This window comes from Artemia sp. Qi Xiang Cuo, chromosome 4 (assembly GCF_049724085.1).
Source record: "Artemia sp. Qi Xiang Cuo chromosome 4, ASM4972408v1, whole genome shotgun sequence".
Classification (NCBI taxonomy): domain Eukaryota; kingdom Metazoa; phylum Arthropoda; class Branchiopoda; order Anostraca; family Artemiidae; genus Artemia; species Artemia sp. Qi Xiang Cuo.
Window position 1 is genome coordinate 74,779,865 of NC_142797.1, and position 144,179 is coordinate 74,924,043.

Genomic DNA, 144,179 nt, shown 5'->3' on the forward strand with positions numbered 1-144,179 from the left:
TTCGCACTTCTATGAAGGATTTAATAAAAGATACTAGCTTAGGGGGTACTCCAAGGTTTGCAAGTTTGTTTAAAAGGATTTGGTGGTTCACATTTTCATATGCCCCTTAAAAATCTAGGAAAGCTCCAACTAGGACATTATTCTTTTTAGAAAGATTCATTTATTGCATTTGTTAGCAAAATGACAGCATCTGTTGAGGAGTGGTGTTTCCTGAATCGAGTTTGAGTGTGAGGGATCATATTATTTTTTTCAACAAACCAGAGGAGTCTGTGATAGACCATTTTCTCCATTATTTTCTCCATCACAGGAGTAATCATTATGGGCCTATAAGACTCAGGGTTATCTTTTGGTTTATTTTTCTTTAGGATTGGTAGGAGGGACGAACATTTCCATATATTGGGGAACCTAGAAGATGCCCAAGCGTGATTATAACAATTTAGCAGTTATTGTTTGTATGAAGGTGTGAAATTCTTTATCCATGTAGGGTGTATATTGTCGTAGCTGCCGCTAGTTTTGGTTTTAATATGATGTATTGTATTATTTAATTCCTGGATTGAAAATGGATTAGTTATGTACTCGGATCCTGGGCATGGATGGTAGGAACTTGGGTTCATAGGACTTGTGGACAGTTTGTTTTGATTATATGATTTGAGCTTATTGATAAATCAAGTTGCAAATAGGTTAGCTTTTCCATTATCATTGTTTTAATTGGTATTATTATGTATGAGATCATACAATAGTGGGTTGGGGGATGTTTTTTTTAAACATATGTGGCTTATGACTTTATGTATAATTGGCTCATTCGTTTCTCTGGAGAGATTATTTGCAAAATTATTCCAGTATTTATATTTAGCATCTATTATAGTCCTTTTTAGATTAGATTCTGCTTGTAATTTTTTTAAATATGTAGTAGGTGTTGTTTTTTTAATGAATTCTGTCCTAGCTGCCTTTTTTATCCTCCATTTATTTAGGCACTCATTTGTCCACCATGCTTTAGGAATTTGTTTAGGGAATGTTTTCTTAGGTGTTGTCGTGGGGATAGCATGATTAGCTGTATTTATTAGTAAAGATGTCAAGGCTTCAGCATGTGTGTCAACTGTTGTGTTAGAAATGCATGTACTTTGGGTGAAACTTGTAATTTCATCATTTAGCTTATTTTGGAACATAGACCAATTTGCTTTAGTGTTGATATACTTGGAGGTATGAGATAGAGTTTCAGAAGGTTCATTTAGTTAGCAACCAATAGCAAAGTGGTCAGTACACAGACTATCAATTTTATTTATGTAAATTTTGTTCAAAAAGTTTAATGACACAATTTGTAGGTCAATTGTGGAGAATCTGCCACTTTTGGGGTTGAAATATGTATTCAGGTTTGGAGGGGTAGCAACAGCTAATTCATTATTATTTGAAGTCATATGCTCAATGAATTTACCAGCTTTATTCCCCCACAAAAGGCTGTGGGCATTGAAATCACCACAAATAATGATATTTTTTAACATATTAGATTTATTTATATAATTAAAGAAATCCTTGGCATCTTTAGTTTGGCCATTAGGGTTGAAAAAGCTTATTATGTAGGTTTTTAAATTATTCAGCCAAACACTGATACCAATTACATCAACATCATTTGCAAAATCTGGAAAATTGATGCCACAAAATTTTATATTATTATTAACTAATAAAGCTACCCCACCTCCTTTTCTCTCTGAAGATCTATCCTTTCTCAGGATAGTATATCCCAGAGACTTAATTTGTTGATTTTGGGTTAAATGAGTTTCCTGGAGGCAAGCAATATTAATGGAATTATTATTCATAAATGATATTATTTCATTTAGCTTATTTTCTGTGAATGATCTTACATTCCATTGGAGTATTTATAAATGTTGTGTTGTTGATTTATTCTTCATATGACTGTGTATCAATGTTCAGCTTTGTTAAAAGTAAAGCAAGATCTTTTTTTGCTTGAATAAGCATATCATCTGGGATGTATATTTTTGCCAATTCTGCAATAATTTTTGTTTTCTGTAGTTGATGTATGTTCATGGCCTGAACTGCATTACAGTTTAGAATGAATAAGCATATATTTGGGGATTGCATTTTTGGTTTTGCATCCTGTTTGTTGGTTAAGGGATTGATTCCTGGTAGTGTTTCTGGTTTGTTTCTTCTTGGGAGGGGGGAGGGCCAGGCTGACCTCATCTCACCGGACAAGGAGGCTTGTTGGCTTAGTGATTCCTTCTTCTAGGGATTTGAACTAGGGGGCTTAGAAGAGGGTGTTTTATATGGGGTGCTTGATGCATTGGGGGCATTTGACGTGGGGGTTTTGGTTGGTTTCATTACAGCCTTTATTTGGTATCGTTGGGCAGCATTTGCTTCCATTGCTGCAAAGGGGTATGGGATGGCCTTTTCTGTTGATATTTGGAGTGTTAGAGCTCTTTTCTTGTAGGCAGGGCATAATGATTTATTTGTAGATTCATGTGGGCCTTTTCAATTGATGCATGTAGGCTGAGTGTTGTTGCAAGTTGTCAGCTCTTTAGGATGGAAAGCTTTACAATTACTACACTCTCGGAGAATTTCATTACATTTTTTTGTTGTGTGTCCCAGTTTGAAACACTTCTGACACTGGATAGGCTTAGGTTTGTATTCCTTGTGTGGTTTGATTTGCCCAAATAGAAATAATTTTTCTGGGATATCAATTTTATCCTTTAGTGTGAATCTGAAGGATCTGCTAGTTTTTAGGCCATTTGAGTTAGGTTTTTCAAGTTGGGTAACATCCTCAACTGGGATTGTGTTTCCAGCCCTATCTGAGAGCCCTTCTTTTAACTCCTGAGTAGATATCTCTGGGGGAATATTATAAACTACTATTTTTGTTGGTGATTGTTTTGGGTTCCAATTAGATGCAATAATTGGGGTATTCAGAAGGGATTTTAGGTTAATTATTGTATCTGCTTATTTCTGATCTTCTACAGCTATTAGCAGAGATCGATCACGGTTAATATTAAGAGAGAATATTGATTTTAGCAATTTAAAAATTGCAACTCTTATTGCAGTGATCATTTTATTTCAAAGGGGGTAGTGGGAGTAATTTTAAGGTAAATTCCTAAGTTTTTGGAGGGAGGATCTTGGGCAGGGAGAGGAGAAATGCTTTTGATTGGGGATATATTTTTCCTTTTTTTAGAGCTTCTAGAGAGGACCTCTTGAAACCCATTATCATCATTTATGGTTACATTAGCTCCTACACTTATCATTGTCCTATTCTCCGAATTGGAGCTATCATTTGAACTTTGAGATAGTGTGCTTGACCAGCCAAGATGGGTATCTTTCACTATCACACTTTCACTGGAATTTGATTTGGGATCTGGGGGGGCTTTTTTTTGGAGGACTTCTAAACATTGCCTATTGGAAAAAGCTTTAAACAAAGAAAAGACAAAACTAAAACAAGAAGGGGAAAATAGAAAGATATCAAACCGTCTGCACTATACTATGAGAAGGAGAAACACCACAGTATAGCCCTGAGGATGAGTTGAGCAGGATTGGTTTAGTACAACTGCTGATTAGAAGCGATAATAATTCACAAGAAAATATATTTTAATTTTCTTATAAGGTTGCTGCTGAGTTGTTTAAAACTTTTTTCAGCAGGTCACTGTCGGAAGCAGAAAAAAAATACTCGACAATTGAAAGGGAATGTTTGGCAGTTTTTGTTTTGACAGAATATTTTCGACATTTTTTATTTGGAAAAAAATTTATTTTACGCATACATCAAAAATCATTGATTTGGCTTCACACGATGCAAAATACTTCAGCCCGGCTGACACGGTGGATATTACGTCTGCAAGCATATTTATATACCTCAATACATATAAAGGGCCGTACAAACATTTTACCAGACTATTTGTCACGAAATCCAGATACGGAGGAAAATTTGATAGCAACCCTCCAGAACAAACTGGAAGGGATAGAAATACTGTCGAATGAAAATATTTCGAATTATCAAGATAAAGATGATTTTTGTTTAGAAATGAAATCCTTTTTATCAAAAGGAACGGAACTGCCAGAGCACTTTAAATATTTTTTAAAGGATTTAGATAATTTTGATCTGGACGAAAGTAAAAATCTTCTGGAAAGATATCATAGACCAACGCAAGAATATAGAAAAAATGACTTTAAAATTATTCCAGTAATTCCAAAATCTCTGGAAGGAGAAGTTTTACAGATGGCACATGCAACGATTGGCTGTCACATCGGAGAAGTAAAAACTATGGGGAGGTTGAAAGGAAATTTTTATTTTACAAAAATGTACTCAAAAGTAAAAGCTTTTATACAAAGCTGCCAAGAGTGCACCAAACAAAAGTCGCCACCAAGGACCCCTAGGGCTGAATTAGGTCTATACCCCACCCTTTCATGGGTAGGAGAATTAATTTCAATAGAAATTTGGGTAACAGGAGGAAGTTTACCAGTTTCAAGGAAAGGAAACAGGTGCGTACTAACCGTAGTCGATCATTTTAATTCCTATTTGTACGCTATTCCAATTAAAGACGAAAAGAAAAAAACCATTGCGAAAGTTTTGGTCAATCGCCTATTTCTGGAACACGGGATTTTCCCAAGAGTTTTACTTAGTGACAATGGGCCATGTTTTAGAGCCAAATTATTAGACGAAATTACAGAATATCTGGATGCTTAACGATGGTTTACCTATTCTTACATGGCAGCAGCTAATGGGAAGGTTGAACGTAAGCATAGGGAATTAGCTTACATGCTGGGAATACATGCAAGAGAGGAAAATGAAAATTGGGATGAACATTTACCATTTGTAGTCTTTGCAATAAATATGGCTATTTCACGTTCCTTAAAAGAAACGCCATTTTTTTTGCAAAATATAAGAGATCCCAGAATTTGTTTAGATGAAATACGAAATGATAGAGTATATTACAACCTAGACCAATATAAGCAAGAAATGGTAATACGAATGAAAAAAAGATATGGAACAAGTTAAAGAAAATCTGGAAGATGCGAAAACAGAACAAAAAGAAAAATATGACAGAACAAGCAAAAATAAAACGATGTACTGTTTAGGAGATTTGGTTTATGTTTACAAAACGAATCTGGAAGGAACAAAAAAGTAAAAACCGAAATGGGATGGACCCTACAGGATTATAAAAATTCTACCAAATAACTTAACATATGTTCTAAAGCATCAGCATAAGGAAAAGGGAGAAGTAGTGCACCATAATAGAATGAAAAAGGGATATTTTTCAAAACCTTGGAAAACAGAGCCTATACTTTCAGAATAAGAAATAGAGGACACGATTTCACCAGTATATGTCAGAAGACTATATGAATTTTATGACCTTTTTAATGACCACAACAGTTGGGAAGAGTGGCAGGAGTATTTAGCTCGGTCTTGGCTACAAACTTTACACCAAGAACAAGAGAAAAGAGAAATATTCGCTGCTCCACAGATACTAGCGATGAAGAAAATCAAACACAAAATAAAAGTTTAAAATGTGATAAACCAATGGTAAAATTCACAGAGGAATAAAAATTGGAAGGAACCAATGAATTATCTTATTTTCCTACATTAGACTCGCCTACAGTCTTAACGCAAAAATGGCTTTTGGAACAAATGCCATCTACCAGACGCGAGCTAACAGAATGTGACACTGAAAATTCTTCTACAGAAACCGATATATTTAAACCTGGGCCATCGTCAAGAAAACCTTCTTTAAGAGAAAAATTATGGAGAACAGTAAAGAAACCAAATGGGCAGCAAGAAGTTCCTTTGTCAGCAGCACAAGTAGCTAAAACACTTATGAAAAAGGCCAAACATCAAGCGAAACAAAGATTAAAGATATTTGACGAGACAACAAAACAGCACTCGGACTCAGAGCCTTGTAAACCACACTATAGAGACCACGGAAAAACTTGCAAATATTATAAAGAAGAAAAGCAAAAATTTCGGGTCCAAAACTCGGACCAGGAGACGGAGAAAGGCAGAACAAGCGTAGCCCCCAGCAGATTAATATTTGAATAAAACGATTGTAACGGAGAAAAATAAAAATAAAACGAGTAAAAAGCCTCTAAGGAAATATCTATATTTTTTTTTAATCAGTATGTAAATAACATCAAGTTTTCCTTCAAATATATATCGCCAGTAAAAATTATTACCGTCACAGAGAAAGGAAATTAGCTCCAATCTGAAGTGACATCATAGCTTCCTGCAAAATTTTTGTTTCCGAAACGAGATAAAACTTCGCGAACGGTGTAAATGACAAGACTTGTCAAAAGAAATTAGGCTACGTTCCATAAAAGAAATTGAGTAAGGCCACGTAACTTATAAATAGGTGTTGTGAAACTAATTAAATTATATATATATTTAGAATCAGCATTAAAAGGCGATTCTTTTGATATGTATATTAAAAAAATATATTTTGGGGGGGGGATAATTAAAAAAAAAAAAAAAAAAAAAAACAAAGGATGTTAGTTTACTGAAATAGGGTCATTGGAAGCTAGAAAATTTGGAGTGAGCTCAATCACTGCTGGTCTATCGTTGTTAAGTACAAGCAATACATCTACTGACCTTTGACTCTTTGAGGTGACACTTTCAGTCGAATTTAAAAAAAAAATTGTTTTTGAAGAATTTTAAAATAATTATAATAGGAAAAACAGTAAGAGTTTACATTATGTGCGCACTACATGTACAAGCTGGCTATAATCTTGTTATAAATAGTAGAAGATAAATAAATTAAACACTTACCAACAAGGTAGGTATATATAAACAAGAAGCCGTAGATAAAATGGGTCAAAATTTAAAAAAAAGTATAGCACAGCGTAAAACAAAGTTTTCTCGGGTATAAATTCATTTCACATATTAAATAAATTCCCAACACACCATTAAGAGAAATAACAGGGCGAGGACATTGCAGGTAAAAAACACCAATGACAGGACCGTTTGCATTTGAAAACAAAAACTGCTAAGCGTCTTGTCATTGGGGGGATCCACCAAACTAACCAAACGGATATTAGGAATAAGAGTCAATCTTGGGAGAAGGTTTGGGCTGAATATTCGGTAAGATCCTTGGACATGGTAGGAAAATAGCATGTTCCAACGATATTACCGGGCACTAAACCCATAAACTTTGTAGAACAGGGTAACAGTCAAAATAGTCAAATATCACGAAAGGGACAAATTACACTCAATGACTCTATAAAACAAGGCACAAATTAAACTGAGGATAATACCAGACGCTAATAATATAAAAGATTATAGGGAAACCACAATAGGTGCTGATAACCCCTATTTCTACACAATTTTTGGCACGAAATAGGCACTAATTTTTGGTAAAATACTGCACACAAGGAATATGCGTCTCTGATGGAAACCACACAATTTTGTCGGAATAACGATATCGTAAGAACGTACATTTTTATGAGTAAATGAGAACTAGAAATTTTGGGGTAAAACTTAATTAAAAATGTTCAAAAAAAAATAGCTGAAAAACTACAGTACTTTTCTAACACCAAAAACTTTCGGAAGAAAAAATTTAAATAATTTCAAAAAAATACAAGTTGCAAAAATTAGACCCCCCCCCCACCTCTTAAAATATGGAGATAATGAATTTGATCATAAAGGGCAATCAGCATAAAAACTGGTTAAGGTTATTGAAAAAGAACATGAAATATATAAATTCAGGCTTTAAAAAAAAGACCTATTTTACTGAAAAAGCGGAAAAAGACTTCAAAAAAAATGACTAGCATGACATGGAAAATTGAAAGTAAGGCACATAATAGCCTTAAGAACTTGAAGTTGAAACCTAAGACAAGACCACTACAAGTTGGGAAGTTAAAGTGAAAATAGTCATTGTCACTTGTATGTCGAAAACTAAATTACTGTGTGCCATGAAGGCCAGGTATTTTCTGCGGAAGGGCCACTTTTCTGAAAAAAAAAGAATAGCCCAGGAGGTAACTGTGGCCACAAAGAAAAATAAAGTGTTGCAATACTATAGATAATTAATTATTGTGTGTGCAGGTTCAGAATAGTCCTTTTAGCTGTAGCCCATGACAAGAAAACCTGGAAACGTTATAAGGAGCTACCAGAAGGCAGTCATGGTAAGCAAACCTTCAGAGTACAGGCAAAACCATATGATAATGGCATAACAGGCATAAGGTGAACAGCAAAATTTTTTAGTTTATCAGATATAAGCTGTCAATAAAATCATAAAATAGAAGGACATTAAATCTGAAAAAAAAGCGACATTACAGACAAAAACGTTATAAAATTGACTAAAGCACTTAGAAACTAAAAAAGAACTGAAAAGCTGACAATCCTGAATGAAAAAACAGGCTTATAAGCTAATGACAGTTAATGACACAAGTGGGTTCGAAATAGAACCAAAGTTTTAAAACAGAATGTTTATAGTCGTATATGAGAAAAGTTATATGGTTGTAACAAATGTAATTGAGAAAACATCTACTGTTATAAATACATTTCGAAAACCTTTTATAAACAGAGAATTTTATTAAAAAAAAAAAAAAATATAGAAATGTAAATAGAAAAGTTATGTTATATGAAATATTGCCAAGCCCTTATATAGAGGCTAATCACAGTTATCAGTTATAGTGCATAAATCTATTTGTTGGAGTTGCTTTTGTTTTGTAAATATTTTAATTGCAGTTAGGACTTATCATATAAAAGTCTTGACGGACTTAATTAAAACTTGTAAGAAGAACAAATATTGCATTGATTAAATAAATTTTTAGGGTACGTAATTATTATTTGTTTTTAACAATTAAGTATCAGCATAACTTCGGTTAATATATATATATATATATATATATATATATATATATATATATATATATATATATATATATATATATATATATATATATAACCTAAACTATCCTATAAAAATAGTAAATTAAATGTTGAGTATTTGTGTTTTTTTATGTTTACATCATTCAAGAAGTATCCTACATTAATACTTCATAAGCAATTAACAAAATAATAATTAGAATTAATTCCAATGCTAACCTATACCGTGTATTATTTTTTGTAATGCTTTAAGTTTTAAACAGTAGTTAAATATCCTATCTAGTTTTGCGAATTAAAAACAAAATACTTGTGTAACCTATTATACATTGCTTGTATACATATATACTATATTTTTATTTACTTCAAGTTTTAACTAGTGATTTAATGCAATATATAAATGTTTGACATCGAGTCAACGTATAAATATTTTTATTGTGAAACAATCTGTTAAGTGATTAATAATTCTATATTAAGAGTAAACAGAGGAGAAAGTAATTAAAAGTAATTAACTTTCGTTAAAAAAAAAGAAAAAAGAATACAGTGATGTATTCAAATTTGAAGTGTTTCTTTCTACTATAAATGTAAAATTTTATGCTTTATATGTATTCTAATATGAATATTTATTTTAGATACAGCCTTAGCTATTTTTTTTTGGAAATCAAATTTTTCGTAGCATCCTTTCGGATCCATTGTTCTTTCAATCATATTTTGACACGTTTTTGGAAAGTAACAAATTTTGAAGCCACTTCAAATATATCCTGATACTATCATCTCATACTATCAGAAACCAAACCACACTTGATCAACTGATATTTAGAAACTATAGCAGAAATACAAACTTTACTACAAGTTCATCAAAAGTGAGATAAAATCAGAACTTAATTTAGGCCTAGATATTGTGCTACATAGCACAAATGACTTATGTTATAGAAATATGTGAAAATGCTTTGTGCTGGAAAAATTTGTGAAAATTTAAAAATCAATAATGTTATATGTAATTTACCCAAGGCATTTCTAAAACGAAAAAAAACGGTATATCAACCACATCACACAGATAAATTAAATTATTAATGGGAAATAAATTTAAACTCAAATAATTCATAAACTTTTATAATATAACTTGAAATCTAATTTAAGCGAAATCAATAATATTAAGTTTAAGCCGCTTGGGGTCAAGTTAAAACAGAAGATGCATATTAAGAGGGGAAAAGAGTAATTGTCAGTCCTAGAGACAGAAAAAAAGAGAAACAAGGATGAATTTCAAATTGAAATCCTTCGACAAAAAAAAAGAACATGGCCTATATTGGACCAGAAACATAACCCTAAGGAAACCCATTGAGGGTAGATGCGCATAATGACCCAAAGATGGCGGCATAATAGCTTGAGACGAAATTTAGTTGTTTTAAAGGTAAAATATTGAGAATTGGGACAATTCTTCTTTAAATGGGGAGTATTGTGGTAAAGCTTTCTAATTTAGTTAATTATTAATTTAGTAAAAATATATAAGACGCAAATATGAAGTTTTGAAATACCACTTTTTATTAAGATAAGGAACATATCCTGCCAAGTTCTGTTTAACGGGAAATTGAGAAATTACCACTTCCTAGCGATTACGTGGGAAGGTGTGGTTGATAAAAATGTATAAAAGCAGCATTTTGTCGGAAGGGGGGATCTTATACTAACTTTATGCCGGACTGACCTCTGGTCCGTTGTTTTTAGAAATACCTTTGAATTTTGTCTTATCATTGTAAGTGTCTAAGTATCTTATTATATATTATTGTAGTTTCTGAGACTTGTGGTCTACTTGGGACAGCCAGTCTCAATAGAAAGTATATATCTGATTATAATTATATGTTAATTGAATAAAAGTATTGTATTTTAGACAACCTCTCTACGATCTACCGTTAGCCCCTCGAACATACCCAGTCGGTACGCCTCAAAAGTTCGTTCATAGCCTAAGGCACGCTACCAAAGTTTAATTACCTTATGGCCAGAGTTTATCTCCCCTATAAAGGGAGAATAAAGGCATGTACGATTAAAATACCCAAATACCATAAAATACACTTCACAACAAAAGCTTTAAATCCGGCCCTGCTAGATAGCAACAAAGGAACCAAGAAAAAGGTTGATTGCCCTCCAGAAGATTTTGGCCTTTGAAAAGGACACAAGAGTTTCCAATTTTCAATCGAATGATCTCCCTGCCAAGTTTCTAAAATAGCTGATTCTTGCAAAAATTTGAGGTGTATGGTACCCGGGGTAAAGCTATTGATCTTATAAGGAGCTTTCTTAGTAACCGGTACTAATTTTTTATAGGTGGATTGCTTACAATCTAAACTGCCCCCAACCGTTTTTGGGATCCTACAGGCAGGGGCTTCCCGAGTGGGGGGGGGGGAGGGGCGCCCCATCACCCCCCATTTTTTTGGAATTCGGTAAAATTTTCGCCGAAGGCGCAAATTGTCATTTTGTGCCACAGTATTTAAATGGTCGGCCCAAGGAGGTCTCTTGTCAAAGAAACCAGGGAAATAAGATTTATCACCCCTTGTCCGATATTTCAACTCAGACTTGACCAATGAATATTTTCCAGAGGCAAAAGACATATATAAGAAATCAACATCAGTTGAGTGGTCTTTTTCAGAGCTAAAGTTGAACTGTGGCGGGGAGATTTATACCGTAAAACTGCGGCAGTTTTCAGTATAAATTCTCTTCCTTCTTGAACAGTATATCCTTCTAAAACATAATGACTTAGCTCAGGGTGCCCAACGCGTCTTTTTGGTGTGAAGCCTATCATTATTGACCACCAATTTTTGGTGATTTTGGTGAAATACTGGTGATTTTCTTGGTGAGAAACTGGTGATTTGTTTGGTGAATAACTGGCGATTTTATTTACGTGTGATAGCAACCCTGGTCAGTGGATAGATTGACTTTAAAGTAGAAACAGAAGAAAATAATTCCCAAGGCCTGAAATTTTGAAAAGAATTCTGAATTTTCAGATCTAGGCTATATTCTAAGGTAAAATTGCAGTGTTTCCTCTGAAGGAAACTTGAATAAAAGTGGTACTATCCTGGATTTATATTATGCTGATAATTTAAGCATCCTAGATGAAAGTGTGAGCAAAATGAATGAAGTTTTAGAGATTTTGCAAGTTCAGGGTGCTAGAATAGGTTTGAAAATGGTAAAATTCTACTTTAGCTACTTTTGACTATCTCAGAAAGGGGTTAGGTTAGGAAAATGAAACTTTCAGGGATGGGTCTACAGGCTAAAGTATGTCCCGGGAAGGTATTTTGAAGTACCTACCTCCACTCCTTCTCCCTCTAGAGGGCCCTGACCTTTGATGATCTTTAAAAATCTTTGAGTTATAGAAGTGAAACCTTGCAAAATAGATCTTCTGCTTAAATAAAGTATAACAAAATTGTTTTTAGCTTCACAACTTTACTCAATCCCAATTTATAAGGTTTCAAAGATATGCAAATACATTTCCTAAATTCTGGAAATAAAACATTAATATGGCTTAAATTTCTGGGTATTTGTTTAGCCTTATGTCATCTGCTAAGGAGACATGTTAAGAAAATAATTCTTACTTTAAAATATGTATAATGATCCTAGTTCTTATATTATCCAGCAGGAGAACCTTTATCATCAGGTCTTTCCTCTAAAAATCCTTCTTTTTCCAGCTTAAGAGAAAAAGTTTCCAAAAATCACTGGGTTGAAAATTCAATGCTTAAGTCTTTTTAAATTTCTACTATAAATTGCCGCCTATTAAGTTCTTTTATAGATAGCATTCATGTGGTCTTTTTAATATTTTCTTTTAAAGAGCAGTGACAAAGGGTGAATTTTTAAAGGGTGAATATCAAAATATGAATGCTAAAGACTGGCATGAACGCTATCTATAAAAGAACTTATTAGGTGGCAATTTAAAAAGACTTAAGCATTGAATCAAAAATGTGATGATTTTAGGAAACATTTTCTGTTAAGCTGGAAAAAGAAGGATTTTTACAGGAAAGACTTGATGATAAAGGTTCTCCCATTGGATAATATAAGAACTAGGATCATTATACATATTTTAAAGTAAGAATTGTTTTCTTAACGTGTCTCCTTAGTAGATGACACAAGGCTAAACAAATACCAAATTCTGCTCAAATAACTGAAATTGCATTTTCAGAGAAAAAGCCAGAGAAAAGGAAACTGATAACAGAAAATTAGTGTAAAATGTTGTTTTGTAAAAATTTCAATAGCTAGGCTATAGACCTGTCATGTAGGAAAATTTCAGGACCCTCTAGAGGGAGAAGGAGTGGAGGTAGGTACTCCAACATACCTTCCCATGACATACTTTGGCATGTAGACCTATACCTGATAGTTTCATTTTCCTAACTAAACCCATTCCAAAATAGCCAAAAGTAGCTAAAGTAGAATTTTACCTTGAAAATTAATGTTAAGAAGACTAAGGATAGGAATAAGTGAAGATGAAAAGGTGACATTGGGTAACAGAAAAGATTGATCAGGGGGGAAGATAAGTCTGTAAACAAAGATTAGAATAGGCCTATTATAAGCTACAGTGATGACAGTAGTCAAATATGGCTGAAGCATGGGTGCTCTGAAAAGCAGATGAAGATTTGCTAGATGTTTCCAGAGAAATTGCCTATAGGTTGTTCTGTGTACCTTGCTGACTGACTTTATTTTAAACAGTAGGCTGTGCTTAATGTGGTTCAATCCCATTTTCTAGGGCTATAAAAGGGTTGTTTTTTAGCACTAAGATATTACATTTAAGATCTTACTGCTCACTGATGTTAGCTAACAGTGTGAAGAATGGGACTCAACCCTTTGACTACTGGAAAAAATTAGTTTATAAGCTTATATAGAATGGTACTGTCCATCTCCTTATAATTAAAAACATTTTAGTCATCTAGTTGGAAAATTTGGCATATTTGTATAGGAAAAATCTAAATTTTCTAACTAGTTGACTAAAGCTGGAAAGAAAAACTTCTTAGAAAACTTCAAAAACAAGGAAAGAAGTGAAGATAAAAGCTCTCCCCCTGCAAAATGTGTCAACTAGGATTATTCTGCATATTATGGAGTAGGAATTGTTTTCTTAATATGTTTCCCTATGTCCAGCTGGACTCCTTGGCTTAAAATACTGATTGGTTGGTTGGCTAATTCAAAGACTTGTATATATATACACTGTCAAATTATCCATCTGGTGGTATCCTGTAACAATAGGTATAATTAAATTTGAAAAAACCCTATATTATTAACATATTTTATTCTATTCAGAATAAATTCTAACTATTATTAGTCAATTAGTTGGAAAATGAGTTGTTTTTTGGGGCAATGTTTCTTTTCAGCTAGTTGGCAAAATTAAGTTTTGCTCAGGAGAAGTTATTAGTCAACTAGTTGGAAAAATTAAGTTTTGCTGGGGAGAAGTTATTAGTCAACTAGTTGGAAAGGGAAAGTTTTGCTGGGGCAACATTTATTGTAAACTAGTTGGCAAATTTAAATGTTGCTGCAGAGAAGTTATTAGTCAACTAGTTGGAAAAATTATGTTTTGCTAGGGAGAAGTTATTGGTCAACTAGTTGGAAAAATTAAGTTTTGCTGGGGAAAAGTTATTAGTCAACTAGTTGGAAAAATTAATTACAAATTCTAAAAATGAGGCAACAATATTCCTCCAGAAAAGACACAAAGAGAGATAAATGAAGGAACATACACAATTTATGTCCATTAAATGTAAGATAGAAATGAACAAAACTTCAAATATGCATCTGTTTTCCTTAAACAGACAGGAGGGATAACCCTCCAAGCTTTGACAAATTTAATCTCACTTTTAGGACCAGGTATAAGCCTAATTATCCTGGGAATTAAAACAAAAAATCCCTGGCTTCAAAGCCCAATATATAACTCAGAACATATCTCCCATTAAGAGGGAGAGAGATGGAATTTGTAACACAATAGTAACAATAGTGATAATTAAACTTGAAAAAAAACTGTATTATTAACATATTTTATGCTATTCAGAATAAATTCTAGCTATTATTAGTCAACTTGTTGGAAAATAAATTGTTTTCTGGGGCAATGTTTGTTTCAGCTAGTTGGCAAAATTAAGTTTTGCTGGTGACAAGTTATTAGTCAACTAGTTGCAAAAATTAAGTTTTGCTGGGGAGAAGTTATTAGTCAACTAGTTGGAAAATGAAAGTTTTGCTGGGGCAACATTTAATGGCAACTAGTTGGCAAATTTAGATTTTTCCTATACATACGGGCCAAATTTTATAACTAGATGACTAAAATGTTTTTAATTATAAGGAGATTGGATGGTACCATTCTATATAAGCTTATGAACTAATTTTTTCCAATAGTCAAAGAGTGGATATCCATGAAGAACACCACTGTTCTGCCATATAGAACAATGATGAGAGAACTTTGATGATATACTCTTCATTATTCTTAGACCAATGATCAGAGTAGAATGATGACAGACATTTGTATAAAAATGACAAAAGATGTAAGATCTTAGCACATTGATGAGTGAAAAAAAACCCAGCCCTACTGAAAGAAAGGTTGAGATGGCAGATAAGGTTTATATAGACTAATCAGATAGATAAAAAAAAACATACCACTAATATCAGAATGTCATCCTGAATCCAAATATGACATTCATTTCCATCACAAATTGTTTTTAAAATTACTTCTAAGCTTTTTTAAGTTTCTATTTTTTTAGAAATGTCATGGCAGCAATTTGATTTGAAAAGTACTAAATTTTGCTGAAAGCTCTGATTTGAATTGAAAAATACTAAATCTTGTTGATCTCTGATTTGATATGAAAAATACTAAGTCTTGCTGAGTGGCAATTTGATATGGAAAATACTAAACACTTTGAATTATTCATTTTTAAGGGGAAAAACTTCCATCCTGAATCCAAATATGACATTCATTTCCATTGCAAATTATTTTCAAAATTACTTCTAAGCTTCTTTAAAAACAGCAAAACAAATGCTTTATGGCAGTATATATGGTAGCTACATATACAGTTTTATAAATATCAGATAAATAACACTTAATATGAACAAACTAATCACTCATTTCTAACTCTTCTTCATCACTTCCTGATGCACTAGTGGTGTAACTGTCTGGTGCTCTAGAGGCTCTATTGATTCCAGGAGGATAAAGCTTTGCAGCTTCAAAAAAAAAGATGAAGTTGGTTTTTTCTCTCAAAATTTTGCAGAAATAAGAAGCAGGACACATACTGCTCTATATATGCTGTCTGCATCCCTGGTCTTTTGGAGTGCTTTTTGAAGCATTTCCACAGACTTTCTATATTTTGTGTATGAATGGAGCATTCCAGTGGATCAACAAAATTGACTGAGTGATTGATTTGGCAATGAGTAGGCTATATCCATGGCTAGACAATGTACTATAAGCTTCCCATTTATCACTGTAAATATAGATTATCACTTGTTTTTTTTGGAGATCTTCTTGGCCATCAGTCAGGGGTACAATAATTTTTCTTTTGCTCTCTCTCTCTCTCTCTCTTCCACTAAAAACCCAAAACTTGCCATAAAATCCTTCCCCTCTGGTACTTTCTTCTTGCCATCAAAGTCTTATCAATTTCAACTTCAACACCTTGCTCTCCTATTCGTTAGAAATGAGTGACTAAGTTTGTTTACATTAAGTTATATTTATCTGATATTTATAAAACTGTATATGTTGCAGCCATGTATACTTCCATAAAGTGTTTATTTTGCTGTTTTTAAAGAAGCTTAGAAGTAATTTTGAAAATAATGTGCAACAGGAATGAATGTTATGTTTGGATTCAGTGTGGAAGTTTTTCCCCTTAAAAATGAATGATTCAAACTGTTTGGTATTTTTCATATCAAATCACCACTGAACAAGATTTAGTATTTTTCAAAATCAAATTGCTGCCATGATTTTTCTGTAAAAAAAAAAATTAGAAACCTAAAGAAGCTTAGAAGTAATTTTGAAAATAATTTGCAACAGAAATGAATGTTGTATTTGGATTCACAATGAAATTCTGATGCTAGTTATAAGTTTTTCCTCCAAAAATGAATAATTCAAACTGTTTAGTATTTTTCGTATCAAATCACTGCTCAACACGATTTAGTATTTTTCAAATCAAATCAATGTCATGATATATCTGTAAAAAAAAAGAAGAAAATCAAACAAACTTACAGAAGCTTAGAAGTAATTTTGAAAATAATTTGCAACAGAAATGAATGTCATATTTGGATTCAGGAGGAAATTCTGTAGCTAGTGGTATGTTTTTTTTTTATCTATCTGATTAGTCTGTTAATATAAACCTTATCTGAGATGGCTAGGGCACATTGTGTGGATGAAAGATGACAGATAGCCAACGATTGTTGGTTTTGACCAACTTTTTAGAGCTAAACAGAATGCAGGCTGTTCTTGTCTGGGGTGGGAGGATGTCATAAAGAAAGATTTAAAGGAAATGGGAACTTCCTGGGAGGGTGTAAAGAGGAAGGCTTTGAATAGATTGGGAAGGAGAAGCATCATGCATAGCTGTGTTGGCCTCAGGCAGCTTGGTGCTGTGGTGAGTTTTTAGTAGTAGTAGTAGGAGCATAATTCTAGATAAGGGGCTTTTCACCATTGTAGAATTCATAATATTCGAGTTGATTTAGCTCTTTAATATGACCCAAGCACCTGTAAATACAACAATATAAGCACACAAGCAGAGCAAAGCAAAGCAGCACTAAATATAAGCACATAACAAAAACAACACTTAAACTACTAAGCAAGCGAGCTCAGCGGGATGCTACATCTTCCTTCTTCCGAGCATGCTGTTGTCTCTATAAGTTTAACCTGATGGGTTTGGTTATCATTCTACCAGATCTTGTTTGCGTCACTCTGCCTCTGTCCGGGACTGATCTCGTCTGTTGTTGCGCTACAGCGCTAGTAGGGGCGGTGGCACTATTTCCGTTGCGTTCAGTGGCGGCTGCCAAGCTGGGTGAGGCTGGGCGCTCAGCAGAGTTGACTTCGGGTACCACCTCAGACGGTTCAGTGGTTTCTGTATTTTGGTAGTCTTGTTCTGAATGGATTGCTTTGTCTGATTTCCTGTGGGAAAGTCTAGCCCTGTTACGTTGGAGCGTCGATCCGTCGTCGGTAGCAACTGTGTATGATCGTGGCTGCAAGCAAACTTCGACAATGGTTCCTCTCTTCCAAGGACTGCTGGGTGTCACCTGGACAATCACTCTCGACCCTACCTGGATATCGGGCAGGGATTTAGCGGTCCTGTCGTAGTACTCCTTCTGTCGCACTCTAGATATCTCTCTGTGTGTCCAAAAGCTTGCTTTGGGCACAATATTCTTCTCTAGGTGCTGCTGCTTGACAGGGAGGACTGATCGCAGCTGCAAGCTCATGAGCAGCTGGGCTGGAGCTGCCATACTGTCTACGGGCGTGTTCCAGTATTCTAGGATGCCGATGTATGGGTCCTGTCTGCTGATCTTGGACTTGTTCAAGATTCTCTTGCAGGTTTGCACGCATTTCTCAACCAGTCCGTTTGCCGTTGGGTGATAAGGGTTTGACGTTTGATGTTTGATGCCCCAGTTTTTTGTGAATAGCCTGAATTTGCTGGAACTAAACTGTGGCCCGTTATCAGAAGTGAGAATGGCTGGTATTCCATGGCGAGCAAAGTGGCCTTTGAGTTTTGTGACCACTTGAGAAGTGGTGGTGGAGGCTAGGTTGTCCACCTCAAAATAGCAGCTGTAATAGTCAACCATTATTGCATACTGCTTCCCATTCCATTTGAACAAATCGCATCCCACGTGCTGCCATGGTAGTGACGGGATCAGCATGGGAATCATTGGCTCTTTTTGATTGTTTGACATTGTGTGAGTGCAGGCATTGCATCTTCAGATAAACGTTTCAATGTCTTTTCTGATACCTGGCCAGTAAACAATCATTCGGGGTCTTTGCTTGGTTTTTTCTGTGCCCAAATGAGCGGAATGTAGTCCCTTTAAGACGTCATCTTGTAGAGTGGTAGGAATGACGATTCTCGAACCTTTGAAGATCAGATCATCGTGCGTTGAGAGATCTTGGCGAATACTCCAGTACTGGACTATGGTGTTCGGGCATCGTCTCCTGTTGTTGGGCCATCCCTCCAAGATGGCAGTCTTCAGCGCTTGGAGTTCGTGATCTGTCAAGGTCCCCTGTTTGATTTCCTCAAGTCTGCTGCCCGTGGCGGGTATGGATTTTACAAACGAATGTACGAAGATTTCGATCTCTTCGTGTAATTCTTTGTCAATGTCTGGAAGGTGTAGTTTTGAGAGTGCACCTGCAACAGGGATTTCCTTACCAGCCCGGTAGTCAAGCTTGAAAGTCAAGTCATGTGGCTGTATGTACATCATCAGGCATTGAATCCTTGGTGGTGCTGTATGGAGGGGTTTGATTAGTATGGATTCGAGTGGTCGATGATCCGTGATGACCTGTACTCTCCTTCCGTATAGGTAGTGGTGGTAATGACGGCAGCCATAGACTGGCAAAGAATTCTTTCTCCAGCTGTAAGTAGTTCTGTTCGGATTTACTCAGCGATCTTGATGCGTAAGCGAAGACTTTGCCGCTCGCGGATATTCGTGCTCCTAGTCCATGTTTCGAGGCGTCAACTTCGAGCTCAAGGGTTGGGCTGGAGCTGTCAAAGAAAGCCAGGTTGGTTACTATGGACTCTTTGAGCTGGTTGAGACATGTGGTGTGGAGCTCTTTCCATTCGAACTCGTTAGCTTTAATCAGATCCCTTAATGGTCAGTTCTGTGTCGCCAAGTTTGGGATGTATCTTGAGAGTAAGTTCAGTATCCCAAGAAGAGTGTGCAGCTCCTCCGTCGATTTTGGGGTAGGAATCTTGTTGATAGCGTGGAGTTTCTCAGGGTCTGGTTCATTTCCATTGCTGCTGATTATGTGGCCAAAATAGCAGACTGGCTGGACTGTAATCTTACACTTTGATCTGTTGAATTTCACACCCTTTTGTTTAGCTCTTTCAAGCACGTCTGCAAGTCTCCTGCTGTGCTCTTCTTGGGTGGCTCCATAGATAAGTAGGTCATCTACGAGTATTTTAAGACCTTCCTAACCTTGAAATATCTCTTCCGTCTTCCGCTGGAACTCATCCTGGGCAGATACCAGCCCAAAGGGGTATCTCTTCCAATGGAATCTACTGTAGATTGTGTTAAATGTTGTGAGGTATGAAGCTGCTTTTGAGAGCACAAGCGACCAGTACCCCGAGGTGGCATCAAACTTTGAGAAATATTTTGCACCACTCAGATCGGCAATGGCGTCTTCAAAAGTCGGGATTGGGTAATGAGGGCGCTTGATGGCCTTGTTGAGGTCTACCGGATCGATACAAAGCCTCACGCCTCCGTCTTTCTTTTCAACCAGCACCATCGAGTTGACCCACTCTATAGGCTCTTCCACCTTTCCTATTATCCCCAAACTTTCCAGTCTGTCCAGCTCTTGTTTCAATTTCTCACGCATCGCGATAGGCACTTTTCTGGCGGGATATGCTGTCGGCATAAATCCTTCCTTGAGGTGAATCTCGCACTCGCCTTGTATTTTCCCGATGCCAGAGAACAACTCTTTGTATTGTTCGAGGAGTGGCTTCAGATCTGGCGTCGACTTGCCGTCATCTGAGGCGTCTATATTAAGGACAAGTTTCACCAGGTTCATATTTTTGCTAGACTTGAATCCTAGGATAGGAACTGAATTTCCTCCGACTATGAAAAACCTATGTTTCTGTTCAGAGGTTCCATTGTAGCTGCATGATAGGAAGCAGGTTCCAACTGTTGAGATGGTTGAGCCACAGTAGCTGGTGAGTTTTTGCTTTGTTGGCTGTATAAGTGGTTTTGGGGCAAGGAGATCGAAGTAGTGTTGTGGTATGATGTTTGCCTGAGCCCCAGTATTGATTTTGAAGCTTACAGTAGTCTGATTGTTGATCTTCAGTGGAACAAACGCCTCATCCTTACTCCCATCTTGCTGTACGGCGTATAGCAGTATTTCATCCTCTTCAGCAGTTTCTGCTATTTGGCTCCGTTCTTCATTTTCGATGGCATTCACAACTTTGCTGCAGCATACTTTTGCGAAGTGGTTTAACTTTCTGTACTTTGAGCATGTTGTCCCTTTGGCAGGACAGCTGTGTCCGGGGCCATAGATTCCTCCACAGAAGTAGCACTCTGTGCCTCTCGATCTTGATCTCGCGTCTGCTGGTTTTGGTTGTTTCCGGTATACTACATCCACTTCCTGTTTGATCGGGGGTGGTGGGAATTGTTGTCAATTGACTTCAGCTGTGCTTGGGTCGGTTCATAGATCCTACAAACTTCTACTGCTCTCTCCAGTGTTTAGCTATTGCCTTCAGCTAAAAGTTTCTCTCGTATTCTTGGATTTCTGATGCCACAGACGATTTTATCTCTGGTCATCTCTTTGGATCATGGTATTCGCACGGCTTGACTAATAACTTCAGTTCTGTGATGTATTTCTCAAGTGTCTCTCCATCACGCTGGTCACGTTTCTGAAAGATATATCTGGCAAACACTTTGTTCTTCTTTGGAGCAGCATATTCACGAAATTTCAAAAGGTAAGGCTCGATTTTATTTGCATCATCCGCTTCAATGTCGAAAGTTTTGAAAATGTCTCTTCCTTTTTCGCCAATCCATATGAGTAGATAGGCACACTGAATCTTCTCTGATTTACCAGAGAGAGGGCCTAGAAACATAAGGCTTGCATGTTCTTCAAACTTCAACCATTCTTCATTAAGATTTTCAGATTCCCAGTTGATTGCTGGAGGGGTTACTCCATCTATGTTTGCTGTTCAATATCCCCCTTCAGACACCATGTAGAATTCGTAATATTTGAGTTGATTTAGCTTTTTAATGTGACCCAAGCACCTGTAAATACAATAATACAAGCACACAAGCAGAGCAAAGCAAAGCAGCCCTAAATATAAGCACATAACAAAAACAACACTTAAACTAATAAGCAAGCGATCTCAGCGGAATGCTACAACCATCTTGGAAAATATTTTCTATAAAAATTTTTGGAATCAACTCAGAGCCAAAATAATATCCCAATGAGGTGTTTTCAAGTTCCTGTCTCTACATATTCACTAGGCCCATTGGTAAGGTTTTGGAAGATGTACAGGAAACAGTTCTTGGGTAGGATACCCAGTAGTTTTGTACAACAGCTAATTAACAGTTAAATTGTTAAAGGTAAAGGCAAATGTTCAGAATAATGACCTTTCCAGAGGAGATATGCTAGAACAAAAAGAGACATTTTTAGATTGGGAGTTTTATTTTCATTTTTAGCCTATTGTTTGATTCATATTTGTAACAACTTATCCCTAGCCCCCCTCTTATGGTTTCATACAGGGTAAAACTCTAGTTTAGCTACTTTTACTTTTTTGAAATGGGTTTGGCTAGGAAAGTGAAACTTTCAGTAATGAACCCTGGACCAAAAACATACTCTGGGAAGGAATTACCAAGCTACTATGTTAACCTTCTTCTGATTTCTAAGTTTTAGAAACTTGCCTACTTTACAGGTTAAAACCTAGGCTATTGAAATTTTGACAGGATAATATTATGCCTTAATTTTCAGTTCTTTTTCTCTGGCTTAAGTTTTGAAAATGCAATTTCTGTTATTTGAGTAGAATTTAAAGCCATATCAATAGGTTTATCTAAATTCAAGAAATATATTTGCAGATCTGTAAAGCCTCATAAATTGAGTTTGAGTGAAGTTGTGAAGCTGAAAATACTTTTCTTGTACTTCTTTTAAGCAGAAGATCTATTTTGCAAGGTTTCACATCTATAACACAAAGATTTTTAAAGGTCAGTGCCCTCCAGAGAGAGGAAGGAGTAGAGATAGGTACATCATAATACCTTCCCTTAACATACTTCAGTCTATAGATCCACCCTGGAAAGTGTCATTTTCCTAACCTAACCCCTATCCAAGATAGCAAGAAGTAGTTAAACTTGAATTTTACCAGCTACAAGTATCAATGAATAATATTTTTTTCTCATTTCTATCTATTATTGATTTTATTTTTGCTCATTTTTTGTTTAATGGAGTTCTTTACTTCTCTTTGAAAAACTTATTTTGTAGTAAAAGTTTTTTTAATTAATATTTGTGAAAAAGCTTTATGTTTAATAGAAAGGAGGAAGGACTTGCATAAGAATTATCTTAGTGATAGATGATATGAAAACAAAAGGTATGTAAAAAAAGTGGAGAAAGCATTAAAATGTGAACTAAGGAGGTGCAAAGTGGAGGCCATGGATAAAATTGTAGAGGATCTGGAAGATGCAGCTAGATGGCATAATAGTAAAATATTGTACTGGCATGCTAATAAATTGAGAGGGAGTAGTCAATCCAGACTTGGCCCAGTTAAAGATAGGAATGGGGCCACAATTAGCGATAAGGAAGGAATTAAAGAGAGATGGGCAGAACATTTTGAGAATTTGCTAAACCAGGATAGAATTGCAGGAAAAGCTATAGAGGAAAATGAAAAAGCTTATGATACCTTGGATGTGAAGGAAGATTTGTTTTTTTGAGGAAGAATTTGCAACAGTACTAAAAGGATTAAAAAATAAGAAGGCTCAAGATGCTGATAGGGTGGTAAATGAGTTTCTTAAATATGGTGGCTCTGAGGTTAGAAATAAGTTACTGACGATTATGAATAAGATTTTGAAAAAGGGGAAGTACCTAACGATTTTAGGAAAACCTTAATTAAGCCACTTTATGAGAAAGGTGATAAAAGTGAGTGTGGTAATTATTGGGGCATTAGTCTGGTTTCTGTAGGTAGCAAATTACTTAGTAATATGATACTATTTATCTGAGAAGTGCTGTAGACAAAGTTTTAAGAGAAGAACAATGTGGTTTTAGGAAGGGTAGAGGATGTTTTGACCAATTTTTCACTCTTAGGTTAATAATTAAGAAGTGCCTGAGTTGTCAAACACTTTTAGTTCTCAGCTTTATAGATTATGAGTAAGCATTTGATTGTGTCGGTAGAAGATCTTTAGTAAAGGTTTTATCCATGTATGGTATACCAGAAAAATTCATTAAACTGATTAGTGCTATGTACAAGAATAACACTGCTGCGGTTAAGGTAGGAAATGAGGTTAACAGCTGGTTTTGTATTAAATCAGGGGTTAAGCAGAGTTGTGTTCTATCCCTCTTTATATGGAATATTTTGATGGACTTTGTCTTAAAGAACACAGGAAAGGCAATGGGAGACCAAGGAATCAAATGGGGAGGAAAAACTCTCCTGGACTTAGATTATACTGATGATTTATGCATCCTAGATGAAAGTACTAGCAAAATGAATGAACTTTTAGAGGTTTTGCGAGTTCAGGGTGCTAGAATAGGTTTGAAAATCATTGTTAAGAAAACTAAATCACTAAGGCTAGGAATAAGTGAAGATGAAAAGGTGACGTTGGCCATTGGGTAATGAAAAGATTGATCAGGTGGGATGCTTTACTTACCTTGGTAGTATTATTAGTAAAGAGGGTGGGAGCAGTGAGGATGTTAAAAGTAGAATAGCCTAGGCTCAAAGTGTTTTTTCACAGTTAAAAAAAAGTTTGGAAGAACAGGAAGATAAGTCTGCAAACCAAGATTAGAATATTGGAAGATACAATGATGAAAGTGGTCAGAGATGGCTTTGAAGCCTGAACGCTCTGAAAAGCGGATGAAGATTTGCAGGATGTTTTCCAGAGAAATTGCTTAAGGATTGTTCTGGTTCCCAGCTGACTGACTGTATTTCAAACAAAAGGCCGTACAAAAAAAATGTAGCTCAATACCGTTTTCTTGGGCTATAGTGAAAGAAAAGTTGATGTGGCTTGGGCATGTTCTGCAGATGAATGATGACAGATTGCCGAAGATTGTTCATTTTGGCCAACCGTCTAGGGCTAAACGGAAAGCAGGTCGTCCTCGTTAGGGTGGCAAGACGTCATAAAGAAAGATTCAAAGGAAATGTGAACTTCATGGAAAAATGTACAGATGTAGGTTTTGTAGAGATTAGGACAGAGGAGGAGTATGCATAGCTTTTTTGGCCTAAGATGGCTTGATGCTATGGTGACTTGTTAGTAGTAGTAGCAGTTTTTGCAAGTTCAAGTGATTTTCCTTGCATATAAAGCAAAGTGCAATTTTGGCTGTGTCTGTGTGTGTAAGTTACCATCAAGCAGGCATTATTTTGCATGCAACAGCCTATATAACTATGTACTGGTAATCTTTTTGCTATAAAAAAATAAAATATAAAGCATATCCCATTTACTCAAGCTTGGGATGCCCCCATTGTAAGAGGTCATAAGCCCAACATTGAAAAGCTTTTTAAACAGTTTTTTTGGACCTTATTAAAGATAAATTAATGCCCACTATCTCCTGTTCAGTCTATGCAACCAGCCCCCCTTTGTAGACTACTTTACCCTAATAATGTCATCCCCTGATATCCTCTTACTCATATTCCTCCTAGACGACCACCCCATTGCAGCTCTAATCCTCTCTTGGCTACCAAGAAGTTGCTGGCTGGTTTGGGCCTTTATCCTTCTTTGGCCGAAATAAACCCAGTTTTTCACCCTCTTCTAGTACTGTCTTGCCTTCCCTCCCCCCTCTCAAGAACCCACCCAAGTTGACTTCTTTCTTCCCTACCCTGTGAAAAGGTGTTTTAAGTCCCCATTTAATCTATAAGGCTTTAAAGATTCCGCGATAAGACTTGAATTCAACTGTTTCAACTTGAATTCTTAGACTTAAAGATTTTGATTCAATTTATTTTTTTCCCAACTTTTTGCTGTAAGACAGAAATTATACAGAAGAAAAAACTGGTATGATTTCTAGTTGAATACTCTTTCAAAAATAGTATGGCTAATCCCCATAGTCATAATTACATTCTAGCCCCATCTCTTATTGGACCTGATATACCCCTAAGTTATATATGAAAGTTCCTTGATATTTTGTGCTTGATTTATTTTTGGTGCTTATCTCTCCTCAGCAGTTGAATCATAGTACACAATAACACCAATTAGAAAGAAAAACAGCCATTTTTGTAGAAAGTCTAGGGGTATATCAGGTCCCATGAAGAGGGGGGAGGGCTGGAAGCAATCATGGCAACTGTGATTACAAAACTATGGCTTGGAAAGATATTTGAAGAATCTAACTCTACTCATTGGCCCTTCAAAAGGTTTGATGAACTGCACAAACTTTGTACAATCAAAATGAAACTTTCAGAAATAAATCTATAGCATACACAAAACTTCAAGGAACTGTTCTGGGTCTCATAACTTTGCTAAATCCTGATGTACAAGGTCTTAAAGAGTTTGAAAATGAGTGTAAAATTTAAGAGAAAAATTAATTTTAAGGTGGCTTTCAATCTCACTCACATTATAGGAGCTATGTTTTCAAAACCAAGAGTCAAAGAAAAGCACAGTCAAACCAAAACTGAAAAAAAAAATAGGTTTCCCAGGTCCAGACAGGTTTAGAGTAATGCCAAGAGTGCTCCAGCAGTGCCCCATCTTGGATATGATATTGATAGTTGGAATTGACTGATGGCTGGGACTGGGCTAATCCAGAAAAACTATTTTGGTTAAATACAGGCGACACATTCGTATGTAATTTAGCTAGGATGAAAGTGAATGCAACACTTGATGTCTTTTTATACCATTTCTAAATAGAATAGTTGCTTTTACAGCAAACTCCATTTTGAGACCTTAATGGGGCCCCAAATGGTAACTTGCTACCATACCATGTCTATAGTTTTTAGACCATGATTTTAACGTTTAAAAATATATTCAAAACTAATTAGATATAAAATTAGCTTTTAAACAAGGCCTTAAACAACTCTCTGTGGTGTTTCAGTTCCCCTGTTTATAAAAAAAAAGAAAAAAAAACTGAGCAAAAATAGAAAAAGAGGATGCATTAGGGCTACCATTCCAAAACTGTAGTTTTCCTTCTTGTCGAAGGTGGGGCAATAAGTTGCCTATTTACGGTTTTCAGCAATGGTGTAACTTCAGTTTTGCTGTGATGCCATTTTTGATTGGTTTCAGGGTCTTTTAAAAAAATCCTCCAAATTTGTTTTAAAAATAACATTTTACCCTATTATTAACAAAAACGAGTAAATAAGAATAACAATAGATAGAAACATGATAATCTGGTTAATGTAGATATGCTACCTATTATAAAGTGAAATTTTCATTATTTTTATGTTACTTTCTTACATAGTTTACGGCTACATGAGACCATTGGGGGGGGGGAGGGACAGACATGAATTGTCAAAAACACAAACAAACCGTAAAATTAGCAATCTAAAATGTCTCTCTTTTTGTTCTACCATGGTCTCCTTCTGGAGTGCTGTTATTGTCAACCCTGGCAAAGGTCTACAATAATGGCTCTTCAGAAAGAGACATGCTAGAACAAAAAGAGCAACACTTTTAGATTACTAATGTTATATTTATATTTATAGTTTTGCTTAATCATTTACATTACAAATGAATCTGCATTGTCAGTTTAATATACATATACTGATTTTTAGTAATCAAAATGTTAATATTATTTGACTTATTAAAGTTATAAAAGTTAAAACATTTATATTTTTTTCAGTAAAGTGCAAATTATGTTCTGGCCTTGGGAAGGCATAGGGATTTTCAGCCCTATTTATGTTAATTTTTGCTCGTTTTGAGTTTGACTCGGTTATTCGTTGCAATTTCTGTTTGTTTTGGGTTTCATTTATTTATCGATGCTGATTTGTGGTAGTTTCACGCTTGGTAGATTATTTGATTTTATTTTTGCTAAATTTTTGTTTAATGGAGTTCTTTACTTTTCTTTGGAAAACTTACTATGTGGAAAAGTTTTTTTTAAATAATTTCTGTTTGTTTTATATTGACATAGTATTTTCAGGGAAAAAGAAAATAATACTTTATATCTTTTCGTTTTTTTTAAGACTTTATAGTTTCGCCTGCTATTTGTATCCTGGAGAAAATTTTCAGCAATTTTTAACAAAATACACACTTTTAAAAATCTGGACACAAATAGTAGTGTTTAATTTAGTTTCATACCTCCCCTAGTTGACCTGAAATGGAAAACTTGATACCATTCACAAAAAAATCTGTTTACTTTCTTTGATAGCTTGGATACACCTACGCTATTTTGATTTGATTAAATTTTAAGAGCTGAAGTAGCCCCGAAAGTTTGAACATAATACCCTCAGTCGTTCTTGGGATACTGCTGAGATGCCTTATTGGGATTTAGCATTAACACAGTGCATTTTGATTTAATCTTATGGCAACATTTAGTCTTTAAACATAATGGGCAAATGAGAGGGTGGGCGTGGGAGGGGGACTAGTTGCCCTCCAATCACTTTCGACTATTAAAAGGGCATCAGCCCTTTCTATTTTCAATCGAATGAGCCCTTTTTGAAGTTCCTACGACAACTCCTTTGATATGGAGTGCCCTGGTCTAAACAACAACAACTAAAAATAATACATTATACCCATATCAATCTTTACTATAAAAACGTCAAGCCTTCCTATCACTTTAGACTATTAAAAAGGGCACTAGGCCTTTCGATTTCCAATCGAATGAGCCCTTTTTGAAACGACAATGCTTTCTATAAACACCTTATCTGCCCCAGGGCATAAATTACAACCCTTACTCTAAGGGCTGTTAGGGTGGTTGTCAACCTCTAAGACCTAATTTCCAGAACTTTCAACTATGTTAAACAAAATGGCTATCTCAAGATTTTGATTGGATGTGTTCGGGGAAACGTTGGGCGTGAGAGGGCATTTAGTTGCTCTTCAATCACTGTCAACTATTAAAAACGGCAATACCCTTTCAATTTCCAATTAAATGAGACCTTTTGCAGTTTTTACGACAACACTTTCAATAAAAACTTTATATGCCCCCAAGCCATAACTTACGACCCTTGCCCTGAGGGCTGGGGGGGGAGGGGTTGTCATTCTCAAAGACCTAATTTCCAGAACTTTCTACTACGTTGAACGAAATGGCTATCTGAAAATTTTGATTGGATGTGTTTAGAGGAATGGTGGGCTCGAGAGGGGGGTTAGTTAGCCTCTAATTGCTTTCGACTATTAAAAAGGGCACTATCCCTCTCAATTTCCAATTGAATGACCCAGTTTTGAAGTTTTTACAGTAGAGCTAACAATGAGAACCTTATATGTCCCCAAGTCATAAGTTGCAACCTTTGTCCTTACCGCTCTGTGGGGTATGTCACCATCAAGTATCGACCTCCTGGAAATTTTCACTGTGTAGAAAAACATGGCTATCTCACTTCTTTGATTGGATGTGTTTGAGGAAATGGTGGGTGTGAGATGGGGGTTAATTACTCTCCACTCACTTTCGACTATTAAAAAGGGCAATTTCAATTTCCAATCAAATGAGCCCTTTTTAAAATTTCTACAACAACTTTCTATATAAACCTTATATGCCCCCAGGGAATAACTTACAAACCTTGCACTGAGGGCCCTGAGGGGGTTTTTATCCTAAAAGACCTAACTTCCAGAGCTTTCAACTACGTTGAAAAAAATAGATATTTCAAAAATTTGATTGGATGTGTTTGGGAAAATGGTGGGCGTGAGAGGGGCGTTAGTCGCTCTCCAATCACTTTCAACTATTAAAAAAGGCACTAGCCCTTTCAATTTTCAATTGAATGTGAGTCCTTTTGAAGTTTTTACGACAATGCTTTCAATAAAAACCTTATATGCCCCCAGGCCGTAACGTACAACTCTTGCCCTGAGGGCTGGGAGGGTTTGTCATTCTCAAAGTCTTAATTTCCAGAACTTTCTACTACGTCGAACAAAATGGCTATCTGAAAATTTTGATTGGATGTGTTTGGAGGAATGGTGGGCGTGAGAGGGGGGTTAGTTAGCCTCTAATTGCTTTCAACTATTAAAAAGGACACTAGCCCTCTCAATTTCCAATTGAATGAGCTCCTTTTGAAGTTTCTACGGCAACGCTTTCTATAAGAACCTTATACGCCCCCAGGGCATAACTTACAACCCTTGCCCTGAGGGCTGTGGGGGGAAGGGTTGTCATCCTTAAAGACCTAAAAAACTTTCAACTACGTTGAAAAAAATGGCTATCTAAAAATTTTGATTGGATGTGTTTGGGGAAAAGGTGGGCGTGAGAGCGGGATTTGTTGCCCTCAACTTACTTTTGACTATTAAAAAGGGCACTAGCCCTTTGAATTTCCAATCAAATGAGCCCTTGTTCATGTTTCTATGACAAAGCTTTCAATAAAAACCTTATATGCCCCCAGGGCATAACTTATAACCCTTGCCCTGAAGATTGTGGGAGGAGTGTCCTGATCAAAGGTATCGAATCAAAATTTTCAGACAGCCATTTTGTTCAACGTAGTAGAAAGTTCTGGAAATTAGGTCTTTGAGAATGACAACCCCCACCCCAGCCCTCAGGACAAGAGTTGTAAGTTATGGCCTGGGGGTATATAAGGTTTTTATTGAAAGTGTTGTGGTAGAAACATCAAAAGAGCTCATTTGATTTGAAATTGAAAGAGCTAGTGCCATTTTTATTAGTTGACAGTGATCGGAGAGTGACTAAAGCCCCTCTAACGCCCACCATTTTCCCAAACACATCCAATCAAAATTTTGAGACATCCACTTTGTTCACCGTAGTTGAATGTTCTGGAAATTAGGTCTTTTAGGATGATAACCCCCTCAGAGCCCTCAGTGCAAGGGTTGTAAGTTATGCCCTGGGGTTTATAAGGTTTATATAGAAAGTTGTTGTAGAAATCAAAGGCAGCGTAATTGCGCTGCCTAAATAAAGAACGGGTGTTGGCACAATGTATTATTATTTTTTTGTTTTCTTTTTGCATACCAGGGCACTTCGTATCGAAGGAGTTGTCGTAGAAACTTCGAAAAGGGCTAATTCGATTGGACATTGGAGTGGCTAGTGCCCTTTTTAATAGTCAAAAGTGATTGGAGGGCAACTACTCCCCCCCCCCACGCCCCTCCTTCCCCCAAACACATCCAATTAAAATTTTGAGATAACCATTTTGTTCAGCGTAGTTGATTTGCATATAGAAATTAGGTTCTTGAGGAGAAAGCTTCCCTCGAGACCACGGAGCAAGGGTTTTAATTTATACCCTGAGGGTATAAAAGAACGATGTTGGTACAATGTGTTATTCCTTATTTTTACCTGTAGCCCAGAACACTTCGTATCGAAGAAGCTATCGTAGAAACTTCTAAAAGGGCTCATTCTATGCGAAACTGAATTGGTCAGTACCCTTTTTAATAGTTGAAAGTAAATGGATGCCAACTAACATACCTTCCGCGCCCACCATTTCCTGAAACACATCCAATCAAAATTTTTAGATAGCCATTTTATTCAGCGTAGTTGATTTCCAGATAGAAATTATATTTATGAGGATGACACTCCCCCACAGCCCTCAGGGCAAGGGCTGTAAGTAATGTCCTGGGGGCATATAAGGTTTTTATAGAAGGCGTTGTCATAGAAACTTCGAAAAGGGCTCAATCGATTAGAAATTCAAAGGGTAGTGCTCTTTTTAATAGTCGAAAGTGATTGGAGGGCAACTAAACCCCTCTCACGCCCACTATTTCCCCAAACACATCCAATCAAAATTTTGAGATAGTCATTTTATTCAACGTAATTTCAAGTTCTGGAAATTAGGTCTTTGAGGATGACAACCACCTACAGCCCTCAGGGCAAGGGTTGTAAGTTATGCCCTGGGGGCATATAAGGTTTTTATAGAACGCGTTGTCGTAGAAACTTCAAAAAGGGCTCATTCGATTAGAAATTTAAATGACTAGTGCCCTTTTTAATAGTCGAAAGTAATTGAAAGGCAACTAACACACCTTCAAAGCCCAGCCTTTCCCCAAAAACATCCAATAAACATTTTGAGATAGCCATTTTGTTCCACGCAGTTTAAAGTTCTGGGAACTATACCCTTGAGCATGACACTCCCCCCACAGTCGTCAGGGCAAGGGTTATAAGTATATCTTGGGGGCATATAAGGTTTTTACTGAAAGCTTTGTCGTAGAAATTTGAAAAAGGGCTCATTCGATCCGAAATTCAAGGGGTTAGTGCCCTATTTAATAGTCGAAAGTCATTTGAGGGCAAATAACCCCTCTCTCACGCCACCTTTTCCCCAAGCACATCCAATCATAATTTTTTTATAGCCATTTTGTTCAACGTAGTTGAGTTTTAGAAATTAGGTCTTTAAGGATGACAACCCTTCCCCCCCCTAAAACCCTCAGGGCAAGGGTTGTAAGTTACGCCCTGGGGGCATATAAGGTTTTTATAGAAAGAGTTGCCGTAGAAACTTCAAAAGGAGCTCATTCAATTGGAAATTGAGAGGGCTAGTGCCCTTTTTAATAGTTGAAAGTGATTGGAGTGTAACTAACCCTCCTTTCACGCCCACTGTTCCTCCAACCACATCCAATCAAAATTTTCAGCTAGCCATTTTGTTCTCCCCAGCCCTCAGGGCAAGGATTGTAAGTTATGGCCTGGGGGCGTATAAGGTTTTTATTGAAAGTGTTGTGGGAGAAACTTCAAAAGGGCTCATTTGATTGGAAATTGAAAGGGCTTGTGCCATTTTTAATGGTTGAAAGTGATTGGAGAGTGACTAACGTTCCTCTCACGGCCACCATTTCATATAACACATCCAATCAAAATTTTGAGATAGCCATTTTCTTTAAAATAGTTGAAAATTCTGGAAATTCGGTATTAGAGGATGACAACCACCCTAACAGCCCTTAGAATAAGGGTTGTAATTTATGCCCTGGGGGTATATAAGGTGTTTATAGAAAATCTTGCCGTTTCAAAAAGGCCTCATTCGATTGGAAATTGAAAGGCCTAGTACCCTTTTTAATAGTCGAAAGTGATTGGAAGGCTTGACATTTTTATAGTACAGATTGATGTAAGTATAATGTATTATTTTTTCCTGTGGTTCTTTAGACCAGGGTACTTCGTATCGAAGAAGTTGTCGTTGGAACTTCGAAAAGGGCTCATTCGATTGAAAATAGAAAGGGCTTATGGCATTTTTAATAGTCGAAAGTGATTAGAGGGCAACTAATCCCCCTCCCACGCCCACCCTCCCATTTGCCCATTATGTTTAAAAACTAAATGTTGCCTTAAGATTAAATCAAAATGCACTGCGTTAATGCTAATTCCCAATAAGGCATCTTAGCAGTATCCCCAGAATGACTCAGGGTATTATGTTCAAACTTTCGGGGCTACTTCTGCTCTTAAAATTTAACCAAATCAAAATAGCGTAAGTGTATCCAAGATATCAAAGAAAGTAAACAGATTTTTTTGCGAATGATATCAAGTTTTCCATTTCAGGTCAACTAGAGGAGGTAAGAAACTAAATTAAACACTAATATTTGCGTCCAAATTTTTAAAAGGGTATATTTTGCAAAAAATTGTTGAAAATTTTTCTCCAGCATACAAATAGCAGGTCAAACTATAAAGTCTTAAAAAAAACGAAAAGTTTTAAAGTACTATTTTCTTTTTTCCCTGAAAAGACTACGTCAATATAAAACGAACAGAAATTAATTAATAAAATTGTTTCCACAAAATAAGTTTTTCAAAGAAAAGTAAAGAACTCCATTAAACAAAAAATGAGCAAAAACAAAATCATATAATCAACCAAGCATGAAACTACCACAAATCAGCATCGATAAATAAATGAAATCCAAAAAGAACAGAAATTACAATAAATAACCGAGTAAAACTCAAAACGAGCAGAAATTAACATAAGTTGGGCTCAAAACCCCTATGCCATCCTAAGGCCAGAACAAAATTTGTATTTTACTGTAAGAAATACAAATGAATGTGCATTGTCAGTTTAATATACATATACTGATATTTAGTAATCAAAATATTAATATTATTTGATTTATTAAAGTTATAAAAAAAAAAAAAAAAAATTTTTTCAGTAAAGTGCAAATCTTGTTCTCGTTGTTTTCAAAGACATAATTTTGTTGTTCTCGAATTTTTTCAAAGACATTCAAAGACATAAGACTTTGACGCGTTATGAAAGGGGAGGTACAAATATTTAATAGTTCTTTCACATTATGTGGAAGGACCTTTCACACTAGCATAACTTATGGTTTCACATTACGTTATCACGGAGCAAATTTTGAACGTAACGCAGACAGTGCTTAGTAGAATCGTACTCTACTTAGAATCTCACGTGAATTTATTTTACATCATAGAAAAGTCAATTTGGCAGCAACAAAATGGAAACAAATCAATTCTAAAAATAAATCAATAAACTTTTCCTAGACAGGTTTTCATGCTTGACCACAGCAAACTTTTATTAAATTTGCTTAAACTATGACTATGTCCAGGTTAAAACTCTCCTGATTGGCATGATCCTTCTAAAATTATACTAACATGTATACTTAAACCAGGAAAAGGTTGTCAGTCTATTACTTTTAGACAGTCTATTAAACTCACTTCTGTCAGAACAACTCTGAATATCTGTAATGTGGTAATCAAAGTTGCTATTGTAGTAATGGTTTGAGTTGAATATAAGGTCAAGATTTATGTAAGTTATTATGGGTGGTTTTTCTGAATTCACTTTTGCAGATATTCCTGGACTTCTTTCATTAATATTTACTGGACTCATTGACAATGCACTTTTGTGATACAGCCAGATTAGAGAGCTGTTCACCTGATTTGAACTAGAGTTGTTTGTATGCATAAACTAAATTCTTAATTTTGGACCAAGGAGCAGATTTTGTTTTTGAATTAGAGGAAACATGATCATCCTCAAAGACATAGTTATTGTATTTTTCGACATTGCTGAACAAAATGGCTACCTCAAAATTTTGATCGGGTGACTTTGGAAAAAAATGAGTGTGGGAGGAGGCCTAGTTGCCCTCCATTTTTGGTCACTTAAAACGCCACTAAAACTTTTAATTTCCATTTGAATGAGCCCTTCCGCGATGTTCTACGGCCACAAAGTCTATACAATCACCCCTGGGGAGAAAACAAACAAACAAGCAAATTAACACGCATCTGTGATCTTTAAACTGGCAAAAAATACAAAATTCCACATTTTTGCAGATAGCAGCTTGAAACTACTATGGTAGGGTTCTCTGATACACTGAATCTGATGGTGTGATTTTCATTGAAGTTCTATGACTTTTAGGGGGTGTTTTCCACTTTTTCGAAAATAAAGCAAAGTTTCTCAGGCGCGTAACTTTTGATGTGTGAAACTAAACTTGACGAAACTTATATATTGGAAATCAGCATAAAAATCTATCTGGTTCTTTTGATGTATCTATTGGTACCAAAATTCCGTTTTTTAGAATTTCGATTACTATTGAGCCGGGTCGCTCCTTACTTACAGTTCGTTACCACGAACTGTTTGACACATGATGTTTATTTGTTTTTTAATAGGTGTGTTTTGTTGTGTTGAAAGTCTTCTTTAATTTTTTTAGCTTTGTTTTCTAAATATGAAATTTTTAAGCAATCCATATTTTTTTCAAAGATTAGAGATGTTGGGTGTCTTCTAGTGCATAACCGATTTATTAATGAATCAATATCATATGATTTTGAGATTGGTCTCTGAAAGAAAATGTTGTTTTTCTGAAACCCTTTATAGTAGAATATAAGCCCGAAAAGAAAGCACAGTTGTTATTAGGCAATAGCCCAATAGATTGACACTCATAAAAGGGCATTTATCCTAGGTCTAAGAAGGAAATCAGATTTAGTAACTTTTATTTTCCAAAAAGTTTGTCTTGATTCTGATTAATCGATAATAAAATTTTATTTCTGAAAGTTGAACACTGTTCAACTCGGGAAATTACAAACGAGATACATGATTAGCGCTGTAGTCATGTTGACTAACATGATCCGGACATAAGCTGGTAGACATGTTGGTAATTATCTGGTAAGCCAGAAGCTGGTAAGCCAGAAGCTGGTAAGCCAGAATGTTGGTAATTTTAAGCACTTTGGGTATTGTAATTGAATTTGGAATAAGTAAATAAATATTTTAAATAATCGATGACAGTTGGTCAATTATTTTGCAGTATATTTATTTTTCAAACTTCTTTGGATATGTTTAAGGTTAGTTATCTGAGAGCATATTCAAGGAATTCAGTATCTGGGAAAGATCAAGAAAATAGCCGTCAGTCAAGGTTAATTTTTTGCGAATGTTATTATTGCTTAAAGTTAATGAAGCATATAATAATAATAATAATTTTATTTCAACCCTTCATACAAATACATGTAAATGCTCAAAGGAGTTATCAAAACGAAAGAAAAAAGAACGAAAAAATCACACTACGCTACAATACAAAATTAAACTGCGATAACTATGGAAGAGAGAAAAACAAATGAAATCAAAATCACGATTTTAATGCACAAGACTAGCCAATGGAAAGTCGTGGACTGTTCTATTTTGACTTCTAAAACGGGTAGACAACTCATCCATTTTCTTACTTATCTCAAACTTACTTATCTTACTTTTCTTACTTATCTGTCACACCTTATTTGAAGCTTCTGCTTTGAGCGTTTCTCAAGTGCTCCCCTATTCTTTTGTCTTAAACCATTTTTAATTGGTTTGATAATAATGAGTTATATATTTATTCTCTCTGTCTTCTACCCCTCGCTCTAATAAGCGAACGCAGTAGAAAGACCTGCTTACGAGATTTGAATATGATGTCTTCATTTCCAGGTCCTAGTTTTGTAATCTCTTAGATAATCTCTTAGAATGTAATCTCTTAGATATATCTGATCATATAACTGGCCTGTCTTTCCGGGGGGGGGGGGGCATTTGATTAACCCATTAACTAATCATGTTTTGATAATTCCTTGTCTGTAATTAATTGGTGTTGCCACTCTAAAATTGGCATATCAAGATTTCCTGAAAACGAAAATATACCAAAAAAATAAAATGTGTAATTGCCCACATTGATTTTATTCAGAGGTCAGTGCTTTGCATTCCCTAGCCTCCTTGTGCAAGCTATGATGCTTTATATGCTGTGTATAGCTATTATACTCAGGTCTGGCACATGCATAAGTAGAAGACCTATGGTGCTTGTAAACTTAAATCTTTTTTCAAATGTTTCTTTGAAGAAATTTAGGTTTCAGTAGAAAATGGCATAGTTATTTCCCCCTTTTTTGTAAACTAATTCTTATTAATAAATAATGTTGCAGGTGAAGTATAATACTGTCTCTTTTAGGAGAATCGATGAAGCAATTGACATGAACTGAGCTTCCCTCTGCTGCTGACATTGTAAACCCAACTTTTGAAGAGATAACCACAACGTATCCAATCCAATCACAGTAGTAGTGACTCGGAAAGCAGTAGATATGTTGCTCATGGTGAGATTAACCTGGACAATGAAACTGTCTAAAATGAATTAACAACTTTTGATGCTGAAATATCAAGCAGCATAGGACCCATTCCTGAGGATCTAATTGAACATAAGGTAGATGGTTCAGGAGTTGTAAGTATGGATTCTGAGAGTCACTCTGTGTATGAAGCAAATAAAAAACTTAAAAACGAGGGTAATTGTGAAAATAGTGTAAATACATGCAGTGGAACAGAAGATGACTTTCATGATAATGGTGAAATTACTCAAAAATCCACAAGGAAGCAAAATAAGTTGTTGAGAGATCAAGGCAAAGCTTATATGGCCTATAAAAAAATTAAAGGCAAATGGGAGATGGTTGCCAGACCTGCCATTGTAATGAGTGCTCCATGTAATTCAAATAAGTGCAGTAATAGCGCTTTGTTTTCTTGCAAATATTTCACTCAGCAAGATAGAATAGCTATATTTGAATCATTCTGGAACCTGAATGGTTGCCAAAAGTCTATTTATGTCTGTAAATTGGTTAGGTGCACTGAGACCAAACGTACTAATGTTGTCCAATCAAGAAGATCAGTTACTCTTTTTTATTACTTAAAAGACAATAGTGGAGCTGAAAAGCGAGTCTGCAAAAAGATGTTCTTGAGTACCTTAGGACTTGGTCAAGGGCGTCTACTCTCTTGGTTGAGAAAAATGCATAATAATCATGGAGCGAAACCGAGAGGGAAAAGTGGAGGCAGAGTCACAGAAAGAGACAAAGATCATTTATGCAATTTTTTAAAAGACTTGCCAAAACTACCTGGTTTTTGTAATAGCCCACTTATACCTAAGTTATATCTTGATTCACAGTTCAAAACCAAAGTGGACGTCTACTCTCTATATAAGATGTCATGTGAGGAAAAAGAAAGGAAGTGTTTGTCAATGCAGATGTTTGATCAGTTTTTTGATAAGCTAAATATTGAGATTTATAAACCAAAAAAAGGTGTATGTGATGTGTATACTGTGCATAAAAAGAAGAATGTTTCAGAAGAGGATCTGCTGAGACGTCATTTATTGAAAAACAAAGCAATAGAAGGGAAGAAGCAAAGGAACAAAGTATCTCACATGTATTATTTTATTTATTTATTTTTATTTATTTATTATTTCTTTTTGTTGGTTGGTCGTAGAAATTTGACTTAAAACTTATTGTTCTTGGGCCAGCTTTGATGGCTAGAGTCGATTGGAGGGAAAAAAACCACTTTTGTTCCCTGGGAATCCCGATAATCCCAATAGCAATTGGATCAAAATTTTTAGATAAGTATTTTCTCAGAGTAGTTAAGAGCTCTAAAAATCTGTCTTTTAGGAACATTACACACAGTCTCAGGTGTAGTTGCCTTAAACTGCAAATTCCTCTTTTTCCCAGATAGGTTACATAGTAGAAGAAAGCTGGTATGTTTGATCCTGGTTGTCTGATGGGTTTTAAACTTCAAGGAATCTTCCTTTGGGCTAAGGCCTCAAATTTTGTTGCAAAGGAGAATGAATGTAAGGAGGTCCAAAAATAGACCAAATAGGTCCTCTGATCAGTTTGGAACTTAAACTTGGAACTTTGGAACTTGATCAGTTTGGAACTAAAACATCTCTGATCAGTTTGGAACTTAAACTTCACGTCTCGCGTCCAAGGGTACCTTAGTACTAAAAATGGTTGGGGGCATGGATCCTCTTAGAAATAGCATCCAATAAAGGACGCAATTTGTTTATGATAGGTCAAAACTTATTTCTTTTGCTTCTTGGGCCAAGAGGGCCTCGATACACAAGGAAAAGTGAAAATGGGTTTCCCTAAAAATGGGGCCCAAAAAAGGCAAAAAGAACTTCTCCAAACAGTTTGAAACTTGTATCAGGTTAAGCGGACCCTAATGCACAAAAATAAGGCTAGCTGCGTATGTTTTGCAAAATGGAATGTAAAATCGTTATAAAAAAAAAAAAAATGATTTTCCTGAAACATATTCTTAGTTCATTAGTCAAGGACGTATATTAGTCAAAATATTAGTTTGCCCAGCAATGGCGCCCTGTAGGAAGCAGTTTCTGTAGGAAGCAAATTACTTAGCCTGATGCTACGTTTTACACCTAGAGTTCATGTAGTTAAATTATTAAAATAAGAGCAATGTGGTCTTTGGAAGGGAAGAGGGCTCATTGACAAAGTTTTATTATTAGATTAATAAGTGAGAATTGCCCGAATCAAAAGATTCCTTTAGTCCTGACTTGTATAAATTATGCGCAGGACCTTGATTGAGTGTCTATAAAAGAACGCCATCAAAATGAATAACTTTCCGGAGGTTTTGAGAGTTAATGGTTCCAGAATAAGTTAGAAAATTAATGTTAAAAGGGCTAAGTTGCTTAGACAAGGAATAAATGAAGCTTTACTTGCCTGAGTAGCATTATTAGTAAAGATGGCGGAAGCAGTGAAGATATAAAAAGTAGAATGGCCAAGAACCAGTGTCTTTTTTCACAGTTGAAAAAAATTCCGAATAATAGAAAGATAAATCCACAGACCGAAACTAGAATATAGGCTGCTATGGTGATGACAACGATCAAGTTGTAAACGTGGATGTTTTGCAAGACGGAGGATGATTTGCAAGATGTTTTCCCAAAGAATTGTGTAGATATATTTTTGAGTACCTTTTTGGATGACCATATATCAAACAATAAGCTGTACAAAACGTGTATCCTCATCTTATTTTCTAAGGCTATAATGAGAGAAAGGCTGAAATGGCTCGGAGACATATTTGCAAATGAAGGATGTGACATTTTTTGACCATCCAGCTAGAATCAAATGAAATGTAGCTCTTCCTTGAATGGGGTGGGAGGTCATAAAGAAGGATTGAAGTTGAAACTTCTTTGAAGGGGGTAAAGTATGAAGCTATGAATGGATTTGGGCTGGGGAAGAGCGTATGCAGTTGTGTTGGCCTCAGGTGACTTGATGCTGAAGTGAGTTGTTAGCAGTAGTAGGCTAGTATAGCCTACTATTGTATTATCTTTTTGACAACAAGAGCTAAATCTAGTCAAGCTTAGCCAACCTTTCATGCTGCAAAAAGTATAAAGATCATCTTTATAGTTTCTACAAGATAGATATAATCGGATTAAAAGGCTTATAACACATATAAGACATATATGGATGAGATAAAATTTATTTCTAAAACATAACATAACAAAAATCAGTAACTATAAGCTCACATACAAAAAATATACTTCGGTACTGTCCCCACCCCCTCCATTAAGTTCCATGGCCAGGAAAGAACATTGGAGAGAGAAAAAAATGTATAGAAACAAATAAAAAAAATGCAATATACTAAATCTACTAGAATAGGTAAAAACAAACAAAATACAAAATCCACTTGCTCTCCACAAAAACCCTTAAAATTCAACCTAGGGAGGACCATATGACATCATTTTATCGCTTCAAGTAAATACCAAGGCAAACCATCAACTCCTGAGGACAAAAAAAAAATCTTTAGCAAGAAATTCCTCAACATTCATTTTGAAGATACTACATGTATTTTAGTTTTCAACAAGCTCTAGGATCCTATTCCAAATCGTTTGTGCAAGCTGTCAGAGAGCTCAAGTCAGACCTTACAGATGGAATTTGAGGAATATGTAAAATGTTGAAAGTGCAGAAATGATAAGTTGATTGATCAGACATAAAATATATATTATTACATAGGGTAGCAGGAAGGTGGTTATTCAGCTCTGGAAAAATGAAACTTTGGGTTTTTTGTTGATGTGTTCGTTTCTTTTAATGAAACTTTTTCTTCTTAAAAAAAAACAAAAAAACAGAAGCACAACACAGAAACACAACACAGAAAATGAATAGTATTCTAGTCAAGCTAGAGTTTAAATAAGAACAGTTAATTTATACTGAATAATACATCTGATTTTATCATAAAGCTCTGAAAATGACCTCTGTGATTATTGAAAGTTAGACACCCGAATAAACATAAGACTGAACTAGCCTGTAGAAAAGGATTCCAAGAATTGACCTTGTGACAGGGGTGTATGCAGGATTTTTTTTTCGGGGAGGGGGATGTGTTTACAAAAGAATTTTTTTTTTTTGGGGGGGGGGGTGGCAAAAAAAATTTAAAAACGTATAAAAAATTTGTTTATTTTAATTTTGTTACGTTTTTACGAGTCGGACAAACATTTCAGGGGGGGGGGGGTGAAAACTCCTACCTCCCCCTGGAATTGGCCTTACCCTGTAAATTTCTGTTATATCTTTCTAAGGATTCTGAGACTCCTTGATACGTTTACCTTGCTAAATTCCGTACAATGCTTAAATGAAAGATTATATGCTTAGGAATCAAATGTAATGGCCCTTGGGCCTACTTGAGGGGCTTCTTGATACGTATACTCCATTATACCAGGGCAAGCCTTGGAGACTTTTGAGAAAAAGTAACTTCCCTAGATTGAAAGAAAGGTTGTTGACAGCAAACCACCTGATAATTCTTTTGAAAAAGCCCGATATCTTTGAAAAAATATCTGACTCAATTCTACCAGCTGTACCAAGAGTACTGTCATCAGCAAAAGGAATAAGAGCATTAAAAAAATACGAAAGCTTGTCAAAGTTAGTGGTGTTGGTGATTGAGAAGTTGGGATACTAATTGACAAAAACGTCAGAAAATCGTAGGCTTTGAATTTGGTACCGGATTAGTAAGGTCATTTACATATATTTAAAGAGTGCATGTTTAATAACCAACCCTTGCGGAACACCAAACTCTATTTTTAGGGGTTGTGGAAGAGTGGATCATATGAGTTGAATCGACCAGATACATAGGAAAGAAAACAAAAAATACAGTCCCTCCCAAAAAAATACACTAATATTAGGCAGTTTCCATAGAATAATCTTAAAAGGATATAGATAGACATAAGGACATTTTTTTTTCCTTCTTTTTTTGTATATCAACCTCTACTCTCCAATATAGTAGTAAAAACAATCAAGTTCTTTTTATTACAGACTGAAGGCCGCTTCAAATTCAAACTTAAATGATACAGTTATGCCCCGAGATCAGGGCGAGGGTCTAAACTGGATTGACCTGCTGGTGATGAAGCTTAGTGACCAAATGCAAGTACCTGATATTCACCAACCTGAAATAAAAGCTTCATTCATGCATTGTGTTGGTAAGTCTTTTATTGTTATGGTTTTCTCTTGTTTTAATGGTGCAGTCAGTCTTTATTTGTTTTCCTTAATTTGTTCTTGTGGTTAAAAACTCATTGAAACAGGTCTAAGTGCTTGTTTAAAAATAGTTATGATTTAAAAAAGCGAAGAAATAACGCTTATTGGTGCGTAAAAAAGTCAACAATTATTCTCTTCTGTTATATCCTTTTCAATTATTAATTTAAAAAACTTTTTCGTCGAAAGAAATTTTTCAAAGAAATTAAGGAACTACATTCGTCCTAAGACGAGTGTAATACTTGTAAAGTCAAATAACTGCCCAACTCCTGAAGAAACTGGATACAGCCCTGCATTGTATACTGAGGAAAATTCTTAGATGCCTAGAATCAACCCCCCTACCTGCAATATACTGTGAACTAGGACTGACAACATTAGAAACTAGAATGAAGAAATTAGAAGCACAATATTTTATGTTGATCCCAAATGACATTATCTACAAAGAACTTATTGAAACATATGATCAGAACCAAAGATTCCAACCAAAATCAACTCCACCATCTCTGAAACACCTGCTCCTATCCCAACTCCTGATGTTATTGATGAGGTAGGTTCAGCTTCTAGTACAGGTATAAAGTCAAATATAGCAATACCCCCATTCTCCAGATCCCAGAAGAACCACCAGAGATGGAAAGAGCTAGGTGGCATGAATAGGTAGACCAGTGGACACAGACTGCACATAGGATGGTATTCACTGATGGGTTATGCTTTGCCACTGGGGGTGGGGCTGCAGTTGTGGTCCTTGGGCTCAGTCATGCACTGTCTTTTAAAGCAACAGAGAAGTTGTCAATCTTTTCACATGAGTTGTATGCACTATTGAAAGCGTTTGAATTTATTGCAAGTGTTTTACCAGTAGGTAAATATTTGATATGTAGTGACTCACTTTCAGTGCTGAATTATTTGATGTATGGTCATAGGCCAGCAAGAAAATCAGTGCTGCTTTTAGAAAAGATACTGCCAAAACTGAAGACAGCCAAGTGTGAGATTGTGGCAATATGGCGACCAGCACATGTTGGAATTAGGGGAAATGAGCAGGCAGATAAGCTGGCAAAATAGGGTGCTAGGTATGGGGAGAATTTAGTTTGTCAGTATTAGTGAATGATTTCTTATGTTATTATGATAAGTTGCTAAAGGAGAAGGAGAAAGAGGCTTTTGGTCAAAGGTTCTCAGAACCAGATCCTTGATTTGTATGATTATGGTACACCACCTCATGATCTATGCCACCCAGTCAGACACCTGGCTATCAGTATATTCAGGCTCAGAACAGGTCATGCTCGAATTAGGAGTGTTTTATTTAAATGGAAGTCAGTAGATTCTCCATTATGTGAGGTCTGCAATGTAGAAGAGGATGTTAGGCATATTTTAATGTGTTGTAAACAGTATGAGACACAGAGATTGCCACCGAAAAAAGCTTGCCTAAAGTATTTTGGAGCATTCACGCTCAGAAGTATCCTGGGCCAAGCAGAGACACCACCTTGGGCTAGGAGAAAATCTTTGGAAGTATTAGGCCATTTTATTGTAGATACTAAGCTACAATTAGTGCTGTAATTTGTATTAATAATTGTATATATTAATATTATTGCACATTATTTTGATATTGAACATGTAATTTAGTGATATGTATATGTATGAGTATGTGTATATATTGCAAGCCAAGCTCATCAGTTTAAATTGCCATATCAGCCAGTTGTGTTTGAATTGTAAATATAGAGGCTCAAATATGACGCCATTGGACAGAGCTGAATATAGCTTGACATTGATTTAATAGTTTTTGCCTTGAGATTCTTCGAAACCCTTCCCTAATCACAGTGACAAAAGACAAAAGCCAGATGGCTTTTTAAATTATTTGACCCTCGGTCATGACAGAACAACAGCTGGACAGCTGAATTTTGACGTGGAATACCTTTCATCCCTAGAGGCTCTGATGAAATCGTGGAGACGTGCACAATGGGCAACCTACCCAGGAGTGCATCAAACAAACAACAAACAACAAAGTCAAATAGTAACAGAAGTTTAAATTAAACATAAATCCCTATCAATTAGCAACTGAAAACCAAAACAATCAGAAATTACAATAAATAATGAAGTTAAATTTGAAACAAATAGAAACTAAACCAAATAAGAGTGGGGCTAATGCCTCGTAGAGACAAGAACGGAACTTGCGCCTTACTGAAAACAATTTTTAGTTAAAGTTCTGGGTTACTCTATTTATTTTTGGGCTGTTTTCAGTAAGTTATGTTTGCTTCACATTTGAATTACTCTTTAACTAAGAATTGTTTTCAGTAAGGCGCAAGTTCCGTTCTTGTCTCTATGAGGCATTAGCCCCATTACTAAACGAACAGAAACCCGAAACGAACAGAAATTACAATAAATAATCAAGTTAAACTTCAAACAAACAGAAACTACAGCAAGTAGCAGCAGGGCTAATGCCCCCCTAGGCCCCATAAAGACCCGAATGTCATTTACACTTCACAAAAACCAAATACCTTTTAAACATTTTGCCTTTTATACCGTTAGTAAATACAAAACGGCTCGGACTTTCAGGACTAAATATCAGTACATATCAGTACATATTAAACCGTGAAGCTACATTTCATTAGTTCTTTTTACTCATCTTGGTTAATATGGTTTGTTTTTTTATTTTCTTTTTGATATTATGACAAATAAAAACTGACAGCTCAAACAACAATTGTTTTCAGGTGGGTCGGTTCTCCTCCAATTTCCTTTGACTCTTAAAAAGGAACACTGTAAACTCTCAATTGAAGGACAAAGTTTGCTATCTTATTAAAAGTTGTGTCTTTTTTTCAGTGTTATTGTTTAATTTTATTTATATATTTATACAAATTAAAAATATCTGTTTTAATTTTTTTTTCTTAAAGGTTATTTAAGCTTCATCAAGGAAATATTTGAAGGGACAATACAAATATGTACAAATTGCTGTAAATTAAAAAAAAAAAATGCATCGCCAAGTAGTTTTACTGGTGCTGGAAAATTCTCCCCCTCCCTCCTGGAATATTCTCCCCCGAAAAATTTCATTAGGAAAATCCTTTGCACCTTCGGAGCAAATTCTTGGACTAATTGGAATATTCTATGTATGTTCCAAAATATAGGATGTAGAATATCCTATATTATCTATTTTTACATTTTTGTTTCTTTTAATTCTCTTCCGTGTTTTGGGGCTAAGTTATCATAGCTGGGTAAGATAAAGATTACAGAAAATAACTTGAAAATAAAAATTTGTGGCAATTGTAGAAGGGCCGCCCTATGATGGAATTGCACATAGATAACAGGCTGGAACTTAAAAGTTCTAGTTACTACTTCCCGTGATCTTGATCTAGTGCCGGGAATTATAGTACGCACCCACTAGGTGGACAAAGGAAGGATTTCCCTTCTGAAGTACCTTTAAGGGGTGTTTTTTTCAATTTATTAATTAAAAAAACTTTTTCCACAAAATATGTCTTTCAAAGACAATTGAAGAACTCCATTAAACAAAAAATGAGCAAAAATAAAATCAAATAATCTACCAAACGTGAAACTACCGCAAATCAGCATCGATAAATAAATGAAACCAAAAGCAAACAGACATTACAATAAATAACTAAGTCAAACTCAAAGCGAGCAGAAATTAACATAACTTGGGCGCAAAACCCCTGTGCCTTCCCAAGGCCAGAACAAAATTTGCACTTTACGGTACTGAAAAAATATAAATGTTTTTGCTTTTATAACTTTAATAAATCAAATAATATTAACATTTTGATTACTAAATATCAGTATTTTGTATATTAAACTGAAGATGCACATTCATTTGTATTTTTTCAGTAAAGTGCAAATTATGTTCTGGCCTTGGGAAGGCATAGGGGTTTTGCGCCCAACTTATGTTAATTTCTGCTCGTTTTCAGTACTAGCACTAGCCATTTCAATTTCCAATCGAATGAGCCCTTTTTGAAGTTTATACGACAACGCATTATATAAAAACCTTATATGCCCCCTGGCCATAATATACAACCCTTTCCCTGAGGGCTGTGGGGGAGGGGGTTGTCATCCTCAAAGACCTATTTTCCAGAACTTAAAACTACGTTGAATAAAATGGCTATCTCAAAGTTTTGATTAGATGTATTTGGGGAAAAGGTGGGCGTGAGACGGGATTAGTTACCATCCAATCACTTTCGACTATTAAAAAGGGCACTAGCCCTTTGAATTTCCAATCGAATGAGCCTTGTTTGAAGTTTCTACGACAACGCCTTCTATAAAAAACCTTATGTGCCCCCAGGGCATAACTTATAAACCTTGCCCTAAGGGCTGTGGGGGACTGTCCTCAGAACCATAATTTCTATCTGGAAATCAACTACGCTGAACAAAATGACTATCTCAAAATTTTGATTGGATGTGTTTCGGGAAATGGTGGGCGTGGAAGGGGTGTTAGTCGCCTTCCAATCACTTTCGACTATTAAAAACAGCACAAGCCACTCCAATTTCCAGTTGAATGAGCCCTTTTTGAAGTTTCTACGACAACCTCTTCGATACGAAGTGCCCTGCTCTAAAGAAAAAAAATTAAAAAATAATACATAGTGCCAACATCGTTCTTATATTCCCCCAGGGCATAACTTAAAACCCTTGCCATGAGGTCAGTGTGGGAGTGTCCTCTTTACTTAGTCCCCTTTTTTTTGTCTCGTTCTCGAGTGTCCTCGTTCTTTACTTCGGCAGCGCAATTGCGCTGCCTATGATTTATACAACAACTTTCTATATAAACCTTATATGCCCCCAGGACATAACTTAAAACCCTTGTACTGAGGGATCTGAGGGGGGCTATCGTCCTAAAAGACCTAATTTCCAGAACGTTCAACTGCGTTGAAGAAAATAGATATCTCAAAATTTTGATTGGATGTGTTTGGGAAAATGGTGGGCGTGAGAGGGGCGTTAGTCGCTATCCAATCACTTTGAAATATTAAAAAAGGCACTAGCCCTTTCAATTTCCAATTGAATGATCCCTTTTGAAGTTTCTACGACAACGCTTTCAATAAAAACTTTTGTATGCCCCCAGGGCATAACTTACAAAGCGTCCCCTGCGGGCTGTGGGGGTGGAGGGGTTGTCATCCTCAAAGACCCAATTTCCAAAACCTTCAACTACGTTGAATAAAATTGCTATCTAAAAATTATGATCCGATGTCTTTCGGGAAAAGGTGGGCGTGAGAGGGGGATTAGTTGCCCTCAAATCACTTTCGACTTTTAAAAAGGGTACTAGCCCTTTGAATTTCAAATCGAATGAGCCCTTTTTCAAGTTTCTTCGACAAAGATTTCAATAATAACCTTAGATGCCCCCAGGGTATAACTTATAATCCTTGCCCTGACGGTTGTGGGGAAGTGTCTTCCTCAACCCTTTGAATTTCCAATCGAATGAGCTTTCTTTGAAGTTTCTACGACAACGCCTTCTTTAAAAACCTTATATGCCCCCAGGGCATGACTTACAACCCTTGCCTTGAGGGCTGTGGGGGAGTGTCCTCTTCAAAAAGATAATTCCTATGTGGAAATCAACTACGCTGAACAAAATGGCTATCTCAAAATTTTGATTAGATGTGTTTCGGGAAATGGTGGGCGTGGAAGGGGTGTTAGTCACCTTCCAATCACTTTCGACAATCAAAAAGGGTATAAGCCCCTCCAATTTCCAATCGAATGAGCCCTTTTCGAAGTTTCTACGACAACTCCTTCGATACGAAGTGCCCGGGTATGGAGAAAAAGAGAAAAAAAAACACATTGGGCCCACATCGTTCTTTACGCTAGCGCGCTGCCTATGATAATGGACAAAATCCTAGTTTGGTGCAACAAAATGGTAGTAAACACTACTTTCTTGTGGCGTAATCTTTTAGGTCTCTTTAAAACGACATTATAACTTATATTTTTTTTCTAACAAGCCCTCTTCCGATCTTCTAGGACCATCGGTTAGTTAAGATCACTCCTGAAAAGAAAAATAATCATGCATCCGCGATTTTTCTTCTGGAAAAAAATATGCAAAATTCAACATTTTTCTAGATTACACATTTCTGATGAAACCTCCACGGTAGGGTTCTATAATATGCTGAATCTAATGGTTTGATTTTCATTAAGATCACTCGCCTTTTTAAAATCAGGAAAATTTTTTCAGGCTCGTAGCCTTTGACATTAAACACAATGAACTGTCTATATTTTGAACCAGCATATATCTTTTGATGTACGGTATTCATTGTTATTAAAATTCTCTTTTTTAGATCTTTGGATACCATTTACTCAAGTCATTCTGCACCATATACTGTATATGTAAACGGAAAGCGAGTCGTGAGCGATTGGGGTGGGAGAATGTCATTAAGAAAGATTTAAAGGAAATGGGAACTTCCTGGAGGGTGTAAAGAGGGAGGCTTTGAATAGATTGGGATGGAGGAGGAGGGTGCGTAGCTGTGTTGGCCTCAGGCGGCTACGTGCTGCGGTGAGTTGGTATTAGTAGTAGAAGTAGTAGTATATTGGAATATAGACAGTATATTTCAGAATTACCTTCTTTTCTTCATTCTTTTTATTTTGTCAGCCTGTAGCAAAAACATGAAGACGAAAAACAAGCAAATATTTCGACAAGGACCTCCGCCAAGTCGTCCTCAGTGCTAAACAAAAAGAAAAGAAAGAAAAAACAACAAAAAAATCTAACCTTTTGGAGTCTTTCATTCAGTGTCTGTTCGTATCTGGTACAGTAAACTCCAAAAGGTTAGATTTTTGTTGTTTTTTTTCTTTTATTTTTTTTGTTTAGCACTGCGGACGACTTGGTGGAGGTCCTTGTCGAAATATTTGCTTGTTTTTCGTTTTCATGTTTTTGCCATTGCCTGGCAAAATCCTCGTTTTCTCGCCCTTTTTTGGTTTTATTTTTCATTTATTATTTCCTTTCCTCTCTTAGTTTCATATGTCGTGTATAGCCAGTATGGTCTAAGAAAGTATTTAATACAAGCTTAGTCCGAAAATATTTAAAATATTTTAGTCCGAAAATATTAGTCCGAAGTATATCCTTAAATTAAGGGGAAATTCCTCCCGCCACATGTTGTCGAAAAGTCTGTAGAAATTTAGAACATGCGGATCTAAAAGGGCACTCTTTGAGACCAGACACCCATTGTAAATAATTTTATGAAGCCTTAAATGATTAAAAACAGTCAAATCAAGCTTAAAAATAATTACACACATGTTTAAGAGTGAGTGCGCCACTGCGCTATATTAAAGCCTCCGAAAATGGGAAGCTTAGTTTTGTCGTTTTTAATAATTCTAAACCGATCAGCTATTTTGACATTAGTTTCACTCGGTTGTATTTTGACATTCTTCCTGCCAATGTTGTCTTACATTGTTGCTTTACTTGAATGCATTGCTTTATGTTGCATTGCTTTACTTGAATGTTAAGTCCTCTTTTGGCAGTTCCTCCTCGACTTATAATTCCGATATAGTGCCTCCTTTCCCAACATGGATAGCCGCCAGATTTCGCAGTCAATGTGACATTTAGGCCAGTTATAGGAAAATTATTAAGGGGGATGTTGCCGAAGTAAGTATTGGCCTACTTAGTCTCATTCAAGAGTGGTTTTCAATATTTGTGGGCAGCAATCTGTAAATATTCAGTTTATGCTAGTTTATTCTAACTGGAATAAATGGGATGAAATAAAAGTGATGACTATAGGTCAAATGTATTGACGAAACTAGACTCTTGTCAGTTATGGCTTGTAGCTGTCTCAGCTGGAACTTTCCAGAGTTCCCATAATAATGTCAAAAGTACCAGGGTTGTAAAAGTAACCGTCTATATGGCTGAAAAACTTTATTACATCAAGTATATCAGGTAGAAGGTGGTAACTGTTGTAATGGCATAAGTTATTTGTTTAACATAATGTTTCCAAAATGTTCACATTGAGATCTTGAAACCTCTTTTTTGAGGGAAGCAACATGTGGAAATTTCAAAGAGTGTTCACTTAAGACGATGGATGATGCTGCTTTTCAGCTGCAGCAGATAAGTACATTGAGTAGTGATGGGCCTTATATTATCAAGAAACTTCCAAATTGATTGATGAACTCAAAACTAAGTCACAGGAAAGTGTCTCCGGGGCACTGGTTTCTACAAGCTGAATATCGTGAATACTGGATATAGGAAAGGTCTAAAATTAAACTTATGACATTGAATACATGGTCATTAGACTGTATTACTTTTTCCACGGATGAGCTGTATTATGGATTGACTGTATTACTTTTTCCACGAATGAGACACTATGGTTAATCCTCGTAGAAGCAGCCGAAATATTGATTGAAGAACGGAAAGCTGTGCGGACCTATTTTCTTTGTTTTATCCTTTGGGAAAAATCATTGTTATCATATTGCTCTGAATATCAGACAATATTCTTGTCGGTCAAGTCGGAACTGGTCGTCATGAAACTACACTTTGTCGTCTTTAGCCCTACCCCATAGTGGAAGTTTTGTTCTTATTTTCAGAAGGATGAGTCTCTAATTTATATTTTATCTTTAAAGTATTGGCGCCTTTTTTTACCCGCGTTCGCTCTCACGTGTCGAAAATGGAACCTTTTCAGGGGGAAGCTGTTGACCCTGCACAGGTAGATTATCATGACAAAGACATATTCTCGGTTCTTGAAAGCATAGCTAACTACGATGAAAAGACACTAGAAGTTCTGGAAGGTGTAAACCAAAAGGCCAAGGCTGATCTCCTGTTTCACATGTCATGTCATTGAATTTGCCAAACATATGAGAGCCAAAAATCCCTCTATGTGGAGGAAAGATGTTTCGTTCCACTTGAAATTCCTTGTTCTTTCCATGGATAGATTCGCTGATATCAGACCTTTGATACTAGAGAGCTTTCAATGGCAATTTGACCATCAAAGGTGTACCGCAACTGTGCTGTGGGAAAGTTGAATTATATCCCATTTGCTCTCAGATTATTTCCTTTGCAAGTTCTGGTCAATTGGTACATGAGAACCATCTTGAAAGCTTAGTTGCCAAGAATGCCGAAGAGACGAAAGAAAAGAGAGAAAATGAAGTGGTGAAGAAGTGCATCTTGCTTTGAAAGAAATCCTCGAAAATGAGAAATGCGCTATAGATGCATTAAAAAATGCTGTGGATAGAGAGAAAGAGCAGTTTTCTGCACAGGAACAGAAACAGTTTGTAGACAGTCTTGGAAGGTTGTAGGTTTGGAAGGTTGAATTTACTGTTAAAAAAGCTGAGGTACCGTAGTGTCGAATGTGTTGAAGAAGCTGTGGGGGGAAACTTAATTATTAGGCCATTGCTCCTCTCATTGTGCTATTTTCTCTTTATTTGTACTATATCTAAAGTAGCTTTTTTGAAGTAGATGCACAAATTCAGCGAAGCAAACGAACAGGTTCAATCAAGTAAAACTAAAACCATGTCTATACCATATTTATACAGAGTAAGTTAAGTATGTTAACAGTGCAAAAGACCTTCCATGGAACGTCTTTTCCAGTGGTTTTGTGTAGACGTGGCACTGGTTTTAGTTGCTTGAAATTGTTTGTTATTGTCTAACTCTCCTGCTCCTATGATACTGTATCTAATGGCCTGCTGCATATTCGCAAAAGGAGAGACACTGAAGGGCAGTGTAAGGTAGTTTGGCCCGTATAACTAGAACAGAGGTGGTACTCATCTGTGGCTATTGTCGGTTACTTATACAGAAAGCTGGTCTCTAACCTGGTCCCTTTTTGCGAACCATAGAGTCCCTAACGACCTCAGGGTGTTTTGTCTGTTTTGCCTGTAAGGCTCCATAGAGTCCCTAACGACTTCACTTTCAACCCGTTTTGTCTGTAAGGCTCCTGATATATGTCTGAATGTAACGGAAATCAGCTGTTGTCGCTTATAAATATTCACCATATGAACAAAAAGCTCTATATATAGGAGGGTTCTTACCATATAGTGGTAAGAGATATGATTAACGACCCACGTGAGATGGCATAAAAAGAAAATCTTTGTTGACTTCTAAAGAAGTGTCTCAGAAGATGCCTTAACCAAATTAGGACAGAAGAGTAGTGTTTGTCTGTCTGTGGGCCTCGTGTGGCTTGACATTCCAATAAGTTCGAAGTAGATGTTAGAGACATAATTATCCCTGCTATTTTTTTTTGATTAAATCTTTTTAATTTATTCCAGGACTTGCAGATCCTTCTTTGTACGAGAAATTTCTAGAAATGTCAGATTTGGAATGTAAAAAGTTTGAATCAACCAAATTCAGGGATCTACCCTTTAGCATCAGACCTGAATATATGTTATTGGTAAGCCTATTAAAAAAATTTAGGATATCTCAGCTGTGAGTTTTCGTCGCCAGAGCACTGTGGCCTTACTTCTCTAATAAAATATTATGGTCGTCTACCCTTTTTTTCGTTTTTTTTTCTTTCTGTCAAGGGCTTGTGACATTTCTTACATTCTCTGCTAAAAATGGCTGTGTTTCATTAACACGGATGTTATTTTACACCAGCCATAACTATTCTTTATTTTAATCATTTCTTATGCTGTTTAATTTTATTTGAGACTAAAGCTTTTAATTTTTTTTAAAGTTTTTTTTAAAGTTTAATTTTATTTAAAAAACTAAAAGCTTTTAATGGTCAAATTTTTTAAATATTTACTGAATAGTTTAAACTTGACCAATTGGAATTTACTACTTGACCTTACTGTTTTTTTTATCTCCGAGGTTCATATTGTTATTTTAGATGATACAGAAACAAGTTTTGTCGTTTGGCTAAATTTAGGGTACTATGAATAAATTCAGAGGCAGGAAATACATGTTTAATGTGACGTTGAAGCTAAAAGAGGCGTTTTGTTGATATTTTATAAGTTTTGGCGTCACCTTGTCAGAGTTGCATTACGATGGGAGGGCACCCTGCTTAAAGGTTGGGTAGATGTTGGATATGTGTAACTTGTTGTAGAATGCCCCAAAATTAAATCGATTTTGTTTTTAACTGTTCACATCTAAGAATTAATTGGGTATAAAACCGACTTTAAATATCCTTGTTTGCAGTATAAGTGGTACATAAATTGCACTTATTAGTTCTGTATAGTAGAGACGTTAGCGCAACTGAGAGGAGAGATGGTGGGATTAAAAAATAACCAAGTTTCAAAATAGATGATAAATAGATAATGTATAAATAGGATAGATGACAAAATAGATAATAAGTAGATGCCAAATGACCAGGTGACGTTGCTGTATGAATTCCCGCTGAAAGCAAAAATATTGGGTATCTTCCTATAGAACTTCAGAGTCAAAAGAACTTATTTCTATGCCTATCTTATAAAGGATAGGCTATCCTTAATACTTTTAACACACATAAACAAGGAGCTTGTATTTATTCTATTATGAATTTTGCTAGCCGTAAAAGCGAATGTCTTAACCTTGAAATCGCAGTGAACTGAATATTTGACCAAGAGAACATATTTCATTGGGCGACGTGAAACTAGACTTTCGAAGCAAAACTTGACGTGTGTCAGAACTTAACACCTTTACCAGAAATTATTTTATGAATTATGTGTCAGAAATGCATTTCAGAAATATTCTCTAAATAGGGATATTTTCAATCCTGTCAGTACGATCAGATCCTAACCTCATTTTCTGTTCAGACTCCATATCGTCTGTTTCATTAAAAAAACGTTCATTCATTTCACCCAGTCTCGTTTCACCGTAGCATGTTTTTACCAATATGTAAATAGGAAGCTATTTTTTATTCCAAGGATAATTCTAACGGCTGTAGAAGCAAAAATAAAAACTTTGAAGTCACGAAAATATAGGTGCCATATATTTTTCTACGATTTTTTAAAGGAACATTCAAAAACAGGTGTTTTTTGAAAATCTAGGAATAGGTCTCCTTTGTCATCAAAACATTTTCAAAATATAAGAAGGTGAGCGCCCCTTGCCGTTCTCCCCCCTCGCTTCATGCATTTGTCCAGCCAGTTCAGGGATAATTTTCAATTTCGACCATTTTGTGTATTCTTTTCTTTGTAGTATTTCTTTTTTATTAGATTTCTATTTTGCTTTTCTATTTCTGAATTCTTTACTACTTAATTTTAGCTCTATTTTCTGTTCTTTCGACACTTTCTGTTTTATTTTAATACATAAATATTCTATCTTGTATTTCTTCTCTATTTGGTATTTTATTCTCTCTTAGTGTCTCTAGAGTGAAAATTTCAAGCACTTTAGTGAAAATATTAGATGACTGTCAAGAACTGGCAAAACCAAATATCGAAAATGTCATATGAAAAATTTCTGAAGTGAAAATCGGAATTTCAAAATTCTGCTTATTAGTTTAAGCTCTGTTCTATTTGGTGTTTCTATTCTATTAATTAAAAAAACTTTTTCCACAAAATAAGTTTTTCAAAGAAAAGTAAACAACTCCATTAGACCAAAAATGAGCTAAAATAAAATAATCTACCAAGCATGAAACTACCACAAATCAGCATCGATAAATAAATGAAACCCAAAACGAACAGAAATTACAATATATAACAGAATCCATCTCAAAACGAGCAGAAATTAACATGAGTAGGGCTCAAAACCCTCAGTCGTTCTTGGGATAGTGCTGAGATGCCTTATTGGGAATTAGCATTAACACAGTGCATTTTGATTTAATCTCAAGGCAACATTTAGTTTTTAAACATAATGGGTAAAGGGGAGGGTGGGGGTGGGAGGGGGACTAGTTGCCCTCCAATCACTTTCGATTATTAAAAAGGGCATTAGCCCTTGTTATTTTCAATCGAATGAGTCCTTTTCGAAGTTCCTACGACAACTCCTTCAACACGAAGTGCCCTGGTCTAAAAAAAATAATAATAATACATTGTACCCACGTCGATCTTTACTATAAAAATGTTGAGCCTTCTAATCACTTTCGACTACTAAAGAGGGGACTAGCCCTTTCAATTTCCAATCGAATGAGCCCTTTTTGAGTTTCTACGACAATGCTTTTTATAAACACCAGGGCATAAATTACATATGCCCCCAGGCATCCAGGGCCTATATTTCATCTATATTACATATATTCCCCCAGGGCATAAATTACAACCCTTGCCCTGAGCGCTGTTAAGGGGGTTGTCATCCTCAAACACCTAATTTCCAGAACTTTCAACTACGTTTTACAAAAAATTGGATATCTCAAAATTTTCGATTGGATGTATTTGGAGAAATGGTGGGCGTGAGAGGGGCTTTAGTTGCTCTCCAATCACTTTCAACTCTTAAAAAAGGCACTAGCCCTTTCAATTTCCAATCAAATGAGCCCTTTTGAAGTTTTTATGACAACACTTTCAATAAAAACCTTATATTCCCCCAGGACATAACTTGCAACCCTTGCCCTGAGGGCTTTGGGGGGGGGGTTGAACTTTCAACTACGTTAAAGAAAATTACTATGTCAAAATCTTGATTGGATGTGTTTGGGGAAATTGTGGGCGTTAGAGGGGGGTTAGTTGCCCTCCAATCACTTCTGACTATTAAAAAGGGCGGCATTAGCCCTTTCAGTTTCAAGTCGAATGAGCCCGTATTGAAGTTTCTATGACAACATTTTATATAAGAACCTTATTTGCCCCAGAGCATACTTACAGCCAATTCCCTGTCAGCTTTGAGGAGGTAGTCATCCTTAAAGACTTAATTTCCGGACTTTTCAAATACGTTGAACAAAACGGTTAACTCAAAATTTTAATTGGATGTGCTAGGGGAAATGGTGGGTGTGAGAGGGGGTTACTTGCCCTGCAATCACTTCCGACTATTAAAAACGACGTTAGCCCTTTCAATTTCCAATCGAACAACTCCTTTTCGAATTTTCTATGACAACGCCTTCTATAAAAAAAAACGTATATGACCACAAGGCATAACTTACAACCCCTCCTCCGAGGGCTCTGGGGGGAGTGTCATCCTCAAAAACATATTTTCCGGGCTTTTTAACTACGTCGAACAAAATGGTTATCTCAAAATTTTGATTGTATGTGTTTGGGGAAATGGTGGGTGTGAGAGGGGTGTTATTTATCCTCGACTATCACTTTCGACTATTAAAAAGGGCACTAGCCATTTAAATTTCCAATCAAACGAGCCCTTTTTGAAGTTTCTACGACAAAGATTTCTATAAAAACCTTATATGCACCCAGGGCATAACGTACAACCCTTGCCCTGAGGGCTGTGGGGGGTTGTCATCCTCAAAGACCTACTTTCCAGAAATTTCAAATACGTTGAACAAAATGGCTATCTCAAAATGTTGATTGAATGTGTTTGGGGAAAAGGTGGGCGTAAGAGGGGGGTTAGTTGCCCTTCTATCACTTTAAACTATTAAAAGGTCTTTAACACTTTCCATGTGATATTGATTGGGCGCTTTCTGAAGTTTTTACAACAACACTTACTGTAAAAACCCTATATGCCCGCCGGGCATAAGTTATCGTCCTTGCCCTGAGGGCTGTGGGGGAGTGTCCTCCTCAAAAACATAATTTTTATCTGGAACTCAACTATGCTGAACAAAATGGCTATCTCAAAATTTTGATTGAATGTGTTTGGAGAAATGGTGGGCGTGAAAGGGATGTTAGTTGCCTTCCAATCACTTTCAACTTATTAAAAAGGGCACAATCCACTCCAATTTCCAATCGAATGATTCCTTTTCGAAGTTTCCATGAAAACTCCTTCGGTACGAAGTGCCCTGGTTTAAAGAAAAAAAAAATAAACAATACATTGTGCCAACGTCGTTCTTTCTACTGTGTTGTGCAACTGCCAAAGACTAGAGAAATATCCACGGAATACCCGAGAAACGACAGATTGTAACTGTATAAAAAATAAAGATAATTCGTATAAAGAAATAGAAAAATTGTTTTCCTTTTTTTATACTCTCTTTACTAATTTTGGTTTAGTCTTTCCTCATATTTTTTTTAATGATTTATCTTTATCAATTTGTATATTTTTCATACATTTGAATTCCAATAGAGGTATCCAAAATATTTTAATTCGAGTATTTCGAGCAATTCGAATATTGTATGGTATGTCGGTTTTAGATTTTCTGGGAAATGCTTCTGAACAAATCAAAATTAGGTGAGCAGCTGGCCTTATGAATTCTTATACATTTGTTTATGTTTTTTAATATTTTAAACACTGATTGCTCAGATTCAAGTTCATTTATTTTTCTGTAATGCATATAACATATTAAATATACAAATAGCTGGCAGAAAGACAAGGTTATTTGTTTTTTGTGTGCATTTTCTGCTTGGTCAACTCTCCACTCATATACTTCCACCAAGGGGGTAGTTTTGATGCTCCTCGGTCCTTCACAACCAGATCGAAATTTTGATTTGTAGAGGGAAGGGGGGATAAAGTTTGGGATAATTTGGATGACAAACAGAAAATTTTATTAGGTTTCCTCATTTTGTGAAAAGAGATAGGAAATATATTGTATTCAAATTATTAGTTTTGGCTCTGTTAAGATTCTTGGATACTTATTAGTTGTTGTTTTTTTTTGTGCGTCTTTAAGGTTAAGTTTCGAGTCTGGACTACCGTTAAAAGATATTTCTCTCTCTCTCTCTCTCTCTCTCTCTCTCTCTCTCTCTCTCTCTCTCTCTCTCTCTCTCTCTCTCTCTCTCTCTCTCTCTCTCTCTCTCTCTCTCCTTTCCCTTTCTCTCTTCTTTTTAAAGTTATGCTAATTAATTTTTTCCCACCCTATATACAAGTTATGCTTCTTGGGTGGATTTTTTGTTGTTGTATATTTGATATAAGATTTCACAAAAAAAAGTTTTTTTTTGACATTTGTATTTCACTGTTGTCTTTCTTTGTAGATAATTCGAAATTCTGTGTTCCCTGAGCCATATCAAAGTACATTTTAAGCTTCTTCATGCAGCGTTCAGTGCAGACATAACTAGAAATTTATTTGGATTCGAAAGAAAAAAAAAGTGAATCATGTTGGAAATATAAAAGGATTATTATTGATTATAGAATTGGTGAAAATAATTGGATTGAGGGGTACAGGCTGAAGGCCTCACCCCTGCCTCATATCTGTTGTAACCTCCTGTTTTTCAGCCATCATTTGAGCTTTTCAAGGGAGATATCTATTTCTCAAATTAATCATGTTATAAATCCAAAATAAAACTGTAGAGCTTTTAAACATGGAACGTAAAATCGCTGGAAACTGGAGAAATAAAATGGAGAATCTGAAGAAACTTTGGGAATGTGTAAATGACCCGAATATCTTGAAAATCAAATGCTAGCTTCACAAATATTACTGGGATGCGAGAACCTTGGATTCGTGTCCCTCCCGGTCTCGCGATTTCTTTTTTGTTTTCTCAACCATTTCTTATATTTAATAGTTTACTTATTCTGGAATTGGAGTGTATTCTCCAGTTAATTCATCATCTAGTTATTCCAGAAATTTGTATTTTCTTTTTGTCTCTCCAGTTTCTCCAAATTTTCTCTTTGCTCCAGCTTCTCAAACACATCTTTTCATCCATTGGTATATCATATCTTAACATACTAAATGAACATATCTTATCATGTTGATTCATTTTCATGAACCTTCATCTTTTAGTCAGCCTTCATGAACCTACACCTTCATCCCATAAATCCTATAGTCAGCACGTGTGCAACTGCTCATTATCATGGAGTATTGCCAACGATAAAAAGATGTTAACTCTGTCTGTTTAAATATAGGCCTATTTTTAGCGAGTTTTTGGGGTATTTTTGCTTTTTAACTTTTTTAATGCTATTTTCCGGTTTTTTGTTGTTTTTTCTTACTCTGAAATATAAAACATGCCCTTCTGGGCTTCTGATAGTAGATTTTTAGAATAAATATTTTACCTTATCTATTTCTCTTTTTTTTCTATTTCAGTACCAGAAGAGGAAAAATCAATACTTGCTATCTTCAAAAGCTGTCAGGTCAACTTGAATACTCAGAAGCAACAGAGCCCAAACATCTACTAATCGTTTAAGATCTGTTTCTTCTTCAAAAACAACATTTTCTATTGTATAATTTTTATTAAATTTATCCATGTAGTTTATTACTTTAGAAAATGATTTGCACATTACTTTACTAAATATGTCGAAGTATATATAGTATATATTTTACACTTAGCTATGTTTCTTTTGTAATGTCGTATGCGTCATAGATGTAAGTTGCATCAAAGTTCCCTTTCATCTACTCTGCTCTGGCCCTTCCAATGTCTCAGCCATGGTTGGTTTTAACTCTTATTACCATCAAGTAACCCATGCTCTGAAAGTTGCCGAAGCGGAAGCAGTTCCTGCAAGATGAGCCACAATTGGGACAGAAAAACTAATGTGGTCCGAATCCACTGAACTCCAGTCGGCAAAACGACATACAAAAACCTGCCTAAACATTTGGATTGCTTGTGGAAGACCGCTATGCGGGACTGTATTAGAGCTGAAACAGAGCACAAAACAAAAATATAAATCTGAAATGAAGAGGTACCGAATCATGGGACAACGGTTCACTGGAGATAAAAAATCGTGGCTAAGCCTAATCAGACCAGACGATCGTCCATCTAGTACTTTTCTGACACTACATGATGGGCACTCTTACTATACTTCGATGTATGGAGAAGAGAATCTTATTATAACCAATCAATATGAAACAGAAGTTTCCAGCTGGCTTGCACGTTTCTCATGGCAGCATTGCGTTGTTCCCATTTCCCTTGAGAAGATCAAGTTAGCTGTCAGAAAAGTACTTTCCGAAGCAAAGAATAGGATGGACAGCGACGGTCTTTCAATAAAACGTCTCAGTTACTTACCTGAATGCGTCTATTTCCATCTTCAGCTTATCTTCCAGATGTGAGCCACCAGGGGTTACGTTCCAAGCTCTTTCCTAAAAGAGGTCATTTCATTTGTTACCAAAAAAGGAAAAGATCCAAACAAGTGTAAATCCTACAGACCCATAACCATCGTGTATACCTCGTCTCGTACAACAAAGTGTCTGAAAATATTATCTTCTTTGGGCTTGATACTGGACACATTGGGGAAAATCAGCTTGGATTCAAGAAAGGTCTCGGGTGCCCGGAGGCTCACCGCCTTCTTGCTAACGTACTTATGGACTCAGAAGAAAAAAATTCACCTCTGTATATGTGCACTATTGATATATCGAAAGCATTCGATACCGTCATTCACATTCAAGCAATGAATGCTCTACTGCACAATGGAGTGAGTTCGAGCATAGTAAGTACTCTGAAATTTTGGTACGAAAATTCGACTCTGTTGGCAAAGTGGAAAAGTACAATTTCAGATCCTGTTAAAATCAGAAGAGGTGTGAGGCGAGACAGCGTTCTAAGTCCTCTTATTTTCAAACATGCCATCTCCAAGATTCTGGACCGCATCTCGCCCTCTCTCCTATTGCATGGTACGGACTTATCTTACTTGGCATACGCTGATGACGTCCTTCTGATCAGAAGATCCAAAGCAGACTTGCAAGAGAGCCTGAATCGACTCCTAAGGGATTTTTAATCTATTGGGCTTTCTCTCAATATTGATAAATGTGAATTTTTGTCCTTTAATGCACCGCAAAGTGATTCTGTCACTCTCGGAAATTATGTTGTCCCTACGGTATTGGAGCTGCGACATCTCGGTACAACGATTGCGGAAACAACTATTAAAACTAGACAAGCAATTGTTAAGCAAACAACTAAAGCCATTAAATGTGCTTATGCGTCTGTAGTGCCGAATCGCGGACGCTACTCCAGGAAATCTCTTGCATCGATTTATTGTTCAGTCTGCTCACCACACATAACCTACCTTGCCGGTACATCCCACATGCTGTCAGTGAGAGACACTGAAAACATCAAAAAGTGCTACAATAAATTTGCAAACTTTTACTGTATATACCCAAGCGTTATAGCAATTCCCGCCTTGAAAAATATGGTCTTAGGGAGCAATCCAAACAATGGTCTAGCATTCAAAATAATTCAGTGTTAAAAGTTAATTCCGATAGACGACGTTTCTCACCTGCATTTACTTGAGTGTCGTGAACTACACTGAGTGTTTTATCTTTTTCTTTTTGAAGCTGGTTTCTTTTCTTTTTTTTTGTAGTGCTACACTATAATCTATTTTTGTGGATGGTGGGTGAATAAATCTTATTGTTATATAATAAAATATAATTTGTCATAATTTTGGCATACTCAATACTTTATTTTTCTTTGCGTTTTGTCTCTCTTTTACCCTCTAACCCTCCCATCTGGAGCTTGCGGACTGAAACTACCAAAATCTTTCGGAGTTACTACGAGGTATAATAAAAATTGATCGTAGTAAGGAAATGAAAAATATATGCTTTCTACTGTTTTTTGTCTCCTTAGGTCAACGGTCAATGTATATTTATCAAACCGACGGGCTCCGTACTCAATTGTGTCTCAAGATCGAAAAGAACTGTAAAAGTGTAAGAGGCAAAGTGGAGATGGTTGGATACACAAAGCTGCGTGGGTTTACAGTTGAATCTGGAACTTGCAATTGAATGATTGAATCTTGAACCGTGAGCTTCAGATGGTTGGGGGTCGGTTAACGCTTTTCTCGAGTTATTTAAGTTTTATAATTAAATTACTAATATTTTTGAGAAAAACCAGTAAATGAGTAAAAAACTGATTAAAACCATAAAGTTCTTGCTTGAATACAGTAGCAATAGAATATGTTCTAGTTATCTGGGGTCTTATTATTAGCCTTGTGCGTTTTTCCAAAGGAGATAGGAGCTGCTGTCCATAAACACCATTTTTGCTTTCAATTTTCCTGCAACTCATGATTCTAGAAAATCACTTGCGAAAGCAAAAATTACTAAAACTTGTAAAACAAAATCACTAAAGGACTAGACAGTGATATAGTTACCGCTAACTTCCTTGTGATAAAGATATCACTAGGCAGGAGCGAAACCCCTCGAAAAGTAGTAAATCCCCAAAGGTGGCAACAATAATTTTTTTCAATTTTCCAACTAAATTTATCCGCACAGGAGCATACCTGAGAAGTGAAATCACCACCTTTCCTTGCGCGAGATCACCACCTTTAAAAAACCACCTTTGTGCACTTTTCGTAAGCAGATAGAAGGTGCTATCTATAAACACTATTTTCTCTTCCGATTTTTCTGAAATTTTTGTTTCTAGATTACATCACTAGCAAAGGCAAAAAATAACTGAAACAGTTAAAAATAATCAGTAAATCACTAGGCAGTGATGTAGTGAACGCTAACTTCCTAGTAATAAAAATATAACTAGGTAGGAACTAGCATCACTAAAATAACAATGAATTATCAGGGATGGGAATGCTATTTTTTTTTCAATTCTTCCACTAAAATAACTTAAACAAGAGTATACTTGAAAAGTGGGAACACCTCCTTTCCTTGTTTTTCATAAAGAGAGCCAAATTCTTGAAGAGAGCTGTTTAATAATTTATCAGATGGTTTTTACATTGGAAATTATAGCTTGATATTCCCCACCCCCGTTTCATATATTCATTTCCTGGCTCAAAAATTAGACACATCCGGCAAACAGAAAACCAATTCTCAAAATTTCGTCCCTGTAGGCTACAACTTATTTTTAGAAACAAGCGTTGTCATCCGGTAAGATAAAAGTATATGAAAAGGGCTAGTAAATGTTACCAAAAAAAGAAATAAAACTAAGAACTTTTATAAAACGGTGTTCGTCAGTTTTCAAATAAAAGATGTATCATAGACAGGGCCATGGTGCTTCCTCAGTAAAGAGCGGAATGATTTCAAAGTATATTTTCCCCCCAAGCAACTTCGTATGGAAGGATTTGTCTTAAAAACGATTGATTGGAGGCCAACCAACCAACTTCCAGACCAATTCTAGCTTTCGTCCCTCTTTAATCCCCAAAGAAGTCCGTCAAAGACTTTGATTTGCCCATTCTGTTCAAAATAGTCGATACAACTGAACTTCTGGGATGAAATGAGCCCCTATAGCCCCTGGGGCAAGGAGCGCAAACTTTGAAAGTTACCAATTGTTTACATATAGGTTTTTGTTATTGGGAAAGAATTGCAAGTCTGATTGTGAGTCTCCTATAAGGCTTAAGGGATTTGGGTGAAGCTTTCCTTACGCTGCAGTAACCTCACATCGACTCAAAGGCAAGTTCCGGACTCCTGCCACATTGCATAAACAGGTATGCCAGTGTAAGGGTTCACATGAGATCACTAGGAAGGTAATATTTCACACGGCATCAATATAGCGTAACCTCATAAGTCTTCAAAACTCCCTGTTAGACAATAAGCTGAAGGCCGATTACTTTTCGGCAGCTGTAAGCTGCCTTTCACAGTGAATAATTATTTAATAGTCAGCTCAATTTAATTTTTTCTGTGACGGTACTTTGAAATCTGCATTTTTTAGTTGATTAAAGTAAGTTAGCAACCTCATTTTTTTTCATTCATTTTCGACATATCCTATGTTCAAAAATTTTGATCGAATAATTTCTGCTGTGGCTGCTAATGAAAATGGCGGACGATGTTAGAAAAGTGGATAGAAAAATGCTAAATGAAAAAAAAAATACCCTCAATCAATGTATTTTGGCGATCAATCAATCAATCAATCAATTTTGGCGGTTGTTTTGGACCAGCTGTGACAAATTTTTTCCAAGATTGCTTTTACTAGAGACATATATTTTTATACTTACACTAGCACGGTACAAAATAATTAGCAAGACTATAGTAGCATAACTGGAACCTTATTCTGGGGGAGAACACAGAATTTTTTCGGAAAGTGTGAAATAGTTTCATTTGCAACAAGATTTAAAGTTGCCTAAAATTGATTGGTGACAATCAAAATAATGAATTTAAAAATGTATTATTTTGGTCTTGCTTAATATTGCCCAACACTACCATCTTAGAATATCCAACTTGGAGTGACAATGCGGAGCGGAGTGGACAAATAACTTGTTCTGGGGTGTTATAGCGTAAAAACCCTGATTTGTTTGATAATAAACAGGATAGTCTTTTTTCAATTACGAAAGATATGGTAATGAACCAATTTTAATGCATTAGGTATTCAAAAGCAAAAAAATTGGTTAGTCGTTGCATAAAGTTTGAATTACAACGTTCTGTGAGTAACAAAGAAATACTTTAACATGATTGGACACATCCTCAAGGTAAAAAATAAGAAATTACTATAAATACAAAATGTTCAATTAATTCAATATGATTTAAGGGTACTTGTTGAATATCTCAAAAACACCCAACAAGTGAAGTTAGATAAATCCTAATGAAATATGCTGTGAAAACGTAATACTTTACTAACAAAATTATTGAAACTGCAGAAGAAAATTACGGAAAGTTGGCCGCTCAGAACGCATTATATCAAATACCTAACAAAAATACCGAATCTACATACAAAACATTTAATTAAAATATACTTGCATCGTATTTTTTCTCACTGAGACTAAGCTAATTATAACCGAATGCAGAAAGACAAACCGATTTTGCTCAGATCAAGAACTTGAGTGTTTTCGGATATTTAACGATTTCTGGTTTAAGTTTATGAGGTACATTCACTGAAATATGTAAATTACAATAAACTTTAAAGAGGAAAATCATAAATCAAGTAATGCAGACAATTGCGATTGACCAATGATTTTTTTTTTACTTCCTTCAGCGTTTCAGCTTTTTTACGTATCTGTTTATTTATGAAAAATATAAAAAATAGTGCAAATAAAAACTATACCCCTTACATATATATATATGCCTATGAAAATATTAAGATTATTCAATCAGACTTTCCATTATTTTTAAAGGAAAATAATATATTATTAGCAAATCACACTGAAAAGTTGAAATTTTTTATTTTTAAGTCACCAAAGACCAGAAAAGGTGATAAACCAGAAAGGAAATACTTTTTTTTTATTTTTTTCCTTATTTTGCTTTAATTAAATGTTTTGCAGTAAACTAAGATGTAAATTCATATTTCCAGTTTAATTCCCAATTTGAATCAATTTTTATAAGGCTTGCTCAAGACTGTATCCACAGAGTACCAGGCTTAACAATTCCCCCCTTCCAAAATTTTAGTCCGACTCGTAAAAAACGTAACTAAAATGTATATAAACAAAATTTTGTGTGCGATTTTTTCACAGTTTTTTCTTGTAAAACACACTTGACTGAATGCCTCCCCCCGCCCGACTAAAAATCCCAGATACGCCCCCATTGTATATCCTATTTTCATAGCTTCATTATACTGTCTAGGAAAAAAATATATTTGTAACACTTTCAACAAAGTACAAGTCAAGCCCTTGGTTCAAATGAGCATTTTGGAGGATCTTTGTCATGATAAAGATCTATGATGTATTCCAGCAGTTTAAAAGAACTATTTGAGCTAGGATAAAGTCAAGTCATTGGGAGGATTAGTTGAACCTTAGCTAGCACAGATTCGATTATAAGCATGGGCGCCGGCAAGGGGAGGGGGGGGGTAGGGTGGCCATGGCCCTCCTGGAAATTTGGGACTATAAAGTAATGATAAGGAAACCAAAGGAAAGAGAGCAGAATAGGGAAAAACCATGGAAGAAATGTTTGTTGCCCCCTTTTTGGCTGCCTGCCAATAGATTGTGACCCATAATAAGGAAAATATAAATTCTAATTTGTGGATGAGTAACCCTGTACCAGTTTTCCACAATTTTTTTTTTCTGTATGATTTGTTTGGAGCATAAACAATCAAATTCTTCATAGTAATGAATGGTAAGTAAATGACGATCCTTGTCATTACCGAAAGTATAAGAGCCTAGGTATTGATAACATTCTGTCAAAGAATCAGCTTTTTATGGTGATCCTAATTTCTATTTTATGGCTTTCTATTTGTTTATTAGTAATTGGTGCAGTTATTAGAACACAAGAAAGTTCGCATAATTATAAAAAACACAAGGAAAACAACTTAATAAAGGGCAATGTCGGTAAGATTATGCCGTCAACTTGTGCTTGCATTGCAAGAGTACCCATGAGCTGATATATGAAGCAACTGTAATCAGAAATGTTTCCCCTGAACGGAATGGTGGGAATTTCTGTATTTTCCCCCTGAAAGGATACTATTTTTGTGTTTTATTATCATTTTTTTTTCAATAGTGATTGTATTTATCTACGTGTCATTTTGAAAAAAAAAACTTTTTACAGTTATGAGGTATAAAGGTGTCAAATATACTGGCCTTTGGTATTCAATATTAAGTTAAAAATATTGAATTAAAAACTTGTATTTGATTTTCTTAATATTAGTTTTAATGTTTCACTTTGAACAAACTACTTTGATAACGCATTGCTAAAGAGAACTAAATGCTGGATGTTTATGTATTTTTTTTAAGTAGGCTATTATTTGTGTATTTTTTGTAATTACTTCCTTTTTTCATTTTTATATACTTTCATTAAATAAAGCTTCATTAAATAAAGAAAAAAACAAGTTTTATCAACAGAAAGTAAGAAGCAGCATTAAAACTCAAAACGAGTAGAAATTATTAAATATATGAAGGGGATTACCCCCCTCGTCAACACCTCACTCATCACGCTACAGGTTTTGGTACCTTAAAAAAAAAGTTACTTATTGTTCTAATTAAATGACTTTTGTGTTTCAGGAGTCGTTTCTAAGGAATTGGGACAAAATTTAAACTTTTGCGTAAAGACACAGATGCTGAGGAGGGGGCAAACCCCTCATATACGTAATAATTTCTGTTCGTTTTAAGTACTAATGTTGCTTTCAGTTGATTTCTGAAATATATGCAGAGAATATGCAGAAAGTATTAATGTTGCATATATGCAGAGCATAATTTCTGTTCGTTTTAAGTATCAATGTTGCCATACTTTCAGTTGAACAAACTTGTTTTTTTCTGATCGTTTTTAAATGACGTCAGGATACCTGGCTCCACGTACACGGGAAATTCTCCCTTCCCATAGATATATCATTGGACAATTCAATCCTGGCGAAAATTTACTCCGGACTTAAAATCTTAACACGTAAAATTGAATCGGTAAAGAGAAAACAAGACATATAAAGAAATTTTGTATATGAATTCTAGCAAATTCACACAAAGTAAAATTTCATCTGAAAATTACACCCTCTGGAAATCTTCCTCTCCATTGAAAATTCTCCCAGCAGAAAATTTGTCCTCCCCTCCCCAACCGAAAACTGTATGAATACTTCCCAATAACAAATAAAACAATGGACGAATTTTATAACCTTTCCCCAGGGGCTATAGGAGGTCATTTTATCCCCAAGGACATGAACAAGGACATGCTGAATAAAAAAGGCTATCTCAAAGTTTTGAACGGACGATTTTGGGGAAAAAGTGGCATGGGAGGGGGTCTAGTTGCCCTCCAATTCTTTTGGTCACTTGAAAAGAGCACTAGAACTTTTTGTTTCCGTTAGAATGAGCCCTCTCCCGACGTTCTAGGCCCACTGGATGTACACGATCATCCCTAGGGAAAAAACACGAGCTGTTTGATTACCCATCAAAATCCAAACAGAGATCATTGAAATATTGATCGCTTTTTCTGCGTTACCAAAATTATTGTAGGCTATTCATAAAACTTTACAGTTTCACAAAATATAATTAAACAAAAAGGTTTTTCAACTAAAGTAAGGACTAAGTTTACAAATTCAAACAAATATAAATTACTCTATATATAAGGGGGACTGCCCCCTTCTCGACACCTTGCTTATTAAAAAACGTTTTTTAGTGCTTTGAAAATTTTTTTCCAATTGCATATTTTATTAGAAAATTTGGAAAAAAAAGCCAAAATTCACAGTAAAGAGTAAGGAGCTAAGAAGGAGACAGCCCCCTTCATAAAACGAATAATCTGTTCAAATAGGGTTCAAATATTTTCTTTGCTTTCAGTTGAAAAGGTCTTTTTTTTATTTAATTTTTGATTGTTTTCCAAATCATATCCAGGCCTAACCAAGATATAATTTGAGGTACCAGTCCCTTAAATCCCTGGTCAATTGCTTTTAAAATGTGTAAATCAATTATTATACGTTGACTAGTACAGTTCCAAGCTTACATTTGCAATTTCAATTTTGGATAAAATTTGAATATACTTAAAAAATTGGCGATTAATAGTAATTTTGGTGAAAATTTCTTGTTAATATTACTACTAAAGAATTTTGGTTGGATGAAAAGGAGTATTATTGTTTGTATGGAAGGAAAAACTGAAGTCATCACAACCTCTACAATAGGATTTTCTTATCGACAAATACATTAAATATATTTTTTTAAATACATTGGAGTACTTCATATGAATAGAAAAAGAAAAATATTACCATTTAAATTGCTGAAAACTAAGTTCCTAGCAGTATTTTTCACCCCAAGGAAATTTCATGGGGGGGGGGGCTGATGATAACCTGCCTTGCCTTTTCCACCTCTTTGCTGGTAGATATGGGAATGTGGGGTAAAGTCGTAGTTTGCTGCCCTAAACCACCTAAACTGTCACTCAACCACCACTGCTATTTTGGCATCTTGCCCGCCTGAAATTTTTTTCCGGGGCCCTTGATTATAAGGGATATAGTTACTCACCAGTGTACCGTGTGTTTTGGCAGATGACCTAGCTCACGTTCCAAAATTGCATTTAAGTCCTCCAATTTTGGCAGAACGTCTCTTTTCAATGACTTAACAGCTATTTCTCTGTTATTTGCAGATATTGAAAAATTATCTTTCCTATCAGCTGAACCATTTCTTCTTTTGTTTAGTTGTTACAGAGATTGTTTATAATTAGAAAAATAGGCTTTCTTTCCATGAAATCAAATGCTCAGTTTTAGGTTTTATGACAACTGCTCTGTAGCTAATCAAATAATGTATTAATTATTTATAACTACTTGTATTATTCCTGACGCGAAATCTTAAAACCAGGGGACCCTATGACATCACATCAAAATTAAAATATTGACTGTGATTCCGACCATCTTCCATATAATTTCTCTATTTTTCCGGGGTTTTTTAGTGTTACCTTAGGTGATTCAGATACGCCTTTTTGACATTTTAGATGTAGTGAGTGTCTTTCAATTCATTTCAACATCTCCCTAAACTTCTCCGAAAACTTGAAGTTAATACCCTAAGCTGTTCCTGAGATAGAGCAGATGCACTCTTTTGACAATCTGGATGCCCATAGTATCATTTGACTTAGATCCACATACCAACAACATTCTATCAAGGCTTCAGCTAAATTACCTTAGCTGTTCCTGAGTTATGCTCTTTTGACAGCCTAGACGGACGTAGCACCTTTGGATTTTGTTCAAAAGAACCCCCCCCTAAAATTGTCAGAAAATTCATATTTTTTTTCCTCAGCCGTTCATGAGATATTGCGAATATGTTTTTTCTACAATATGAAGGGAGAGAGTGTCTTTTGGTTTAGTTCATCATCTTGCCCTACATGCCCTTATAGTTTCAAGAGAATACTCCTAGCTTTTTTCTAATATTTTATATCTATGTGCTTATGACATTGATTTAGTTTGGCTAAGTTTTTAATCGAAGTTTCTACTATGACTCTTTTCATAAAAGGTGGTCCCATGAAAAATTATTATAGATCAAAGCATTATCCCTCTTTGCATTGTTAGCGCTAGTGTACGGCCTAAGACACTAGAAATTATGCTTTAGTAAAGATTACATACCTTATGGAATAGCTTATGGAAGGTTGGAAGTAAAAACCCGAATTTAATATAGTATGTTAGTAAAATAAATATTGAATAGTTTAATTTTATTGCATAAATTAGACTAAGATCTTTATGCAAGCCTTATCGTATATGTATAAAAAAATAGAAACGGTAAAAAAAATTTCTGAAAAAAAAGTTATTCTCACGGAAATAAAAAGATAAGTTTAAACTAGATGTGAACAAACATTATTGCCTCGCAGATTGTACATGATAAATCATATTGTACATAATAAACCCAGTTTCAACATCGTTCTTTACGACCATTAGAAATTTTTTTTTTAATTAATCTTTTTTACAGGTGTTCCTTTTCTTCGCTTTTGCAACCATTACTACTGCTCAACTAGAATTTCCACAATTAGATAAAGTTCGACTAGAAGCACAACAAGGGAAAACAGCTCAATTAAAAAGCCAAGAAGATGCTATTGCTAAATTGGAAGCCCAGCAAGGACTTAAAGACCAACTGGATGGCCAACAAGGGGTTAAATCTGAAATAGAAACCCAACGAGGCGCTACTGCTCAAATATAAGATCAGCAAGTATATAAAGTTCAACTAGAATTACAACAAGGGGATACAGATCAAGAAAAAATCCAACAAGATACTAGTGCTCAATTGGAAGCCCAGCAAGGACTTAAAGACCAACGGTATGGCCAACACGGGGATAAATCTGAAATAGAAACCCAACGAGGCGCTACTGCTCAAATAGAAGAACAGCAAGTAGATAAAGTTCAACTAGAAGTACAACAAGGGGATACAGCTCAAGTAAAAATCCAACAAGATACTAGTGCTCAATTGGAAGCCCAGCAAGGACTTAAAGACCAACTGGATGGCCAACAAGGGGTTAAATCTGAAATAGAAACCCAACGAGGCGCTACTGCTCAAATAGAAGATCAGCAAGTAGATAAAGTTCAGCTAGAAGTACAACAAGGGGATACAGCTCAAGTAAAAATCCAACAAGATACTATTGCTCAATTGGAAGCCCAGCAAGGACTTAAAGACCAACTGGATGGCCAACAAGGGGTTACATCTGAAATAGAAACCCAACGAGGCGCTACTGCTCAAATAGAAGATCAGCAAGTAGATAAAGTTCAACTAGAAGTACAACAAGGGGATACAGCTCAAGTAAAAATCCAACAAGATACTATTGCTCAATTGGAAGCCCAGCAAGGACTTAAAGACCAACTGGATGGCCAACAAGGGGTTACATCTGAAATAGAAACCCAACGAGGCGCTACTGCTCAAATAGAAGATCAGCAAGTAGATAAAGTTCAACTAGAAGTACAACAAGGGGATACAGCTCAAGTAAAAATCCAACAAGATACTATTGCTCAATTGGAAGCCCAGCAAGGACTTAAAGACCAACTGGATGGCCAACAAGGGGTTAAATCTGAAATAGAAACCCAACGAGGCGCTACTGCTCAAATAGAAGATCAGCAAGTAGATAAAGTTCAACTAGAAGTACAACAAGGGGATACAGCTCAAGTAAAAATCCAACAAGATACTATTGCTCAATTGGAAGCCCAGCAAGGACTTAAAGACCAACTGGATGGCCAACAAGGGGCTACATCTGAAATAGAAACCCAACGAGGCATTACAGCTCAAATAGAATTCCAGCAAGATGAAGCAGATCAAGTGAAACCTCAAGAAGATGAACAAGCAGACTCAAAAATATTCGGCTTAGGAGGTCTTCTAGGTGGCCTGGGAAAAGGTTTACTTGGAGGAGGATACAGACCAGGATTCGGAGGTGGCTACAGACCTGGGTTTGGAGGTGGCTACAGACCTGGGTTCGGAGGCGGCTACAGACCAGGATTTGGAGGGGGGTTCAGACCTGGTTTTGGAAAATGAACTAATGCTAACTTCCTGATGCTATGACTGAGCAAATTTTTGTAACTCAGTTGACTGATCTTTTTAATACACAGTTTATTATACAATCTTTGTTAGCTGTTATCAGTGTCTGAAGTTGAAAATAAATCTAAAAAAATTGCGACTTAAAAAGTTCACTAGAACTTTTGATTTCCATTTGAATGAACCCTCTTTCGACCTTCCAAGACTATCGGTCGAATACGATCACCCCTCAGAGAACCAAAACAAAACAAAAACACATGGTCTATCCGTGGTCTTTCTGCTGGGTAACAATATAATATTCCACATTTTTGTTCATAGGAGCTCAAAACCACTACAGTACGGTTCTCTGGTGTGATAGATCCATTAGTGTGATTTTTATCAATATCGCGTGCCATTTTGGGAGGGGGGGGGTGTTTACCCCCTTTTTCTAAAATCAGGCATGTTTTATAAGGTTCATAGCTTTAGATTGGTACGATTAAAATTACTGATTTCATATATTTGGAATATGCTTAAAAATATAACCTTGTTTGTATTAATTGTAATAACTGAAAGTCTATTGCCACGAATTATTTGATTGCTATAGGATTTTATTTCATCTTGTTTTAAGTTGTAATGACTATTTCATTTTCTATGAAAAATTTCTAGTTGTGAAAATGTGGTGTCGTTTTTTTTAATTAATAATGGTAATAACAATCAGGTATTTAATTAAATATCTCTTCAGCTATACATATTACTTTTTCCAAATCCCCTTCCAATTAAGTTCTTCACATCTCAGTAGATCCCTGGCGAGATTATAATAAGGAAATCACCTAAGAGGGAAGATCCCTCCCCTCGGGACAAAAGAAGACATTAAAAAACTATTTCAAAAAAAGAAAAGATAAATGTTTGCATATAAAGTATTGTAGAAACACAACTCATTGTGTGAATGGGCCCTCACCCCTCCCACTGAAAAAACTCACATCGTCTCAAAACTAAAAAGGTACAAAACCAACTTCGGTATTGTTGCTTATATTTATGGAATAAGATAAATTTGCTGACTTCCTTCAAAATGAGACCACGTGTGTGAAAATACTTGTTTTTGGTTCTGCTTTTTTTTCAGGAATAATCCGACGCTTAAAAAGGGCATTGTATGAACGGTTTTCCCGGCTGGAGTGATTTTTCCTTGAATTAGATGAAGCGAAAGTGAATGCTCTCTAGTCTTGCAATAAATCTGGCTTTTGCTTTGTTAAAGGGGGAACTCCCCTTTTTACTCATTTTTAGCGTGTCTTACTTTGGAAAATTCTCTCAAAAAACACTTTTAGGGAGAAAATTAGTTGGAGGAAAACAAAATCCTGCAAAATTCAGCAAATAAGACATTTAAATCAAACAGTTCGTGGTAACGAGCTGTAAGTAAGGAGCGACCCAGCTCAATAGTAACTGAAACTCTAAAAAACGGAATTTTGATACCAGAAAATACATGAAAAGAATTGGATTTTTATACTGATTCCAAATATATAAGTTTCGTCAAATTTAGTCTAATCCATCAAAAGTTACGAGCCTGAAAAAATATGTCTTATTTTTGAAAAAAGGGGGAAACATCATCCGAAAGTGGTAGAATCCTGGTGGATATCTCACCAAGAGATTCTGCACATTCAAAAACCCTTCTTATTGTTATTCAACATGCCATCCCCGAAACTATGGTCACCGGTATTTTTTGCCAGAAAAATGGACATAAACTTATAGTCATTTTTTTTTTTCAGGGGTCATTGTATTGATCCAGTAGTCCTAGAATATCGTGAAAGGGCTCATGCGAACGGAAATTAAAAGTTCTAGTGACCTTTTAAGTGACCACAAAAATTGGAGGGCAGCTTGGCCCCCTACCACGCTCATGTTTTTCCCTATGTCACCTAATTAAAATTTTGAGATAGCCATTTTGTTCAGGATAGTCGAGAATCTAATGCATATGTCTTTGAGGATGAGTTAGTCCCCCACAGTTCCCGGGGGAAGGGCTACAACTTAAGAACTTCGCCAAATTTTTACAAAGTAAGGAGTGACATTGAAGCTTAAAACGAACAGAAATTATTACGTATATGAAGGGGTTCAACCCCTAGTCAATACCTCGCTCTTTACGCTAAAGTTTTTTTTAGTACTTTCAAAATTCTAATTAAACGGTGATTCAGGGATTGCGATTGTGATTCAGGGATTTGTGATTCCAACAAAATTCGAACTTTAGCGTAAAGAGCGAGGTATTAACTAGGGGTGAACCCCTCATATACGTAATAATTTCCGTTCGTTTTAAGTTTTAATGTCGCTCCTTACTTTCAGTTGAAAAAACTTGTTTTTTTTATTTAATAGTGGTAAAAAACGATCGAGACTTAGATTCAATTAATTGCATCTATTACAGAATATTTAATGAAGCTATTACTGATAATGAAGAGGCAGGAATTTTATTTTATTTTTTTTTTTTTTTTTAATTGGGAATAACGCTATCTTGATGATTTATAGTAGCTTTTTATAGCCACACATATTGTTGTTATTAACAGGTAAATTAATTCAAATCATAATCTAGCGCTACCACCTAGTAATAGGACGAGAAAGCCAGATATATATAGTGGCACAATTGGAATTTTTCCCTGGAAAACCAATACAACATATCTTTTTTTTATAGTTGCATAAAAGTGTCCCATTTGCATCGAGATTTTGATGTTATTGCTCTCAATAATTATCGAATTCAAATTTCAAAATTTGTTGTTGCTCAATATTGCCCAACACTATCCACCTTGGAATATTCTACTTAAAAAAACAACAACGCAGAAGCACAATGAACTTGCTCTGAGGCACTAAAGTAACAGAAACTTGATTAATTTTTGACTAAACAAGATAGAAAAAGATTATATTTTCAAATACACGACAGAGAGGGTAATGAACCATCTTTGAAAAAAACAGTTATTTAAGAGCAAATATATTGATTAGTCGCTGTATAAAGTTTAAATGACAGCAGGGTGTAAATTTTTAACAAAAACTGTTTCATGATAGGGTTTATCTTCAAGATGAAAAAATAAAATATTTCAATTCTATATACTATTTCATTATATGATATTTAATTGTAGTGTTTATAGGATTATTTTGATATCAAACAGTTCATGGTAACGAACTGTAAGTAGGGAGCGACCCGGCTCAATAATAACCGAAACTCTAAAAAACGGAATGTGGATACCAATAGATACATCAAATGAATCAGATTTTTATGCTGATTTCAAATATACAAGTTTTATCAAGATTAGTTTTACCCAAATTTTACGCGCCTGAGAAAACTTGTCTTATTTTCCAAAAAAAGGAAGAACACTCCTAAAAGAACATAAAACCTTAATGAAAACCACACCATCAGATTCAGCGTATCAGAGAACCCTGTAGTTGAGGTTTTAAGCTCCTATCTGCAAAAATATGGAATTTTGTATTTTTGCCAGAAGAAAGACCATGGATGGGTGTTTATTATTTTTTTTTTCTTTTTCCCAGGGATGATCGTATTGACCCAGTGGTCCTAGAATATCACAGAAAGGGCTCATTCGAACGGAAATTAAAAGTTTTATTGCCTTTTTTAAGTGACCAAAAAAATGAAGGGCAACTAGGCCCCCTCTCACGCTCATTTTTTCCCAAAGCTACCCGATCAAAATTTTGAGATAGCCATTTTGTATAGACAGGTTGAAGAATATTATAACTATCTCTTTGAGGACAATCCCACAGTCCCAAGAGGAAAGGCTGCAAGTTATGAACTTTGCCCAATGTTTCAGAGGCAACTCTATAGCGTTGCCTGTAGTAAAGGCCATACGGCTCTAATGTATTATTATTATTATGTTTCTTCCCCCAGAGGAACTTCATATGGCAGGAGTCGTCGTATAAACTTGAAAGGGGGCTCAATCGATTAGAAATCATGAGTTCTAGTGCCCTTTTTAAGGGCCAAAAGGGATTGGAAGGCAATTAACACCCCTTCCACGCCCACCATTTCCCCAAACACATCCAATCAAAATTTTGAGACAGCCATTTTGTTCTATGTAGTTGATTTCCAGATAGAAATTATGTTTTTGATCAGGAAATCTCCCCACAGCCCTCAGGGCAAGGATTGTAAGTTATGCCCTGGGGGCCTATAAGGTTTTTATAGAAAGCTTTGTCATAGAAACTTCAAAAAGGGCTTATTTGATTGGAAATTCAAAGGGCTAGTGCCCTTTTTAATAGTCGAAAGTGATTGGAGGGCAACTAACCCCCCTCTCGCACCCACCTTTTCCCCATACACATCCAATAAAAATTTTGAGATAGCCATTTTGTTCAACGTTGTTGATAATTCTGGAAATTAGGTCTTTGAGGGTGACAACCCCCCTCCCCCACTGCCCTCAGGGCAAGGGTTGTAAGTAATGCACTAGGGGCATATAAGGTTCTTATAGAAGGTGTTGTCGTAGTAACTTTAAAAAGGGCTCATTAGATTGGAAATTTAAATGGCTAGTGCTCTTCTGAATAGTCAAATGTGATTGGAAGGCAACTAACGCCCCTTCCACACCCACCATTTCTCCAAAAAGATCCAATCAAAATTTTGAGATACCCATTTTGTTCAACGTAGCTGAAAGTTATGGAAAGTGTATCTTTTAGCAGGACACTCCCCCCACAGTCTTCAGGGCAAAGGTTATAAGTCATGACCTGGGGGCTTAAATGGGTTTTATGGAAGGAATGCTCATATAAGCTTCAGACAGGGCTCATTTGACTGGAAATTGAAAGTTTCAAGGTGAATTTTTAAGCATCAAAAGATATAGACGGATTACCACCCCCCTGCCCTTTTTTCCCAAATACATCTGATAAAAACTTTGAGATAGCTATTTTATTCAAAATAGTTCAAAGATCATATAACAAGAACTCCGATGGCGCCACAGCCCCCAGAGCTCGGGGGCAGACGTTGTAAATTATGCCATGAGGGTATATATAGGTCTTATTGAAAAAATGATCCTTTTAACTTTAGAGATAGCTTATTTGACATACAACTGGAATTTATATCTCACTTTTTAAGAGTCAAAAGAGATTGGAGGGCATCTAGCCCCCCCCCTACACGCCCTTTTTTCCTCAAACCCATTCGATAAGAACTTTGAGATAACCGTTTTTTTAAAGGGTTATAAGTTACGCCCTGGGGGCATATATGGTTCTTATGGAATGAATGCTCGTATAAACTTCAGAGAGGGCTCATTTGATTGGAAATTGAAAGTTCTAGTTCACTTTTTAAGCGTCAAAAGATATAGAAGGGTAACCGCCCCCCATGCCCTTTTTCCCAATGCATCCGATACAAATTTTTAGATAGTTATTTTGTTAAAAATAGTTCAAAGACCATATAACGAAAACTCCGGGGTCAACACAGCCCCCCCATGGCCCGGAGCAGGCATTGTAAATTATGCCCTGGGGGCATATGTGCTTCTTATGGAAGGGATGCTCGTATAAAATTCAGAGAGGGCTCATTTGATTGGAAATTGAAAGCTCTACTTCACTTTTTAAAAGTAAAAAGATATGAGACGGAAACTAGCCCCCCCCCCCAACCTCCACGGCCTAAGTGCATCAGATAAAAATTTTGAGATCGATATTTTTTTTTAGATAGTTGGAACTTCAGATAACAAAAACTCCGGTGTCAACACAGCCCCCAAGGGCCTGGGGGTAGGCGTTGTAAGTTATGTCCTGGGGGCATATATGGTTTTTATGAAACGTATGCCCGTATAAACTTCATAAAGGGCTCATTTGATTGGAAATTGAAATTTTTAATTCAATTTTTAAGAGACAAAAGTGATCGGAGGGCAGCCAGCCTCCCCCCACACTTCATTATTTCCCAGAGGCTCTTCATATAGAATGGGTCGTCGTATAAACTTCAAAGGGGGCTCAATCGATGGGAAATCGAGAGTTCTAGTGCCCCTTTTAAGAGTCAAAAGTGATCAGAGGGCAACTAGCCCCCCCCCAGCCTTTTCCCCCAAATACATCTGATAAAAATTTGAGGTAGCCATTTTGTTAAAAAACAGTTAAAAGATCATATAACAAAAAGTCCTTTACGTATGGCCATTTCGTTCAAAATAGTTTGTTGGGGTTCCACCCCTGTTTCTTTTCCTTTCAGACAAATGACCTGTTTTCGTTTTCTTAATTATATTTGCTCCCCTACAAAATGTAGAGGAGTTGAGGATAAAAGAAAATATAATTATAGAATGAATAGAATCAGAAAACGAATTAAGAGGATATAAAAACAGAGAGAATCATATTTCCTATATGCACAACTGGCGGACAAGTTGTGATCCCTTTACCGAGGTTTTGCCTTTCTGATCTGGAGTCCTTGGGGGATACTCTCTCCCAGTTGCTTCATACTTCACCCAAACGTTTCTCCAGTAGCCCTATTAAAAATTTTTATTGTTCATGGGAAACAACAATTATTTCCTGAAAATTGTATTCAGTGGGAAATGTATCAAAGTTTCATCCTCAATTTACATCAATGCATATTCTTCATTTAATTATTCCAGGGGAGGGAACCAAGAGAAAAGCGATTTATGGTTCGCTCAAAATTTTACTTCATTTCCCTTTACCCCTATCGTTGTCACTGGCCTTTGTATTTTCGGCCTTAGATTATTCGAAATTATGCCAAGGGGAAATTTTTTTTTTATTGAGATGTGGGGTTGTTTCCACAGATGGAAATTAAGAGGCTAGTGAAGCCAATTTTTCATGATAGCTGGCATCATCACATGTGCCAGAAACTGATTCTCTGCTCCTCTCAAATGTAAATTCGTGAGAGCGAGAAATTTGTTTGTTTTTGATTGTGCTACGCATAATGATTGTCTACGAATCTTGGGCACTTCAACTTTCAAAACCTAATGCGGATGCTATAGGATTTAGACCATGGTGGTCCTACAGTAGAGTCGATGACGACTGATTCAGAGCCAAGCGGTGGAAGAGAGAAGGCAAATGGATTTTGTAAAGTTAAAGTTAAGTGTTTATGTTTGTAAGGGTGAACCAAGGTAGCGCGTGGGCGGTCATTTATCTTACGGGGGGAGGTGTTGGGGTTCTACCCCTGTTTCTTTTCCTTTCAGATAAATGACCTGTTTTCGTTTTCTTAATTATATTTGCTTATAGTATAATTGCAAAAGACAGGTTAAATTCCCGTTACTAAGCGATAGTAGTTTTGCAATAAGTAAGCTTTGAATTAAGTTTTATTTTTGTAGTTCCTGGTTTGGGAGTCATTGAAAGATAAATCTAAGAGGTATAATTGGGTTTGAATGGGGATGTAGCTGATTGGCTGTGCCAAGCGACGGTCCACCCCTACGGACAGTGCTGTAAAGATTATTATTATTTTTTTAGTCTGCATTTTGACCCCGTTTGGGGAAGGATATTTGTGTTGTTATATGTGACCCTTTTGGAAGAATACAAGTAAGGTATTTTCTACAAACTGTGCATTAGTTTCCGTATCCCAGGCAGGGTAGGAATAGAGCTACGAGGTACCATCATTATTATATTGACGGGGAGGTTTGTCACCTCCAAGGAGAGAGTTAGCGATTTTCTAGCCGTAACCCAAGGCGGGTACACTTGGCTTTAGAAATTGGCCATTTGACCACTCGACCGCGTTATCATACCCTGGGACAGGGTATACTGTAAATAGGATAGTACCAAACCCGATATTTGCAGAACTGTTGAAGTAAGAGCGGGAATCCCACTAATATTTGGGCCGACAACGGGTTTTCCCTTTCGAGTAAGTGGCATAGCAACATTTTTGCGCCATTTTCGCATCAATAAGTGGCGACACCCGTACTTACGCCCCAATAAGTGGTGGCAGCAACAAAAGGAGCTATCAGTAAACCTGATAGTAAAAAGAATTCCGCGTTTTCGAAGAGACAAGTAATTTAGCCTACAAGAGTAGCCTATTGTGGTTACATATATAAAAAAATCGCAAAGAGAATTTTTTTTTATCTGAGCTGTGCCTAGTCAGATAATAATAAGTAATAAAATTTAAGAATCAATAGATCACGCGAATAATTAACTTGTATGACAAGGGAAGCTGCGCCTCCCACGTAGAATTGGCAAATTAAAAGGAAACAATTTTTCACGAAAGGATAAAAAGAAACATTGATAAAAGGATTTTCATTCGGACGGAAGATGTTAAGTAAACCTTGAAATAATGGCGGACAAACGGAGAATTCAGACAAGATCTACCAGGGTAAAACAAAAATCGAATTCAGAAACACAATTGTTTGCGACTCCCGCGGGAAATACCTTAAAAAACTCCGTCAGATAGAACCATATATCACTCAACAGGTGAAATAGACATTTCTGAGACGGGTGAAAAGGAAATCTTCAAAAAAAATCAGTAATAGAGCGATCCCCGGTACGAACCAGGGAAGAAGAAAAAAGTCTAAGGAAACTCAAGAAAGAATTATTCCCAGATAGAGAAACACAGACAAAATAAACATTGACAATAATACATGAAGAAAGCCCACTATATGAAAGGACGAATAAAACAAAACCGACTCACCCTTCAAGTGAAGTACAAAATGTTGGGGAGTTAAGGATGAAAGGAAATATAGTTATAGAACGAATAGAATCAGAAAACGAATTAAGAGGATATAAAACAGAGAGTATCATAGCAGGCCAAGTAGCACCAGTAGCAGAAGTTCAATTTCCAGCAGGTGCTTGCGAAAGAGTACTCAAATAGACACAACACAACAAATATTAAATTTTATGAGAGAAAGAGAGGGAGCCAGAGAAAAAAGGGACGAGGACGATAGAAAAGAAAGAGAGAAAGAGAGAATAGCTAGAGAACGAAAAGAAGAGGCAGATAGGGAGGATAGAAGAGAACTAATGCAAATGATTGCAGGGAGAAATTCCCAAGAGCCTCAGAAATCGTCTACAATAGAGATAATGCAGGCAGTAAACCTTCAACCAATGAAAGAAAATGAAGGTGGACATTTATACATATGCAATTTTGAAAAAACGGCGGAATTAAGCGGATTACCGAGAGAAAATTGGGTGACAATAATACAGCCCCTCCTTAACTACAAAGCACAAATTGCATATAAAGCATTACCAATGGAGTACTCAAAAGATTTTGAAAGACTAAAACAAGCCATTTTTGAAAAGTTTCAACTCTCCCCCGAGCACTTTCAAAGGAGGTTTAGAGAGAAAAAAACGAGACAACGAAACATATAAAGAATTCGGGTACAAATTGAAAGATATGTGTTTAAAATGGCTAAAGTTAGAAAACTAATGAATGTTAGAAGACCCGGAAGAAATAAAAGAAAAGATAAAGGAAATAATAGATAAAACAGTAATGGAACAATTTTTAGAAAATACTCACAGAGAATTGAAAATATATTTGAAAGAAAAGAACCCAAAAACAAGCGAAGAAAGGGCGGAAATGGCAAATAGGTGGACCGAAATAAGAGAAAAAGTTGAGGAGAGAGACATATTTCAATATAGAGAGTATAAAAAAATAGGCACTATAACACAGCGCAAGGAGAACTAACTTGCTATAACTGTGGTACCACGGGGCATTTTGCAAGAAACTACCCCAGTAAACATGACCAAAAACCACATAAAATGACAGCCTGGGCCATGACCCATAAAAAGGAAAAAAATTACGCATTTGTAGAGTCGCATAAAATATACGGAAAATTGAACGGGAAATTTGTCGAAATGGCAATTGATTCTTGCAGTGACCAAACCTATGTGCGAACTGGCCTAATTAATAGAACAGAGATTGACCATAGAAATAAGATTACAACATTATGTTATTATGGAGACAAGTACCTATTCCCGTCTGCTTGGGTAAGAATAGAAATTGCAAAGAAGAACGGTACGGTCCAGAGAAAAACGATAAAAGTAGGCTTAGTACCTACGCTAGCAGTGGACGTTTTAGTAGGAGGAGACTTTGGAGATACGGAAATCTCCTATCGTTAAAAGCGAACTTCTTTAACAGTGGGAAAATTACAAAATTACACTACGACAGAAAAATACAATACTCCGTTTACTACGGGGGGAGGTGGACCGGCCCATAAAACACAATGGGAGGCTGTCCCACCCTGTCGGAAAAATGAAATACTTGATACGCGTGTTCAAAATGTTGATAATCCACAAAAATGGGAAGCGGAAGTAAAAAGACCACAAAATAGTGAGAACAAAACTCACGAGAATGACTTGTCGAGAAAATTCCCAGAAAATAGAAAACTAGAGAACACTTTTAATGGATATGAGATGCTAACAAGTAGAGGCTAGAAGGAAATACTGACTTTACCAGAGAAAAAGGAGACAAATTTTTTTATACCCGCTTTTCCCCGTAAAAATCGAGAAATTTTAGTACAATATGAAAAACCAAATGTCGGGATTTAGTTCCCATTTGATAACGAAATATTTGTTTCTGCAGCAAGAATAAAGAAGACTAAAAGAGAGAAAAGAGATATTAAACGGAACTACAATAAAGAAAGGCAGTCGAAGATGGTGGACACTGGAGTCCAAACCAGATTTAACGATGATTTATTATTTTGAGCGAATGACAGAATTGAGAAAAGTAGAGATGAAAAGAGGAATGCAAAGAAAAGACAAAATTTGGAGATTCAGCCTACAGTGGCGAAAAATTAAAAAATGTTGGATGGGCTGTGCCTTGAAAACATGAATAATAGGGAGAAAAATTAAATGTTGGATGGTCTGTGCCTTGAAAACATAAATAATAAGGGGGAAAAAGAGGTCAAAGGTCCATGGGGAATAAAACAAAATGGTTACAAAATAGAGATGAATGACCTACAACGGGTTGGGGGAAAGTTGGGAGATATGGAATGTCGAGTCAGATTGGAAAGATTTGGTAACGAATCTGATATTGGTCTGATCAACTCCAAAGAGGGTTTGTTCCTGTGTGAGGGGGAGGAATCCCTTGGGGAAGATCTCCTGCGGGAAGTGGCGAAAGATAGCCCTTTTCCTCAATGCACAACTGGCGGACAAGTTGTGATCCCTTTACCGAGGTTTTGCCTCTCTGATCTGGATTCCTTGGGGGATACTCTCTCCCAGTCACTTCTCATTTCATATATATATATATATATATATATATATATATATATATATATATATATATATATATATATATATATATATATATATATATATATATATATATATATATATATATATATATATATATATATATATATATATATATATATATATATATATATATATATATATATATATATATATATATATATATATATATATATATATATATATATATATATATATATATATATATATAATTAGTAAGGGTGTGCACAGTATCAAGAGTGATTGCGTAATATGACTTACCACGGGGCAGTCACCTATGCACTATCACGAGTGATTGCGTAATATGACTTACCACGGGGCAGTCACGTATGCACTATCACGAGTGATTGCGTAATATGCCTTACCAGGGCCATTTGCCTATTACAATGAACTCTACATGGGTTGGCAGACGGGTTTTCTATTATGACATTCATTTTTTGTGTGTCAGTCGATTAGAGAAAGCTTGGTGGTTAGTCCATATAATAACTTGATTGGTCGGTTTTTTAAAAAACTTGCCAAGCTATAACGTACTCAATTAAAGAAACGCGATATAATGTCCGTACACTGCATCCCAATTTTCATTATGTTTTAAGACATTGTTTATAGTACACAATATATTTTTAACTTTTTAAAACAATGTATTTTTAAATTTTAAATGTGAGTACAATTTTAATTATTTTATTTCCCAAAAAAAAAAAAATTAAAAAAAAACGTTTTACTAGTAAATTCAAATTTCAGAGGGACTTAGCCCCCTCCCCTCCAACAATACAAAATCTTAAGAATATGACGACTATATTCAATAGAAACGTCAAAGCACGCTTTTTTTCTATTATGTAAATAAAATCTCTCCTCCATAGGTATGTTTACAAGTTTTAATTGTTTTGAAAAACAGTTTTTTTATCATTCGGAAACAAGCTTTTCCAAACATGTAGCATTTTTTTCTGGTTTGAATGAAAAGCTTGCGTATTACACAAAGAGAGTGAGAGTTTTGGGGGTTGAATTGCACCGGCTCGTACTATACACGGGATTTGTCAAGTGCCGATGTCACAGCGGATGACATTGGGAAAAAATTAAGCGTGGGAGGGGGCCTAGGTCCTCTCCATTTTATTTTTGGGTTACTTAAAAAGGATATTAGAACTTGAAATTTCCGTTCGACTGAGTCTCCAGATAGGAGCTTTTAACTTCTATAGTAGGGTTCTCTGATGGTGTGATTTTCATTAAAGTTCTATGAGTTTTAGAGGGTATTTCCCCCTTTTTCTAAAACAAGGCAAATTTTTCTCAGGCGCGTAACTTTTGACCGGTATAGCTAAACTTGATGAAACTGATATATTTGAAATCATAAGTATTCGCTATTTAAGATAAATTTTTTTATTGTTTAAAAAAATAAAGCTTTGAGACAGGGATAAAGTTTAGCGTAAAGAGTGATGAGTTGAGGTGTGGGACACCCCCTTTCATATAGGTACTAATTTCTGTTCGTTTTAAGTTTTAATATCACTCCTTACTTTCAGTTTTAACAATCTTGTTTTTTTTTCATCTAATTTATGATTGTTTTTTAGTAAATGCAGCTTTTATTTTCATAAAAATTTTACTTTTCTTTTGCAAAATGGATCTCTTTACAAATTAACTTACGTAACTAACTTCTATATTCGTGTATTTTTCTTCTGGCAAAAAATACAAAGTTGCAGATTTTTGCAGATATGAGCTTGAAACCTATGTAATAGATTTTTCTGTTATGCTTAATCTTACAGTTTGATTTTCATTAAAATTCTATAAATCTTTGGTGGCGTTTCCCCCCTCTTAAAAAAAAAAAAAAAAAAAAATTGGGTAAATGAGCATAAGACTCTGACTATTTGTCTTTTATTACTAGACTTAATAAAATTTATATATTTAGAATAAGCATTATAAAACAATTCTTTGTTTTAAATTATTAAAATCAAAATTTCGTTTTTAAAATTCTTGATTACTATCGAACCGTGTCGCTTGTTTTTTATTGTTTTTTTTCTATTACATATATGTTATTATGTATATTAGGGGGAGGGTTCCCCCCTTAGTCAATAACATACTCTTTACGTTAAAAGTTTAAAAAAAAATTTTGATTCACAACCCCCTGAATCACACAGGCCATTTTATTTAGAAACGACAGCTCTTTTGAAAGCACTAAAAAAAAAATTTTAGCGTAAAGAGCGAGGTGATGAGGAGGGGGGGCACCCCCTTTCATATAGGGACTACTTTCTGTTCGTTTTATGCTTGAATGTAGCTCCTTACTTTCAGTTTTAAAAAACTTGTTTTTTTTATTTAATTTCTGATCGTTTTTTAGTTACTGCAGCTTTTATTTGCATAGAAATTTTACTTTTCTTTTGCTAAATTGATCTCTTTACAAATTAACTTACGTAACTAACTTCTATATTCGTGTATTTTTCTTCTGGCAAAAAATACAAAACTTTTGACCGGTATAGCTAAACTTGATGAAACTGATATATTTGAAATCATAAGGATTCTCTCTTTACGCTAAAGTTTTTTATAGTTTAAAAAATAAAGTTGTGAGACAGGGTCAAACTTTGGGAAAAGGAGGATTTTTATGCAAACTATTAAATGAAAAAACAAGTCACGGCAACTGGTTTTGGCCCATATTCTGTAATAATACAAGGTTAAAATTAGCCCCTGATTTGTATTAACATCTTCATCTAGGACCAATTTCAGCCTGGTGCTATAAACGATCGTAAACGGCCGAAAATGCTCATTTTGAGTTTTACTCGATTATTTATTGTAATTGCTTTTCAGTTTGGGTTTCATTTATTTATAGATGCTGATTAGTGGTAGTTTCACGTTTGGTAGATTATTTGATTTTATTTTTGCTCAATTTTTGTTTAATGGAATTCTTTACCTTTCTTTGAAAAACTTATTTTGTAGAAAAAGTCAATATAAAAGGGTTATTCAAATTCTTCCTTGAGTAGCTACCACTGTGAGGGATCTAAGCCCTTTTTGACCCTTGATGCAATAGGCAATGGGATAATATAGTGAACATAGCTATAAAATTAATAACATAAAATATTTGATTCAAGATGTGAAATGCATCAAGAACCATATTCGGCATTGGGCCAGGTTCATAGACTCCCTATAGACGGTCCGTTATTTAAGCTACTAAAAGTCTAAAACTATAGAGTCGTTTTTTGTAAAATTCCGTGGTTAACCAAAATGCAAGGGCAGATTTTGTTTTATTTTAATATTAAAGAAATTAATTTTTATTTCAGTTGAGTTTGTGAAAATTTAACCTTTGCCTTTTCTATTTATTTCAGCATCATTGTGTTTTAACTCTATATGTGGTTATGAAGTTTTCCTAAGACTATGTATTAATAACAAAAAATGAGTAAAAAATAGTTTCGCAATTGAAAAATAAATTATGTTTTGGAGGCCAATTTGACCAAATTAAGAGATGTATTGTTTAATTAAAATAGGAAGCTTTTTTAAAAGTATAAAACGCTTTAATTTAGAGAGTATCATATTGAAAATATGCTTGGGCCAGGTTTATAGACTGCCTTTAGACGGTCCGTAATTTAAGCTACTAAAAGTCTAAGACTTTAGAGTCGTTTATTGAACAATTCGTTGCTTCACGAAAAGGCAAGGGAAGATTTAGTTTTCTTTTAATCTTCAAGAACTTACTTTTGATTTCAGTTGAGTTTGTGAAAATTTAACCTTGGCCTTTTCTATTTATTTCAGCATCATTGTGTTTTAACTCTATATGTGGTTATGAAGTTTTCCTAAGGCTATGTATTAATAACAAAAAATGAGTAAAAAATAGTTTCGCAATTGAAAATTAAATTATGTTTTGGAGGCCAATTTGTCCAAATTAAGAGACGTATTGTTTGATTAAAATAGGAAGCTTTTTTAAAAGTATAAAACGTTTTAATGTACAGAGTATCATATTGAAAATATGTTGGGTTTAGCCTCCATCTAGGACTTCCGTTCTTTTCCTTATGTGTTTAAGTAGCTTGAAATTTAGGTCTTTATGCTTGCAAGCTACCTACTGAGAAAACTGACAATAATTTCATTTTAGGAAGTTGTTGATCAAACCCCCCAGCAAAAGCGAGCAAAGTTGGATGTCACCCCTGACAGCAATGTGATTCAAAGCAAAATACATCATTAAAATACCCCCTTGCACATTTTCGAAGATTCGAGTGCTACAAGAAAACAGATAAGGATGCTTATAAAAATACAAGAAAAAGATAGACATTCACTTCTATTTAAAGGAAGAGATGCGAGACGCTCTGCTCAGTTAAACAATGCAAGGAAGCATCCTATAGTGTTGTTATGCTAAATTTCCAATTGGTCTGTGAATGTTAGTTTCTAAAAGCAGTATTTTTTTTTATTTCAAATAAAATTCGTCGGCTTTTTTAATACTCCCATTACTCAAAGAGTCCAGATATTCTTAGAATATAGTTTATATCAGAGCCCCCTCCTATATAACCTATTCATCACTTGAAAAGCCCATATCTGAGGTAGTCACGGCTATTTTTTTTTTTATAAAGGAATTATCTGAACGCATTTAAGGTATAGTATGAACGGCTTGCAAAATACACGAAAGTACTAATACTAGTAAAAACTCACTGCACTAGAAAACCATTTATTTCATTGAAATGCAAGAGTTTGAATATTTCAGTAGTGTTCTTTCGTGGTTTACCTTGTCACAGAATGGTTTACCATGTCACAGTTACATTCTCTTGATTTTTCAAAGTTCATTTTGAATTTCTTTCGTTGAAATGCAAGAGTTGGAATATTTCAGTAGTGTTTTCTTGCGATTTACCTTGTCACAGTTACATTCTCTTAATTTTTCAAAGTTTATTTTGAATTTCTATCATTGAAATGCAAGAGTTGGAATATTTCGGTAGCGAATTTATGGCAAATCCAGGGAAGAATTTCTTTTTTGAAACGCTTTCTGGGTCTTATTACAAAAATGACATAAGTTGTTCCCACAAAAGGACTTTCGTTATTAATTAGAAAAAATTAAAAAAAAAAACTTTTTCCCACAAAATAAGTTTTTCAAAGAAAAGTAAAGAACTCCATTAAACAAACCCAATTATCTTAATTTTTCAAAGTTTATTTTGAATTTCTATCATTGAAATGCAAGAGTTGGAATATTTCGGTAGCGAATTTATGGCAAATCCAGGGAAGAATTTTTTTTTGAAACGCTTTCTGGGTCTCATTACAAAAATGACGTTCCTCGCAAAAACATAAGTTGTTCCCACAAAAGGACTTTCGTTCTGAATTAGAAAAAATTAAAAAAAAAATACTTTTTCCCACAAAATAAGTTTTTCAAAGAAAAGTAAAGAACTCCATTAAACAAACCCAATTAGGCTGTATGTGTCTCGTTGGACTGTGTGTCTTTTTTGGGGTCTCCGAGTCTTTTTGGTCTGTAAGTGTCTCTTTGGCTGTTTGAGTCTTTTAAGTCGGTGTTTGTCTCTTTGGGTTGTGTTTCTCTTTGGGCTGTCTGTGAATCTTTGAGCTGTTTGTGCCTCTTGAGGCTGTGTGTGCCCCTTTGGGCTGTGTGTCTCATTGGGCTGTTTGAGTCTTTTTGGTCTGTTTGTATGTTTCATTGGGCTGTTTGAGTCTTTTTGGTCTGTGTTTGTCTCTTTGGGCTGTTTGTGTCTCTTATTTTTTTGATTGTGATAACAACTTTTCTGTCAGAAGTAGCAAGTTTTGCTTAACACTAACAAACATTCTCATCAAAGTAACGATATTTTACTTTAATACTAACATACTTTTACTGAACACACATAAATTTTTCTTACACTTTAATACTAACGAGTATGGTTAGGTTAGGTTAGATCAAGTTAGGTTAGTTTAAGTTAGGTTAGATTAGGTTAGCCTACGTACGCGCGCGTACGTAGGCTAACCTAATCTAACCTAACTTAACTTAACCTAACCTAACTTGATCTAACCTAACCTAACCATACTCGCCGGAAAATCCACCCATGTCGAGTTGGTATCATGCTTTAGTTAGGCTAGGTTAACTTATCATGAGCGCTCATGATAAGTTAACCTAACCTAACCTAACTTAAACATGGAGAAATGTTTACTAGCTAACCTAACCTAACTTAGCTAACCTAACCTAACCAAACACCAACCCAGGCATGTAAGCAAATAGATTCAGACATAGAAATGAAAAATATTATTTCTAAGAGAACTTTGTGTGCGTGTTCAGTAAAAGTATGTTAGTATTAAGGTAAAATGTCTTTACTTTGATGAGAAGGTTTGTTAGTGTTGAGCAAAATTTGCTTCTTCTCACAGAAAAGTTGTTATCACAATCAAAAAATGTTACTTCTACGAAAAAATTTGGTATTTTTGGTAGAAAACTTGCTAGTTCAAACAGAAAAAGTGTTATAACTAACGAAAAATATTATTTTTAAGAGAAATTTGTGTGTGTTCAGTAATAGTATGTTAGTATTAAGGTAAAATATCATTACTTTGATGAAAATGTTTGTTAGTGTTAAGAAAAACTTGCTACTTCTGACAGAAAAGTTGCTATTACAATCAAAAATGTTACTTCTAAGAACAAATTTGATATCTTTGGTAGAAAAATTGCTAGTTCGAATAGAAAAAGTGTTATCACTGACGAAAAATATTATTTCTAAGAGAAATTTTTGTTTGTTCAGTAAAAGTACGCTAGTATTAGGGTAAAATATCATTACTTTGATGAGTAGGATTGTTAGTGTTAAGCAAAACTTGCTACTTCTGATAGAAAAGTTGTTATCACAATCAAGAAATTTTACTTCTAAGATAAAATTTGGTATCTTTGGTAGAAAACTTGTTAGTTCGACCAGAAAAAGTGTTATCACTGACGAAAAATATTATTATTTCTAAGAAAAATTTGTGTGTTTTTAGTAAAAGTATGTTAGTATTAAAGTAAAATATAGTTACTTTGATGAGAATGTTTGTTAGTGTTAAGCAAAACTTGCTACTTCTGACAGAAAAGTTGTTATCACAATAAAAAAAAAAATGTTACTTCTATGAAAAAATTTGGTATCTTTGCTAAAAAACTTGCTAGTTCGAACAGAAAAAGTGTTATCAGTGGCGAAAAATATTATTTCTAAGAGAAAGTTTTGTTTGTTCAGTAAAAGTATGTTAGTATTAGGGGAAAATATTGTTACTTTGATGAGAAGGTTTGTTAGTATTAAGCAAGTTAGAGAAATTTTTGTTTGTTCAGTAAAAGTATGTTAGTATTAAGGTAAAATATCATTACTTTGATGAGAAGGTTTGTTTGTGTTAAGCAAAACTTGCTACTTCTGACAGAAAAGTTGTTATCACAATCAAAAAATGTTACTTCTAAGAAAAAATTTGGTATCTTTGCTAGAAAACTTGCTAGTTCGAACAGAAAAAGTGTTATCACTGACGAAAAATATTATTTCTAAGAAAAATTTGTGTGTGTTCAGTAAAAGTATGTTAGTATTAAAGTAAAATATCGTTACTTTGATGAGAATGTTTGTTAGTGTTAAGCAAAACTTGCTACAAAAACTTGCTACTTCTGACAGAAAAGTTGTTATCACAATAAAAAAATGTTACTTCTAAGAAAAAATTTGGTATCTTTGCTAGAAAACTTGCTAGTTCGAACAGAAAAAGTGTTATCATTGACGAAAAATATTATTTCTAAGAAAAATTTATGTGTGTTCAGTAAAAGTATGTTAGTATTAAAGTAAAATATCGTTACTTTGATGAGAATGTTTGTTAGTGTTAAGCAAAACTTGCTACTTCTGACAGAAAAGTTGTTATCACAATCAAAAAAATAAGAGACACAAACAGCCCAAAGAGACAAACACAGACCAAAAAGACTCAAACAGCCCAATGAGACATACAAACAGACCAAAAAGACTCAAACAGCCCAAAGAGACACACAGCCAAAAGGGGCACACACAGCCTCAAGAGGCACAAACAGCTCAAAGATTCACATACAGCCCAAAGAGAAACACAACCCAAAGAGACAAACACCGACTTAAAAGACTCAAACAGCCAAAGAGACACTTACAGACCAAAAAGACTCAGAGACCCCAAAAAAGACACACAGTCCAACGAGACACATACAGCCTAATTGGGTTTGTTTAATGGAGTTCTTTACTTTTCTTTGAAAAACTTATTTTGTGGGAAAAAGTGTTTTTTTTTAGTTTTTTCTAATTAAGAACGAAAGTCCTTTTGTGGGAACAACTTATGTTTTTGCGAGGAACGTCATTTTTGTAATGAGACCCAGAAAGCGTTTCAAAAAAAATTCTTCCCTGGATTTGCCATAAATTCGCTACCGAAATATTCCAACTCTTGCATTTCAATGATAGAAATTCAAAATAAACTTTGAAAAATTAAGAGAATGTAGCTGTGAGAAGGTAAATTGCAACAAAAAACTACTGAAATATTCCAACTCTTGCATTTCAACGAAAGAAATTCAAAATGAACTTTGAAAAATCAAGAGAATGTAACTGTGATATGGTAAACCATTCTTTGACAAGGTAAACCACGACAGAACACTACTGAAATATTCAAACTCTTGCATTTCCATGAAATAAATGGTTTTGTAGTGCAGTGAGTTGTTACTAGTATTTGTACTTTCGTGTTTTTTGCAAGCCGTTCATACAATACCTTAAATGCATTCAGATAATTCCTTGATAAAAAAATTGCCGTGACTACCTCAGATATGGGCTTTTCAAGTGATGAATAGGTTATATCGCAGGGGGCTATGATATAAACTATATTCTAAGAATATCTGGACCCTTTGAGTAATGGGCGTATTAAAAAAGCCAACGAATTTTATTTGAAATCAAAAAAATAGTGCTTTTAGAAACGAACATTCACAGACCAATTGGAAATTTAGCATAACAACACTATAGGATGCTTTCTTGCATTGTTTAACTGAGCATAGCGTCTCACATCTCTTCCTTTAAATAGAAGTGAATGTCTATCTTTTTCTTTTGTTTTTATAAGCATCCTTATCTGTTTTCTTGTAACACTCGAATCTTCAAAAATATGCAAGGGGGTATTTTCATGGTGTATTTTGCTATGACTCACATTGCTGTCAGGGGTGACATCCAACTTTGCTGGGGGGTTTGATCAACAACTTCCTAAAATGAAATTATTTTCAGTTTTCTCAGTAGGTAGCTTGCAAGCTTAAAGACCTAAATTTCAAGCTACTTAAACACATAAAGAAAAGAGCGGAAGTCCTAGATGGAGGCTAAACCCAGCATATTTTTAATATGATACTCTCTAAATTAAAGCGTTTTATACTTTTAAAAAATCTTCCTATTTTAATTAAACAATACGTCTCTTAATTTGGTCAGATTGGCCTCCAAAAAATAATTTAATTTTCAATTGCGAAACTATTTTTTACTCATTTTTTGTTATTAATACATAGTCTTAGGAAAACTTCATAACCACATATAGAGTTAAAACACAATGATGCTGAAATAAATATAAACGGCAATGTTTAATTTTTAAAAAACACAAATGAAAAAAAAAGAATATTATTTAATATAACAAGAAACCCAATTCTACCCTGCCCTTTTGGTGAACCACCGTATTTTTAAATCAACGACTCTAAAGGTTTAGACTCTTAGTAGCTTAAATTACGGACCGTCTCTAGACAGTCTGTAAACCTGGCCCAATCATATTTTTAATATGATACTCTCTAAATTAAAGCGTTTTATACTTTTAAAAAAGCTTCCTATTTTAATTAAACAATACGTCTCTTAATTTGGTCAAATGGGCCTCCAAAACATAATTTAATTTTCAATTGCGAAACTATTTTTTACTCATTTTTTGTTATTAATACATAGTCTTAAGAAAACTTCATAACCACATATAGACTTATAACCCAAAGATGCTGAAATAAATAGAAAAGACCAAGGCTAAATTTTCACAAACTCAACTGAAATCAAAAGTAAGTTCTTGAAGATTACAAGAAAACCAAATCTTCTCTTGCCTTTTCGTGAAGCAACGAATTGTTCAAAACACAACTCTATAGTTTTAGACTTTTAGTAGCTTAAATTACGGACCGTCTATAGGCAGTCTATAAACCTGGCCCAATGCCAAATAAGGTTCTTAATGCGTTTCACATCTTGAATCAAATATTTTATGTTATTAAATTTATAGCTAAGTTCACTATATTATCCCATTGCCTATTCCATCAAGGGCCAAAAAGGGCTTATATCCCTCACAGTGGTAGCTACTCAAGGAAGAATTTGAATAACACTTTTATATTGACTTTTTCTACAAAATAAGTTTTTCAAAAAAAGATAAAGAATTCCATTAAACAAAAATTGAGCAAAAATAAAATCAAATAATCTACCAAACGTGAAACTACCACTAATCAGCATCTATAAATAAATGAAACCCAAACTGAAAAGAAATTACAATAAATAATCGAGTCAAACTCAAAAAGAGCATTTTCGGCCGTTTACGATCGTTTATAGCACCAGGCTGAAATTGGTCCTAGATGAAGATGTTAATACAAATCAGGGGCTAATTTTAACCTTGTATTATTCCAGAATATGGGCCAAAACCAGTTGCTGTGACTTGTTTTTTCATTTAATAGTTTGCATACAAATCCTCCTTTTCCCAAAGTTTGACCCTGTCTCACAGCTTTATTTTTTAAACTATAAAAAACTTTAGCGTAAAGAGCGAATCCTTATGCTTTCAAATATATCAGTTTCATCAAGTTTAACTATACCAGTCAAAAGTTTTGTATTTTTTGCCAGAAGAAAAATACACGAATATAGAAGTTAGTTACGTAAGTTAATTTGTAAATAGATCCATTTAGCAAAAGAAAAGTAAAATTTTTATGCAAATAAAAGCTGCATTAACTAAAAAACGATCAGAAATTAAATAAAAAAAAACAAGTTTTTTAAAACTGAAAGTAAGGAGCGACATTAAAACGAACAGAAATTATTCCCTATATGAAAGGGGGTGCCCCCTCCTCATCGCATCGCTCTTTACGCTACAATTTTTTTTTAGTGCTTTCAAAAGAGCTATCTATTCTAATTAAAACGGCCTTTGTGATTCAGGGGGGTGTGAATCAAAATTTTTTTTTATACTTTTAACGTAAAGAGTGTGGTATTGACTAAGGGGAGAACCCTCACCCTAATATGCGTAATAACATACACGTAATAGAAAATAAAAATAAAAAAACAAGCGACACGGCTCAATAGTAATCCAAACTTTTAAAAACGGAATTTTGATGTTAATAAATTTATCTAAATAATGTGTTTATTATGCTTATTCTAAATATATAAATTTTTTTAAGTTTATTATTACTCATCAAACGGTACGAGCCTGATAAACATTTACCCGATTTTTTTTTTTTTTTTTTTTTTTTAAAGAGGAGGGAAACACCCCCTAAAAGTGAATTAATTTTAATTAAAAAAAAACCGTAGTATTCAGCGTATCAGAAAACTCTATTACATAGGTTTCAAGCTCATATCTGCAAAAATCTGCAACTTTGTATTTTTTGCCAGAAGAAAAATACACTAATATAGAAGTTAGTTACGTAAGTTAATTTGTAAAGAGATCCATTTAGGAAAAGAAAATTAAAATTTTTATTCAAAAAAAGCTGCATTAACTAAAAAACGATCAGAAATTAAATAAATAAAAAACAAGTTTTTTTAAACTGAAAGTAAGGAGCGACATTAAAACTTAAAACGAACAGAAATTATTCCCTATATGAAAGGGGGTGCCCCTCTCCTCATCGCCTCGCTCTTTATGCTAAAGTTTGACCTTGTCTCACAACTTTATTTTTTTAAACAATAAAAAACTTTAGCGTAAAGAGCGAATCCTTATGATTTCAAATATATCAGTTTCATCAAGTTTAGCTATACCGCTCAAACGTTACGCGCCTGAGAAAAATCTGCCTTGTTTTCGAGACAGGGGGACACACTCTCTAAAACTCATAGAACTTTAATGAAAATCACACCATCAGAGAACCCTACTATAGAAGTTAAAAACTCCTATCTGGAGCTTCATTCGAACGGAAATTAAAAGTTCTAATGTCATTTTTAAGTAACCAAAAAAAAAAAATGGAGAGAAACTAGGCCCCCTCCCACACTAATTTTTTCCCAAAGTCATCTGCCGTGACATCGGAATTAGACAAACCCCGTTTATAGCAAGAGCCTGTGAAATTTAACCCCCCCAAAACTCTCACACTCTTTGTAACACGCAAGCTTTTCATTCAAACCAGAAAAATACTATCATGTTTGGAAAAAGCTTGTTTCCGAATGATAAAAAACTGTTTTTCAAAACAATTAAAACTTGTAAACATACCTATGATGGAGAGATTTTATTTACATAATAGAAAAACGCGTGCTTTGACGTTCCTATCGAATATAGTCATCATATTCTTAAGATTTTGTATTGTTGGAGGGGAGGGGGGCTAAGTCCCTCTGAAATTTGAATTTACTAGTAAAACGTTTTTCTTTAATTTTTTTTTTGGGGGGGAAATAAAAGAATGAAAAGTGTACTCACATTGAAAATTGACAAATCCATTGTTTTCAAAAGTTAAAAATATATGGTGTACTATAAACAATGTCTTAAAACATAATGAAAAATGGGATGCAGTGTACGGACATTATATCGGGTTTTTCTAATCGAGTACATTATAGATTGGCAAGTTTTTTTTTAAAAAACCGACCAATCAAGTTATTATATTGGACTAACCACCAAGCTTTCTCTAATCGACTGACACACAAAAAATGAATGTCATAATAGAAAACCCGTCTACCAACCCATGTAGAGTTCATTGTAATAGGCAAATGGCCCTGGTAAGGCATATTACGCAATCACTCGTGATAGTGCATACGTGACTGCCCCGTGGTAAGTCATATTACGCAATCACTCGTGATAGTGCATAGGTGACTGCCCCGTGGTAAGTCATATTACGTAATCACTCGTGATACTGTGCACACCCTTACTACTTATATATATATATATATATATATATATATATATATATATATATATATATATATATATATATATATATATATATATATATTATATATATATATATATATATATATATATATATATATATATATTTATATATATATATATATATATATATATATATATATATATATATATATATATATATATATATATATATATATATATATATATATATATATATATATATATATATATATATATATGTGTGTGTGTGAACAAATATTTTTGTAATTATCAGTTTTTGTTCTTTAGGCAATTTAATGTCTTTTCATACTGCCCTCTGTTCAAAGATATTCGATAATTACCGTTTGTTTGTTTCCAAAATTAAGGTTTTTAACGAATTTTTCCAGACTTTTCACATATCTAGATCGTTTTTTTATGCGAGAATATCCCAAGTTACTAACTTTCCCAAAAAAATATAGAGCTCTTTTTGACAACTGAAATATACAATTATTACTCAAATATAAAGATAGCATATATATCGGCCGCGTGCCGAGTGCCCTGGCATTTGACACGCGGCAGGATTATATATATATATATATATATATATATATATATATATATATATATATATATATATATATTTTTTTTTTTTCTCTATATATATATATATATATATATATATATATATATATATATATATATATATATATATATATATATATATATATATATATATATTATATATATATATATATATATATATATATATATATATATATATATATATATATATATATATATATATATATATATATATATATATATATATATATATATATATATATATATATATATATATATATATATATATATATATATATATATATATATATATATATATATATATATATATATATATATATATATATATATATATATATATATATATATATATATATATATATTTATTACAACTAACAACTCACCGCATGAGGTGAACATAGGCTACGCACATTCCTCCTCCATCCCAATATATTCAAAGCCCCCAATCTTTACACCCTCCCAGGAAGTTACCATTTCCTTTAAAAATTTTCTTTGTGACATCCTCCCACACCAACTGCGGACGACATACTTTCCGTTTAGCCCTAGACAGTTGGCCGAAAAGAACAATCTTCCACAATCTGTCATCCTTCATCGACAGAACGCGTCTCAACCTTTCTCTCATTAAAATCCTAGAAAGCGGGGTTGAACCACACTTTTCGTGTAGCCTACTAGTTGAAATCCGTTAAGTTATCCGGGTACCTAGAACAATCTGTAAGCAATTTCTCTGGTAAACATCAAGCAAATCTTCGTCCGCTTTTCGGAACACCCATGCTTCAGAACCCTATTTGACCACTGTCATCTCTGTAGCTTCTAATATTCTTATCATGGTTTGCAGAATTATCTTCCTATTCTTCCAAACTTTTTTTTAACTGTGAAAAAACACCCTGAGCCTTGGCTATTCTACTTTTAACATCTTCACTGCTCCCAATGTCTTTACTAATAATACTACAAAGATAAATGAAGCTGTACACCTGATCAATCTTTTCGTTACCCAACGTCACCTTTTCATCTTCACTTATTTTTAGCCTTAGCACCATAGTCCTCTCACCATTAATTTTATTACCTATTCCAGCACCCCGAACTCGCAAAACCTCTAAAATTACATTCATTTTGCTCACTCTTTCATCTAGGATGCTTAAATCATCAGCAGAATCTAAGTCCAGGAGAGTTTTCCCTCCCAATTTGATTCTGTGTTCTTCCATTGCCTTTTCTACGCTCCTTATGACAAAATCCATCAAAATTATCCATATAAAGTGGATTAGAACAAAATCCTGCTTATCTCTAGATTTAATACGAAACAAGCTGCTAACCTCATTACCTACCTTAACCGCTGCAGTGTTATTTACATACATAGCACTTATCACTTTAATGCATTTGTCTAGTATACAATACAAGGATAAAACCTTCGCTAAAGCTCTTCTATCAACATAATCGAACGCTTGGTCACAATCTATAAGACTGAGGATCAAAGGTGTTTGATAGCTCAGGTACCTCTCAATTATAAACCTAAGAGTGATAACTTGGTCGTCACATCCTCTACCCTTTTAAAAACCGCACGGTTTTTCTCTAATAACTTTTTCTACAGCATTTTTCAGTTTAAAAAGTATCCTGTTACTTAATTGTCTACCTAGAGAGACCAGGCTAATGCCTCGATAATTACCACACTCACTTTTATCACCTTTCTTATACAGTGGTTTAATTGGAAATCGCTAGGTACTTCCCTTTTTTTCAAAATCATATTTATAATCTTCAGTAACTCATTTCTAACCTCAGAGCCACTATATTTAAGAAACTCATTTACCACACTATCAGCCCCTGCAGCCTTATTATTTTTGATTCCTTTTAGTAGCCTATTGTCGCTAATGCTTCCCGAGAAAACAAAGCTTCCTTCAAATACAGGGTATCACGAACTTTTTCATTTTCCTCTATATCTTTTCCTGAACTCTTTCTTAGTTTAGCATATTCTCAAAATTTTTTGCCCATCTCTCGTTAACTCTTTCCTTATCACTAATTTTGGCCCTATTCCTATTTTTAACTGAGACAAGTCCGGATTGACTACTCCCTTGCAATTTATAAACATGCCAGTACAATATTTTACTATTATACCCCGTAGCTACCTCTTCCAGATCCTTGGCAATTTCATCCTTGGCCTCCATTTCACACCTCCTTAGTTCATCTTTTAATGTTTTTTCCACTTATATATACTATCATTATAAACGAGCAATAATTGTAGCCTATATGTATTTATGGATTTTTTCTCGAAAACGGCTCTACATATTTTTTCGAGAAAATTGGTATCTTGGGATACATATCGCATGAAAATACGATCTAGATAGGTCAGAAGTCTGAGAAAATCTGTTAGGAGCCTTAATTTTGGTTTTTGCACATGACATCATGTACTATGCTAGTACATCATATAAGCATTTGTTATGACATCATATAAGCATTTTCTTATATAATGTCATGTATAGCATAAATAAGGTTGTTGAGTTTCCAATACATCAGTTATTTATAAAATATAATGTATGTTGGAAGACCAAAAAAACTAAAGTTTGTACCATCAATTACGACAACACCAATGCGGGCAGCTAAAGTAAAGGCCATTGCTAAATTGTCTGAAGTAATAAAAATCCAAAAATGTGTCAAACATGAAAATGAAGAGCAAAGACACGGGCAGTTAGAAGATATATGAAAGCAACAGTTAGGGCATTTTAAAAATGAAAATGAAGAGCGAAGACACAAACTGTTAAATGTAACACCGAGGATGTGACAAAGTCAAAAATGAAAATGAAGAGCAAAGACACGCGCGGTTAAAAGACATGCGGCACCGAGCATTTGAGTGAGTCAATGAAGATCAACCAAGAGAGCGAGAGTCAAAACTGAAAATGACAGCGATGATGATTGGTTTTGGGATTCTGACAGGTATAGGGTCATCAAAGACTACAATAATTTTGTGAAAAAAAAAACAAAGGTTTGGCGATATGTATTTCATAATGACAAAAAGACGAGCCGAGATAAAACAAACCAAACAAATTGAAAATGATAGCGATGATGTTTGGGTTTTGGATTTTGACATGGATAAGGTCATCAGTGCCTACCATACCTTTGAAATGTGTTTGGCGATATGTCTTTCATAATGACAAAAGACAAGCCGAAGCAAAAGAAAAAAAATTTGTACCACCACTTGAACCATAAAAGGAAACAACGGTCAGTGATATGTCTTTCATAATGACAAAAGAGAAGCTGATTTGGACGTCATGACATCACAAAAAGGCTCAAATTGTCTGCGTTTAAAAGACAAGTGACAATGAGAATCCTCGTATAGTAGCCTGCCACGTGCCGGCAGGCTTCATATATATATATATATATATATATATATATATATATATATATATATATATATATATATATATATATATATATATATATATATATATATCACCAGTGTGGATTCTGAAGTGTATTCTGAGACTAAATTTTTGAGTAAAGTTACGCTTACATAGGTCACACTTATATGGCTTTTCATTAGTGTGGGCTCTCCAGTATCTAGTAAGGTCAATTTTATGATTAAAGTCCCGTTTATATTTGTCAAATTTGTATTGCTTCTCACCAGTGTGGATTCTCAAGTATACAGTAAGATTAAATTTATTAATAAGACCCAACTTACATATGTCACACTTGTACGGCTTTTCATCAGTGTGGGTTTCCATGTCCCTAGTGAGATTGCAATTCTCACTAAAACCTCACTTATATATCCCAGTTTTGTTATTCTTGTTTAGAATTTTCAACATATCAGTGTTCGCTTGTGAAATCAGCAGGTCAGGATGTTGGTCTTTCACAATAAATACTGTGGAGCGTGATCGTCTCTTACTAGGTTGCTGGCTACCGCTGCAACCCTAATTTATGTAACTATAGTTTATAGTTCGTTCTTTGTTATAACTTAGTTCGTAATTTACTGTGAAATTACAAACAGGAAAAAGCCTATGGATTTTTCTTAGTTGGAATAGTAACAGACGATCCTCAGTATGGCACTATACCCTAGACAAGTAACTTTTCAAAAGATGCTTGTATTATCTAAATTTTTAGCTACTGTGTGCAGTAGTTTGTTCTTTACTAGGTTTCAGGTATATCCGATGAAACTTACATAGTCCTCATTTATACTTAACTATATCGGTCCTTTATGTAACTACTGGCCTAAACTAAACTTGACAAAACTTAAATATTTAAAATCAACATAAAAATCGGATTCTTTTGATGTATCTATTGGTATCAAAATTCAATTTTTTAGAGTTTCGTTTACTATTGAACCGGGTCGATCTTACTAAATCTTACTATCTTACTATGACCCACCGTTTGTGTTTTATTATAAAACTTTATAAAAGATGCTCTTCTTACATTAATTTTTAGTTATTGTATTCCATGGTTTGTTTTAAACTAGGTTTCACACATCTTTATAACCATGATATCAATGTCCACATTTACGTTGAACTATACAGATCCTTTATATAATTGTTATTCCAATGATCGTCTTTTAATGTAATATATGTAATCAATCCTTTTAATACTTCAGTTACTATAGGCTAAAGTTCGTTCTTTAATTTAATCCCTTATGTAAAAAATTACAAACAGGAAAAAGCCTATGGTTTTTTTTTTATTTGGAATAGTAAGAGACGAACTTTGAAGATTCAGGCAGCTAACTAAGTCTAATATGCGCCATGGTTCGTTCTTTATTAGGTTTCAGCCATCTCTAAAGCCATGATACCAATGAAAATTACATATTCCTTATTTATTTTACAGTTAACATTGGCTAGATGTCGTTCTTTACTATAACTTTGGGACAGATACATTTTAGCTCCTCAGCAAACATTGATCTCTAATAAGATGTAGTTTTTTACAAAAGACGTTCTTCCACTTTTGGTTACTATGGTCTACGGATCACCTTTTACTAGGTTACCAATACAGCCGTAGCCTTGATAAGTTTGTTCTTTACTGTAATAAATTAAAAAAACTGTTTCCACGAATTAAATTTTTCAGAAAAAGTAAAGAGTTCCATTAAACCAAACATGAACAAAAATAGAACAAAACAAACGACAAGGAATATAACCATCCCTAACCAGTACACAGAGATAACTAAAACTAAATAGGAACAGAAATTAAAATCAATGAAAGACTCTAGCTCAAAACAAGCATAATTTAATATGAGTAGGGTTCTCAACCCCACGTTTTCTATAAGCCATAATATAATTTGTACTTTACTGAAAAAATTCAAATGAATTTACTGACAAAAATATGCATTGTCAGTTTAATATACATATGCTGATATTTATTCCTTAAGATCTTAATTAATTTTTGATTTCTTAAAGTTATTAAAGTGAAAATATTTAAAGAATTTTTTTCAGTAAATTTCAAATTATATTCTGGCTATTAGAAAGCATGGGGCTTAGAACCATACTCATATTAATTCCTGCTCTTTTCGAGTTTGACTATGTTATTTATTTTAATTTCTGTTTGTTTTGGGTTTCATTTATTTATTGATTCTGATTTTTTGTAGTTGTATGCTTGGTAGATTATTTGATTCTATTTTTGTTCGTTTTTGGTTTAATAGAGTTCTTTACTTTTTTGGAAAAACTTATTTTGTGTAATTTTTTTAAATTAATTTCTGTTCGTTTTATATTGACATTGTCTTTTTCAGGTTGAAAGGAGCCTCTTCTAAAGTTAAACAACCATCCCTTCCATAACAACCTTAAATACCCCCTGGGCATAACTTACAACCCTTTCCCCTAATCTATGGGTTTTTTTTTTAACCCCAAAAGCCTTATAATATGATATTTAACTATTTTGAATAGAATGGATATCTCAAAATTTCTATTAGATTCATTTCGGGACAATACGACGTGTGTGGGATGGCGAAGGGGGTAGCTACCCTACGATCACTTTGACTCTTAAAAAGAGCACTAGAGCGTCTGATTTCTAATCCAATGATCCCCCTCCGAATTTTATATGACCCTGCTTTCTAAAAAAAACTTTTATGTCCCCAGGGCATAACTCATAACCCTTTCCCTGAGGGCTGGGGGGATTTTTATCCTCAAAAACATAATTTCCAGACCTTTCTGATACGCTGACAAAATGTAGATCTCCAAATTTTATTGTAAGTGTTTGGAGAAATGATGGGCATGGGGGGCATTTGCCCTCTGATCACTTTCCATCAATAAAAAAGGCACTAGTACTTTCAATTTCCAATCAAATGAGCCCTTTTTGAAGCTTCTACGACAAAACTTATAAGCCTTATAAGCCTCAAGAGCATAACCTAGAACCGGTCTCCTGAGGGCTATGGGGAGAGTTTTCATCCTCAAAGACATAATTTCCAGACCTTTCAACTACGTTGAACAAAACGGCCTTATCAAAACGTTGATTAGAAATATTTGGGGAAATGATGGGCATGGGGCGTGGGTTTTCTCCCTCCGATTACTTTCGACTATTAAAAAGGACAACAGCCCTCTCAATTTCCAATCCAATGACCCCTTTTTGAAGTTTCTACGACAATGCTTTCTATAAAAGTATTATATGCCCCCAGGGCAGAACTTACAATCTTAGCCCTGAGGGCTGTAGGGGGGCTGTCATACTCAAAAACCTAGTTTCAGGACCCTTCAAATATGTTCAAGAAAATGGTTATATCAAAATGTTGATCGGAAGTGATTTGGGAAATGATAGGCGTGGGGGGGGAATTCACCCTCCGATCGTTTTTTACTATTAATAAGGGCACTAATCATCCCAATTCCCAATTGAATGAGCCCTTTTTGAAGTTTCTACGACAATACATTCTATAAAAACCTTATGTGAAATTATATCAAAATTATATCAAATTATATCAAAATTTGGAGATGGATATTTTTTCAACGTAATTAAGAGTTAAGGAAATTAGGTCTTTAAGGTTGACAACCCCCAAAGGCCTCAGGGTAAGGGTCGGAAATTAATTTAAGGTTTTTACAGAAAGGTTTTTTAAGATTTTTTATATAAGATTTTTATAGAAAGCGCTGTCGTAGAAACTTAAAAAAGGGCTCATTCAACTGGAAATTGAAAGAGCTAATGCCCTTTTTAATAGTCGAAAGTGATTGAAAGACACAAACCACCCGCTCACGGCCACCATTTCCCCAAACACATCCAATCAAGATTTTCGATAAACATTTTGTTCAACGTACTTGAAAGTTCTGGAAATTAGGTCTTTGAGGATGACAACCCCCCCCCCCCCCCTTACAACCCTCAGGGCAAGGGTTGTAAGTTATGCGCCGGGGGCAAATAAGGTTCTTATAGAAAGTGTTGTCGTAGAAACTTAAAAAAGGGCTTGTTCGATTGGAAATTTAAAGGGGTAGTGCCCTTTTTAATAGTCGTAAGTAATTGGAGGACAACTAACCCCCTCTCACGCCTACCATTTTCTAGAACACATTCAATCAAAATTTTGAAATAGGCATTTTGTTCAACATAGTTCAAAGGTCCAGAAATTATGTCTTTGACAACCCCCCCGCCTCCACAGCCCCCAGGGGAAAGTTTGTAAGTTATGCCTTGGGGTCACATAAGGTTTTTATACAATGTATTATCGTAGAAATTTCAAAAAGGGCTCATTCAATTTTTAGTGCCCTTATTAACAGTAAAAAACGATCAGAGGGCGAAGTCCCCCCCCACGCCTATCATTTCCCAAATCACTTCCTATCAACATTTTGATATAACCATTTTCTTGAACATATTTGAAGGGTCCTGAAACTAGGTTTTTGAGTATGACAGCCCCCCTACAGCCCTCAGGGCTAAGATTGTAAGTTCTGCCCTGGGGGCATATAATGCTTTATAGAAAGCGTTGTCGTAAAAACTTCAAAAAGGGGTCATTGGATTGGAAATTGAGTGGGCTATTGTCCTTTTTAATTGTCGAAAATAATTGGAGGGAGAAAACCCACGCCCCATGCCCATCATTTCCCCAAATATTTCTAATTAACGTTTTGATAAGGCCGTTTTGTTCAACGTAGTTGAAAGGTCTGGAAATTATGTTTTTGAGGATGAAAACTCTCCCCATAGCCCTCAGGAGAACGGTTCTAGGCTATGCTCTTGAGGCTTATAAGATTTTATAGAAAGTTTTGTCGTAGAAGCTTCAAAAAGGGCTCATTTGATTGGAAATTGAAAGGACTAGTGCCTTTTTTATTGATGGAAAGTGATCAGAGAGAAAATGCCCCCCATGCCCATCATTTCTCCAAACACTTACAATAAAATTTGGAGATCTACATTTTGTCAGCGTATCAGAAAGGTCTTGAAATTATGTTTTTGAGGAAAAAAATCCCCCCAGCCCTCAGCGTAAGGGTTGTAAGTTATGCCCTGGGGATATATAAGGTATTTATAGAAAGGATGGTCATATAAAATTCGGAGGGGACTCATTGGATTAGTAATCAGACGTTCTAGTGTTCTTTTTATGATTCAAAGTGATCGTAGGGTAGCTACCCCCTTCGCCATCCCACACACGTCGCATTGTCCCGAAATGCATCTAATAGAAATTTTGAGATAGTCATTCTATTCAAAATAGTCTAAATATGATATTACAAGGCTTTTGGGGTTTAAAAAAATCCCAGAGATTAGGGGCAAGGGTTGTAATTTTGCCCAGGGGGTATTTAAGGTTTTTGTGGAAGGGATGGTTGTTTAACTTTAGAAGAGGCTCTTTTCAACCTGAAAAAGACTATGTCAATATAAAACGAACAGAAATTAATTAAAAAAAAAATTCCACAAAATAAGTTTTTCAAAAAAAAGTAAAGAACTCCATTAAACCAAAAATGAACAAAAATAGAATCAAATAATCTACCAAGCATACAACAACCAAAAATCAGAATCAATAAATAAATGAAACCCAAAACAAACAGAAATTAAAATAAATAACAGAGTCAAACTCGAAAAGAGCAGGAATTAATATGAGTAGGGTTCTAAGCCTGATTTGTGGTAGTTGTATGCTTGGTCGATTATTTGATTCTATTTTTGTTCATTTTTAGTTTAATGGAGTTCTTTACGGTTTACCTTTTACCTATGCTAAAAAAATAACTGTTGCAAAATTTGATTGGATATGTTGTGGGAAATGATGGGCGTGGGGTGGGGGCTAGTCTCCCTCTAATTTATTTTGACTCTTAAAAAGGGCATTAGAAATTTTAATGCAGCCTAAGTGAGGGGTAAAATTTGCTTTGTGTGGTATATCTTTTTATTGGTTTTACCAAACCACTTTGTTTGGAAGTAGTTGTTGCAGAAACTTCAGATGGGGCTAAAATAATTGAATATTGGAACATCTACTGCACATTTTAGGTGTCAAAAGTGATTGAAGGGCAGCAAGACCCTTTCTGATGCCCTTTTCGCTGCTCTCATCCCAAAGATACCCTATATAAATTTTGGGATGTCCATATTGCTCTACGTTGTTTAAAGAATCAATAACTATGTTTCATTGGCTGAAACCACCCCCAGTGCCATTGGGGCAAGGGATGTAAGTCAGGGTATTTTCCTCAAAATTGAGAGCGAGTTTTATCCTAGTATCTCAGGTACTGATAGGAGTCTAAAATATTTTTCATTCTGTGAAGCCCATATGAGCCTCTGGACTTTAGAAGGCACTACTTAAGACTGCATAGATTATAGGCGATATTATAAGCTTGCACTGCAAAAAAGCTTTTCCGGATCATCAATGTTTTTCCCTGCGAGTAGGAGGGTTACACCCATATATTCTCTTTTCAGATACCTGAAAGAAGTGTCTTGAAGAGACCAATGACATCCCACTTGTATCGAATTGCTTCACTGAGGAGCATGTATTTCTTTCCTGGTTTTACAAGTGTCAGAAGGTTTCATTTTCCGAATCTGGTTGTAAGTTTTGTACACAAAACCCGTCTAAAGTCAGTTTGAAACGGACTAGTCAAATGTTGTTTAAATGGGTTTCCAACACTGTTGGCTTTCAATGCATCGGTAGCCGTGAATGCAGTAACTCGTCTGTTGATTTCAGCGAACGTGGTAACTTGTTCGCCAGTTTCCCTGAACGCGGTAACTTGTTCGTAGATTTCCCTTGACGCGGTATTCCTAGTTTGTGTTTTCATTATTTTCCCAATCATAATTTATAAAGAGGAAATGTTTCTTGGCTCACATTCCAAGCAAAATTATGTCAATGCTCTCTGCTTTTAGCCATGACTGTTTACACCCTCATTTGCGTTTTCAATCAATTTGCAGTTGTCCTCTTGAAGAGATTCGTCCTAGGATGGTATATTGCATTACCATGTAATTTAACCCACTGCTGAGAGAAAGTTTGCCGCTCACTGAACGTGTCCATACACTGGTGATCCAAAATTAGTGGGACTTGCATCATAGGGGTCTCCCTCCTCCTTCACTTTAGTTTTGTCCCCCGGGTGAGGGTGCGCCAGAATAAATATATGGACCCCCTAAGGCTAGGTTCCCCCTTGGTTCGACGAAAATAAGGATCCAATAAAACAAAAGTTTACTAATTTTTAGCCGATAGGACCAAGCTATGTGGAGGCAGACTCCCTTACGGATGGGGGCCTGGTGGAAGTTGGGAGCCTGTCAATTTTTTCCACCGTTTTCCGAAATCCCGAACTGCTGCTTTTCAAATTATCCAAATCAAGTTTATTCATATTAAAAAATCACGGCTACCAATATGACATCAACAGCTAGCTAGCAAACACTGCACAGCAGAAATGTTCATTCAACGAGAAATGAAATGCTACTCAAATTCAACCATGGTGAATTTCCTTCAAAAATTTTTTTGGCACTTGCAAAAATCCCCTGTGCCGTAGGATCATGGCCCAGGTCTCCACTCAATTTTGAAATGTTTGGACGTTCCAATCTTGTGTGTAAAGTAAATGAAATCCCACTCTGCAATCTATCCTTTGAAAAATCCTACAGAACCTTGTGTGAATTGACAGTGTAATCCCTACATCAAAATTCGAAACTATTCAAAAACAGAAAAAGCAATTTATTAAAAAAAACTCATGGTATCATTGTATTGGACTATGGCTGACAAATTGACGGAGAATTTTTTAATAATCTCGCTAAATCAAATATAAAGCCCACTGGGAAATCACCCCTGACGGTAGTTTTCTATTAGACATGGCACAATGAACACAATTCAAATAATCAGTGCATTTAACTAGGATACATACGAGTCCATGTCCAAATACAAATCCTATTGTGTACCTTCGGATTTCTTCGAACAAGTTCAAAGTATTAACATTACCAATATTATTCTTAATGGTAGTCCATCGAACATAAGGATGGGTTACTGGATATGTATCTTTCAAACAATGAAATTTATAAATTTTTTCAATCGTCTTTGTCTACCATATACATTCTACCCTCTCCATATTAAACCTTAATTGAAAGCAAAGAAAAATCTATTATTCAAAACTGGAAAAGGGTGCAAGATGTGTCGACCAAAAGCGGTGTTTTTCATTCACTATTGAGTTTTGTTTTTCAATGTTATGGCTATACTTACAATGGACTTTTCAATATATTGGTGGACAACCATAATCTGAATGACTTCAATGTGGAAAATACACTTCCTTGCCTGTATAATATTGATTTCAGTGCCCTAATAATAAAGTACTCTTATAGTGTTTGTAAATTTATTTATCAATAAACTTGTAAGCACAAAAAAGTCTTTTTCATTTTCTTGAATATATTTTCCTTTAGATTTATTCTTCTACATGCAGATGCTCACTAATATTGTGAATTACAACTAGTTGTGGTAGATGATTTGGATGCAACTTGCATTGATATTGTTGCGAAAAGTCAGGATCACTTTGCCTACAATACAATCTAGCTTCGCTCTTATTGTATCTATTTCTGAAGTCAGTCTATTTGTGAAGTCAGATACTCACCGGTATCATTGATTACAAGTAGTGGTGACGGATCATTTGGATTCACCTTGTATTGATATGGGTGCGAAGAGTCAAGATCACTTTCCTTACAATACAATCTAGCTTCGCTTTTAATGTATCTCTTTGTGAAGTCAATGATGCTTTTTTTTATTCATATTGTAAAATTTTTGTGTTGCAATAATTCTCAAATTTAGAATTGTTCTCCGTAACTGCCAAATAAAAATCTGTAGGCTTATAATCATAATACCCATTGCCTTCACAACAATGACGTAGAAACCAAACTTATTTGTTTTACCCACAATTGAAGTGCAAACCAGATTCTTTTGACCAAAACAATTTAATTCTATGACAATATGTCTTTTAAAAACAAACTACAAATTTGTTTAGGTTTTTTTTCTAATTATTCTAGGAGAGATTTTTTCCCACGGATCACACTTATCATAGTGACAGTTGAAGTATAGGAACTCTCTAATGTGAGAGTCACAAACCTCTTCAATACAGGAATTACAATTTTAATTTGAACTGCATATCCTCTGTGTAGTCTGCAAGGATCGAATAATCTTCACTTGTCGTCATATGCATCTGCAATTGTGCAGTTCTCATACAACACCCAGCTGCCCAATGTGTACAGGCGTAGTGGACATTTGTTTAACATTTCTTCACTATTGACTCCAACACTGCTGATAACAAACTAACAACAGCTCCATAGAAAAATATTTTTCTAGCTTGACTACCTGCTTAAGGTGATTACCTATTGGTTCCATAGAGAGAGGGGGAGAAGTAACTGAGCGATACCCAGCTGAAATGCTTAACAAAAAAACTTTCCTGATGTAGAAACATTTTTAAATCCAAAGTCTTAATAATAAAATAAGATTTATATCTCACTCTTTTTTCACTTGCTGATTCAAACCATTCTCCTCAATATACCTCATGATCGCATTCAATCCATTTTGTAGTCCATGCATACACATTATATTCACTTTTGCAGCAGTTATAACTGTTCCTCCAACCCGAATTCGCTTAATGATATCACATGTGTAGCAAACATCTCATCCTACTCGAGGAATAGCTGACAAAGCCTAGCAATTTTCACTTCAACTTTAAGGACTCTTGTCTTTGTATCACTGCTAATCGTGCCATCAAACTTATAATACTTTAAAACCACTCAATTTCAACAGTAGAATGTGTTTCTAAAAAAAAACTTGAAGAAAAACTATATTTTTAGTGTTATTGTTCTGAACTTTATTACTCTACTCTTACAAAATTCCATCTTATAATCAAACGGTCCAGATTTTGCAATGATAAAGTCAATATATCGATTGGTAGTATTTTTATATTCGCTTGGGTCCATGGCGACATAACGAAAGGACTATAAATTTCTTTGGAGAACATGTTTAATGCATAGTAATATTACCTGGATATCCCTACTTGTGTCTATTATATTGAAAGGGTTAGTGCCCTTTTTAATACTCGAATGTGATTGGAGTGCAACTATCCCCCCTCTCACGCCCACCATTTATCAAACACATCCAATAAAAATTTTAAAATAGGTATTTTGTTCAATATAGTTGAAAGTTCTAGAAATTTGGTCTTTGAGGATGATAACCCCCTCAGAGCCCTCAACGAAAGGGTTTTAACTTATGCCCTGGGGGTGTATAACCTTTTTATAGATCGCGTTGTCGTAGAAACTTCAAAAAGGGCTCATTCGATTGGAAATTGAAAGGGCTAGTTCCCTTTTTAATAGTCGCAAATAATTGGAGGACACCTAACCCCCTTATTACGCCCCCCATTTCCCCAAACACATCAGATCTAAATTTGAGATAGCCATTTCCTTAAACGTAGTCGAAAAGTCCGGAAATTATGTCTTTAAGGATGACATTCTGGCCCCCCCCCAGCCCGCAGGGAAAGGGTTGTAAGTTGTGCCCTGGGGGCATATAAGGTTCTTATAGAAAGCTTCATCGTCAAAACTTCAAAAATGGGCCTTTCGATTGGAAATTGACAGGACTTAGGCCCTCGTTAATAGTTAAAAGTGAATGAAGGGCAACTAACCCCCTCTCACGCCCACCATTTTCCCAAACACATCCAGTCAAAATTTTGAGATAGCCACTAGGCTAAATGTAGTTGAACGTTCTGAAAAATAGGTCTTTGAGGATGACGCCCCACCTACCGCAGCCCTTAGGGCAAGGATTGTAAGTTTTGTCCTGGGGGCATATTAGGGTCTTATAGAAAGTGTTGTCGTATAAACTTCAAAAAAGGCTCATTCCATTGGAAATAAAGAGGGCTAGTGTTCTTATTAATCTTCAAAAGTGATCGGAGGACGAATAACCCCCAACCCTCACGCCCATCATTTTCCCAAAAGCTTCCGATCAACATTTTTATATGGTCATTTTGTTGAAGGTAGTTGACTGGACCGGAAATTATGTCTTTGAGTATGACGACCCCCCCCCCCATATCCCTCAGTGCTAAGGTTGTAAGTTTTGCCTTGGGGGCATCAAAGGTTTTTATAGAAAGCGTTGTTGTAAAAACTTCAAAAAAATCTAATTTTTGGGGGAATTGAGAGGCATATTTCCCTTCTTAATAGTCGAAAGTAATCGGAGGGAGAATCCCCCCCCCCCCTGCCCATCATTTCTCCAAACATTTCCAATCAACATTTTGATATATCCATGTTGTTCAACTTAGTTGAAAGGTCTGGAAATTTGAAGATGACCCCCCCCCAACAGAGCCTTCAGGACAAGGGTCGTAGGTTATGCTCTTGGGGCATACAAGGTTTTTATAGAATGTTTTGTCATAAAAGCTTCAAAAAGGGCTCCTTAGATTGGAATTTGAGAGGACTAGTGCCTTTTTTATTAGTCAAAAGTGATCAGAGGGAAAATGCCCTCCCCCACGCCCATCATTTCCCCTAACACTTCCAATCCAAATTTCGGATAGTCATTTTGTTCAAAGTATTAAAAGATCTGGTTCGTAAAAGAGCTCATTCGATTGGAAATTGAAAGAACTGGTGCCCTTTTAAATAGTCGAAAGTGTTTGGAGGGCAACTAACCCCCCTTCCACGCCCGCCTTTTCCCAAAACACATCCAATCAAATTTTTTAGATAGGCATTTTGTTCAACGTATTTGGAAGGTCTATAAATTATGTCTTTGATGATGACATCCCCCCCCCTGCAACCCTCAGGGCAAGGGCTGTAAGTTATGCCCTGGGCGCAGATAAGGTTTATACAGAAAGACTGATCGTATACTTCGGAGGGGACTCATTGGATTGGCAATCAGAAGTTCTAGTGTCCTTTTTAAGATTAAGAGTGATAGAAGGGTGGATACCCCTCCCCCCCAGGGCTTCGTATTTTTCCGATCATAGGCAGCGCAAGAAGGCTGCCTAAGTAAAGAACGATGTTGGCACAATGTATTATTTATTTATTTTTGGGGGTTTCTTGGTTTTAGACCAGGCCATTTTGTATCGAAGGAGTTGTCATAGAAACTTGGAAAAGGGCTCATTCAATTGGATATCTGAAGGGCATGTGCCCTTTTGAATGGTAGAAAGAGATTGAAAGGCAACTAACACCCCTTCCACGCCCACCATTTCACCAAGCACATCCAATCAAAATTTTGAGATAGCCATTTTGTTCAACATAGTTATAAGTTCCAGAAATTAGATCTTTGAGGATGACAAGCACCCCAGAGCCCTCAGGGCGAGGATTTTAAGTAATACCCTGGGGGCATATAAGGTTTTTATAGAAGGTGTTGTCATAGAAACTTCAAAATAGGCTCATTCGATCGGAAATTCAAAGGGGTAGTGCCCTTTTGAATAGTCAAAAGTGATTGGAGGGCAACTAAACCCCCTATTCCTCGAGTAGGATGAGATGTTTGCTACACATGTGATATCATTAAGTGAATTCGGGTTGGAGGAACAGTTATAACTGCAGCAAAAGTGAATATAATGTATATGCATAGACTACAAAATGGATTGAATGCGATCATGAAGTATATTGAGGAGAATGGTTTGAATCAGCAAGTGAAAAAAGAGTGAGATATAAATCTTATTTTATTATTAAGACTTTGGATTTAAAAATGTTTCTACATCAGGAAAGTTTTTTTGTTAAGCATTTCAGCTGGGTATCGCTCATTTACTTCTCCCCCTCTCTCTATGGAACCAATAGGTAATCACCTTAAGCTGGTAATCAAGCTAGAAAAATATTTTTCTATGGAGCTGTAGTTAGTTTGTTATCAGCAGTGTTGGAGTCAATAGTGAAGAAATGTTAAACAAATGTCCACTATGCCTGTACACATTGGGCAGCTGGTCGTCGTAAGAGAACTGCACAATTGCAGATGCATATGACGACAAGTGAAGATTATTCGATCCTTGCAGACTACACAGAGGATATGCAGTTCAAATTAAAATTGTAATTCCTGTATTGAAGAGGTTTGTGACTCTCACAATAGAGAGTTCCTATACTTCAACTGTCACAATGATAAGTGTGATCCTTGGGAAAAAATCTCTCCTAGAATAATTAGAAAAAAAAACCTAAACAAATTTGTAGTTTGTTTTTAAAAGACATATTGTCATGGAATTAAATTGTTTTGGTCGAAAGAATCTGGTTTGCGCTTCAATTTTGGGTAAAACAAAAGAGTTTGGTTTCTACGTCATTGTTGTGAAGGCAATGGGTATTATGATTATAAGCCTACTGATTTTTATTTGGCAGTTACTGAGAACAATTCTAAATTTGAGAATTATTGAGACACATAAATTTTACAATATGAATAAAAAAAAAGCATCATTGACTTCACAAAGAGATACATTAAAAGCGAAGCTAGATTGTATTGTAAGGAAAGTGATCTTGACTCTTCACAACCATATCAATACAAGGTGAATCCAAATGATCCATCACCACTACTTGTAATCAATGATACCGGTGAGTATCTGACTTCACAAATAGACTGACTTCAGAAATAGATACAATAAGAGCGAAGCTAGATTGTATTGTAGGCAAAGTGATCCTGACTTTTCGCAACAATATCAATGCAAGGTGCATCCAAATCATCTACCACAACTAGTTGTAATCCACAATATTAGTGAGCATCTGCATGTAGAAGAATAAATCTAAAGGAAAATATATTCAAAAAAATGAAAAAGACTTTTTTGTGCTTACAAGTTTATTGATAAATAAATTTACAAACACTATAAGAGTACTTTATTATTAGGGCACTGAAATCAATATTATACAGGCAAGGAAGTGTATTTTCCAAATCGAAGTCATTCAGATTATGGTTGTCCACCAATATATTGAAAAGTCCATTTTAAGTATAGCCATAACATTGGAAAACAAAATGCAATAGTGAATGAAAAACACCGCTTTTGGTCGACACATCTTGCACCCTTTTCCAGTTTTGAATAATAGATTTTTCTTTGCTTTCAATTAAGGTTTAATATGGAGAGGGTAGAATGTATATGGTAGACAAAGACGATTGAAAAAATTTATAAATTTCATTGTTTGAAAGATACATATCCAGTAACCCATCCTTATGTTCGATGGACTACCATTAACAATAATATTGGTATTGTTAATACTTTGAACTTGTTCGAAGAAATCCGAGGGTACACAATAGGATTTGTATTTGGACATGTATGTATCCTAGTTAAATGCACTGATTATTTGAATTGTGTTCATTGTGCCATGTCTAATAGAATACTACCGTCAGGGGTGATTTCCCAGTAGGCTTTATATTGATTTAGCGAGATTACTAAAAAATTCTAAGTCAATTTGTCAGCAATAGTCCAATACAATGATACCATGAGTTTTCTTAATAAATTTTTTTTCTGTTTTTGAATAGTTTCGAATTTTGATGTAGGGATTACACTTTCAACTCACACAAGGTTCTGTAGGATTTTTCAAAGGATAGATTGCAGAGTGGGATTTCATTTACTTTACACACAAGATTGGAACGTCCAAACATTTCAAAATTGAGGGGAGAACTTGGCCATGATCCTACGGCACTGGGGATTTTTGCAAGTGCCAAAAAAAGTTTTGAAGGAAATTCACCTTGGTTGAATTTGAGTAGCATTTCATTTCTCGTTGAATGAACATTTCTGCTGTGCAGTGTTTGCTAGCTAGCTGTTGATGTCATATCAGTAGCCGTGATTTTTCAATATGAATAAATTTGATTTGGATAATTTGGAAAGCAGCAGTTTGGGATTTCGGAATACGGTGGAAAAAATTGACAGGCTCCCAACTTCCACCAGGCCCCCATCCGTAAGGGAGTCTGCCTCCACATAGCTTGGTCCTATCCGCTAAAAATTAGTAAAGTTTTGTTTTATTGGATCCTTATTTTCGTCGAACCAAGGGGGAACCTAGCCTTAGGGGGTCCATATATTGATTCTGGCGCCCCCTCACCCGGGGGAAAAAAATACAGTGGAGGAGGAGGGAGACCCCTATGATGCAGGTCCCACTAATTTTGGACCACCAGTGTATGGACACGTTCAGTGAACGGCAAACTTTCTCTCAGCAGTGGGTTAAATTGCATGGTAATGCAATATACCATCCTAGGACGAATCTCTTCAAGAGGACAACTGCAAATTGATTGAAAACACAAATGAGGGTGTAAACAGTCATGGCTAAAATCGGAGAGCATTGACATAATTTTGCTTGGAATGTGAGCCAAGAAACATTTCCTCTTTATAAATTATGATTGGGAAAATAATGAAAACACAAACTAGGAATACCGCGTCAAGGGAAATCTACGAACAAGATAGCCTACCGCGTTCAGGGAAACTGGCGAACAAGTTACCACGTTCGCTGAAATCAACAGACGAGTTACTGCATTCACGGCTACCGATGCATTGAAAGCCAACAGTGTTGGAAACCCATTTAAACAACATTTGACTAGTCCGTTTCAAACTGACGTTAGACGGGTATTGTGTACAAAACTTACAACCAGAATCACAAAATGAAACCTTCTGACAGTTGTAAAACCAGGAAAGAAATACATGCTCCTCAGTGAAGCAATTCGATACAAGTGGGATGTCATTGGTCTCTTCAAGACGCTTCTTTCAGGTGTCTGAAAAGAGCATATATGTGATGTAACCCTCCTACTCGCAGGCAAAAACATTGATGATCCGGAAAAGATTTTTTGCAGTGCAAGCTTATAATATCGCCTATAATCTATGCAGTCTTAAGTAGTGCCTTCTAAAGTCCAGAGGCTCATATGGGCTTCACAAAATGAAAAATATTTTAGACTCCTATCAGTACCTGAGATACAAGGATAAAACTCGCTCTCAATTTCGAGGAAAATACCCTGACTTACATCCCTTGCCCCAATGGCACTGGGGGTGGTTTCAGCCAATGAAACATAGTTATTGATTCTTTAAACAACGTAGAGCAATATGGACATCCCAAAATTTATATAGGGTATCTTTGGGATGAGAGCAGCGAAAAGGGCATCAGAAAGGGTCTGGCTGCCCTTCAATCACTTTTGACACCTAAAATGTGCAGTAGATGTTCCAATATTCAATTATTTTAGCCCCTTCTGAAGTTTCTGCAACAACTACTTCCACACAAAGTGGTTTGGTAAAACCAATAAAAATATATACCACACAGAGCAAATTTTACCCCTCACTTAGGCTGCATTAAAAGTTCTAATGCCCTTTTTAAGAGTCAAAATAAATTAGAGGGAGACTAGCGCCCACCCCACGCCCATCATTTCCCACAACATATCCAATCAAATTTTGCAACAGTTATTTTTGTAGCATAGTTAAAAGATAAACTAATTACGTCTTTTGTGATGTCAACCCCAAAGCCGTAAGGGGAAATGCCGTAAGTTAGGTCATTTGTCCTTTTTTTAACATAGTATATGTTATTGAGAAAGATGGGCATGTTTGACCTTTACTTTCTAAAACGACGGAGGACATTCAGGTGAGCCTTTCAGAGAATTTTGAAGGAATTTTTGTACTAAATCAAAATATATTATGTGCATACAGTTTATCAAAAGGGTGTAACTCAAGAGTAACTGAAGTAGTAATGCCTGCACAGATACGATGGTCTCCTCCTATTGCTGCCATTTATTCTCCTTACTGCTATAATAGACACAAGTGGGGATCTCCAGCTAATATTACCATGCAGTAAAAGAGGTTTTCCAAATAAATTTATAGTCCTTCCGTTATGTCACCATGGATACAAGCGCCTATAAAAATACTACAATCGATATATTGACTTTATCATTGCAAAATCTGGACCGTTTGATTATAAGATGGAATTATATAACAGTAGAGTAATAAAGTTCAGAACGATAACACAAAGAATATAGTTTTTCTATAAGTTTTTTTTTTAGAAACACATTCTACTGTTGAAATTGAGTGGTTTTAAACTATTATAACTTGATAGCAGGGTTAGCAGTGACACGAAGACAATAATCCTTAAAATTGAAATAAAAATTTCTAGGTTTTTTCAGCTAATCCTCGAAAAGGATGAGATGTTTGCTACACATGTGATAATATTGAGCAAATTCAAGTTGGACAACAGTTATAATTGTAGCAAAAGTGAATATAATATGCACATAGACTATAAAATGGATTGAATGTGATCATGAAGTATATTGAGGAGAAAGATTTGAATCAGCATGTGAAAAAAGAGTGAGATATAAATCTTATTTTATTATTAAGAATTTTGGATTTAAAAATGTTTTTACATCAAGAAAGTTTTTTGTTAAATATTTCAGCTAGATATCGCTCATTTACTTTCCCCCCTCTCTCTATGGAACCAATAGATAATCACCTTAAGCAGGTACTCTAGCTAAGAGAATATTTTTTCTATGGAGCTGTAGTTAGTTTGTTATCAGCAGTGTTGGAGTCAATAGTGAAGAAATGTTAAACATTATGTTTACTATGCCTGTACACATTGGGCAGCTGGTCGTCGTGTGAGAACTGCACAATTACAGATGCATATGAAGACAAGTGAAGATTATGCAATCCTTGCAGACTACACAGAGGATATGCAGTTCAAATTAAAATTGTAATTCCTGTATTGAAGAGGTTTGTGACTCTCACGCTAGAAAGTTCCCATACTTCAACTGTCACTATGATAAGTGTGATCCGTGGGAAAAAATCTCTCCTATAATAATTAGAAAAAAAAACTAAATGAGTTTTTAGTGTATTTTTAAAAGACGTATTGTCATGGATTTAAATTGTTTTGGTCGAAAGAATCTGGTTTACGCTTCAATTGTGGGTAAAACAAAAGAGTGTGGTTTCTACGTCATTGTTGTGAAGGGAATGGATATTATGATTATAAGCCTACTGATTTTTATTTGGCAGTTACAGAGAACAATTCTACATTTGAGAATTTTTGAAACACATAAATTTTATAATATGAATAAAAAAAAGCATCATTAACTTCACAAAGAGATACAATAAGAGCGAAGCTAGATTGTATTGTAAGGAAAGTGATCTTGACTCTTCGCAACCATATCAATGCAAAATGAATCCAAATGATCTGCCACCACAAGTTGTAATCAATGATACCGGTGATTATCTGACTTCACAAAGAGACTGACTTCAGAAATAGATACAATAAGAGCGAAGCTAGATTGTATTGTAGGCAAAGTGATCCTGACTTTTCGCAGCAATATCAATGCAAAGTGCATCCAAATGATCTACCACAACTAGTTGTAATCCATGATATTAGTGAGAATCTGCATGTAGAAGAATAAATCTAAAGGAAAATATATTCAAAAAAATGAAAAAGACTTATTTTTGAACTTAAAAGTTTATTAATAAATAAATTTAGAAACACTATAAGAGTACTTTATTATTAGGGCACTGAAATCAATATTATACGGGTAAGGAAGTGTACTTTCCAAATTGAAGTCATTCAGGTGATGGTTGTCCACCAATATACTGAAAAGTTCGTTTTAAGTATAGCCATAACATTGGAAAAAAAATATAATAGTGAATGAAAACCACCGCTTTTGGTCGACAGATCTTGCATCCTTTTCAAGTTTTGAATAATAGACTTTTCTTTTTATTTATCTATAGATTTTTCATTTATTTGAATAATAGGGTTTAATATGGAGAGGGTAGAATGCATATGGTAGGCCAAGACGATTGAAAAAATTATAAATTTCATTGTTTGAAAGATACATATCCAGTAATCCATCCTTATGTTCGATGAACTGCCATTAACGATAATATTGGTATTATTAATACTTTGAACTTGTTTGAAGAAATCCAAAGGTACACAATAGGATTTGTATTTGAACATATATGTATCCTAGTTAAATGCACTGATTATTTGAATTGTTTTCATTGTGCCATGTCTAATAGAATACTACCGTCAGGGGTGATTTCCCAGTAGGCTTTATATTGATTTATCGAGATTATTAAAAAACTCTCCGTCAATTTGTCAGCAAATGTGCACTCTAAGCGCACAGTGCCTGTTCATATAATACTCATCTCTTGTCCAATAGTCCAATACAATGATACCATGAGTTTTTTTTTAATAAATTGCTTTTTCTGTCTTTGAATAGTTTTGAATTTTGATGTAGGGATTACTCTGTCAACTCACACAAGGTTCTGTAGGATTAATCAAAGGATAGATTGCAGAGTGGGATTCCTTTTATTTTACACACAAGATTGGAACGTCCAAACATTTCGAAATTGAGTGGAGACCTTGACTACGATCCTACGGCACTGGTGATTTTTGCAAGTGTCAAAGGAAGTTTTGAAGAAAATTCACTATGGTTGAATTTGAGTAGCATTTCATTACTCGTTGAATGAAGATTTCTGCTGTGCAGTGTTTACTAGCTAGCTGTTGATGTCATAGCAGTAACCGTGATTTTTCAATATGGATAAATGTAATTTGGATAATTTGAAAAGCAGTAGTTTGGGATGTCGGAGTACAGTGGAAAAAATTGACAGGCTCCCAACTTCCACCAGGCCCCCATCCATAAGGGGGTCTGCCTCCACATAATTCAAAAGATATCGGATAACGGTTTGCATTTTGTTATTGCTGGTGATTTTAATACCGATCTGGTTTCTGATAATGTAAGGAATGGTCAGCTTTTTTATTCTCTCCCGGCTTATAAAATTGTTCGGAAGTCCCATGATTATACGTATATTCACCATTCTGGTAGTAAATCAGACATTGATCACGTTATTTGTTCTGCAGCTCTTGTCTGCTCGCCAGTTACGGTTCATTTTGACGAGCAAGATCTTGATCAACTTCTACTGTCTTTTTGTTTATCAAAGTCTGTTGTTTGTTCTGGGAATATATCTAAGAGTCGTGGTGTACGTTCTAAATGGTTTTATAAGCCTGATTGGAAGGATGCGAATTATTCTGTTTATCTTGCAACATTGGCTTCACTTCTAAGTACGATTTATGTTCCGTATCAGCTTTTGCAGTGTAGTCAGAATTTTATTTATGCTAAATATGAAATAGACCGATATTATCATTCTATCCTCTCCGCTATGAAAGAAGCTGAAAAATTTCTGTCCCAGTAAAGCGAATCCAAAAGAATACTCAAAAGCCTATTTGGTCACTTGACCCTAACCTTAAGGCCTTTAAAAATAAAGCTAAATTTTGGCTAAAAGTTTGGACAGATTGTGGTCGGCCTAGGTCTGGTAATGTTTTTCTTATTAAACAGAAAACTAAATAAGAATTTAAGAAGTATCTAAAAAGTGTCCGATACCGAAGGCTTGATTTTCCATCTTCGCCTAAAGATTGAAGGAAAGCAATTAATTCAAGTAAAACAGACGATTCTGATGTAAGTAATAATGCTATTCCACCTGGTTCTTGGCATGCATATTATTCGAAGATTTTCTCCGTTTTGAATTATTCTGTTCATAGAAAGTTTGGTGAAGCGTTTGTTAAAATGGTCCTTAGATTTCTAAGTCAGCGCTTTGTTCTGCCTATATCGAGTTGTGAAGTTTTGAATGCTTTGAGTCATCTTAAGTCGAAATCTATTGATGCTGATGGTATTTCTAAAAAGCATCTAACTCCCCAATGTATTGAACTTGTGTCACATCTTGCGCTTTTGTTTCAAATGTGCTTGGCATCTTCTGTCGTCCCGGAAAGCTTTTTGTGTGGCAGCGTGACTTCAATTTTAAAGAGAGGTAAACCGCCAACAGATTGCTCTTCTTACTATACAGTTTCTGTTTCTTGCAATATTAGCAAGGTCTTCGAGTATATTCTTTTACCTAATCTAACTCAAAATATTTCTTTCTTTGGTGAAAATCAACTTGGTTTCAGACCTGGTGTGGGGTGCCAACATGCTCATCGTGTCCTTTCTTCTATTCTACTTTCTAATTCTTCTAAGGGTAAAGGCGTATATCTCTGTACACTTGATCTTTCAAAGGCTTTTGATTCTGTTGTTCATAACCAGCTTTTCTTTTCTTTGACTTTTTTTAGTGTTAATTTTTCGGTTATTTACCTTTTACGGTTTTGGTATTCTAATTCTTACCTCCGCCTGAAATCTTCTCCAGAAACAACTATTAATGTGCTTCGTGGTGTTAGGCAGGGAGATGTTTTATCACCAACCCTTTTCAAAATTTGTATTTCTACTGTTCTGGAAAAGATATAAGGCACTTATTTTTCTGGTTCTACTGATATTTCTTACATTGCCTATGCTGATGACATTCTGTTGATTAGTCGTACTAAATCTGCTCTTTCTGCGATGGTTTCCTTAGTTTTTCAGTCTTTCCTAAATATTGGTCTATCCCTGAATCTTGACAAGTGTGAATTCTTATCTTATAACCTGTCTTCGTCTAATCCTCTGGTATGTAATGAATTTTCTGCACTTTCTGTCTCTTCCTTTCGGTGGCTTGGTATTACTGTTTCTAATTCTCTAGCTCTCTTTCGTAAAAAGATCGTTGCTGATTCAGTAAGAAAAATTCAGTTCAGTTATTCAAAAATTGTAGCAAACCGTGGAAAATATAACAGAAGAGCTCTTGGGCGCTTATTCTCGACTTTTTCGGATCATTCTGTACTTTATTTTTCGGGTGTCCATTCTGTTCTTAAGCTAAAGAATTTAAATAAGATTAAAGTTACATATTTCAAATTTTGCAAATTTCTTCTTTCTCTGCCGCCATGGACTAGAAATCGGTATCTAGTTAAAAATTTTTATGTTACGGATGTAACTCAAAAGCTCGGTGACCTACACAGAAAGCTTTCTGCAGATGCATTTTGTAATAATGGCCCTGACCACGGTCTTTTACAGTTCTTTTCTTAATTTAATTTAATTACTAGTGTTTGTTGATGTTCTTTTTTGTTTTCTTTTTTATTATTATGTTTATACTCCCCTTGTACTACTTGTAGTCTTGTAGTTGTGGGTAATAAATGATTGATTGATTGATAGCTTGGTCTTATCCGCTAAAAATAAGTAAACTTTCGTTTTATTGGATCCTTATTTTCGCCGAACCAAGGGGAAGCCTAGCCTTAGGGGGTCCATATATTGAATTTGGCGCACCCTCACCCGGGGGACATAAATACAGTGGAGGAGGAGGGAGACCCCTATGATGCAGGTCCCACTAATGTTGGACCACCAGTGTATGGACACGTCCAGTGAGTGTCAAACTTCTCTCAGCAGTGGGTTAAATTGCATGGTAATGCAATATACCATCCTAGGACGAATCTCTTCAAGAAGACAACTACAAATGGATTGAAAACACAAATAAGGGTGTAAACAGTCATGGCTAAAAGCAGAGAGCATTGGCATACTTTTGCTAAAGTTCTGCAAATTAGGTCTTTGAGGATGACGACCCCCCCCCACCTAGCTTTCTGGGCAAGGGTTGTAAGTTATGCCCTGGGGGCAAAAAAGGTTTTTATGGAAGTTTTTGTCGTAGAAACTTCAAACAGGGCTCACTCGATTGGAAATTGAAAGGCTAGTGCCCTTTTTAATAGTCGAAAGTTATTGGAAGGCAACTAACCCCCTTTCACGCCAGCTATTTTCCCGAACACATCAAATCAAAATTTTGAGATAGCCATTTTGTTCAACGTAGTTTAAAGGTCTGGAAATTATTTCTTTGAGGATGAAAAACCCTCTCCCCTGCCTCCAGGGCAAAGGCTGTAAATTGTACCCTAGGGGCATTTAACATTTTTATAGAAAGTCAAAAACGGTAAAAGTCCGTAAAAACTTCAAAAAGGGTTCATTCAATTGGGAATTGAGAGGGCTAGTACCCTTATTAATAGTCGAAAGTGATCGGAGGGCAAATGCCCCACAAGCCCGTCATTTCCCTAAACATTTCCAATCAACATTTTGATAGAGCCATTTTGTTGAACGTAGTTGAAGGGTCCTCAAATTATGTCTTTGAGTTAGACACCCCTCCCCCCCCACAGCCCTTAGGGCTGAGGTTGTAAGTTATGCCCTGGGGCATATAAGATTTTTTATAGAAAGCGTTGTCGTAGAAACTTCAAAAAGGGCTGATTCGATTGGAAATTAAAAGGGCTTGTGCCCTTTTTTACAGTCGAAAGTGATGGGAGGGTAATTAACCTCTCTCTCACGCGCACCATTTCTCCAAACACATTTAATTAAAATTTTGAGATAGGCGTATTGTTCAACGTAGCTGAAGGTTCTGGAAATTGGGTCTTTGAGGATGACAACCCCCACAGCCCTCAGGGCGAGGGTTGTAAGTTATGCCCTGGGGTCATATTAGGTTCTTATAGAGACTGTTGTCGTAAAAATGTCAAAAGGGGCTCATTCGATTGGAAATTGAGAGGGATTTTGCCCTTTTTAATGGTTGAAAGTAATCGGAGGGAGGATCCCTCCCCCCTTACGCCCATTATTTCTTAAAAAATTTCCAATCAACATTTTGATATGGCTATTTTGTTCAACATAGCTGAAAGGTCTGGAAATGATTTCTTTAACGACGATAAGCCCCCCCCCCCATAGCCCTCAATAAAAGGGTAGTAAGTTATGCCCTTGGAGCATATAAGATTTTTATAGAAAGTTTTGTAGTAGAAGCTTCAAAAGGGTTTATTCGATTGAAAATTGAGAGGACTAGTGCCTTTTTTATTAGTCGAAAGTGATCAAAGGGCAAATTGACCCCCTCCCACGCCCATCATTTCCCCAAACACTTCCAGTCAAAATTTTTAGATAGTCATTTTCTTCAACGTGTTTGAAAGGTCTGGAAATTATGTCTTTAAGGAAAACAAATCCCCCCCTCCCTCAGGGCAAGGGCTGTAAGTTATGCCCTGTGGGTATTTATGGTTTTTATAGAAAGTCTGGTCATATAAACTTCGGAGGGAGCACAATAGATTTGTAATCAGACGCTCTAGTGCTCCTTTTAAGAGTCAAAGGAATCAGGGCGCACCACCTACCCGCTCCCACACACACAAGTCGAATTGTCCCAAAATGCATAAAATAGAAATTTTGAGATAGCCATTGTATCCAAAATAGTCTAAATTTCATATAACAAAGCTTTTGAGGTTGAAAAAACCCCCAGAGATTCATGGCAAGTGTTTTAAGCTTTGCCCAGGGGGTATTTAAGGTGTTTATGGAAGGGATGGTTGTTTAACTTTAGAAGAGGATCATTTGGTTGAAAATTGGAAGTTCTAGTTCCTTTTTAAGCGTCAAAAGTGATCGACGATATTTAGACCCCCGCCCCCTCTCCTAAAAACCCACCTTTCACCAAATACATGTGATTGACATTAATAGATAGCTATTTTTTTTCAAAATAGTCCAAAGAACATATAATAATGTCTCCAGGGATGACACAACGCCCCAGCACCCTGTGGATAGGGTTGTAAATTATTTTATGAGGGCTTATAAGGTTTTTATTGAATGGGCGGTTGTATAAACATCAGACGAGGCTTATTTGATGTGAAATTGAAAGTTTTCGTGTCCTTTTTAAGAGTCAAAGTGATTTGACAGCAAACAGCCCTCCCCCCTTCATGCTCAGTATTTGCCTGAACACCTGCAATCAAAATTTGGAGATAACAATTTTATTCATCGTAGTTGAAGGTTTCGGAAATTATATCTGTGAGAAAACAGCCCCCCCCCTACAGATCTCAAGGAAAGGGTTGTAAGTTATGCCTTTGGAGCATATATGGTTCTTATACAAAAAGTGGTCGTATATGCTTTTGAGGGGGCTCATTGGATTGGTTATTATAATTTTTAGTGCCCTTTTTAAGAGTCAAAGTGATTAGAGTGCAGCTACCCCCCCCCCCCAAAGACACAAAAATACGTCGTGTTTTCCTGAGATGCATCCAATAGATATTTTGAGACAGTCCTTTCATTCAAAATATTCCAAATATCATATAACTAGGCTTTTGAGGTTGATACAAACCACCAGAGCCTGAGGATGAGGGTTGTACGTTAAGCGACTAGGGCATTTAAGGTTCTTATATAATAGAATAGAATATGATTTATTGGCTAAAATAGCACAAAAGCTAGAATGAGTACGTCTGAATTGTATTATTAAAACAGATGTTAGGTGATAGATATAAAACAAACTATTAAATCATTAATAAAACAGATGTTATCGGATGAAAATAAAACAAAATTTATATCAATTGTTAAAATGGGAAACGAAATAGGGGATAATATAGTTTTTGTACCTCATGGTCAACATTTGGGGAGACAGGTCCAGTTGGGTATTTGGAGCTCTACGAACATTGAGTTTTGTATTAGGAAGGATTGGGGGATTTTCTTTAAAGGGAGGGAGAAAACGTCGATGATAGTCAGAACTAAGGCACTTGTGACCAAAGTTCATGTTGGGGATGTGACGTCGTGATTCCAATGTAATAAGTTCAAGTCTAGCCAAACCTTCATCGTATGTAGTATAGGCCGTCCCCAGTATAATTTTTATTGCTCTTTTTTGAGTACTTTTAATTTTAGAACATTGGTCTTTGGTCAACCCAGGGTGCCAGACAGGGAAAGCATATTCCAGACAGGGTCTTATATAAGAACAATAAATTATTTTAAGGTTTTGGATTGATACGGAGAACCGTTTGAGAAGGGAGAAATATTTAGGGAGGAAACTACCAGACTTAAATAAGTGGGAAATGTGGGAGTTCCATTTAAGGTTGTTGCCCAACTGCACACCAAGCAGTTTAACCGTATTTAAATTTGGCATGCAAAGGTAATTACTGACAGGGGGTATATTGAGGATTCCACAGTGAATACATAAAACATGAAGTGTCCCAAAGACTTTTAATTAACATTTGTGCAGTTTAACTACAAGACTTAAATAAGTGGGAAATGTGGGAGTTCCATTTAGGGTCATTGTCCAATTGCACACCAAGCAGTTTAACCATATTTAAATTTGGTATGCAAAGGAAATTATTGACAGGGGATATATTTTTAAAAAAAGAAAATAGCATGAAACTGCTTTTGGGTATGCTTAAGTTGAGTTTAACATTGTCAAGATCATTCTTTAAATTGTTAATGAGTGTCAAATCATCTTTGACAGTATACTTTGACAGTAATGTCAAATCATCGGCAAATTTAAAAGAGTTGCCAAAACTTGGTAAAACATTATTAAAAACAATTAAAAATGCTAAAGGACCTAACTTAGTCCCTTGAGGAATGGACGATTGTATGAGCCTTAGAGGTGGCTCATTTGGTTGAACTTGGAAGTTCTAGTTCCCTTTTAAGAGTCAAACGTGATTAAGGTCAAGTAGCACCCCTACCCGAATACCCCTCCCTTCACCAAACGCATTTGACTGAAGTTGTATGATGGTAATTTTGTTTAAAATAGTCCAAAGAATATATAAAAATGCTTCCAGGATTGGCGCAACCCCCCAGAAACCTGGGGCAAGGGCTTTAAGCTATGCCTTGGGGGCATAAAAGGTTTTTATGGAATGGGTGGTCGCATTAAATTTAGACGGGTCTCGTTTGATTTTAAATTGTAAGTTATACTCCCCTTTTTAAGAGTCAAATTGATTAGAGAGAACCACCCCCCCCCATCATACCTTTAATTTCCCATAACAAATATCCAAACAAAGTTTTGAAACATAAATTTTTCCAGCATTGTTGAAAGGTTCAGTAATTATGCGCAGCAATACTTGTAGTACCAGTAGTAGCTTAAGTAGCAGTATGCAAATAGCACCTTTTTTCAACATCACCTTCAACCTACGATGAAATTTTTAACTTAATAGCATCAACCGGTCCTGGAGAATTGCTGATATGTCCTCTTGACAACTTATATGGGCAAAGTGTCTTTCGATTTATTTCAATACAGTTATAATATTGCACAAAATTTTTCCCTTAATACCCTTAGGTTTATTAGTTGTAGTAGCAGCACCAGTAAATATAGTAGCAGCAGCAGGAGTACAACTAATAGTAGTAGTCTTAGCTTTAGTACCAGTAGTAGTAGCAGTAATAGTAATAGAAGCAGTAGTTGTAGGAGTAGAAGCATTAGTATTATGATGCAAATATTGTCTTTTGGTTAGTTCAACATCCCCCACAACAAGCGTTGTAAGTTTTAATTTCACACACGAAACTGTTCCTAAGATATTGCTGATATGCCCTTTGGACAACTTACATATGGATGGCAGGTTGTCATCCGCCCAACAGAAATATTCTCTGAAAATTTCACCTTCATACCTTCAAAGGTTGGAGATTTCGAGCAAGCTAGAAGACACTATCTGCATACATTTTATAGTACTTCTGCGATTGCTGTGACGGATAGCACCAATCACATTAAGTTGAAACTTTTTGAGAGCTTTTAGGAGGAGTTTAAATTAAACAAAACAACTATATGCATACAGGTATTAAATGGGCATATAAGTATTGTAGGACTTATAAGGACATAGGTAGTGATGCTCTATCATAGCTAGTAATATCATTGATATTTAAAAGGAGCTAATTTGATTGAAAATTAAAAGTTCTAAGGCCCTCTTAAGAGTCAAAAGTGATTGGAGGGCAGTCATCCCTCCTCTTTAGCTCATAATTTTCCAGACACTTGCAATCAAACCTTTAAGACAGCCATTTTGTTCAGCATAGCTGAATGATCTGGTAGCTGTATCTCTAGGGTTATTGGGTAGGTCAACCTCCCCAAAGTTATGTAATTTGCTCATTATACTTCAGAACTAATGTTACTTTTGAATTAAATCAAAACACACAGTTTGTGTTCTGGTTGCCCATAAGATAACTCAGCAATGTACTAAGAACACCTGACGGTGTCAACTTCAAATTTTCAGGGCTACTTCTATTACTACCTCTGTTCTTAAAATTTTACTAAATCAAAAGAGTGTACTTGTATCCTGGCTGTGAAAGAGCATAAAAATAATTTTTTGGGAATGGTATTAACTTATATTAAATAGGTCAACTAGAGGATGTATATAACTAAATTAAACACTACCATTTTTGTTTCATAATTTTCAAAAGAGTTTATATTGATAAAAATTGCTGAAAAAGTTTCTCCAGCATATAAATATTAGGTCAAACTATAAATTCTTAAAGAAAAAACCGGAAGTATTCAAGCTATTATTTTCTTTTTCCCTGACAAAAAAACTATGTCAATATAAAATGAACAGAAATTAATTAAAAAAAACTATTTCCACAAAATGAATTTTTCAAAAAAAAAGTAGAGGGCTTCATTAAACCATAAATGAACAAAAATAGAATCAAATAATCTACCAAGCATACAACTACCACAAATCAGTATGAATAAATAAATGAAACCTAAAACGAACAGAAATTAAAATAAATAACAGTCAAACTCAAAACGAGCCGAAATTAATATGAATAGCGTTCAAAACCCCTATGCTTTCTAAAAGCCAGAATATAACTTCTACTTTACTAAAAAAAATTTTGAATGTTTTTACTTTTATAACCTTAAGAAATCAAAAATTAATTAAGATTTTAAGGAATAAATACCAGCATATGTATATTAAACTGACAACGCAAATTCATTTGAATTTTTTTCTGTAAAGTACAAATTATATTCTGGCTTTTAGAAAGCATAGGGGTTTTGAACCCTATTCACAGTAATTTTTGCTCGTTTTTAGTTTGACTGTTATTTATTTTAATTTCTGTTCGGTTTTGGGTTTCATTTATTTATTGATACTGGTCTGTGGAATTTGTATGCTTGGTAGATTATTTAATTCTATTTTCGTCAATTTTTGGTTCAGTGGAGTTCTTTACTTTTTTTGAGAAACTTTTTTCGTGGAAAAAGTATTTTTAATTAGTATAAAATAGAAGCATTATAAAAAACACTCTAGCTTAAAGAGTGTGGGGTTCAAGAGGAAAAAGCCCCCGTCAAATACGGGATTTTCCGTTCGTTTTGAGTTTAAATTCTTTTCTTGCTTTCATTTGATTTTTGTTATTTAATAAACGTCAGAAAAGACTCTGGTTGTCATGGTGATTGCGTTTGTAGAATTAATCAAGTCTAAAACTACCGTTTGAAATTTCAACTCAGAAATATTTGCCTTATTTTTGAAAAAAGGAGAAAAATGGCCCAAAAACATAATTATTTTTAATAGAAATTACACCCCTCGATTCAGCATATCAGAGAGCTTGATTGTGGTGGAGGTTTAAAATGCGTACCTAAAAATGAATAATTTTGCATTTTTTCCAAGACGGATGATCACGGATGTTTTTATTTGTTTGTTGTTGTTTTTTTTTCTTTTCTCCAATGCTCCTAAAATATCGAGATAGTATTGCGAAATCTGCTTTTATGGGTAGCAGAAACAAGAAAATTTGGATTTAGAACTGGTGGTGATAAATCAGTAGAGTATTCACCTTTGAAATACAACGCAGAAGCGAAACGAACGAACAGCTCGTACCGACCGGGGTATCCGCAGAGGAAAGGCTAATGAACCATTTTTGAAACTTAATGTACTTATAAGAGAAGATTTCAGTTAGTTGCACGATAAAATTTGAAGTTCAACGTGCATTTTATATTTAAGAGAAACAAAATGATTATTGGATATGTGTTTAAGGTAAAATATGAGAAGAAAACTTGCACATAATTTTAACTCTTTGTATCAAATTCACTGGGGCTGTTTATTTCGGGAAACCCGGAAGGACTAGTGAGCTTATAAGATAAGATTTCAGTTAGTTGCACGATCAAATTTGAAGTTCAAGGTGCATTTTATGTTCTGTTTTGAACTTAAGAGTTAAATTTAAAAAAAAAATATCAAATATCAAGTCGTTACATTTATAAGATTCTATATTTGTTTTATTTTCATATATGCATCCAGTTTAACTGTATGCAACCTCCTGCTAATGGTAGGATATAGTCCTAGTCTCTACCCTTTGCATCGCTACCCTACCCTACCATTTACTTCTCTACCCTACCATTTACTGAAGAGGTTTATTTCAGGAGACCAGCAAGGACCACTAAGCTTTAGGTTCTATTCTGAACTAAACAAATTAATAATAAAATTATTAACTCATTACGTTTGTAAAATCTGGATTTGTTTGATTTTCATATTTACCTCTAGTTCAATGACATTCCAGTCTATATCTCATTCTTAAGAGGCTTTAAGAACTAACTATTGATAATAAATAGTGTGCAACAACAAGGCAAAGATAATGTAAGTGCAACAAAATAAGTAAATTTTAGGTCACAACCAAGTGTTATATACAGGAATTATCGGGAGACATAAAGTCAAACTGGTGGCAAGTCTAAAAATCGTAATAATAAAGGCCCTTATAAGAACTTTCTTTTCCAGCAGTAGTCGGGAATCAGAAGCTGTGTGATTTATATTTAGCAAACCAGAAGCCAGTACAATTAGCACCACCGGTGGAAAGCTTGCAGGAGTGTTTAGAAAGTAAAGAGAAAGAAAACCCAGGTTAAAGTGAGGGTTCAGTAATACAAATTAAGCATATATCCTTTATTCGTAAGACTCTTCTAGCACCGCCTAAGCAAAACCATCCGGAACTTGTAAAAACTTCTCAGTGGAGGGAATATCGAAAGAGTTGAAGAATGCCTGAGGATCTTCTGCACCTGGAACAAATGGTGTTCTCACTCGTCTCTGGGTCTTTTGGGCTCCCTAGTAACATATACAATTTTGTCTGGTATTTTTCAATAGCCTCATTGGCCTCTGCAACGGCCAACCTCCGTTTTAGCTCCCTTCTGAAAGATAAGTGATGCATCTTATATGCTATAGAAACATTCGTTTGGGTAACATTCTGAGTAAGAGCTTTTTTAGGATTTTATGCTTATTGTTTGATGTTTAGCCAGAAGAAGGGAGCAAATTCAGTAAAATTCAGGAAGGCTTTAGAAAGCCTTTTTGCTGGAGGGTGTCAGAGTTTATAGCAGATTCATTAAATAAGAAATATGCCAGGAGGGAGGGAGGTAGATTATGATCTATGTTATATATATATATATATATATATATATATATATATATATATATATATATATATATATATATATATATATATATATATATATATATACCAAGCAAGCAGCAACTCCAAATGAATCACCTTTGTTGGGTACCAATGAATCACCTTAGGAAATTTGATAATTCCACAGTGAATACATAAAACATGAAGTGTCCCAATGACTTTTAATTAACATTTGTGCAAATTTACTGCATCTTTTTATTTTTACTGGGTTTTTCATCAAAGTTTATAGGCACCAAAAACTGCGATGGTATTTTTCTTCTAACACAATATTTCTCTCTACTTCACTTTCATTTTTGATTCGTTCTTATTCTCACAGTTGCTGGTCTTCTAATAGCACAGTTCTTTGTTCTTCACTTTCATTTTTGACATTTTCTGATATTCGCATTCTGTTGTAACTCTCGCTGTCACTTATCTTCGAACCGCAAATTTTTTTGGTCCTAATTGTCACATATCTTCTAATCACAAATTTCTTTATTCTTCATTTTCGATTCGCTCTGATCCTTTTTGTCAAATGTCTTATAACCGCATATTATCCGATGCTTTACTTTTGACGCATTTTTGCAAGTATTAAAACCGGAAATTGTTTTGTTCTTCATTTGTGTTTATCATTACTTCAGATATTTTTTAAGACTCTTTGCTGCAGCTGCTTGGCTTGGTCTTGTCCCATTTGATGGTCTAGTTTATTCATTTTCACCCATTCTGAATTTATATTTCTCAAATCATTACTTTTGATCTTGTCTCATTTGATGGTCCAGTTTGTTAATTATAAGCAATTGTTAACTTAAGTTTTATGAAACTGCTGAAAACGCCAATTTAAAATAGACTCATCACACATGGTATTTTATACTTAGCTATGTTTCTTGTTTAGTTTTGTTGGCATCATAGACAATATAAACGGTACAACTACTTCTGAAGCAAATATGACGGATGTATGCTCTTGAAAGGTGCTCATAAATATTCGGTCACTCCCGGAATTTTATTTTACAAAAATTTAAGGCTCATAGAAAATTTTTTTTAAACTCGGGACCTATAAAGATTATTTATTTAGGCCAGAAAATCCCAGGATGCCAGCTTTCTAAAAAAGGAAATATAAAGCCATTTTTTAGAAAAAATACATATATACATATACAATTATTGTTCGTTTAAAGAGATAAGATATATATCCGTAGTATTGCAGTTTTGTGAAATTATTCTTTTATTTCAAAACAAAATATATTGGATGAGCTCTGTTTCAAAGCATTGTTCTGCAAAAATTTAGCTTTGATCCTTAGAGTTGGGTTTGAGGGAGGATAGTATTCTCCGTTTTAGGGTTTTGTACAACACCCAGTTATTTAACACCTAACTGTCTTTTCTCCATTCCCGTAGGTTTATTTTAATTTCTTTATATTAATATTTCAATACCACTTGATAGACTATTCTTCAATTCACTTGAACTGTCTGTAGCATGATTATATGGCTATGTCATATATATTTAGAGTTTTTGTCTGCAGAAGTTGACTCACCCTTGTCCCCAATCGGTCAGACCAAAAGATTACCCATGGAATCTAAATCTCTTTTGTCGCTTTCCTCCAATCACTGCTTTTAGGCGTTGCGGTTGCAGAGCACGAAGCTTTTTCTTTTCTTCAATTGGTAACTTTTCTTATCCTTTCTTTCCTTGATGTCGGGCTTTTTGGGTCGGATTTGGAAGATGCTTTATAGTTAGTTTTATCTGAAATCTTGGAAACAAAACAATGAGTTTTGTTCTGTATTACTGCTCACCCGTTTTACCCTATTCTCTGGTTAGAGGGATGTATATTATAAGGCCACAATTTGACGTAGTTTAGGAGTTTTGAACCTCCAGTTTATTTTTGCTATTCCTCGAGAGGGAGAATACAAAGGAGCTACCTTATTGCGGTTTAAGAGGGTTTTCCCTCCACTTGTAATTTATGATCGGTAGTGCTCGCACATTAACACCCCTCAACTTAACACCCCAACTTAACACCCCAACTTAATTTCTTGGCATGGTATCAGAGTTTGTTTTTAAAGCAATACAACTTTATTACTTTATTACTCTGGTGTGAAATTACATGTGAAATTGATATGATATAAACTGGTTTGTGCTTTTTTTTTCTTTCTTCTCCTCAATCAGCTATGTGATTTTGAACCTTAAGATGGGTGATAAAATTATACATACATGCATACATACTGTTGGGTTAAATCCAGATTTAGCGATTTACCTGGTGGTTTTAGGCTACAAGTATAAGCCAATGATTATAGTCTATACTTATTCTCATTAGGATAGCGGTGTTAGTTACCCCTACCTATTAGAGGCTAGCCTCTACTGCACCATTAGCGGTATGCCCCATTTTCTTATCAACAATCATTTTTAGGTGAACGCTGAATATAGCTCTAAAAACCAGAATTTAATTAAAAAACAAGCTTTTTCAAATGAAAGCAAAGAGTGACATTAAAACTTAAAGCAAAATTGAGTTATAGCATATATAAAGGGGGAGGGGGGGGTGCACTTCATTAATCCCCCTAGTGTTTACACTCAAGCTTTCTCCCTGAATCTCTTTGCCCCTGAATCTCAAAGATACAGTTAATACGGACCTTAATCCAATAAAAAAGTGTAAGGACAGTGAGTTGTAGCAGGAGCTAATTTAATATTTTTACTAAATATCTAAAAGTCATCTTCAGCAATATAAACGAATAAAGTAAAACTAAATTAAACTTAAAAATTAAACCAACAACAAAAACACTTGCAGCAAAACCAGTTCATCAGTCCCAACTGAACTTGTTTTAAGTCATAATTTTGAGACTGTCTAATGGTTGGGTTTAGCTTTCTCGTTTTATTTTTTTCGTAAGTTTAATTTTGTGTTTTTTACTCAAGACAGCATTTAGATACATAACCAAAAAATTCATTTAGTTTTTCTATAATTCTCTGCCTTTAAAACTTCCTTGTTTGATTATGCTCTTCGTTAATTGCATAACGGAAAAGCCAACGTGGTCTTCATCGTTATTTTATACTCTAAGAACGACTGCTCAAAGAAAAGAGCAATTTGCATGAAAAAAAAATATATTTTTCACAAAACTATCTCAAGAACCAAAACATTTATTGATAAGGATTTGATTTAAACAAAAAATATCTGGCGTAGAAATATTTAAAAGCCAATCGCTGAGTCAACTACATGAGTCAACCATGAGTCAACTACACTTGTTGTTCTCATAGATAGTTTTACTGATATAATACGGAACATTAGCCTAAACAGAGGGAGATTAAGGGGAAGATAAGCCCCTCCCCCTGGAGCATAAAGTAATTTCTGTCGTTTAAGCTTTTAACATTTCTCTTTACTTTCATTTAAAACCGTTCTTTTTTTGTTTAATTGTTTTCAAGACTTTCATCCAAAAATTATTCAAGGTCGAAAACTGATCTCCAGGGTATCTCTTTGTTACTTTGTTTTGTGGTAATTTATTCAATTTAGTAGATTTGGAGATGTTGATGTCATCAGTACACACTATTTTTTAACAAACAAAATAGGACCACAACCAAATCTATTTATTGGAAAGACACAGAATTAACACACTTTTGATATAAACCCTGTGCATTTTTGCATAAACAAAGCTAAATATTTATAAATTAATAAGTGTAGCTAGGGGTAAACAAGTAGAAGTGTAATTAACATTATTATGATTAATATAAATGTAATCAGAATAAACTTAATCTTTATAGCTGTATATAAAATATATTGGATAAAGATAAAATCCTGATTGCTGTAAATACTATTGTTTATAGATAATCAAAATTATTTGAAAATAACTAATTGTTTAATAATCATATCTTAATGACTTTCTCTTAATAATTCCCTATTGTAGCAGTTCTGAAACAGAACCCTCTAAAAAGTTTTTTGGGATTGCGGCCAAATTAAAAAGATTACTTAATTAAAATTTTAAAATTTTCCTTGCACATCAAAGGAGCCATAGTAAAGCAAAAAGTAACTTCATCGATCTTACAGGTGTTGCTTTTCTTCGTTATGATTGGTGCTGCTACCGCCCAATTTGGGCTTGGAAGTCTGCTTGGCGGTGGCTTAGGAAGAGGCTTACTCGGAGGAGGCCTCAGACCAGGTTTTGGAGGTGGATTGAGACCTGGGTTGGGTGGCTTCAGAAGAGGATTCGGAGGAATCGGACGCGGATTCGGAGGTGGTTTCAGACGAGGATTTGGAAAATAATTTAATGCTGAAATTTTCCTACTCTTCAAAATTTTATTTTTTTTAACAATTTAACTGGTTCAATTTTTGCAATATAGAATTTATAGTACAATGTTTCTTCGCTGTTACCTATGGCAAATATCAATAGCTTAATTAATGAATTTAATTTTTTTAGGAATGTATTGGTCATTTTTACAGATTAATTAATATTTATTTAACAGCGCAAATTAATATTTTTTACAGATTAATTAACAGCGCAAATTAATATTTTTTTAGGTAGAAACATAGCGTAACAATAAACTCTTAGGGGGAGGAGAAGGGTTAACAAGACATTATTCGATTTCTTAAGTGCTTTAGGCTCATAGGAAGGCTAACCTATTGGATCCATGCTCCCACATTGCACTAAAAATAAAATAAGAAAATGTTTTTTTCGCTGACATTTATTATAAAGTCTAATAAAGTTCATGTGAAACTAGAACTAGATATGAACATTCATATTTAGTATGGGCAAAAAAATCTATCCTTTTCCACTAAATATTATAAAAAAAAGGAAAAAAGAAAAAAATATATCTGCAAATAATGCTCTGCTAACAGAATAAAATAAAAATCATATCTGTTTTATTTCAAATTAAAAAAAAACAATAGGAAATACAACCAAATTCAGGAATAGGATTACCAACTAGTGAGCCTTTTAAAAGCTAGGGCGTCATTTGACTTTTTATTATAATTTGCTTTAACTGTCTGTTGTTTTTTTTCATGTCAAGGTAATATATCCAAGAATACCAGCTCTTTTTCATGGTCTTAAGAAAAAACAAAATGAATGACAAGAATTAATGCATTCAGATTTGTTTCTTGAATTTCTGTTTTCTCAAATGAGACAATAAAAAGTAAATTCAATTCCAATGGGCTTTCCAACTGAGCTATCTCAGTTGCCCAGTTGCCCGCAAGTCCTGTTGACATGGTAATCATTATCATAAATCTTAGGAAAAATTGGAATTAGGGTCTCCAATTGCCTACAAATAGTTCGTAGAACTGATATATTATTTGAATTGCCCATATTCCGTGCCATTCTACAATAGTTATGCCCTAAAATGGATGATAGACTATCTATCAACAAGTACAATGATACGATTTTTATACAACTACTCTCACTCAGAATACCTGTCTTGGCTTTACTCCAATTAGCCATGTCTCTCAACTTTTTCATTACAGTCAACCGAGTTGATTTTAATTCAAGTTGATTTGTGTTTTTCTCGCTAAATTCTGCTTGGTCCATTCTACTAAGCCAAAAATTTTCAGAATCAGTCAAAGAACATTATGTTAGAAGCATTTTTAGTTTAAAAAACAATCTATAAGAGCTGTTTGTCCAAAAATATATTTTTGAAGAAAAGTCAAGCTAAATTGAACCAAAATCATATAGGAATTAAGTCAAACCTCAATCGAACAGTCTATAGTGACGAACTTTAAGTAAGGAGTGAATCGGCCGATTAGTAACTAAAACTCTAAAAAAAGGAATTCTGGTAACAATACCTTCTGCCTTTGAATGAATTGGGTTTTTATACTGATTCCTTATATATAAAACTTAAGGGTAATTGTCTTTATTCTTCCCGCTCAATTTTTGAAACAGATCTTACAAATCTTGGTAACGCCACTGCTTGTATCTCTTCGATAGTAAACCCGGTATGAGACAATTGACAGAAACATAATTAGTCTTTGACGCCTGGGTTCTTTTTTTGTTAATCCAGTTTAACACAGGAGAAAAAACAAAAGTAAAAGCACGTTAGATTCTATGAAGATCAAATTAGATGAGCAGGTTAGGATATGTAAAAGAAAATATAACCCCTGCTGAGCTAAAAATTGTATTTTCTTTTGCACATGAAATTAAAATAGAAGAAATTGTAGGAAAAATTGAAAAAAAAAATCTTTAGATTTATAGGGGACAAGGTTACTATGGACCCCCTCCTCCAATCCTTGTATATGTCAACAACCTCTCAGAGGCATATGGACATATAAACATTAAAACTTACGACAATTTGTATGGAAATACAAGAAAAGCAAGAATATGGAAAAGTTCGCGATTTCACAGCAAGAGTCTAAAGACCCTCGTCCATCGTAGATACCCCCATTAAAATGCAACAACGAAAGCAAACGACCTATAATCTCTTATTTAAGATTTTTTCGTTTGACAAATGGTCTTCACATGAACAAGTAAACAGAGCTGGATAAAGGGCTATTGGAACAACTGGGCCCGATCACGCCCCATGTTCTAATGGGCCCCACCCTGCCATCAAATTGGAAAGAATATTTTTTTTCAAAATTGTGAAATATTCTTTACAATCCATGTAACCGTTGCCCCCAAAGAGGATCATTTTCCAGGCTAAAACTAATAAAAAACTATCTTATCAAATAGTTCGTGATAACAAACTATAAGTAAGGAGCAACTCGGCTCAATAGCAATCGAAACTCTAAAAAGCGGAATTTTGGTACCAATAGATATTAAATAAAAAAACAAGTTTTTTTTAACTGAAAGTAAGGAGCGACATTAAAACTTAAAACAATCAGAAATTATTCCGTATATGAAAGGGGCTGTCCCCTCCTCAATACCTCGCTCTTTACGCGAGATGGAGTTTAACAATATCCATCCAAAGCTGGATATTGAATTTTTTCCGATTTTCAAAAAAAGGGGAGAAACACTCAAAAACTAATGTGCTCTTCACACAATCAGATTTAGTGCATCAGAGAATCCTAATGTAGAGGTTTCAAGTTTATATCTAAGCATTTAGAATTTTGTAATTTTTGCCAGTAGAAAGATCATGGATGCATGGTATTTTTTTATCTGGTTTCTTTTTTAAATTTTACTTTCACAAAGACGATGTTATTTAACCAATAGTCCTAGAAAACTGGAGAACGCTTCAAGGAGATTGAGCGTGATCAAAGAAAGTGGACTAGCCTCCGTACCACGCCGCAGTTCCTCCCTACTAACGAAAACTAACGAAATAACAACCATAAAAAAAAAATCAATCGCCAAACAACATATAATATTAAAAAGAGACCATACCTGAGGCCTGGGAGTCATAGCGCAGAGAAGACCACCATATCAAAAACTAAACATTCAGGGGACATCAACTCCACATAAAAAAAAAACTATTCTGTTTGATTCTTAACTAAATGGTCCTTAAGAATCCTCTTGAAAGTGCCAAACGAGTGGCATTTCTGTACTGAAGAAGGCAGGGAGTTCCAAACCTGATGACAAGTGATGAGGGGATTGATATCTGACCGCACAGTGGGAGTAGGAGGAATGCAGATAATATGTGACGAACGAAGGTTATATGGAGCTGAATCAGAAACAAACTGAGGAGTTTTTTGAAGAGATTTTGGAAGATTGCCATGAAGCTGATGAAAAACAAAAGAAGCACAAGAAAGAATGTAGATAGACTCTAGATTTAGAAGCGGTCTTGGTAAAGAACGGATGGTGTCCATAACCAGACGCCGTGCTTTGTTATACATTACACAACGCGACCGCATTGTAGAAGGAAAAGTAGACATCCATACTATGGGACAATACGAGACATATGACTGGACAAGGCAGAAACAAAGAAGCTTCAGGATGGATCCAGGAAAGGTGTGTTTGAGTTTTCGAATGACACCCAAACTCCGTGAGACCTTAACCCTAATCATGGCTATATGGTGTCTAAACGAAATGTTCTCATCAAGCAGGATACCAAGAAACCAGACCAACCGATTCTTTGGTCTACACAAGGAGCCTTGTGACACCTGAAGCTGTGTCAGTTGAGGGAAAGCTACACCTATTCGAGAAAAGATAAGAAAATGTGACTTGGCAACATTCAAGGCCAAGTAATTCGCATCAAACCATGAAACTACTCTCTCGAATATTGCCACCAGGTTAGACCTGATATCACATTCCGTCTTCCCTAGAGTCCCAAAAGTGCTTTCGTCAGCAAAAACAACGAGGTAATCTTCATTGGAAGTAGCATTGGGACACGAAGAAACATCCGGATGACACAGATTGCAGCATACTAGAGGACTGGTGTTTTTGACTACTGAAATCAGATCATTGACGTAAATCAGAAATAAAACGGGGCCAAGAACAGATACCTGGGGGACGCCATATTCTACTTCAGAAGAGCTCCGGAAAAGCGTATCAATTGAAATAAGTCTACCAGAAAGACATGATTCAAACCAAGAGAAAGCATTTGATCTTATACCAATATGCGATGTTTCCAAAGAAGAATCTGATGAGTCAAAGAATCAAAAGCTTTGCGAACATCCAAAAATAAAGCTGCCAGGATAAGACCAAAATATATTGCCAAATGACTGAAATTCAATAGAGATGCGCAAGCATGCTCTGTAGAGTGAGTCGCTCGCAATCCGAACTGGAATTCATGGAAAATTTTTTTGAGATCCAGAAAACTAAGAAGTCTGGATAGCATAGCCTTCTCAAAGATTTTTCTGAAAACAGATAGAAGAGAAATTGGCCTATAATTAACAGGATCACTCCGGGACCCACCTTTATACAGCACTATAACCTTCGCTCGCTTGAGTGATTCAGGGAAAATTCCTTTCTCGAAAGACAGATTGAAAAGCTTAGTCAATGGTGACAGAATGGCAGGCAGAACGGCACGGATAACCCTTGTAGGAATTCTGTCTGGCCCTGAAGACGATGAATCTTTAAGGGCATTTACAGTCCGAGCTACCTCAAACTCAGAAACAGGGTTCAAGACCATTGACTTTAAACATGGGGGTCCATGATAGGCTCTGAAATCTCTACGAGAAGTTGTAGAGCTCACTGTGGACGCAGTAGTCTTTCCTGTATTAGCAAAATAAGGCGTAAGCTTTAGCTGAACATCTTCTTCTCCTTGGACAGTCTTACCATCGACTATCAGCGTTGTTGGAACTAAAGGCGGAGGGGGAGTAGGTCTAAGTGCAGAATTAATAATTTTCCATGTCCTCCCAACATCTTTTCCACACTCAGAAAATTTCCTGTGATAATACTGAGACTTGGCCTTCCGACACAGAGAATTAAATATACTCCTATAGGCCTTGAACTGCTGATAGTGAGAAGCAGATGACGAAGCCTTGTACAGCTTCCACCGATAATCGTTCCTTTTCTAGCTTTTATGGAGACCTGGAGTCATCCACGGATTCAGCAGTACTATCCTTTTCGAGGTATGAGGCGCTGGATTCTGGTGGCAAACTTCTAGGATACCTTCTTTTACTGAATCATAAAAGAAATCAAAAGAGCGGTTAAAATCTCATTCAGAATCCAAACTCTCCCAAGGCTGATCAGACAAACGAGATTTAAGTAGACTGATCTCACTGACACCAAAACAGAAAAATGGGAGATTAGATGGCGAAGCTTTACGCTGCGATCGATCAGCAGTCCTATATCGTGAAATAGCAGGGAAATGATCAGAAATATCACTAACCATCGCCGAATTATCTAAGACATCTAGTGTCCAAAAAATATTATCAATAAGTGATGCATGCATCTCAGTAACTCGGATTGGTATACAAACTGAAGGTAGAGTTTCCGCAGAAAGCATCATTGACAAAAAATCTGCAGCCGAAGCAGAATTTTGATCCAGCAGGTTAAGGTTGAAATCCCCCATAAGGAATAGTTCGCAAGGATGCTTTTGGACTAAGTCCACAACCTCTTCCAGAATTTTCATAAACGAAGGAATAGATCCACTAGGGGATCTGTAAACCAAACCGACAACTAAATCCTTACAACCTGACTTAATCTCAATAAAAAGGGATTCAAAGATTCCTTCCTCATTTCTCCTCAAATCACTTCGGATATTATATACAAGATGATCGGCAATATACAGGGCGAGGCCACCTTTCGCCATCTGTTTCTGGTTCATCCTCTCCATCCTAAATCTTTGGATATCTAAAAGCATATCCTTTTTTGAATCCAGGAAAGTTTCACATAATCCAATAACATCCGAAGTTCCACCACTGACGATCCGTTTCAGCTCATCAAAAGAGGAGCAAAGTCCCTGAATGTTTAGGTGAAGCACAGAGAAAATACCATTTTGTTTAGAAGAGGAAGAACCATTTAATTGCGAAACATAATTACTTTCAATAACCGATTTAGGATCATTATTATTCCTATTTCTACTTCCAACTGATTACTAATTATACTTGTATATCTAAAGGATTATTTTGTAACACAACAAAACGTTCCCTCAAAGAGTTGACATCACCCTGGTCACCAAAAGAATTAATCATTTTACTTACGGTTAATGGTAGATCCGCTCCGCGACCAAACTCACCAGACCGAGAGCTATCGATATCACAGCAGAGCTATGGCATCTATGCGGAAGTAACGCTGAACTCATTTTTGTGCAGACATGAAACTTAAAAACAAAAGTAAAACAAAAGTAAAGAGCAATGAAGAGACAAAAAAAAAGAAATAAAAGAAGAACAAAAAAAGAGGAAAAGGGATCATCGATTAAATAATCCGGGAGATCCACACACACGCAGGACCACAATCATATTATAGTAAATATGACAATTAAAATATAATTATACAAAAAAAAACAAAGGAAACAACGAACCGGATGAAATAAAACAATGAAATAACACAATTAAATAACAAACCAAAAATCAGTACTCAATAACACGTGAAGGGATGACCCCGGTAGACTCACTAACAGACATCATAAATAAATCAAAACAAGTATCTTTTACACACGTCCAGTTTTTTACATTTAAATTTTTCTTGGCTCCAAGACATATTTTAATTCCTATTGACATAGCTCTGGTTTCGGCCACCTTCATTGACGGAATAGCAGAAGTGCGTAGACTATATCCGTACGCTAAAAGTTCTTTACGGCGACGTGCTAGGTCTCGATGTAAATCGCAACTGATACTTTTACGAGATTCTTTAAGTTTTCCACATTCCGCATAATATCATCCTTGTCAGTAATGCTTGTCAACGTGACTATAATAGGCTCAATCTTATTCCTAGCAGAAGACCTAGTTGAAGCCCCTTTCTGTCTATTACTGTTCAAACGATATCACTTCACAAATGGAATAGCGTCAGCATTTGCTAACCCGATATCAGTCAAAAGCTCGCAAATAGCAGTTTCTACAGTTTACCCAGACACACTGGGGAGACTGTGAAGTAAAAAATTTTTTATTTCAGACGCAAGCTCCAATTACAGGCACGACATTTTATATTAATCAACTCTGATCTCAAAGCGCAATTTTCCTGCCATAATCGGGAATTTTCCTGGTGTAGAGTATCAATTCCTTGTCCAAGATTAGCCACCAAATGCATAAGGCCTTGATGCTTCTGATCGAAATAATCCTTTGTAAGAGACTTCATATTTAAATTCCTTATTACTAACAATAAATTCCTGCATATGTGATAAATCTCCTCTAAAAATCCATCGAAGGAAAACTTACTCGCAAGGGCCCCTTTCTTCAGAGAATAAAAAACCAGAGGGGCCCGCTTTCAAACAACGCCAAAACAAACAATAGCCAGCCAGCGCCTTGAAATGATACTGCAATCATCTCTTACGCACACAAAGCTCCGCACCGAATTTCAAGACCTAATTTCACCGAATTTAAAAGACCTAATTTCAAGAACTTTCAACTACGTTGAACAAAATGGATGTCTCAAAATTTTGATTGGATGTGTTTGGGAAAATGGTGGGCGTAAAGGGGGCGTTAGTTGCTCTCCAATCACTTTCAACTATTAGAAAAGGCGCTAGCCCTTTAGATATCCAATGAAATGAGCCCTTTTGAAGTTTCTAAGCTTTCAATAGAAACCTTGTATGCCCCCAGAGCATAATTTACAACCCTTGCCCTGAGGGCTCTGGGGGGGGGGGTTTCATCCTTAAAGAACTAATTTACAAAACTTTCAACTACGTTGAATAAAATGGCTCTCTAAAAAATTGATTGGATGTGTTTGGGGAAAAGATGGGCGTGAGAGGAGGGCTAGTTGCCCTCCAAGCGATTCCGACTATTAAAAAGGAAAGTAGCCTTTTGATTTCTCGTTTAAATAGGCCCCATTTCAAGTTTCTACGACAAAGATTTCAATAAAAACCCTATATCCTCCAAGGGCATAACTTATAACCCTTTCCCTGAAGACTGCAGGGGGAGTGTCCTGCTCAAAGGTATAATTTCCTAAACTTTGAACTGCGTGGAACAAAAGCTATCTCATAACCTTTATTAGATGTGCTTGGAGAAGTGTTGGGCGTGGATGGGGTTTTACTTGCTTTCCAATCACTTTCGACTATTAAAAGGACACTAGCTATTTCAATTTCCATTCGAATGAGCCCTTTTTGAAGTTTCTATGACAACGCGTTCTATAAAACCTTATATACCCCCTGGGCATAATTTACAACCCTTGCCCATAGGGCTAGGGGGGTTGTCATCCTCAAAGACCTAATTTCCAGAACTTAAAACTACGTTGAGTAAAATGGCTATCTCAAAATTTTGATTAGATGTGTTTGGGGAAAAGGTGGGCGTGAGAGGCAGGATAGTTGCCCTCCAATAACTTTCGACTATTAAAAAGGGCACTAGCCCTTTGAATTTACAATCGAATGAGCCTTTTTTGAAGTTTCTACGACAACTCCTTCTATAAAAAACCTTATATGCTCCCAGGGCATAACTTACAACCCTTGCGCAAAGGGCTGTGGGGGACTGTCCTTCTCAAAAACATAATTTCTCTCTGGAGATCCACTACGCTGAACAAAATGGCTATCTCAAAATTTTGGTTGGATGTGTTTCGGGAAATGACGGGCATGGAAGGGTGTTAGTCACCTTCCAATCACTTTGGACTCTTAAAAAGGGCACAAGCCACTCCAATTTCCAATTGAATGAGCCCTTTTCGAAGTTTCTACGACAACTTCTTCGATACGAAGTGCAATGCTCTAAAGGAAAAAACTAATAAATAATACATTGTGCCAACATCGTTCCTATATACCCCAAGGGCATAACTTAAAACCCTCACCCTGAGGGTTGTGGGGGAGTATCCTCCTCAAAAACATATTTTCTATCTGGAAATCAACTACGCTGAACAAAATGGCTATCTCAAAATTTTAATTGGATGTGTTAGGGGGAATGAATGGCGTGGGGGGGGGGAGGGGGTTTAGTTGCCCTCCAATCACTTTCGACTATTTAAAATGGCACTAGCCACCTCTAATTTCCAATCGAATGAGCTCTTTTCGAAGTTTCTGCGACAACTCCTTCGATACGAAGTTCCCTGGCATGAAAAAAAAAATATGCTTAAAATAAAAACATTGTGCTAACATTGTTCTTTACTTAGGCAGCGCGATCGCGCTGCCTATACTTGTAAAGTAAGAATTGTTTTCTTAAATTGTTTTTTTCTCAACAGTCCCAATTCTAGGCTTCTACAAAGTTGTTGGTTTCAGACAGGTAATTTTAGCTCCTTCAAATGAATTCAAAGCTTAAAATATCGCCTTGGAGGGTTTTGTTCAAGCTCCTAACTCTACTCTTTC

General features: G+C 35.4%; 2 protein-coding genes and 2 long non-coding RNA genes across 5 annotated transcripts; all 4 read left to right on the top strand.

Moving 5' to 3' along the window:
• The first annotated feature begins 11,718 nt into the window (after positions 1-11,718).
• LOC148953430 (uncharacterized) lies at positions 11,719-59,532 on the top strand. 2 transcript variants are annotated; one of them, XR_016141640.1, is made up of 5 exons: positions 11,719-11,818; positions 36,980-38,214; positions 42,093-42,200; positions 52,458-52,579; positions 59,135-59,532. XR_016141640.1 is itself a non-coding variant. In XM_089087680.1 (5 exons), exons 2-5 carry the CDS (start codon positions 37,253-37,255, stop codon positions 59,189-59,191), a joined length of 1,305 nt encoding a protein of 434 aa, XP_088943806.1. In that variant the 5' UTR covers positions 11,719-11,818; positions 36,980-37,252; the 3' UTR covers positions 59,192-59,532. The 2 variants fall into 2 exon arrangements, 1 of the variants encoding a protein (XP_088943806.1); XM_089087680.1 differs by having other exon boundaries at positions 42,093-42,256.
• A 4,792-nt stretch (positions 59,533-64,324) lies between these two features.
• Positions 64,325-70,493, top strand: LOC148953431 (uncharacterized). The gene is made up of 2 exons (XR_016141641.1): positions 64,325-64,383; positions 70,207-70,493. It is a non-coding gene; the product is annotated as an uncharacterized LOC148953431 (long non-coding RNA).
• A 91-nt stretch (positions 70,494-70,584) lies between these two features.
• LOC148953432 (uncharacterized) lies at positions 70,585-71,825 on the top strand (the record flags this gene model as incomplete). The annotated part of the gene is made up of 1 exon (XM_089087960.1): positions 70,585-71,825. A coding segment is annotated over one exon (1,167 nt), but the record flags the coding sequence as incomplete, so codon positions are not given.
• Positions 71,826-128,996: 57,171 nt separating this feature from the next.
• On the top strand, positions 128,997-134,813 carry LOC148953433 (uncharacterized). Its single transcript, XR_016141711.1, has 2 exons — positions 128,997-129,084; positions 134,494-134,813. It is a non-coding gene; the product is annotated as an uncharacterized LOC148953433 (long non-coding RNA).
• The last annotated feature ends 9,366 nt before the right edge of the window (positions 134,814-144,179 follow it).

Excerpts from the sequence above, each read along its gene's own strand:
- LOC148953430 (XM_089087680.1), top strand. The coding sequence starts at position 37,253 with ATGGATTCTGAGAGTCACTCTGTGTATGAAGCAAATAAAAAACTTAAA. Across the intron at positions 42,257-52,457 it reads TTCATTCATGCATTGTGTTG|GACTTGCAGATCCTTCTTTG; the intron begins GTAAGTCTTTTA and ends AATTTATTCCAG. Across the intron at positions 52,580-59,134 it reads GACCTGAATATATGTTATTG|TACCAGAAGAGGAAAAATCA; the intron begins GTAAGCCTATTA and ends TTTCTATTTCAG.